General features: G+C 48.5%; 1 protein-coding gene and 1 long non-coding RNA gene across 3 annotated transcripts; both read left to right on the top strand.

Annotated features, from left to right (window-relative positions):
• The first annotated feature begins 27638 nt into the window (after positions 1–27638).
• On the top strand, positions 27639–38927 carry LOC119086189. 2 transcript variants are annotated; one of them, XR_005089412.1, is made up of 4 exons: positions 27639–27678; positions 33218–33339; positions 35254–35448; positions 38528–38927. It is a non-coding gene; the product is annotated as an uncharacterized LOC119086189 (long non-coding RNA). The 2 variants fall into 2 exon arrangements; XR_005089413.1 differs by lacking the exon at positions 35254–35448.
• Positions 38928–49191: 10264 nt separating this feature from the next.
• Positions 49192–114374, top strand: Rassf3 (Ras association domain family member 3). The gene is made up of 5 exons (XM_028869602.2): positions 49192–49439; positions 106264–106371; positions 108571–108814; positions 110266–110375; positions 111693–114374. Exons 1-5 carry the CDS (start codon positions 49329–49331, stop codon positions 111840–111842), a joined length of 723 nt encoding a protein of 240 aa, XP_028725435.1. The 5' UTR covers positions 49192–49328; the 3' UTR covers positions 111843–114374.
• The last annotated feature ends 12505 nt before the right edge of the window (positions 114375–126879 follow it).

A 126879-nucleotide genomic window follows, 5' to 3' on the forward strand; every position in this document is an offset into this window, starting at 1 on the left:
CCAGCCTGGTTTACCTAGTAAGGTCCAAGACAGCCAGGGCTGTGTCGAGAGACTGACTCAACCCCCCCCCCCCACCTCCAAAACAGGCAGAGTGTCATAATTCACTACATGCAGATTAAGTGGAGTGATCAAATCAGGAAAAGTGGTATTTTCAGCTTCTTCAATATTGATCATTTCTCTAGGATATTAAACTTGAAAGTCCTCTCCTTTTGTTCTCTATAAAACTGTAACCAATAGTCGCAGGCTGTAGACATTACATTGATGTTTTTAGCGTAGGGGGTTGGGGAGAGGGCGAAGTTGGTAAAGCACTTGCTCTGTACCCAAGAGAACACGAGCGTGGCTCACCAGCACTCACGGAAAATACCTGGTATGACGATGGATTCTGGGAATCCAAATTTGGGCTGGAGAGATGGCTCAGTGGTTAAGGGCACTGACTGTTCTTCCAGAGGTCTTGAGTTCAATTCCCACAACCACTTGGGGGCTCACAGCCATCCATAATGAGATCTGGTGCCCTCTTCTGGCCTGCAGGTGTACACGCAGGCAGAACATTGTATACATAGTAAATAAATAAATCTTAGGAATCCAAATTCAGGTTCTTGTATACATAGCAAACATTTTTTTTACCAACTAAGCTGTTAAAACACTTTTCAACTATAAATCCTACTTTAAAATGTATTTTGTCTGGGTGTGACAAGATGGCTCAGTGATTTAGAATACTAGTTGCTTTAGCAGGGTTCTTGAGTTCAATTCCCAGCACCCACATGGTGATTCACAGTCTTCCGTATCTCCAGTTCCAGGGAATACAACGTTCTCTTCTGGCCTCTTTGGGTACCAGGCATGGATGCAGTGCTGGTACATACGTGTACGCAAAACACGGATACCTAAAAGATAAAATAAATAAGTCTAAAGACAAATTTTAAAAATAAAATGTATTTAGGGATGGGAATGTAGCTCAAGCTAGTATAAGTCATGAAGCCCTGGGTTCGATCCTGGCACCACATTAAAAATATGGGTCAGTAGTCCATACCTTAATCCCATAAGACAGGAGGCTGAGGCAAGAGGCTTGCCGCAAGTTTGAGGCCAGCCTGAGTTACATGGTGAGATCTCAGGCCAGCCTGAGCTAAAGAGAAAGAATCTGTCCCCCTAAAATAAAAGAAAAACAAAAAATTAAACTGGACATGGTGGCACACACCTGTGACCCCGGCACTGGAGAGTTGGAGGCTGGGAATCGGAAGTTCAAGGTTAATGGAGGGGAAGTTTGAGGTCAGCCTGGGCTTCTGGGGGCTGGGTATATTTAGAAACTGGGAAGGAGCTAGTTCAGACAGTAAAACGCTTGTCTTTGCCTTGCAAGCACAAAGACATGAGTTCGATCCCCGGAACCCATGTCAAAAGAGCAGGGTACTGTGGTACACGCTTCTAATTCCAGTGCTGAGGAGGTGGAGACAGACAGACCGCTGGCCGGCCAGCCTGGCCTACCGGATGAGTTCCAGGTTAGTAAGAGGCCCTGTCTCCAAGATAGATAGATAGATAGATAGATAGATAGATAGATAGATAGATAGATAGATGATAGATAGTTGATGTCTCTTGAGGAACAACACCAAAGATTAATATCCCTCTCTCTCTCTCTCTCTCTCTCTCTCTCTCTCTCTCTCTCTCTCTCTCTCTCTCTCACACACACACACACACACACACACACACACACAGAGGTACCTACATATGCACAGATACACATGATAACAAAAGCCCCAACATATTTCATTATTCCCCAACCTCAGATTTCAATGGAACCTGGTATTCAGTTTCTACATTCAGCACCATGATGGTTATGAAACTCAAATCTGACTGACTTTTGTATTGCTTACATTTTTTTTTGTTGTTGTTACAGAAGTAATACGCAAGTATTACAGAAAATTCAGAAGATGTAGCGAAGTTTGAGAAAACTGTTTAGATTCCCTGTCGTCTCCCATGTGGCTCTGAATTCTTGAGCATCTTTGATTCGTGCCTTTTGTGAATGTCCATTGTTTACAGTTACTTCTTTGTAAAACTGGAATTGTATAGACAGAAAAATGTGGATTCATCTCCACTCCTCATCCCACTGCGGCCACTTTTAATGTCACCCTGTGCCGTGTGGAAACACACCCTCCACATTTTAACACTTTTAACTACTTGATTGAACTACTCTGGGTTTTACCGTTGCTTCTTTATTAGGGTATGTTTTTGGTTTTGATTTTTTTGTTTTTGTTTTTGTTTTTGTTTTTTTTCCCACCAAAACAGAGTTTTGTTTCTCTGTGTAGCCCAGGCTGTCCTGGAACTCACTCTGTACATCAGTCTGCCCTCTAATTCAGAGGTCTTCCTACCCCTTTTAAAAATGTGTGTTATTTTAAATTATGTGTATGTGTGTGGTTGTGTGCATATGAGTGCTGATGCCTTGGAAGCCTGAAACATTGGCTCTCCCTGGAGTTGGCAGTTGCGAGCTGAGCCGGGTGGGTGCCAAGACTGGAACTCCAGTCCTTTGCAACAGCAATATGCAGCACTCTTAACCGCTGGCCTATGTCTCTAGTCACCCTCTCCCAACACACAGCTTTTTATGCACAATATAAATACATGAACAGAATGCATATTGTCATAGACCATTGCCAGCAGTTCATAAACAAGGTTGCCTCACTCTAAATTTAGCTGTGGTCTCCTGCACAGTCATTTTTATTTACTTGGTTTTGTTTTGTTTTTGTTTTTGAGATGGGGGTCTCACTATGTAGCTCTGTCTGTCCTAGAACTCATTATGTAGACCAGGCTGGCCTGGAACTCACAGAAATCTAGCTGCTTCTGCTGCCTCCTGAGTACTGGGGTTAAAGGCATGTGCCCCTCACTATGGCCAATTTATGAGTTTTTAAAAAAAAATTACGGCCAGGCACAGTGGTGTCTACCCACTTAGGAGGATCACTTGAGTTCAAAACAGACCGAACAAAGTAGTAAAATCTAATCTCAAAAAAAAAAGAAAGAAAAAGAAAAACCAAAATAAACTAAATCCATATAAAAATTTAAAATCCATTAAAAAAAAATGTAGCCGCTTCAGATTTGGTGGGCAGGAGGTAAGAAATGAGATTGAGTTGTTTGGTCTGTTCCAATTGTTTTCAGACTGGACAGCCTGTTGTATTCACGGCCGTGCCAGCAGAGGGAGCTCTAACACCGACTCCTTAGGTTGCGATGGTCAGTTTCCCGTGGAAAGACTTAAGGCTTATGTCGCTGCCATGACTACATCTCTGTCATCGCTAATGTGAATAATCAGAAAGCCTCTGGGTGCTGCTCAGATAGCCTTCTGGTCCATGCTTGCAGCAAGTTCATGGTGTTTCTAAATATTTTTCTGTGTGTGTGTGTGTGTGTGTGTGTGTGTGTGTGTGTGTGTATGTGTGTGTGTGTACATAGCTGGGTTGGGGTGGAGGTTAGGAGGAGTTAGCATGTGGAGTTCCCAGGACAGTTTTTGTAGGGTCGGTTTTCTCCATTCGCTTTTATGAGGGCTCCAGGGGTCATCCTCAGGTCGCCAGGTGATGACCTTTCGGTACTGAGTCATAGTGCTCACCCTTAGCAAGATATTTCTGATGTTTACAACTGAGATCAATCAATAATTTTTTTTTTTAAATGAGATCAAGGTTTATCGAGGTTAAGTGACTTTTGTGAAATAAGGAAAAGATAAGCATAATTTTGTATTTAGGCTCAATCCTCCGCTAACGTTCCCTCCCTCTCTCTTTTCACTCTTCCTACGGGTACTCTAAAGGGCTTTAAAAGGGGGAGAGGGGAGTGGGGGGGGGTTGCCTCACGGTCGAACATTTGTCCAGCACATGAGAGGCTCTAAACCGAACCCTGGTACTTCCAAAACCAATTAAGTAACTTAAAAAGAAGGAAGGGCTAGCGGTGTGGCCCGGCTGGCCAAGTGCTGGCTTAACGACGTCCTTTCAGTCTTGGTGGCACGTGCCCATAATCTCAGCATCTTCCAGGGAGAGGCAGGAGGATCAGAAGTTCAAGGCCGGGCATGGTTGCTATGTACACGTAGCCAAGCGTTCTTTGTCGGAGGCCCGTAAACACGGAAAGGTGGGGGCAGACTGCAGGAGCCGAGCCCATGCACTTTCCCTAGTCCGACAGTCCTTGGAATGACCAGGCCTCCCCTCCTCTGCTCTCCAGTCACCTGAGTCACTGCCTAAAGGTCTGTCTGCGGAACAGCTGTAAGCGTGATTCCGGCAGATACTCGACCGTGTGCCAGGGCCCTTCCTCCTTGGAACCCAGCCACCCTGGCAGTCGGTGGGATTTGAAGGGATGCGGCTCCTTATTAGAAGACTATCTCCCTCCCACCTTTCTCTGGTATAGATGTTACACAGCTCTCTAAACACCCATGATTCTTGCTCCCGGGTATACCACACCGTCTTAACTACCTCTCATGTCCCTTGGGTCCAGCCCCCTTGCTGGCCCTCTGCCCACACCAGTCAATAATAGCGGTTGTGGCCTCTTGGCTCCTGAGACACCCGTGGCACGCCCCCTCCCCCTCAGTCTCTATTATTTTGGGGCTTCATCCTATCCGTGGTTATTAAAGAGCCCAATGTATCACTGGGGAGTCTATCATCAGTCCTGACCTGAAGGGAGAGCCACCTCCAAGCTCGTTAGTGGTACTGGAGCCCCCGTTGAGTCCTGAAGGCCTTAAGGAGAGCACGCCCCCCTGGATCCTCACATCCATCTTTCTTGGCTTTTCTGAATTCCTTCTCATTTGCCAGGGCAACAAGCGCTCCCGCTTCGCTCGGCCCTGCCAATTATTTCCCCAGGCTCTGAAAAGTTTGACTTGTCCTCCAGAGTTATTAAATCCCATGTTATTAAATCCCGTGTCCCACTCAGCGGCGTCCTCTCATGAAGGAATTATTTTTAAAAAGGAGATTAGTGTGCTGGGAAAAATGGCTCAGTGAGTAAGAAAAGCACTTGCTGAGCAAGCGTGGGGCCCTCAGTCTGCATTCCTAGCATGCATGTTAAGAAAGCTGGGCACGGCCTTGTGCATGCCAGTGACCCCAGCATTCTGTGGGGCAGAGACTGTGCATGCCAGTGATCCTCTATTCTGCAGGACAGAGACTGTGCATGCCAGTGATCCTCTATTCTGCAGGACAGAGACTGTGCATGCCAGTGATCCTCTATTCTGCAGGACAGAGACTGTGCATGCCAGTGACCCCAGCATTCTGCAAGGCAGAGACAATAAGACTGGTGGGGTTTGTTGGCTACCAGCTTCCCTGTAGGTTTCGTGAGAGACCCTATCTCAAGGTAATAAGGTGGGGAATGATAAAGTAGGATATTCAGTGTCCTCTTCTGGCCTCTGGGAGCACACGCGCGCACGCACGCACGCACACACACACACACACACACACACACATGCAGAGAAAGAAGAAAGCTTAGAAGTATGCCTCAGAGCACGTATTTAGCATGTGACAGCCCCTGGCTTTAATGCCTTATGCTGGAAAAAGAAAGAAGCAAAGAAAAATGGGAGCGAGACAGAGCGCACGTGAGAGAGCAGATGTTGTGTTTAGCAGACAGTCATGGAGGTCCAAGCTGCTGGTACAGCAGAAGGCAGGCAGACAGCGTCACCGCCACACACATCACATGAATGGAAGCCAGAGCAGGAGACAAGAGGCCGTAGCCTCTTTCCTAGCTACTGCTCCAGGGTCCCGTGAGGTCTGTCTCCATTTCCCCCAAGGGCAGCATCTGCCAGTGACCTGCCTAACCAGCTCCTGCTAGGTCCCCATGCTTCAAATGTCCTCCATGTCCCAGCATTGCCAACCCAGACACCAAGCTTTTAACACGTGAACCTTTGGGGCACATTCCACAGTGATGACCGGTGTATGACCTGGGTCTGGTGCCGCAGGCCTGTGATTCCAGCTACTCTGGAGGTCGAGGTGGCCCTGAGCCACACAGAATGAGTCGAGGCCATTGTGAGTAACTTGGCGAAACTCTGTCTCAAAACTTAAAGTAAGAGGTGGGATATTAATCAGTGGTAGAGTGCTTGTTTAACATGATAAGGCCCCGAGGGATCTCTAGCTCCCTCCCTCTCACACACAAATACACACACACACACACACACATACACACACACATGCACATGTACACACACAAACACACACACATATACACCTCATCACATACATGTGTACACACATACACATAAAGAAGCACACACATATACACTAACAATTCACATACACATACACACATATACATACACATAAATATGCAAACACATGTACATACACATAAACGTGCACACACATACACACTATAGTTCACATACACACAGATGCATACATACACACAAACATGCACACACATACACACCACATTGTGTACACACACACACCCTAATGATCTAGTTCTAGAGCTTGTCTCCTTCACTGATTCTGGCTTGTACACCGCACGCTCCGTCACCGGATGCCCGCTGACCTTGCCCTGTCCCTCACGTATGCGAGCTCAGTCTCAAGGTCCTTCACTTCAGTCATCTGTAACATTCTCCCCGGAAACATGATGCATCGTGTCCCGGATGCTCCGTTACATCTCCTGGATGCTCCGTTATGTCTCCTGTGCTGCTGGTCTGACCTAACACTCTCAGTTCTCAAGTGATGAACAGTGTTTGCTCTTCGGGAATGAAGAATGTGTGGTTTCCAAGGCCAACAACAGAAGAGCCCTGACTCTTGATAGCCATTATTCTAACTTTACAGGGAAAAGCACCTATTTCCTTTTTTATTCCCTTAGAGTCGATAAATACTTCTCTCCTACTACATTTTGACATGTTTGACAATGTGAACACGGATTTACTAAGGGAAGATGAGAAAGCACTCCACAGAGTGGAGGGACGCGAAGGGAAGAATCCCTTCCCCAGTACATGCCTATCCACTGTCTCCTCCAATGGAGAAACAAACAGGTCCTTTAAGAAAACAACTTGATTGTGTCTCCATATTTGGGGCGTGTTTTAGTGAACTCAGGTTAAACTCTGCATGAAGAAGCAGACGGTAAATGAAAACATGCGGATCTGAGAGCCAGAAACAAAAGGTTGGTACCTGACTGAAAACACAATGTCTTGCTTCGGAGTTGGGAGTGTAGCTCAATGCTTGGCCCGGCAAACAACCCTCAGCATCCCTCAGAGTGTGTGTTAGAACACACTTGTCTTTTTGCACCAATTCCTGACACCCAAGGGACGGGAGAGTTTTTGTGGATGGAACTTACTAGTAAGATTTTGTTACCATGACAGCATATTTGAGGCTACCGGCTACATGGAGAATGGAAGTCTATTTAACCTACAACTTTGGATCCAGAAGGCACAAATGGTCACAGCCCCCTTGACTTGTCACATCGTGGCAGGAATGCATGTCTGTCTCGGCGTCTGTCTGATAATACACCTTCTCCCTCAGAGGCCATCAGGAATGGGTCAGAAGGACTTAACGTAGTTGAGTCGCTTTTCAAAGGCCCCACCTTTGAACTCAGTAGTTAGGGGGTTAAGTTTCCTTATTTAGACTATCAACCTATGATTTTGGAGATTAAACTCAACCATCAGTTGTGGGGAGGGGTGGGGGTGGGGCATCCTGGAACCCCACGTTCAGAATATAGATGACGAAAGCTTTTGTAAGAATGCTCGCCATCCTAGACATTTCTGCCTTTTCCTCCGAGGAATGTGGACCATTCCTTGCTTCACATTTTTGTATTTTATCATTTAATCTATTGACGTTGGCACTGTGGCAAAGCATCCAAGGAGCACATTCCAGGACAAAGCTTATTGGAAGCGAAACCAGTGGCCTCCAAACTCAGGGTCCAGTAGAGCCAGCCACCCAGCGGCCACTTAGGAAGTCAGGCACAGGGTCCTGGAAGGGTCCCAAAGGAGCTAGAGTCCTCACCAACGGTCCGGTCACCAGGCTTATTGCTGAAATTATCAAAAACACAGGCGGGAAGAGGGCCAAGCTAGCAGTGAAGACATCCTCAATTAGCCACCTTGAGAGTTCTAGAAACTGATATGACTGGAGGGTTCCACCCACGACACTCCCGAAGTTTCTCAGACCAAGGCGAGGAGACCACAGGCTACCGTGTGAAAAGCATACTGTTAAAGTCCTGGGCCAGTCCTCATAGCCCAGGCCAGCCTGGTCTACATAATGAGTTCCAGGACAGCCAGAGCTACATAGTGAGTCCCCACTTAATTAATTAATTAACCAATTAATTACTTGGTTAATTAATTAATCAAATAGCTAAAGTCCAGTTGGGCTGGTGAAATGGCTTAGCCAGTTAGGGCAATTGCTGTCAAGCCTGGCAACGAATTCAGTCCCTGGTACTACGTAGTGGAAGGAGAGAACAGAACCCCACAAGTCTGTACTGCGACCTCCACCCCGATACTGCAGCCTGTGCCCATATATACACACAAACCAAACAAATCCACACGTGAACGGTAATTTTTAGACGTTAAAAGATAAAGCGCAGATAAACATTCACTTGCGCCCACGGCGTCTGTAATGGGAGTCGCCATGCATGCTGGTCCCTATCCTCCAGAGGGGCAGGGTTCCTAGACTCCTGATAGCTGAGACCGTGTTTATCATGTTGCCAGGTGGGGACCGAGGGCAAAAGGCAGTTGTCGGGGTGCTTAGGTCCACACTAAGTGCGGCTTCGTCGGCGGCGTGGCTGGGGCACAGGTTGCAGCGGCCAAGGCCGGGATAATGCATTCCCTCCCCGCCGCCTGCAGGGGTGGGGCAGCAGCTGGGCCATGCAACTGTTGAGCAGATGGATTTCAAAGAGGGAGGCCTGGGTAGAGGAGGAGACCTGCTGGAGAGGCGCAGCTCGGAGACAGGCGCCTGGTGACGGCAGTAAGTCCCCCCGCGGGGCGGAACCTGGGTGACATCTGACTTAAACCTGAGAGAATGACTCCTGGCCCTGCCTTCATCAGCCCCAGCTGGGACTGGATAGGAGCAGATACAGAGATGTGGCCAGAATGACCCGCCAGGGACCACAAGCCACCATTTCCTGGGTGGAGAGTGAGTGACAGGCAGACTCTCCACCCCCCAACTCTGCACTACACCCCCACCCCCACCCCAGCCTCCCTTTTTTTTTTTTTTTTTTTTTTTGGTTTTCCGAGACAGGGTTTCTCTTGTGTAGCTTTGCGCCTTTCCTGGAACTCACTTGGTAGCCCAGGCTGGCCTGGAACTCACAGAGATCCGCCTGGCTCTGCCTCCCGAGTGCTGGGATTAAAGGCGTGCGCCACCACCGCCCGGCCTCCAGCCTCCCTTTCTTTGTGACCAGGTAACAGCCCTCATCTCCTAAGTCTGCCAGGCCCAGCCATTCTCCACACACTGAGTGGAGCTAAGAGTTCTCCATGCTGTAATGTGAACGGAGCCTCGCTTCCCCTGTGACTGCGCCGGCCCATTGGGCCACCTCCTGAAGAGTGGGATTTGAGACATCTCAGTAATGGTTAACCAGTCCTCAGTAATAGCCAGTGTCGGGGCCTGCAGCTATAAAATGCCATTGCTGGAAAGGATCTCAATCCATGTTCTGTGGCTGTGGCAGATTATCTGAGATAAGATAATGTCTAAAGAAAAGAACTTTAACTCTGGATCTGGCTGCTGGCAAAACAACACTGGATGTCCGTATCTGTCGTGGGTCTCAGGCTGCGTCACACACAATAGAAGGCAGACAGACGGGCAAGTGGACAAGTGTAAAGGACCCAGACTCCTCCTACCGAGACCTCCCCAACATTACCACAACATGGACTTGAAGTTCTAACTCATGGACTTAGGACATACCAAGCCGCAGCTCAGACTCACCGAGTCCTTGATGGCGCTGCGAGCTTGGGAGAAGGGTCTCCAAAGGCCAAGGGCCTCAGAGGCTGCCATGGAGGACTGTCCTCCTGCCTTCCGCCCCAGAGAGGCAGCTGCTCATCAGGAGGGCAGAATTCCTGGGCAGAATGAAACAGACTGCTGAGAGAGCGTCACTGTATAATTTCTCTTGCCTTTCGAGAGCACGTACATAGGTGTGTGGTCTACACGTCGGTGTTGGTGTCTGTTCCAAAATCGTGTATGTGGGGGAGGGGTATAAAATAGGTATTACATACAATGTGTCCTGGCTGTCCTGGAGCTGGCTCTGTAGCCCAGGCTGGCCTCAAACTCACTGAGATCCACTGACCTCTGCCTCCCGAGTGCTGGGGTCAAAGGCGTGCGCCACCACCGCTACGCCAGGCGAAATGTGCCACTTTTAACTCCTTGCTTGCTCTCCTTCTCTCCATCACCTCAGAGGGCCCTGAGAGAATCATTCGTGCCTGTCCCCAGAACAGGGACAGCGGACACACTCATCCATCCATTTAGGGGTTCATTCTCCTGAAAACTCTTGAGTCTTGTAGTCTCCCTTCCGTTAGCATGAGCGCCCAGACATTCGGCCCCCGAAGTAGCTGCGTCGTCGTCGTCGTCGTCGTCGTCGTCGTCGTCAACTAGGAAGTCTCAGAATGAGTCAGGGGGAGAGCTGGTGAGGCCTGAGCTTTGCTCCCACAAGAGGGTTTTTGCTAAGACAAGGTCGCGTGCCGTGGAATGCGGGACCCAGTGACCCAGATGCGCAGTTACGTATAAAATGGCAGCTTCTCTCTCTCTCTGCCGCTCCCGTCCTTTGCTGTAGCCAGGGCAGCCTCCAGTGCTCTGTGAGGTCCGGCTCTCAGCAAGGCTCCCCCTCTGGCAGACACAGGCCTGCCCTGGGGGCTCAGCTTGGCTGGATGCTAGCCCCTGCTTGGCCTCCAGCCTGCTGCATTGTGCAATGCACAGCTGTGCCCCTGCGGTGCGGTGCGCGGGGCTGGCCCTTCCCCATCAGGCTGCGGAGGTCTCCACCCAGCATCACGGCCAGTTCTTCCATCCCATCGTTGTCCATTCTCAGGGCAGAGACTCAGGGGTCTCAGAGTGGCTACAGGTAACAAGAAATTTTTATTGCCGGCCGGGCGGCGGCACACGCCTTTCATCCCAGCACTCGGGAGGCAGAGGCAGGCGGATCTCTGTGAGTTCGAGGCCAGCCTGGTCTACAGATCAAGATCCAGGACAGGTACCAAAGCTACACAGAGAAACCCTGTCTCTATTTATTAAAAAAAAAAAGAAAGAAAGAAAGAAAGAAAGAAAGAAAGAAAGAAAGAAAGAAAGAAAGAAAGAAAGAGAAAAAGAAAAGAAAGAAAGAAATTTTTATTTTGTTGTACTTGTGTATTGCACATGTCTATGTGTGCGCATGCATGTCATGACTTTGGAGAGCTGGCTTTCCTTCCATGTGTGTCCCAGGCTTTGACCTTTGGCTGTTACCTTGGCAGCAAGCGCCTTTACTCACTGAGCCGTGTGGCCAGCCCTAAAGGTGCTTCACAGAGTGTGCCAGATGGAAATCTGTGGACTTACCTAGGAATACATTGAAGACCATTGTTCCTCGCATAAAATTGTGTTTCTGGGTCTTTCCAAACAGCTCACATCTTCAAGGGATAATCTTCACATTAAAAACTCAGGGTCTAGGGCAGGCAAGGTGGCTCCGTGGCTGATGCTGCCTGCTGCCAAGTCTTCTTACGTGACTTTGATCCCTGGGACCCACAGGGTGAAAGCAGAGAACCGACTTCCTACAAGTTATCCTCTGACCTTTGCAAGCACACCCACACACTTGTGCACACGCACATGCGCGTGCACACACACAAAAACACACACACATGCACACACCACACACACACATACACGCACACATGCACACACACACACAAACACACACACATGCACACATACACACCATACACACACACATACACGCACACACGTGCATATACATACATACCACACACACCGCACACACATGCATACACATGCACACACACCACACACACATGCACACACCACACACATGCATGCACACACATGCATACACACACATACCACACACACCACACACACATGCACACGCACATGCACACACATACACACATGCACACACACACAGGCACATGCACACGCACACAAATTTAATTCACATTAAAAATTTAAAAACACAGGTTTACATACACCACATTTGACTTTCCTCCACTTACACTGTAGGTCTCCCAATCGCCGGGGCCCGCTCCCACTCTGGTCATGGCTGTTTCTAATTTGTCTCCGGCACTCTCCGCCTTTGGCCCACAAAGTGCATCAGTTGGGGAGGAGAGCTTTCAGGACTTGTCTTTCCTTTGAAACCAAAAACCCCAAGCAGAGACTGCGTCTTTACAGATGGTCGGTGTAATTAAAGCGCGGACAGGGCTGATTACGCACGTATTTCTTCCCTGGGCAGGCTTATTCAGTGCTATCCTAAAACCGATGTTCAGTGGTTCTCGCCGTGGGGAGGACAGATGTTTTGGCTCAGCCCTCCTCTTTGTGTTTCTCATCTGGGCATGATGGTAATATCGAGGGACAAAACAGGCCTGAACTCAACACCATTCTCGACCTCATTTCTGGTTTATGAATTCTTCCTTCCACCGTGCCATCTGAGGAGAAGGCGGTCTCTGAATTGGTGTTTGAATTTTCATCTCTTCTCCTACTGGCCTCTTTCTTTGTCCAGCCACCGTGGGTGTAGCTGGCTTAACTTGCCGACTGGAAGCTAGAAACAAAGGGGAAATTTGTCCTTCTGAGAGCCCCTTAGCTGCCCCCCCCCCCCGCCCCTGCCCCCGCCGCTCCCTCCGGGATATGAACAGCCTTCCCAAAACTCTGCCCGCCCTGCCTTAGAATCCGCGCCAGCTGTGGCATCTCTCCCAGGGCTCTTGTGTGGCGCAGAACGAGCAAAGCTCCTGTCTTCTCAGCCAGGTCCGTCACAAACACGTGAAGCGGGCTCTTCTGGAAATGGCTCTTAACCCTGGGGTCTCAAGACATCTGGCCACCGAGGGGCCAGGTTAGAAAGAATGTACTTCTAAGCCCGGGCATGTAGCTTAGTGGGTAGAGTTCTTGCCCAGTGTGCACGGAACCTTTCGTTCAAACCCCGGCATCGCACGAACTGAGCAGAGTGGTGTGCGCCAGTCATCCCAGCTGTCAGAGGAGGAGGCGGGGTGGTCAGAAGTTCAAGGTCATCTTCAGGCACGTAGTGAATAAGAGGCTGGCTTAGGCTACATAAGACCTTACCAAAATGTAAAGATAAGAAATAAGCATTTAGAAGACCTCGCTGAAGGTTTCGTGCTTTAAGCTCTGACTGTGTCCCGACTCCTTAGAAACCCACCGATGAGATGCTTTCAGGAAACATCACAATGACATCATCTGGAAGCATTCTTCCTGACACAAGTAAACATTTGTCCCTCAAGAGACTTTTGTGCCGGGCGGTGGTGGCGCACGCCTTTAATCCCAGTACTCCGGAGGCAGAGGCAGGTGGATCTCTGTGAGTTCAAGGCCAGCCTGGGCTACCAAGTGAGTTCCAGGAAAGGCGCAAAGCTACACAGAGAAACCCTGTCTCGAAAAACCAAAAAAAAAAAAAGAGAGAGAGACCTTTGGACGACAGAACGGCGTATGTCAGTGTGCACCCGCTGAGGGTTAGCCACAGCACTAGGGGGGAGTCCTTTGCTAATGACCAAATCGATAAGAGGATTCTCAAATTCGGTAGCATCACCGGGAGCCTGCACGGGAATGGGGGAGCAAAGTGGGTGTGGAGCAGACGGCATTTGAACACTGGGCTTCCGGATTGAACCACTGTGGAAGTGGGCCTTGAGAACAACAGTGTGAGGGCCGGAGAGATGGCTCAGCGGGTAAGAGCATGCACTACTCTCCCGAAGGACCTGGGTTCAGTTCCCAGCAACCATGGCAGATGGTTCACAACAGCCTGTAAATAAAATCCCAGAGAATCCGATGCCTTAGCCGGGCCGGCGGTGGCGCACGCCTTTAATCCCAGCACTCCGGGGGCCGAGGCAGGTGGATCTCTGTGAGTTCGAGGCCAGCCTGGTCTACAGAGGGAAATCCAGGACAGCCAGGGCTACCCTGTGTCAAAGAACAACAGCGTGGACCTGGACTGTAATTCAGCTGACCCAGTGTCTGCCTTGGGCTCTATCCCCAGCACTGGATAAAACAGATAGGGTGGCACAAGCCTGTAATCCTAGCACTGGTCAGGCGAATGCAGTAGGATCGGAAGTTCAAGATCATTCTTAGTGACGTGGGGAGTTCGAGGGCAGCCGCGGACACTTGAGACCCTGTCTCAGAAAGAAAAAATAAATAAATAATAAATAAAAGGCTCCTTAAGCTTCTTCACGCTCTCCGCTTCACAATGGCATGCTTCGGGCCCTGGACGAAGGCGAGGGACTGCCAGCCTTCAACGTCAGGGCTTAGGAGGCCACCTGGCCACAGGAAAGGAAAGCGCTCCCCTCTCCCTGCCAGTGAGCCAGCCGCGGAAGCTTCGCGGTCACCTGGCAACCCAGAGGAAGTGCAAGCCAGTCCAGTCCCGCCCGCTCTGAATGGCTGGGCGGGGCTTCCGGGGCAAAGGGTTTCCTGCTCACTCAGCTCTCTCTGCTCTCTGCTGCACTTTCTTCTCAAGACACCTGTGTTTTTTTGGCTGTCAGGAGAGGAAGCCACGCCAAGCTTCTGGGCAGCTCTTCTGGCATCGGTGTCCCATCAGTCAGCCCAGCAACTGTCTCCCAACTCAGTTCTGCGGGGGAGACCCTGGAGGCTTTCTCTGCCATCCCCTCCACCCCCCAGCCCACCCGCCTTGTGTCTATCTGGCCTCACCTCTCCTCCAATTCCCATGTGCTTAGGCATGCACACACACACACACACACACACACACACACACACACACACACACACACACACACACACACACACACAAACCTGGGGGCAGGACAGTGAGGGCAAGTGGTGGTTTGTTTTCTTTATTTATTCACTTACTTATTGTCTGCTATTGAGGCTTGGCCCCCTCCCCTCCAGGGCGAGCAGTGATTTTTTTTTTTTTTTTTTTTGCGGTTTTGCTGATGCTAGCAATGCATGGCTCTATTGTTTTTGAGGGCTAGGGGGCAGAGGTTCTTCCCCCGAGCCCAGAAGTCGCAGGGCCATGTGTACGTTTCCCTTTCCGTGAGTGAGGGTTCTGTGGCGATTTCCCCCTGCACTTTGCCTTCATAGCAGCGAATGTAGTTCACAGTTATAGATCTGAGCGTGGGGTTATTCACTGGATGTTTTCTTCTCATTGGACGGCGCGATGGGCTGGACTGTGTCCTATTTGAGGCCCCAGACCGCTATGATAGTGTTTGAAGTCAGAGGGTTTGGCATGTGATTAAGGTTAGGTGGGGTCACGGGAACAGGGCCCCTCAGGATGATGCCAGGGCTGAGGGGTAACTCAGTGGCAGAGGTTGTGTTTAACACGGGTGGACCCTGAGTTTGATCCCTAGCATCGAATAAAATTAAAGAGATACTGGGTCCCTCTCCCTCCCCACCCCCTCACGAGAAGGTGTCTGATCTCAGAAAGGGAGGGTGTCTGAGACAATGGCTTTTTGTTTGGTTTTGTTTTTTCGAGACAGGGTTTCTCTGTGTAGTTTTGATGTCTGTCCTGGATCTCGCTCTGTAGTCCAGGCTGGCCTCGAACTCACAGAGATCTGCCTGGCTCTGCCTCCCGAGTGCTGGGATTAAAGGCGTGCGCCACCACCGCCCGGCCGATGATGGCTTTCTTTTCTTTCTTTCTTTTTGTTTTTGTTTTGTTTGATTTGGTTTGGTTTGGTTTGGTTTTTCGAGACAGGGTTTCTCTGTATAGCTTTGCACCTTTCCTGGAACTCACTTGGTAGCCCAGGCTGGCCTCGAACTCACAGAGATCCGTCTGGCTCTGCCTCCCAAGTGCTGGGATTAAAGGCATTTGCCACCACCACCGCCCGGCCTCTGACTTTTTTTTAAAGGCAGGATCTTGCTATGTAGCCCAGGTTAACCTGGAACTTCCACGCTTTCCTTGGTCTCCCAGGTGTGAATACTTAATTGGTGGAGTCCAGCGCTTCCTGCGTACCAGGCAGTCCTTCTATCACAGAGCTGTTCTCCTAACCACAGCAGTCTTCCTTTTCATTTTAGTATGTATGGGGGAGGGCACACATATATGTCACGTGTGTGCAGGCCAGAAGACAGCCTTGGGTGTCATCCTCAGGAACACTGTCCGCCTCCTTTAACACAGAATCTTCCCTTGACCTGGAGCTCACCATAGAGCTGGACGGACTAGCAAACCCCGGAGGAGCTTCCTGTCTCCACTTCCCCAGCAATGGGAGTCCGAGCTCACCGCCACCGTGACCATGTTTGTATGTAGTCCTGAGAACGGAACTCAGATCTTCATGGTTGTGTGGGGGAGCCCCAGTTCCCCTGAACAGTCTTATAATGAATATTTCTAGATCAACTGGACATCTATGTATATAAAAAAAAGAAAGAAGGAAAGTTCCTTAACACACACATAGAAACACACACACATAGAAACATACACACAGACACACACACACACACAGAGACAAACATACACACGCACACACAAACAAAAAACAAAAACCCGAACATTTCACTCAGATTTTAAATCTAAATGTAAAAGTTGAAACAGTAGAGATTCTAACAGATACAAATATCCCCCCCCCCCTTAACTTAGGGTAACAAAGGACAGAAGCAGGTCCCGGGAAGCACGGATGTGCCGGGAATAGCTGACACTCAAGCTGTCTGTGCCCTGGTGGACCTAAGCCTTAGGCGGCATCCTGTTCTTAGGGATGGTTCTATTGGGATGCAGCCACGCCCGCTCATTTACATATTCCAGCCTGGCTGAGCTGGCCAGGGTGTCTGAGGCTGCATGGCTATTTATTCCCTTGTCGGCCCTTTTCAGAAGGTGTTTGCCGGCCCTTGAATTAAATAAAGTTAGGCATATCGACTCATCAAATCAAAAAAAAAAAAAAACAAAAAAACAAAAAAAAACCAAATACAGTTAACGAAGGACTTCTGGGGTCTGGAGAGATGGCTCAGTGGTTAGGAGCACTGGCTGCTCTTCCTGAGGTCCCGAGTTCGATTCCCAGCACCCACATGGTGGCTCATAACCATCGGCAATGAGTTTTCTGGCGCCCTCTTCGGGCCTGCAGGCATACATGCAGACAGAACACTGTGTACATAATGACAAATAAATCTTAAAAAACAAAACAAATAAAAAAGTACCTCTGCCCAGTACATCTAACAAACTCCTATAAATTAAGTTGCAAGAAAAACAACTGAACATAAACATGAGACAAAGGAACGAACAAACGTATACATCAGACAAGGGAATAACTCACAGATACATTTAGGTGTTCTCAGTGATATTGGAAAATCAGGCCCAGAGGTTCCAAATTCAAATCACAGAGGGGGAAAAAAAAATAGCCATAGAGAGAGATATCGTTATATGATCACCGGAATGAGTGATACTTGGGAGACTAAAGCTACTAAGCAACATGACCAAAGGTGACCTAGAAAGAGAAAGTTGATTCGACTGATGGTTCCAGAGAGACGAGAGTCTATCATGGCGAGAAGCTTGGCAGCCAGGAGCAGGCATGAGGGCAGGAGCAGGAAGCCAAGAGACCACAGTTCTTACCTCAAGCGGGAAAGAGAGAGCACACAGTGAAAACAGGGTGAGGCGCTACACTCTCAAAGCCCACCTCCACGACACACTTCCTCCATCGAGGCCACCCCGTCTAAACCTCCCCAGACAGCGCCACCAGCTGGAGACCGAGTGTTCAAACACTCGAGCCTATGGAGAATCTCTCACTCAAACAACCACAGAAAGCAAATTAGCCCCCTCTGAAAAGTTATTTGGGCGGCCAAGCTTCGTGGCCTCGGCCTATAATTTTAGCTTTTGGGAGAAGAGGTAGAAAAATCAGGAGTTTGAGGTTAACCTAAGCTATACGAGACCCTGTCTCAAAAGCACAAGATGTGGGGATGTGGTTCCGTTGATATGGTGCTTGCTTACCATGCATGAAACCCTGGTTCAGTCCCCGGGATTGTGCAAAAAGGGCAGGATGTTGACGCCGGTAGTATGGCAACTCTGAAAGCGGAGGCAGAGTTATCAGGAGTTCAAAATCAGTCTCAGATATATAGAGAAGGTGAGGTTCGTGTGAGCTACATGAGAGCCTGTCTCAAAAGAGAAGAAGAAAATCCGCCGGGGCCAGCAGCATGGCTCAGTGGCGATTGCTGCCGAGCCTGACCTGAGTGTGATTCCAAAGACTCACGTGGTGGAAGAAGAGACTTGACTCCTGGAGGTTGTCCTCTGATTTGCACGCGCATGTGTGCATGTGCGCACGCGCACATACACACACAAGAAATAAATGAATGAATGAATGAATGAATGAATGAATGAATAAATAAATAAATAAATAAATAAATAAATAAATAAATAAATAAAATTTTTAAACAGATTTACTAGCCAGGCAGTGGTGACGCATACTATTAACCCCAGCACTCAGGAGTTCGAAGCCAGCCTGGTCTACAAAGAGAGTTCCAGGACAGCCAAGGCTACATGGTGAGAACTTGTCTCAAAAAAGAAAAGAAAAGAAAAGAAAAGAAAGCATTTGGAAGTTTTTTGAAGATGGAACTCAGGGTCTTGCCTTCCTTAGGTAAACACTGAGGGGTACACTCTTGCCGTAATTACATGCTTTATATATTTGAGTGCACCATGTGCATTCAGTGTCCACAGAGGCCAGAAGAGGGCATTGGAGCCCTTGGAACTGGAGTGATGTGGATGCCAGGGGCTGAACTTGCATCCTCTGTAAAATCAGTGAGTGCCCTTAACTGCTGAGCCATCTCTCCAGGCCCGGATATTGGTAGTTTGAGAATAGAATTCTTCTCCACACAGCTGCTCCCCCAGCATGCAGGACTTAGGAAGCACTAAAGGCCAGTGGGTCCCTTAGGTCACATTTCCTATTGCCCCCGAGAGACATCTTGCTTGGTTTGGAAACATTCCCTTCGGACTCATCATGACCAGTATTCAGAGGTGGGGTCAGCGTTGTCAAAGTCCCAGGCTGTCTTTATAAGAAGAGAAGGCTTAGTGGCCCGAAGGAGGAGACCACGAAAGCTTTGTTGAACTTAAGAAAGGTGGAACCACACAAGGAGCCATCACTCACCCCCTTTTGTCTGAGTTGAGTGTATAATACTTTGGGGGGGGGGGGACGACGAACGGACGGACTCTTCCAAGTCACATAGCATGTTCAGTTAGGAAGAAACACGGATTTTATTGACTTGGCTTGTGAGAATTGGTCAGGCAGGTGAGCCGCTGAGTTCCTGCTGATCTGTAAGTTGTATCTTTTTAAAATGTTATTCTTGTTTTTAAAATTTATATATTTGTGTGTGTGTGAGAGAGAGAGAGAGAGACAGAGAGACAGAGGAAGAGGAGGAGAGAGAGAGAGAGACAGAGGAAGAGGGAGAGGGAGAGGAGGAGAGAGAGAGAGACAGAGCATATATGTGCTCTCACATTATATGTGTATGAAGATCAAAGAACAACCTACAGGAATTGGTTTGCTCCTTCCTCCATGTGGGCTCTGGGAATTGAACTCAGGCTTAACAACATGTTCCTGTATCCTCATAGCCATCTTGCTGGCTGGGTTGTCTTAAAGGTTCATATGTCCTTCTCATATGAGGGAGAAGTTGACTTAATCTTTGCTTCTGGGAAAGCACAAAGCCCTGCTTGATGACCAAGGCAAACCACCAACACTGGGAGGTGGGCTGATGGATCCCAGCAGATTCTCACAGTGGTCTGAAGTATAGCCACTGGAAATGATCTCGAGGTTTGCCTCCAATGCATGCGGCCTGGGGTTCAATTCCCAACACCGGAGAGGAAGAAGATAAAGACAGAGAAAAGAAGGACTGGAGAAAGAGCTCAGTGAGTAGGCTGCTTACCTAGCACTCAGAAAGCACTGGGTTCGATCCCAAGGACCACCACACCCGTAATGCCAGCACTCACGAGGAGAAGGCAGGAGGGTCAGAAATGTAAGGTCATCCATCTTCAGCCGCACAGTGAGTTCCAGACCAGCCGGAGTGGGCTACATGAGACCTTTTATCCAAAAGCGAGAAGCAGGGCCAGGAGGTAAAGTGTCTCAGTGGGTAAGGGGCTTGCCATGCAGGCAAGAGGGTTAGGTCCCCCGAACCTGCACCAAAGCTGGAGGAGGTGGCAGTGTGGGTGGGAAGCCAAGGCAGGGGTCCACACACAGGGAACGAGCTGGCACGTCCACATGGTAACTCCAGGTTCAACAAGAAACCTTGCCTCCATGTGTAAGATGGAGAGCTATCACGGAGGGTACTCGGTGTCAACCTCAGGCCTCCCCACACATGTGCACGGTGTGCATGTGCGTCTACACACATGCAAATACACATCTATGTACTCACATCCCATACATGCATACATGCATACATACATACATACATACATACATACATACATACACACAAGCAAGAAAGGGAAAAGGGGGCTGGAAAGATGGTTCAGCAGTAACTGCCTGTAGCTCTAGCTCGACTCTGATGCCCTGGACTCTGAGGATACCTGTATGCACACATGCACACGTATATACATAATTATAGGTAAAAAAAATGTGACAGAAATGCAAACAACTTCAGTGATGGCAATGATGTACAGGGACACTGAAGAGTACTAGGACATTACAGAAAGTAAAGGACAGGGTGACAGGCAGGCATGTGATGATGGTGATGGTGTAAACCAGGGGTGAATCTGATGGGGGACTGAAAGGTACTTCACAAAAACTGAAGACTTGGAGTAGGGACTTTTTTTTTTTTTTTTTTCTCCCGTTTTTCAAACCGATTCCTAAAATTGCTGTGTGGTCTTTCCATTGATGATAGATCAAAACAAGAAGGGATTTTTTTTCCCTCACTTGAGAAATCTTACTTTCCCCCTGGAAACACAGTATCAGTCGCTCTTTGTAGAGAAGAGTTCACTGCTAAGAACTGCACCATCAGGGATTCTGTCTTCTATTCCCAGCCCCAGGGCCCCATGGTGAGGGAGCATGCCTTTCAAGCTTTGCTTGAAACTGGGAGCAGCTCCACCCGCTGCCGCAACTTAGTACTGTCATGTTTGAATAATGGATGTGACACAGGCCGGGGAGGACACTACTGATGACGTGAATTTGTGTTGTGGGCTATTACCTTAACTAAGCAAAGATGTGTTAAACTTGTTAATGTTGCATTTGTTTAACGAGGCAAAGATGTTACATTTGTTTATGCTGCATTTGTTTAACTATGTAAAGATCTGTTTCACCTTGCCTGACTAAGGCACCTGATTGGTCTAATAATAAGCTGAACGGCCAATAGCTAGGCAGAAGAGGGATAGGTGGGGCTGGCGGGCAGAGGGGAGAGGAGATAAGAGAAGGGGAGAGGAGAGAATGAGAAAGAGAGGGAGACGTTGGGGCCAGCCAGCCAGTCAGGCAGCCGCCAGCCCACCAGACACGGAGCCACAGGAAGTAGGATATACAGGAGGAAAGAAAGGTAAAAAGCTCCGAGGCAAAATGTAGATGAAGGGAAACAGGTTAATTTAAGTTATAAGAGCTAGCAAGAAACAAGCCTAAGATATGGCCGAGCAGAGGTGATGCACACCTTTAATCCCAGCACTCGGGAGGCAGAGGCAGGCGGATCTCTGTGAGTTTGAGGCCAGTCTGGGCTACCAAGTGAGTTGCCAGGACAGGCACCAAAGCTACACAGAGAAACCCTGTCTCGAAAAACAACAAAACAACAACAACAACAACAACAAAAATGGCCAAGCATTCATAACTAATGATAAGTCTCCATGTCATGATTTGGAAGCTGGTTGGCAGCCCAAAGAGAACGCCTGTTACAAACTTGGTCCCTTGGTACTCACGCGGAAAGCATGGTGCGGTAGCTCACACCTGTAATCCCAGAGCGGGCAGACCCAGACAGAAAGGATTTTAAGTTCAAGGCCCGGCCCAGTGAGACTGAGCTTGCTAAACCCTGACAACTTGAGTTTGGTTCCCGGAGCCCATGTAAAAAGCCAGATGTGGTGGCACACATCTGTCATCTCAGAACTCCTATGGCAAGATGGGGGATGGGGGCGGAGGCAGGAGAATCACCTGGAACCTCACGGTCTGGCACTCCTGAATTATCAAGTGCAGCAGGAACAGCGAGAGACCTGCTTCAGAAATAAGGTAGAAAGAAGGAGACAACTGACTCCAGAGAACTGTCTTCTGGTCCTCATGGCATGTGTGCCCTGCTGGTGACCAGGCACACACATAAGAAATACAATTAAAAGAGGCCAGACTGGGCTGCATAATGAGCCCTTGTCTCAATAAACAAACAAACAAACAAATAAATAAATATAAATAAAATCACCGGGCAGTGGTGGTGCATGTCTTTAATCCCAGCCCTTGGGAGGCAGAGGTAGGCGGATCTCTGAGTTCAAGGCTAGCCTGGTCTACAGAGGGAGTTCCAAGCCAGCCAGGACTGTTACATAGAGGAACCCTGTCTCAAATAACAAAACAAAACAAAATCTACAACAATCTCCCTCCCACCTCCAAGTTGTCTCAGGACACTTGGCACGCCCTGTGCATTTCTCTAGGCAGGAGGAATCAGGTGCCCCGTGGCACTGGCTGGCTCCTGGCTCGTGAGGGCTTCCCCTTATGTCAATGACCGAAGGTGGGGAGCCACAGTCCTGACTTGTCCCCACAGCCATTTCCTCATGGCCGTGGCCAGTTTGCAGGTGCGCTACTCTCTTCCTTTTCGTATGGGAAGACTGGAAGTGGACAGAGAGATCTGAGGTTTGCAGGGGGGTTGGGGTGTGTGGTTTGGCGTGGTTTGATTCTGGGGACTTGTCGTACAGAGCTCCACCCTTCCTGTGGAAGGTCTTGAGCAATCCTTACAAAACACACTGTTGCCCGAGCTGGAGAGAGAGAGAGCCTCACCTGCTTCTACACAGGGCGATGGGAGGAATCCAAGGCACCAACTACACAGCCTTAAAATACTGACCCTTTGTTCGGGAGGAAGGGCACCCGGTCCACCTGCTGGCGCGGCTGATACAGCCGCTTTGTTCGGACTCTTTCTGGAATTAAAAGAACTTTCTCTCTTGACTCACTGTTCACTCAAGTGTTCGGTGTCAGGTAGAACCGGATCTGGGCTTTGCAGAAAACCAGGGCGGCAGTCATCCTTGTGACTTTTGCTGGCCCCAGACCCACGGCACAACCTCCTCCCCGCTCTGCCCTCCGGCAACTCCACCGGATCCTGGCGGTAGTGTCTCTTGATTTTCTGTCCCCCAAGCCTGTCCACTTCCTGTTTTATTTTTATTTATTTACTTATTTAAAGCCTGCTGGGCAAAATCTTGTTTTACACGGCACATACAGTGCGTTTTTTTCTGTGCTATTTCCAATCAACTCATGTTTTCATGCCTGTCGTCTGCTGTTCCAGGCACGTGTGTGGCTTACATGTAACTGCACAGTTCCGATCTAGAAATAGTGTGTCCAGGTAACCCACAGCCCTGAGCGCCGAGGTAATTCAAACCGTCTGTGCTCAACAAGGAAAGCCTCAGATCTCTCGGGCGGGCGGGCAGGCAGGCGTTTCCTTCCTCTGATTATGACTCTGGGTCTCCGCAGAACTCGGAGAGAAACAGTCAGGCGGAGCAGGCGTGGATGCCCGTCTGCTTCTGCGGGGTAGTTCTACACAGAGAAACCCCACTTCCTGCAACAGCTCTTACCCCAACAGCTAACAAACCTGGAACTTAACAATTTTGATTCCCCACGTTTGCCCGGAGGGCTTGAAGTGAAGGCTTTCGTTTACAGAAACCAGAGTTGGGCAAAGTTTGCCCTGCATACCTTATAGCTACCTTTTTCTCATTTCCTCTTGGCCTTGCCTCCCACATTTTATCCTTTCAGAAGTGTTTTCTCCAGACCCCCTCCCCCACAAAAAAAAGAAAGAGGCCTAGAATGTACACGCTTGGTTTTGGAATACTTCCCTAGCACAAGTGAAGCCCCAGACTGAATCCCTAGGACTACCTAAACCAGGTGTGGTGGCACACACCTGTAATCCTAGCACTTAGGAGGTGGGGGTCAGATGAGAAGTTCAAGGTCGTCCTTGAGGATATGACTAGTGGGAGGCCAGAGTATGCTACACACAACCCTGGCTCGATACAAATCAAGACTGGAAGACAGCAGGTAAAGGAGCATGCTGCGTTACCCTGGTGTCCCGGGTGTGGTCCTTGGAACCCTAGCAGAGGTGGAAAGAGCAAACTGAGCACAAAACGGTCCTCTTGACGGCCACATGTACACCATGGCATGAGGGGACAGCACATCAACCACACATTAATGATAAACAGAATAATTTAGGAAAAAGAGAAAGTCAGTGTTTCGTTTTTTTAAATTGTGTTTATTTTTATTTTATGAGTATGGGTATTTTTGCCTGCATGTATGGATGTGCACCACATGTGTGCATGCACTGTCCAAAGAGGGCAGGAGATGGCGGTGGATCCCCTGGATTCCCTGGGTCCACTGGAGTTACAGGTGAGCTGCCATGTAGGTGCTGGTAGCTGAACCCAGGTCCTCTGGAGGAGCAGCGGGTTCTTCTAAGCGCCGAGCCGTCTCTCCAGCCCTAATGTTCTGTTTGTCACCCTCTTTCTCCCCTCCCAACAATCTCACGTCTTCACAGCTATGACCACCCAGGAATTCCAAAGGAAACGTTAGTGCCAGACGCACCCAAGTATTGGTCTTGGTCCATTTGCTGTTGCTATAAGAAAGTACCTGAGACGGGGTGATTTCTAAACACTGGATGATTACTTGCCTTGTTGGTTTGGAGACTGGGAAGTCTATGAACAAGGCGCCACCACCTGCTTGGCATCTGGTGAGGTCTGTCTTGTGCAAAAAGGGCATCACAGGGCTGGACAGCAAACACACTAACTCAAGTCTCTCTTCCTCTACTCACAAAGTCACAAAAGCCATCATGGTGGACCCAACTTTATGAACTTATCTAATCCTAATTAATTCCCAAAGGGCCCACCCTCACATATCAGGAACATAAATTTGGTGATTGAGTTTTTAACACTAGATCTTTTATTTTACATTGATTTTATCTATTTATCTATTTATTGTTTTGTATCTATGATATGTGTATGTACTATATGTGTGATTTCAGGAGCATGTGCTATAACACGCATGTGGAAGTCACAGGACAACTCCTTAGAGGTCAGTTGTCACCTTGGGGCTTAGAGCAGCAACATAGACAACAGAGTTCTAATATCAAAGCCTTGGCAAATTTCAGGGCAATGGGGCTATGGTTGGCTGGAGCATGGCAGCCACTGAATACCTCTGGGAAAACACAAGTATTTTTTAAACCGGGTTCTCCAGCCGGGTAAGGACCTCAGCCTAAGGACACCGGGACACTTCTTGGATGACTTGAAAGATCTGAGACCATGAAGACCGAGTGGACTGGACACGGGTGTGCACACCTCTAACCCCAGATCTCGGGGTCAGGAGGTCAAGCGAGTTTGAGGCTTGCCTCAAATAAATAAGGCTGACTGGGCGTTAGGCTCCAGAAGCAGCGGGGGCGGGTCCTCAAGCTCAAGATTCCACGGAACAACCCCCAACCCAGATGCAGCAAGCAGAGGGTGGGGAAGAAATCTCTTTTCCCAGGGCTTCATCCCCGCTCTGGCTGTCACAGGCAGAGTGTTCGTGTCCTTCACATCCTCTGTCTTGCTTGTGGGATCGACTTTAGAATTTTGTGAACGAAGGCTTTTCATTCTCGTACAAGAAACAAAAAAAAAAAAAAAAAAAAAAAAAACCCAGGCCTGGTGGCGCACATCTGCGACTTCGACTCTTGGGAAATAGAAACAGAAGGATCAGGAGTTCAAAACTACCCCGAGTGGGAATGCAGGCTGGGTTACAGAAGACCTTCCCTCATAAAATAACAAAAGAATGGATTCAAGAAGAGTAAATACTAAAGTAAATACTAAAGTGTATCCAAAGCTACCCAGCTAGTAAGTGAAATGTCCCAGCTCCAAGTTCATGTGCTCTTCTAAGTCCAATTTCTTTTCTCTTCGTTTAAAATAACATTGGAACAGCAAGCTGGGGGAGATGGCCCCACACATGTGAGTTCGGTGCCCCAGTACCCATATTGAAAGCCCAGCCTGGCGGGGGAGGTAGAAAGAGGAGGATCCTGGGAGCATGCGGCTGGCCACACCCAGCCAACCCCAGATTCAGTGACAGACCGTATCTCAGAAAAAACGAAAAGGAGAGTGGCAGAAGACCACATCTAATGTTGACATCTGGCAAGCACTGGTAAACAACCATGTTAGTGCACACAAACATGTATATGTTACATACATGCATGAGCGCAGGTGCGCATGCACACACACACACACATACACGATACACACACACACATGATACACACACACACACACACGATACACACACACACACCACACACACACACACACACACGATACACACACACACAAACACACGATACACACACACACACACACACACACACACGATACACACACACACACACACACACACACAGAAGCACGTATTGTACTTTAAAGTTTTTGTATGGAACCTCCACACTTTCCCTTCTGTCGTGGTAGCAGCAGCTGCCTGTGTGGACTTAGGGACTAATAATTTGAGCATGACCCAGGGTGACTAAGAGATGTGTAAAATGTCGTGCTGCCTGGCCAGGGAATTCCCGTGAGGAATGTAAAGTTCACTCTTCAGTTTTAAAGACCTGGGATTAGACAGTGGATACCCATCTGCAGGATTCACGTGTCTGAGCCTGGTGGTGTCACGTGACCCTCTGTGTGTCCCTTGAGGATGCTTTATGAGACAGACCGGGATTTCACCCGCGTTCCCCAGGCGGCTGCTGCTCTTCCATTCCGTGGCTTCTAGACCAGGATGCCAGGCCCTGGGCTCGCTCGTAGGATCCCACCCACTCCCACCAAGTAACTGAAGAAACTAGAGACCAGGCCAGCACAGCTTCACACCTCTAACCGGAGCATGCACGAGGCTGAGATGGAAGGGGGTCACCAGCAGGAGTCTGAGGCTAGCCTAGGCTACAGAGCGAGTCACCCTCGGCTAGAGTGAGTATGATCCTGCCTTGAAAAAAACAATACAAAAATAGCAACAGCAACAGAAAAACAAACAAACCAAAACAAACAATAAAATAATAATAATAAAAAAACTATTTGCCAGAGGTGGTGGCTCATGCCTATAAGCTAAGAGCCTGCAAAACGGAGGCAGGAGGATCAGGAGTTAAAGGACATCCTTGGTTACCCAGGGAGTTCAAAGCCAGATGGACTACATGAAATCCCATTTCAAACAAACAACAAAAGAATGAATGAATGAATGGAGGGAGGGAGAGAGGGAGGAAGGAAGGAAGGAAGGGTAGCAGTTTTCTTTTTGTTGTTGCTAAATCGATTTCATGGACACTGGTTTTGCAATTCAGTATTTCTCAAGATCCTATTTGTCTGATTCTTGGTGTGGTGGTTTGAAAGACAATGGCCCCCTGAAGGGAGTGGCACTATTAGGAGGTGTGGCTTGTTGAAGGACGCATGTCACTGTGGGAACGGCCTTTGAGGTTTCCTATGCTCAGGCTGTGCCCAGCATGACAGTTCACTTCCTGTTGCCTGTGGATGAAGATGTGGGACTCTCAGCTCCTTCTCCAGCACCATGTCTGCCTGCATGCCGCTGTGATGATAATAGACTGACCCTCTGAAACTGTAAGCCAGCCCAATTCAGTGTTTTCCTTTGTAAGTGCTGCTGTGGTCATGGTGTCTCTTCACAGCAATAGAAACTCTAGCTAAGATACTTGGTATCAACTAATTAACATCCCTGCTGTGTCTTCAGGTCACTATTCTCATCCAAATGTATTCATACCTTACTGCATCTAGAAAGAGTGCTATTCTAAGTTCTGCTCATGAGTTTGGGAGAACAAAGAGGGGACAATGGCAAATCACAGGAGAATATTTGTGTGTGTGTGTGGGAGGGGAGTTTTGAGACAGGGTTTCTCTGTGTAGCTTTGGAGCCTGTCCTGGAACTTGCTCTGTAGACCAGGCTGGCCTCAAACTCACAGAGATTCACTTGGCTCTGCCTCCTGAGTGCTGGGATTAAAGGCATGCACGACTACCACCCAGCAAGAATATTTTTTAATATTTGGGTTTTTAATGCTCTAAGGATCAGAGTAGGAAAGTGAACCTGTAGATTTTCTTGTTAATTATACTTTTGGGTTTTTTTTGTTTTTGTTTTTTTGGTTTGGTTTTGAGACACATACTCTCTAGCCCAAGCTAGCCTTGAACTTTGTTGTGTGACGAAACCTTTATTGGGGAGATGTAACACACATCTATTCACCCCAGTGAGGGAGTCCATGACAGATCAAAGTACAGATACCACCAAAGTCCAACTTGGCGAGCCAGTGAGTTTTATTGGGGTTATTTACAGGAGTATCGATGGGAGGTTAGTTAACAGGAGCAGAGATGACTCAAGGACAGCTTTATCACCAAAGCCCACCCCAGCATGGGTGAGAGCTCACAAAGCTGGGAACCTGGAGCACGCTGCACAGCCTGCGGGCAGCTCAGCAGGTTGGAGAGCGTCCCTTCCAAGGGACTCCGCTGGTCTGGTGTCAGAGTCTTCTCTGCAGCTTGGCTATGTCTGAGCGGGACTCTCGGCTTTTATTACTTACTCTGGCAAAGGGGGATCTAGTGAGTCTGTTCAGTTTCAGGGACTTCCTGAAGCCACTTTGAGTTGTTTGCCTTCCTGCTTAAGGGAAGCTTAAGGAGCTTTCTCCCTGCAGGATGGACTATTTCAATCTCGGAAGAAACTGTAACCCAACCAACTTGCTATGGAGCAGGGTGTCCTTGAACTTCTGGTCCTTCTGTTCTCACCTTAGAGTGCTGGGAAGACATGCATGAGTCACCTCGCTTGGCTCATTCGGTGCTGGAGGCCGAACCCAGAGCCTGCTGGGCTGCATCTCCAGCCCCTCAACTGTTCACACGTAGCCTATTTTCATGGCACAGCTGTTGGAAGCTGTATAGAATCACTACTAGGAATATTCCCTATCGGACTGTGGGGACGACATGGTGGGTGAAGGTCCTTGCTGACAGGCCTGACGACCTGAGTTGGCTGCCCAGGACTCACATGGTGGCAGGGGAGAACCAGCTCTCAGAAGCTGTCCTCTGATCTCTACTCCTTCACTCTGACGGGTCACCCCCAACTAAAACACATGATAAAAATGTAAAAACAAACACAAACAAACAAACCCCAAGCCCCAACATTATTTATTATATGTATATGTTTTTATTTTAAATTTTATTATGTATCATTTGTGTGCATGTGAGTGTGAGCATGTACATGCCACAGCACGCTCTCCAGAGGCCAAAGAATGATGTTCAGGAGTGGTCTATTCTCTACCTTGTGGAGAAGGCAGGATCTTTGTTATTTCTGCCAGCTGCGCACTCCAGGACAGCTGGCCCTGGATCCAGGCAATTCTCCTGTCTCCACTTCCCTCCTGCACAGGAATGCTGGGATTATAAAGGAACACCACTGTATCCAGTTTTTTGTTTTTAATGTGGGTTTAAGGATGAAACTGAGATCACCAGGTTTACATGAACCAAGCTGAGCCGTCTTGAAGGCCCCTCGGATCCAACCCAGGACCTTGTATATGCTAAGCAAAACTGAGCTGCAGCTCAGACTTGATAAAATACCTACTTGCAGTGGGGTCAAAAAAATGTTTACCTTGTAATTTCTAATGATTACATGACGTATTCACATCTAACTTGGAAAAATCTTGCCCTAATTGTAATGAAACTTTGACGTACAGATAAGAAATCGTCATACTGCCATTCAAAATACGATTTAAAAAGTTTTCCACTAAAACCAGGTGTTTTGTTTGTTTGTTTGGTTGGTTGGTTTTTCGAGACAGAGTTTCTCTGTGTGGCTTTGCGCCTTTCCTGGAGCTCACTTGGTAGCCCAGGCTGGCCTCGAACTCACAGAGATGCACCTGGCTCTGCCTCCCGAGTGCTGGGATTAAAGGCGTGCGCCACCACCGCCCGGCACAAACCAGGTGTTTTACATAAAGAACAGAAGTCAAGTTGAGAATTTCCCTTGGAAGCCAATTCTCTTTTTCACACTATCAGAGTGATGCACACCTATAATAATTCACTGCTTGGGAGGTAGAGACAGGAGATCGTGAATCTAAGGCTAGTCTCAGCTACATATCCAATTCTAGGCCTGCCTGGGCTACATGAGATGCTATTTCAATCAAAATGAGGCAAACAAACATTTGTGGTAATCAAGTATTCAAGGATGTCCCTCTATAACTAAATACTAAAGACAACAGTTCAACAATTAAGACCTCCCACAGCAGGGCAACCATAAAAACATTTGGTTATTCTGGTCGCAATCAATAGCCTTTTTCCTAAAAAGACAAGATACGCTTGGGACATCAGCTTGCTCTGTACTAATCCCCATGCGACTATTATGGGCATTATTAACTGAGCACTTCAAGTCTCTATAGGAAGTGAGACCAAGTCTGCCCACACAGAGCTGGAGTAAGCACTGTGCTCCCCATAATTACTTTGTAGACACAAGCCCATGAACTTGACTCTCAAATAAAGGGGAGGAGACACCCTTCATTTCATTGAAAGGGGAAAAGGATGGGAAACACACGCTAAGAGGTTTTTAACTCGTTCTAGACTGTTCATTACACATAAAATGTAGGGTTTGGAGGGGATCTTTCTAAGTGGTACCACCTATGAAGTAAAACCTGCAGCGGGAACTCTAGACTCAGCGACGCGTTCGTCTCCTCTGGGCTCTGTGTGTGACTTGAGTGTCCGTGGGGCTATGATGGGGAGATAGACTTATCTTTGGGAACACTCGGGGTTCCCACCTCTGAAGAGGAAGTAATTATAGACCCTCTAGGCTAAGATAAGTTCATGAGAAAGTGCCGGGGGGGGCATTTTAAAAAGCGTGGCCCACGACACACGGAGCTATCATTACCATACTCTGCCATGTAATCTCTCCACGTGGGGATGCAGCCATTAGCTGGATAGCCCCCTCAATGACACCGTGAAGCTCTGTCTGGCTTTAAGACGTCGAAAGAACTTTGAAGATGAAAGGGTGCCTCCATGTTTCTTTGCCCGGGGTCTGGTCCCACCCGAAGCAAGTGGCCGTGATTGTTCTCCTTCGGATGTTTATTTAAAAAACTCACAGAGTATGGCTCAGCAGGTGAAGGTGCTCGCTGCCAAACCTGACTAGCTAAGTAGCCCACCTGTGAAGTTCAGTCCTTGGACCCTGAGTGGGACGAAGGAGAACCAGTTTCCACAGATTGTCCTCTGACTTTCGCACACATGCAGTGGCTTCTTTGGAAAGATATTTTATGGACTGGAGATGTAGAGAAACAGGAGAGTGCTCACTGAACATGCTCAAGGACACTCATGTGCACGCTCACACACACACACACACACACACACACACATGCATGCATAATTCCAAATAACTCATATGTGCACGCGCGCGCACACACACACACACACACACACACACACGCATGCATACTTCCAAATAACTCATATATGTGCCAACAAGTTATTAAACTCGGAGAGCAGTCGCACAGCCGACCTTCACATGGAGCTTAGAGCCACAGGGGTTTCTGAGGTCATGGGAGGTGACAGTCTACGAGGGGTTAGGGGCTGGAGGTAGCGGCAAACAGTGACTGTTACACAGATGAGCTGTCCCGGGTGACAGTCACCTGTGGTCATCGGTCTAGATCACGTGGTCCTCTTCCCTGGGGGGGAAAAGCTCCTCCTAGGAAGAAAGAGGGACATGCCTGTATCTCTAACGGCTACTGTTGTATAATACATACACATTTCTCTTATAAAAGGTTGGATTTTTCAGAACCGTTTCTACGACTGCCGTCTGCGGTTTCTCTGAATAACCAGAGGAAATAATTGAGGCGTGTTCTGTGTTAGAGACACTGTTCCATGCAATTTTGGTTTTTGTTTGTTTTGTTTTGAGACAGGGTCTTGTGTAGCTCAGACTGGCCTCAAATTCACTACGTAGCCAAGGATGACCTTGAACTTCTGATCTCCTTCCTGCCCCTGCCCCCCCAAATGCCACCACCTGAGTTTCAAAGAAGTCCTTTTTTTATTATTTTTGAGGTTTATTTTATTATTTTATGCATATGAGTGTTGTGCTGACATGTGTTTGTGTACCCCCTCCATGCCTAGTGTCTGAGGGGGTCAGAAGAGGGTGTCAGAACTCCTGGGATTGGCGTTTCAGCCAGGTGTGAGCCATCATATGGGTGCTGGGAATCGAACCTGGGTCCTCTGCAAGAGAACCAAGTACTATCAACCACTGAGTCATCTCTCCAGCCTCCAAATAAGTCGTTTTAAAAAGGCGCTCTCTAAAGATAATGCCAATATCATGTCAACATATGGAGATTGTGATTTCTTTTTTTTTTTTTTATTTTTTATTTTTTTGGTTTTTCGAGACAGGGTTTCTCTGTGTAGCTTTGCGCCTTTTTCCTGGAACTCACTTGGTAGCCCAGGCTGGCCTCGAACTCACAAAGATCCGCCTGCCTCTGCCTCCCGAGTGCTGGGATTAAAGGCGTGCGCCACCACCGCCCGGCGGAGATTGTGATTTCTTATGGTTTATATAATATTTATTTTAACCAATTGAGTCACTTATGGATATTCTGGTGTTTTCTTTTTCTTATAACTTTTAAATCACATTTTACTTAGAGTGTGCTGCCATGGCACATGCCAATATCTGAGGACCCCTTGTGGGATCATTTCTCTCCTTCCTCTGTTGGGTTCTGGGGAACGGACTTAGGTCCTCAGGCTTGGTGCCCAGGACCTTTATTTGCCCACTGAGCCATCCTGTGGTCCTATTTTTATTCTGGAAGGGCTGGGGATCTCACGCATGCTAAGCTAGCACTCTCTGCTTGTTATAAATAGCGGTGCCAGCTGGGTGTGGTGGTCCACGTTGTCATCGGAGCGTGCCAGCACTAGGGAAGCTGAGGCTGAAAGGGCAAGTTCAAGGCCCGTGTGGACCCCATAACTAGACGTTTATGTACTTAAGGGGGGAAAAAATCCTTGCTGTCCTATACATGCCTACATGCGGGTTTCACACTTTCAGGGGATAGTTCCACACAGTCTGATACACAAACAATTGCTTGATCCACCACGATCGCAATCAAGATTTCAACAGTTCCTGGGCTTGGAGAGCTGACTTGACTGTTGATGGACCTTGCTGTTTTTTCAGAGGACCAGAGTTCGGTTCCCAGTAACCACGCTGGGCAGCTCTCAAGTGGCTGTAATTTCAGCTCCATAGGATCTGACACCATCTCCTCACATATCTACACACACGTGTATGGACACACACAGGTAAATACGTAATAGATTAAAATTATAATAGTTCCTGCCGTTTGCCTTCTGACTTGGTCTATTATATTTTGTCACACCGCTGTGCTTCCTTATGGCTACTACGACCATGATTTAATACAAACATTTCTTTCAACAGATACCTCATAACTGTCTTTCATGCTCTTGTTTGTTTTGCAGGCCTGGGGATTGACCCCAGGGCCCTGTGCCTGCTAGGCAGCTGTATGAGCTACATACCTCTTTTGTATTGGAAACAAATATATTCTAAAGCTTGAATATGTATGGTGGGAGGGGAGAAGATGTATTATTATTGTACATATAATTTTTTTTCTGGAATACAGAGGAGATTGTCTCAAAAAACGAAAACAAACAAAAAGCCATATCCCTTCCCTTCCTGGTACAACAGAAGAGAAAGTTGTTTTTTTTTTTAAGTAGAAACTTTGTGCGCGCGCGTGTGCGTGTGCGTGTGCGTGTGCGTGTGCGTGTGCGTGTGCGTGTGCGTGTGTGTGTGTGTGTGTGTTGCTAGGGATTGAACCGACAGACCTGCACATGCTAACGGCACACTACAGCTCTGAGCTACAGCCCAGTCGTAGGGCAGAGAAATGTGCGCTCTATTTTTAGACATTCTCCTGAGTGTGCTGCTCTTCAATTGCTTTCGACTCAAAATATTCCTCATACCAGAGCGGCATATTCTGGAGCAAACGCTTCCTCCCTCTTAGACGCGCGGTAGAAATAGCAAACCTACCCACCTTCTTCAGAAATGGCCCCATTCCTTGCTGCCCCCATCTGTGGTTTGCCCCACACATCCTCAACCTAAAGAGAGAGAGAGAGAGAGAGAGAGAGAGAGAGAGAGAGAGAGAGAATCTGCTTTTGACATTAGTCAATGATTAACAAAGGTCAAAAATCTGGGCTGTGTTTCCCAGTGGCCAGCCCGAAGCCATGCTCTGCACTGCAGGTTGCCATGATAAACAAGGGAAGTTACCCAAGCTGTGGGCAGAGCTTGTTTGTCTGTCCCTGTCCAGTGCTCTTACGACATTGCCCCCCAGCCACCAGCCTGACACTGTTCTTTAAGTCACGTCCTGACTCTTTCCAAATTCCTGCTCGTAGAGAAAGCCTCACTCACTTCCTCAGGGTGCTTTTCGGAACTTGGCTTTCAGCGGGTATCGGCAACTCTTCTATAGCAATTCTAGTGTTTTCAGTAGGGGGCTGGGACTGGGCTTGAGGACTGGGGTGGGGGGTGGGGGCGTGCTTGCTTTTAATCCCGGCACTGGGGAGGCAGAAGCAGGCGGATCACTGTGAATTTGATGACCATTGGTCTACACGATGAGTTTCAGGTCAGGCATGAACTCCTTATATAGTTCAGACGAGCCTCCAACTCATCATCCTCCTGCCTCAGCCTCTTTACTGCTGGAATTATGGACAGAGGCTACCATGTCTGGTTTTTCAATCATTGTTTTTTTCTTTTTTCCTCCTTTTCTTCTGTTTTTCCCTGCTCTTTCTTCTTGGTGCTGGCATTTGAACCCAGACCCTTCCGAATGTTGAACATACTCTCTGTCTCGGAGCTACCTACACTCACACCCCACTCAGTTTTATTTATGATACTTCCCAGTTTTACATCTTATGTGCACATAGTTTGTGGCTTGACTTTTTGCAAGTGACCTCTTTTCTCCCATCTGGCTCTCTCTCACTTCAGACAAAAAAGGTACCACCTACACGGAAGGCTTCCCAGACCAGCTCTTATCATGTTCTTCTGATCTTTATTTTATATTTTGATAGTCTTAAAAGACTTATTGATTGGCTAATTACAGACCACCAGCCATTATGATATAATTTTCCCAGTTAAATTACAAGGTTTGGGAAGGCAGGTACCAATTTGACACCTCTTTTATGTCTTGCCCGGTTCCCCTTGTTCTACAGATGTAGTGAGGTGTCAGCATCTGAAGCGGTGAAAGACCCGAGGCCCCAGTCACACGGGCGATCCACATCAGCCAACCACAGCTTCCCTGCAGGCCGGCCTCCCTAGCCAGGCTCCCCTTTCTGGATGTGTTCTGCTCAATTTAAGCGGTTCCAGGCAGCCTTTGCAGAATCTACAGCCACTGTTATCTCACTCTGGTAAAAAATAAATAAATAAATAAATAAATAAATAAATAAATAAATAAATAAATAAATAAATAAACTAAGAGAGCATTATCTCTCTGGGATGCTTGTCTACAAGAAAACTGTTCTGAGCTGGCTGGTGGTGGTGGCACATGCCTTTAATCCTAGCACTCGGGAGGCAGAGCCCGGTGGATCTCTGTGAGTTCGAGGCCAGCCCGATCTACAGAGCGAGATCCAGGACAGGCACCAAAATTACACAGAGAAACCCTGTCTCGAAAACCACCACCCCCCCCCAAAAAAAAGAAAGAAAGAAAACTGTTCTGTTCACCTGAAGCTGCTGCCTGAGATGGAATCTGTGGGTGGTGACATCTATCTGAGGACCCCGTGTGTCTCACAGATGTAGCTGCCTGTAAAAGTCCTGCTACAGGAACGGGCCATAACTTGGACAAATATCCCAGGACAAACAAAGAATTCAGAATCACCCTACCCAGGCAGAATAAGAGCTGGGGAGCTAACAGTCCTTAGCAAGTGCGTGTGGGTGAGGAGAAGGACCTGTGTGGCCAGGCAAATTTATGAAGCTGTAATTTATGCAAAAGTTGTGTATGTGTGCATGCTTGTGTGTTTGTGTGTGTAGAAGGAACAGTCAAAATAAGTATTGGAAAGCCAGGCCAACGTAGCACACAACGGTCACCCTAGCATTTAGAGAGCTTAGGCAGGAGAATCACACATTCAGAGCCAGCCTGGACTACACAGGGGGACCCTTATATGAACGAACAACCAATAGACGTTGAGAAGTTCAGTGCCATGATTATCTGAATGAAACTTTCTGTTCTATCGCAAACTTTAAAATAAAAAAAACCAACACAACAACAACCAAAACCAACCCACCATTTATTTATCTGTGCATGCGTGTGTGTGCGTGTGTGTGTGTGTGCATGTGTGTGTATGCATGTGTGTATGTGTGCATGCATGTATGTGTGCACGCATGCCACAGTGCTCGTGTAGAGGTCAGAGGGGAGCGAGCTCAGGTCATCGAGCTTGGTGACAAGCACCTTTCCCGACTGAACCATCTCACTGGCCCTTTCCCACAATCCGAATAGCAAATATTTCTTATCGGCTCACACCGATGCCACATCTCTTACAACATCCCTGAAATCAATACCTAGTAAATCATTGACGGGCAGCAGAAACCTTCTGGAATTTTTCTTTGAGGCTGGCTCACTCTTCCCCTCAAGTGGCTGGGCCCCACAAGCCACGGACACGGTGGTTCAGAGGTGACCTTAGGTGTGAAGACAACTTGGCCCTTTGATCAGGGTCACTGGGGAGTTTATAAGGCTTCAGTGAATTCCTATAGCTTAAGCTTCTGGAATAGTGTCTGCAGTACAGCAAGACCTCGAGTAATGTTCAGGGAAAGTTCTTTCCTTATCCAAGGGGCCTTCTTTAGGGATAATATTTCTGAAATTAAATATATATATATATATATATATATATATATATATATATATATATATTAGCAACTGTTTTACATATTCCCCCTTTCCTGTAGGATATCTTCAACTGAACATGAATAAACTGGTACTGGCTTGGAGACAGTGCCAAGTCGGTCAAGTACTCACCTGGAAACACGATGTGTTCTGCTTTGATCCCCACTACCACCTAGATGGAGCAGAGTGGCACACACCTGCCATCCCAGAACTTGGGAGGTGGGGGCAGCAGGATCAGAAGTTCAGGATCACCAGGTGTAATGGCACACGCCTTTAGTCCCAGCACTCGGGAGGCAGAGGCAGGCGGATCTCTGCGAGTTCGAGGCCTGCCTGGTCTACAGAGTGAGTTCCAGGGCAGCCAGGGTTACACAGAGAAACTGTGCCTGGAAAAACAAAAACAAACAAACAAAACAATAAAAAAAATGCATTACTAATCAAAGTGTCATACATATCACGGTATGTTATCTCCAACTATTTGGTGAACAACCCTCAGGATTTTTAATTTCAAATGACCTTTGAGAACCCCATATATTTGCCCAAATAATCTAAATGTTAGTACTGTTTGTTTTCATCTCCTCTGAGGGAAGCCAGAACCCTGTATTTTATTCTCCAGGTGTACACTCATCTTTTTCCTCTGGCTTTTTTTTTTCAACTGTGACCTAGCATAGGTAATTGCAAATGGAAATTACCAATGAATATCTTAGACCCCAGTGGGTTAGGGTGGTATTGGTTTTTTCAAATTTATGAAGCTGTAATTTATGCAAAAGTTGTGTATGTGTGCATGCTTGTGTGTTTGTATGTGTGTGTGTGCTATACACAAGTGCAATGTACATGTGTGTCCAGGTGTATGTGTGCATGGAGGCCAGAGGTCAGTATCAGGTATATTATTATGATTATTATTTTCATTATTATTATTTTGAGGCAGGGTTTTACTACATAGCTCTGTCCTGTAATTTGCTATGTAGACCAGGATGTCCTCAAACTCACAGAGCTCCGCCTGCCTCTGAGTCCTGAGTGCTGGGATTAAAGGTGTGCACCACCAAGATCAACAAATATACTTTATTTTGGGGGGCTGATCTCTCACTAACCTTGGAGCTTACCGATGTGGCTGGAGTGGCTGGCCAGGGAGCCCCCAGGGTCCTCCTGTCTCAGCCTCCCAACCCTGGGATTACAGATGCTGCCGGCCACACGTGGCTCTCCATGTAGCTGCTCGGGATTTGAACTCGGAGCCTCATGCGCTCATAGCAAGTATTTTGCCCTCTGAGGCATCTCCTCAGCCTCAAATGCCTTTAAAATACCACACTATGTTTTTGCGCGCCCGCTCGTCGGTATGTGCACCACATGGGTACAGCACCTGAGGAGGACAGTGAAAGGTGCCCAGTCCCCTGAAGCTGGAGTTACAGGCAGTTGTGAGCTCCTCACTGTAGGTGCTGGGAACGAAACCCAGATCCTCTGCGAGAGCAGTGAGTGCTCCTAACTGCTGAGCCGCGTCTCCTGTCCCCGTAAATCTACTTCTACTCTGGAACGATTTTGCTTTTTCTGCTTATATTTCCTTGGGAAAATGAACTGTTAGCCGTTGAAGAGCTGATGTTCCTACCTTCTTCCCACAGTGTCCAACCCAGGATTATATCCGAATCGCATCCATCTAGACCTTATTGAAGCCGTTCTCCATAGTTTCAGCCACTTTGACCGATCTTCCTCAAAGAATTGCGGGCATCTTCTTGACTCCTATGGCCTAACTTGAGACCTCTGGTGGTTTGGATACAAATGGCCCCCATAGGCTCATAGATTTGAAGGTTTGGTCTTTATAGAGTGGTGCCACTGGACAGGGATTAATTAGGAGGCGTGGCCTTCTTGGGGTGGGTGTGGCCTCGTTGGAGGAAGCGTGTTACTGGGGCGAGCTTTGGGATTTCCAAGGCTTTTGGCCCAGTGTCACGCTCTCTTCCTGCTGCCTGAGGATCCAGATGCAGGACTCCCAGCTCCTTCTCCAGCACCATGTCTGCCTGCACGCTGCCATGCTTCCCGCCAAGCTGATCATGGACTAAACCTCTGAACAGTAAGCCAGCCCCAATTAAAGGTTTTCCTTCGTAAGAGTTGCCATGGTCATGGTGCCTCTTCACAGTCATAGACATTAACTAAGCAAGACACTTTACTCTTTTTTTTTCAATAAATAAATCTGTTTATTGACAATTATATAATATATGTATAATGCATTTTGAGTACTCTCACCCTCTTTTGCCTCCTAAACCTCAATCCCCGTTTCTCCCTACAAATTTCTTTCCCCAATCATGTCTTGTGTGTGTGTGTGTGTGTGTGTGTGTGTGTGTGTGTGTGTGTGTTCCACTTAGTTTAACCAGAGTTGCCCCTGTGACCTGGGTTTGGAGCTCTCTCTCCATCAGAACCTAGTGTGCTCACTAAGTAGGTGCACCCCTAAAGAAAATGACTGTCCTTCCTCCAGAATCCACCAGCATCCAGTGGTTCACCAGGGAGCAGTAGGGACACAGGAGCCCCTCCTTCATCCCTGACTAACCGTTGAGAAGTCTGGTCTTGTGTGGGGCCCGCCCAGCGCAGGCCACGGCAGCTAGGGTAAAATAATGATGCCAAGGGTTGTGTCGCGCCCAGAAGATGGCTTGCGGCAGCTCTTCTGCCTTTCTTCCAATTTTTACGTTCTTTCCACCCCCTCTTCCTCAGTGTTCCTGACGCCTTAAAGGTGGTGGCGTGAGCATCCTGCTTAGGAACAGAGCAACTCCAAGGCACTTCTTCTCAGCACCCCGAGCAGCCCTAAGTCTATAGTCCTCCTCGTTCACTGCGAAGAGAAGCTTTGTCCATAAGTATAAACACAGATATTCGGGAGACAGTTTGATGCCCTGTGGTTAAGATCCCCCCCGACAGTCAATGATCTCCACAGCCATGAGTTTTTGACTGGGTTTACAGGACCAGGCACGGATTCCCTCTTCTGGAGGGGGCCTTGAATTTACTTAGAATGGTTGGTTGTTATCCCATAATAACAGTCATGCTACTCTTTCTTTCTTTCTTTTTTTTTTCAAGATAGGGTTTCTCTGTGTAGCTTTGGAGCCTGTCCTGGATCTCGCTCTGTAGACCAGGCTGGCCTCGAACTCACAGAGATCTGCCTGGCTCTGCCTCCCGAGTGCTGGGATTAAAGGTATGCGCCACTACCGACCAGCCGCAGGTCATGCCATCTTGCGTCAGTGGGGAGGCCCTTCACTTTTATTCCATAGCTGTGGACAGACTTCCTTCTGTGCTGAAGATGGAATGGTCTCAAAAACTGAAATTATGACGTGCCATTTACTTTTTGGTGTAAATGAAGAAATATTCCATGGATAGAAAAACAATACAGTTGAGTGTGGTGGAAAACACCTTTAACTCTAGCACTTGGGGGATGAGCAGAGGAATCAAAAGTTAAAGGTCATCCTTGGCAGGGGCTGGAGAGATGGCGCAGTGGTTAAGGGACCTGGCTGCTCTTCCAGAGGACCTGGGTTCAGTTGCCAGCACCCACGTGGCAGCTCACAATTGTCTATAATTCCAGTTTCAGGTGATCCTTCACACAATGCACATAAAATAATTTTTTTGTTTGTTTGTTTTTCGAGACAGGGTTTTCTCTGTGTAGTTTTGGTGCCTGTCCTGGATCTCGCTCTGTAGACCAGGCTGGCCTCAAACTCACAGAGATCCACCTGCCTCTGCCTCCCAAGTGCTGGGATTAAAGGCGTGCGCCACCACCGCCCTTAAAATAAAATTTTTTGTTTTTTGTTTTTTTAAAAAGGTCATCCTTGGCAGCATAGCAAGTTCAAGGCCAGCCTAAGATGTGTAAGACCCTGTTTCAAAAAAAAAAAAAAAAAATCAGGAGCTGGTAAGATGGCTCAGTGGTCAAGGTGCCTGTGCCAAACCTGATGTGATCCTCAGATCTCACAGAGTAGGAAAGAGACATGGTTCCCAAAAGAAACGCAGTCATAAGAAATAAAGTAAAAAATTTAAAAGGCCGAAGTAAATATGACAAAAAGTTAATGTGTATTTTATCTGGGTATTGGAAACATTATTTTAGTTTGTCTGGTTTTTATTTTTCATGTTTGTCATTGTTCTTAAGTGTGGTGTGGTTTTTTTTTTTTGTATGTATGTGTGTGCATATGTGTATGCGTATGTTTGTATGTATATGTGTGTATGTATATGTATGTATGTATGTTTATATGTATGTGTATGCATGTTTGTGTGTGTGTGTGTGTGTGTGTGTGTGTGTGTGTGTGTGTGTGTGTGTGTGTATAGTCTGGGATAGCCTGGAACTATGCACCCATCATAGCCCAAGAACTGTGATCCTCCTTTCAGCTCCTGAAAGCTTTGTATTTGTCTTTTCTTCTTTTCCTGGTTAGTGCTGGGCACTGGCCTTGCGCATGCTAAGCATGTACCCTGCCACTGAGCTACATGTGTGACTAAGCTAAGTGCTCAGTCCCTGTTTTGCTTCTTTTTAAAACTTTTTAACTTATTTTGTTTGTGTGTATGGGTGTTTTGCCTGCTTACATGTTCGTATGAGTTTCTGTTACTGTGACAAAACACCCGGGCAACTAATAAAGGAAAGCCTTTGATTGGCCTTCGGGTTTCAGAGGGTGAGAGTCCGAGAAAACCATGGTGGCAGGAACAGCAGAGAGCTCACCTCTTTATCCATAAACAAAGAGACAGGGAGGGAGAGGGAGGGAGAGGGAGGAAGAGAGAGAGAGGAAGAAAAGAAAAGAGAGAAAGAAAGAGATCACTGGGAATGGTGTAAGTCCTTGGAAACCTCAAATCCCACCTTCACTGACACATCTCCTCCAACACGGCCACACCCTTAATCCTTCCCAAACAGTTCCACCTACTGGGGACCAAGCACACAAGCCCCTAAGGGCCATTCTCATTCAAACCACCCCAATATCTGAGTGCCACATGCACACCTCATGCTTGAAGGGGCCAGGAGAAGCAGTCAGATCCCCTGGAACTGGAGTTATCGATGGTTGTGAGCGGCCATGTGGCTGTTTGGGATTGAGGGGTCCTCTGGAAGAGCAGCCAATGCTTTAAACACTGAGCTGTTTCTCCAGCCCCCCGACTTTGTTTCTTATCTTTTAAAGACCAATGACTATCAGGGGATGAGTCACTGTCAGTCCAGGGCTCTGAGGTCTGAGGGAAGGCAACTAGTGAAGCACTCTGGTAAGTGCTGTCTCTGGGTGAAGCCTCACTGTGGTGACAGGACACACAGACACTGAGGTGGGATCTACTGGGATCTGTATCAGACTGTGGACATCATTTTGGAAATGTTTCAGTTTGGTTTAGTAGGTCCAAGGTCTGTTGAATTGACATAGGGAAGTCTTTTTTTCCCTCCCCTTCTCCATTCTGTGCTCTCCACTGAGGGAGCCTCAGGGTCACGGGTAGCACATGATTTTCCAAGCTTCTGAGACTGCAGATACGGAGCTGCTAACCCCACGGGCTTACGTTCACCGAGCTGTCACGAGTCAGGTGCTGCCTTCTTCGTGCCTTGGTTGATTTCATCTCTAGAAGAATGCTATACCATGAGTGCTATTATGTTCTCACTTTCTCCATGTGGGATGAGGTTTTGCTGGAGTTAGATTACCTACTCTGGGTCACACACCACCTCTACACACATTTGAACCCTGCCCTTCTGATTCCCCAGCCTACGAGGTACTTAGCCACCAAACGTCCTGCCTTTCAGTTGTATGGCTTCATCTTTGTCCTTGTTGTGAATGAAATGGAAGTTACCAGAGTGACAGCCACAATCACAGGGACTGAACCCAACAGAGGCGACACTGATGGCCAGAAAAGCAACCCTAAATGATTTTCTTCTGGCCTTGAAGTAATCTTCGTCCATGGGGGAAAAAAAAAAAGATTTATTTTTATATTTAGCTATATGTGCATGTATGTGTGGTGGAGGTGTGTACATGTGAGGGTAGGTGTCTCTGGAGGCCAGAAAAGAGTCCCCTCCCCTGGAGCTGTGATTACTGGTAGTTGTGAGCTACCTGATGTGGGTGCTGGGGACTGTCCTCAGGTCCTCTGCAAAAACAGTACATGCTCTTAACCACACTCTTTCTTTTTAGTTCTGACTGTACTGGAAATTGTTGTGTTGTCTCTTTGTTGAGACAGGAATCGCTACCCAGTCTTGATCGGCCTGGAACTCAGTGTGTAGACAATGCTTGCCTCAGACTTGGTGATCTTCCTGCCCCTGCCTCAGAGTGCTGCTAGAAGAGGGGTGTGCCTCCACACCCAGCTCTCTCCTAGAGTTAAAAAAAAAAAAGATTTAAAATTATTTGTATTTATGTGTCTCTGTGTGTATGTGTATATGTGTGAGTGCCTGTGGAGACCAGAGGCATCAGATCCCCGGAGCTGGAGTTACAGGCAGTTGTGAATGGTTTGACGTAGGTGCTGGGTTTAGAGATTGTGTTCTTTGCAAGAGTAGCAAGGGTTCTTGACTGCCGAAGGATCTCCCTATCCCCTCCCTGAGAATTTTTAAGAGAAATTTTAGCGCGCTATTTTTTTTTCTTTATTTATCTTAAGATGAGGTTCTCATTACATTGGCCCATCTAGGCTATAAACTCCTGGGCTTAAGCAATCCTCCTGCCCCAAGGCCTTTTGAGTGGCTGGGACTATGGGTGTATGCTACCCTGCCAAGCTAAGAAAACATTGTCTCACATAACAAGTCTTAAGTAGGGCAGCTTCAAAGCTGGTTAATTCCAAGACCCAAGAAGTCCCTTTCATCGTTCAGCTTTGCCAGATTCAGGGTGTCCCTTGGGTCCATAATTTGGCTCCAGAATTCCCAGGTGCCACATTTAGTGTGTGAAGTCCAGAGGGATGTCTTTTTTTCAAGGAGATGAAATGGTTCCAAAAAGCCACCCAGCAAGATTTCTCTCCCGAGGTAGTGTCTCAATAGGTGGCTGTGTGAGATCGGCCCACACTGAAAGCTGTCTGTGGTAGGGGAAGGTGTCTTAGTCAGGGCTTCTATTGCTGCAATGAGACACCATGACCAAAAAGCAAGCTGGGGAGGAAAGGATTTATCTGGCTTATACTTCCACATCAGTGTTCATCACTGAAGGAAGTCAGAACAGGAACTCTAGCAGGACAAGAACCTGGAGGCGGGAGCTGATGCAGAGGCCACGGAGGGGTCCTGCTTACTGGCTTGCTTCCCATGCCTTGTTCAGCCTGCTTTCTTATAGAACCCAGGACCACCAGCCCAGGGATGACCCCACCCACCATGGGCTGGGCCCTCCCCCATCCCTCACTAATTGAGGAAATGCCTTACAGCTGGATCTCAGGGAGGCCATTACTCAACTGAGGCTCCTTCCTCTCTGATGACTCCAGCTTGTGTCATGTTGGCACACAAAACCAGCCAGCACAGAGGCAACCACAACAGACTGAACATTGAGCCTCACCCCTGAGCTGCCGCTGACCCTTTTATCCAGGGAGGATTCTCGGGCTAAAACATTTAGTGATCAAAGAGGTGGGTGAAAGATGCTAAAGTCTGCATCAAGGTCCAATTTTTAGGGTAAAAAGACTCATAGTTGCCTCACCCCGTTCTATGTCAAGGGCTTTATGTGTCTTCTCTCACTTAATCCTTATAGTAACCCAAAGAGAATAAAATGGGAATGTTGTTATTCTGTTATTCCCATTTTCCTGAGGACAAATCTGTTTCAGAGTGTCTACTTAAAAGGCATACAAGAACCAGGCACAGACCTGCACCTTTAATCCCAGTGCTCAGGAGGCAGAGGCAGACCGACCTCTGTGAGTTCGAGGCCTGGTCTACATAGTGAGTTCCAGAGCTTGAGACCCTGTCTCAAGGAGGGAAAACGTCATAAAAGAAGAAGCAACAGGGACCAGAGAGATGGCTTAGCAATTAAGAGCACTGGCTAGAGAGAACCGTGTTTGGGTTCAAATCCCAGCCCCCACACGTTGGCTCAATTGTTTGTAACTGTGTTCCAGGGGATCTGACACCTTTCCTCCTTGGGCTTGAGGCACTCACATAACTGCATAGACATACAGAAAAACACCCAAACACATAAAATAAAAAAATAAGATGAGCTGGGCTGTGGTGGCACACACCTTTAATCCCAGCACTGGGGAGGCAGAGGCAGGAGGATCTCTGTGAGTTTGAGGCCAGTCTGGTCTACAGAGCGAGATCCAAGACAGCCAGGGTTACACAGAGAAACCTTGTCTCAAAAAAAAAAAAAAAAGCTGAAGCAAAAGAGTAAGCAAGAGGGTTGTCGTTCCAGCCTAGGTCTGCCTGTCCCACAAGGTCATACCTTTTCCAAGTCACACAGACTCCAGTGCAATGGTCATCTGTCAGTGTGACCTTTAGGATGAATCTGTGATACTTTATCTTACGCCTCAGCACACAGTAAGAACGTCACCTGCCATTACAGGTACAAAAATGTGATTAGATCATGCATGTGTTTCATGACCTGCCTCACAATATGTTGGCTCATTTCAGGAGTGAAAAAAAAAAGGACCTCCTTGTTTATTTGTTTGGAGTTTCCTATGATTTAACTCTGTTCTCTGCTCTCAGTAACCAAACAAGTACTTTTTACCAAGAGGTCAAAGATTTATCCACCCTTTGCTCCAAATCTGGTGAAAAACAAAACCATTCTAGAAGAGTGACTTTTCTGTGTTTGTTACGCTTTTACATTTTCTTTTTTCAAGGCTGGGGATTGAACCCAGGGCCTTGCGCACACGATAGGAAAGTGCTCTACCACTGAGCAAGACCTCTGTTACTGATGACCTGTTACTCTTTAGATAGGAGTTCCCAACACTCGTCCCGTCCCCCCCCGCCCCCCCCACTTCCAGAGTCAGGATACACTGATTTCCTGCTCTTGTTTGAATATGCCAACCACACTCCTACCACAGGACCTTCCCACATGCTCCTCGTGCTGCCTGAACTGTGTGTCCCCCCCACATGGACAGGACTAGCTCTCTAGCCTCCTATTTGTAGAATGTGGTCTGTATTCCTTTTCTTGCTGCTCTGATAAAGCTACTTTGTATACATTTACTAACCTTTCAGCTTGTTCCCCAATTAACATGGAAAGAAAAGGTTAGTAGGCATTTAATGAAGATCTGAACCAATAGGCTCCTATATCAGTGGGAAATGTATGGTGATTGATTCAGTCCACTTACAAATTCAGGTCTGTGTCTGACAATAAGTCCTTTCAAAACTGAGCTTGCCTGAGTCTGTTTTATGCTATTTATTCCCTGAATTTTAAATGCTAAAAATGTCTCACTGCTTAACAAGGCATTTTGAGTTTTCACAAATTCTGATTTTGTGAGTCAAAACTTAAATTCAGCTTTCATTAAAAATGTGGCTATGTTAGCTGGGGCATGGTGGTACGCACACTCCTTTAATCTCAGCACTCAGAGGCAGAGGCAGGTGGATCTCTGAGTTCGAGGCCAGCCTGGGCTACAGAGCGAATTCCAGGACAGCCAGGGGCTACACAGAGAAACTCTGTCTCAAACACACACACACACATACACATACACACACACACACACACAAAACACTATGTGAAAAATACAGAAATATGATAATTAGCCGAGCGGCGGTGGCGCACGCCATTAATCCCAGCACTCGGGAGGCAGAGCCAGGTGGATCTCTGTGAGTTCAAGGCCAGCCTGGGCTACCAAGTGAGTTCCAGGAAAGGTGCAAAGCTACACAGAGGAACCCTGTCTCAAAAAAACCAAAAAAAAAGAAAGAAAGAAAAAAAAAGAAATATGATAATTATGCAGCTTTTGCTTTTTGTTGCTTGAAATCAGTGATTTTATTTTTATCTTTTTAAATCTTCAGGGCTGGGCAACAAAACCATAGGGCCCCATTTATGGAGATGTTCTACCCCTAGACTACACCTTACCTCAGTCATGACTTTTTTTTTTAGAAGTGACTCTTATAGGGCCAGTGAATGGCTGGGCCAGCAAAAGGTGCCTGTGGTACAGTCCCACCGTTTGAGTTAGGAGGCCAGGGCTGCCGTCACAAAGCTGTCTCCGATTTCCACAGGCACGCCATGGCAGGAATGCCTACACACACAAACACTAATCAAGTTTAAAAATCAAAAAAGAGTCACCTTGTCCGAAGGTGGTGGCACATACTTTTAATCCTAGCACTCAGGAGGCCGAGGCAGGTGGATCTCTAAGTTCAAGGCCAGCCTGGTCTACAGAGTGAGTTCCAGGACAGCCAGGGCTACACAGAGAAACCCTCTTTTGAAAAAACAAACAAAACAACAACAAACCAACCCCAAGTGATTCTGATGAGATGCTGACAGCTATAAAACTCTATCTAGTCATTTCTGCTCAAAAACAACATGAAAAATCTTTTCTGTTTTCAGATAGGGTTCCTCTATGTACTCTAGGTGGCATGGAACTTGCTATGTAGACCAGGCTAGCCTCAAACTCAGAGGTTTGCCTGCTTCTGCCTCTACACCAGTGGCCACGTGCTAAGGCTCAAAACATCATTTTATTTTCTGGTGTGGTAGATTATAAAGTACTTTGAGCATATTTTTCCTCGAAACAGTCATCGATGGAGTAATTTGTTCTGGGTAAGGGACTCCACCCTTTCAATTTATAATAACATAAGCTCGCTAAATTATTAAACACACCCATTACTCCAACTGGAGTATTTAATGAAGACACTCTTGTTGCGATATGGTAATATTTGAGTGATGTAAGAGTCAAACAAGAAAAATCTTGCATTAACATTAAGTAATTGTCCTCTTCTCTTACATTTGGCTATGTGAAAAATACCCAAGGAGCCAGCTTCTACCCAATGAAACAAGAAAGTTAGGCTCTGCTCTCCAGCTACCCAGTTGTTCTGTAGCTGGGAAGAAGTCTTTTTTTTTTTTTTGGTTTTTCGAGACAGGGTTTCTCTGTGTAGCTTTAGCCTTTACAACAGGCTGTGACTCTGAGGTCCCTCTGGGGTTGAGTTCCCCGGAGTGAGAATCTTGCAAACTAGGCATGTGAGTAAGCCCGGATTAGCCGGTCTCCTTTTTGCCGGAGGGGTAGAAGGGACGACGCAGGCACCATTTTTTTTCCCCTTCTCTTGAAGTTTCAAAACCCCTTTTCCCTTCGAGGTCTCTGCAAGGAGAGTCACTCCCGACACATCAAGGTGAAAACGACCGACCCTCAGGTGACCGTAAGCAAAGAAAATGCCGCATTTTAAAAGTTTAGCTGATTGCAAGGATTTTTTTTTTTTTTTTTCAAAGGGAAGCTGGTGTGTGGGCGGACAGAAGGGTCTAATCAACTTGCCCCCACAATTTAACTCGCCCCTTGTAGGTGACCATGTAAGTAAGGGCTGCTAGTGGAAGGCGACATTTACAGTGTACATTTAACTAAAAGCATTGGATTGTTCTGTGATCGTGGGATTTGTCCGTCCTCTGAAACCTCAGCCACTTTAGCCACTCACGTTTGGGATGCGCCTTCGCCACGGGAGGCGGGAAAGCCGTACGGCCCGAGGTCCAACAAGAGAGGGTGTTTTATTTCGAATAAGCCCCGGTCGCTCTTTCCCCACCCACCTCTGCTAACTTATAACGGTCTGGGAGGGACGCGCTGCACGCCGGTAGGTCTACGGTCTCCACCAAGGACGAGCCCCATGGAGAGAGTGCAGAAAGTTCTCCGTTGCACTCCCGCCCTCTCCAAAACTTCGGTCCCAGTCGCGGGGGACAGGAGGGTCACTGAGGAATTTGCAATTTCCGGGAGGCTGCGGGAGGAAGCACGCCTGAGCACCGTCCCAGCAGGGGTGGCCCTCGAACCCGACTTCCCCTTCGCCGCGCTCCGGTGCTAGGCCGGAGGGGCGTGGCTAGGGGGGAACGGGGGCGGGGCCCCACCTGCGCGCGCGCGGAGCGGGGCTGGGCTCCGCAACAGCTGCAACAGTCGGTAGGGGCGGGGATATGGGCGGGGCTTTGGCCGGCCAGGGGCGGGGCCTGCACTGGGGCTGGGCTTGATAGGGTCTTGGCTCGCTGGGGGGCGGGGCTTTGGGGGCGGGACCTGGACTGGGCTGGGCTTGGTAGGGTCTTGGCTCGCTGGGGGGACGGGGCTTCGGGGGGCGGGACCTGGACTGGGCTGGGCTTGGTAGGGTCTTGGCTCGCGGGGGCGGGGCCTGGCCTGGACGGGGGGCGGGGCTCGGCAGGGGCGGGGTCGTGGCTCACCCGAAGGAGGGAGGAGCCTGGGGAGGGCGGAGGAGCCCGCGGGAAGTGGGGGGGGACCAGACGGGCGGCTTGAGCGGCGGCCGCAGCTGCAGCAGCAGCAGCAGCAGCAGCAGGACGGGCGGCCGGCGGCTCGGGGGCCGCGCCTCGCCGGGAACCTCGCGGGGTCGGCGGGCGCCGCACCCCGGCCTGGCCGCCTGCGCCCCCCGGGGAGAGGCCCCCTGCGCGCGACGGGACCAGCAGCATGAGCAGCGGCTACAGCAGCCTCGAGGAGGACGCGGAGGACTTCTTCTTCACCGCCAGGACCTCCTTCTTCAGGAGAGCGCCTCCGGGCAAGTCCCGTTCGGGTCAGCCGGTGAGTGGCGTGCGCCAGGGCCGGGGGTGGGGGTGGTGGTGGGGTGGTCCCGGCTCCACGTGTCTCACCCCTTCCGCCGGCCCGATGCCCGCCTGCCGGCGGCCGGGAGGGCGGGCGGGCGGGGTGCAGAGGGTGGCCTCTGCCCTTTCGGATCCCGAAAGGTGCGGGGAAGCCTGTGCAGTGGGCGTGGGGCGCCCGCGGCGAGGGAAGGAGGTGGAAGGGCAGAGAGCCAGATGGCCTGGGCCGCTCTGCTCGTCGGGGACGCGGGCTGCGGGCTGCGGGTGCAGCTCCGGGAGCCTGGAGGTGTCCGGGCCGCACGGGGTGGCTCCGTCGAGGGCCCTTCAGGGGCCAAAGCCGGGTCCCCGCGCTGTCCTGGCTGCTGCAGTCCGACCGATGGGCCATGAGTGGCCTGAGGGCACGCGGTGGCCCGCCCCGGGGTGGCCGAGCAAGCCCCCCCAGACCACGGGCACGCTGCGGGGCAAAGGGAGCGGGCGAGCGTTGGCGCTCACTGATGTCTGGGTTGCCGGAGTCGAGTCCTGGTCCAGTTTGCGGGTGCTGCGGGCGTCCTAGGTAAACTTAGCTCCAGAGAGCTGAGCTTTACACGCCGGTTTCTTCCTTTTTTGGAGGAAGGGTGCCGTGGGAAGCGTGGCTTGGGAAAAGACGGTACGGGAACTTGTGCCAGCTTCGCAGATCGTGACAGTGATTGTTTTTTTTTTTTTAAAGGGAAGTCCTCCAAACGGGGCACTTTGGCCCGACTTGTAAGGTCGGCTCTTGAACCCATGGCTTTCTGACCCTGGAAGCCGCACCAGGGAGGGACCCTGGCTAGCCTGGCCATGCTCTCTCTCATCAGATTTAGAGACTGTAACGGGACAAACTTGTTGCTCCTAAAAACACAACAGGCCCGCACCGGAGGTTTCTATCAGAGCTCTGGAGATGAAAAAGAGAAACCAGTCGTTGAGGGGTGGGGGGTTTTGGTGGAGGGGAACTCTGCCCACGTTGTCCTTGCCAACCCTTTCAAGTTTTAATAGGGTACTTTTTGAAGTAAGATTTATTTATAAGATTTGGAAGTTCTAATCTTTTCGGTCTGTCCAATGTCCAAGCTAAAAGGAGGAGAAGGAGGGTAGTGAAGGGCGAGAGTGGAGTCAGGTGCCCTTATTACAACCGCCAGCTAATCTTACCCCAGTGAAGGGCTGGAGGTGGGTGGGATCGCGGTTTTATCCTCTGACTTCTCGGGTGGCTCTCTTTACTAGGGCTGTCCTTTATTTTCAGTAGAATGTGCTAATGGCATGAATTTGGAAGTCAAAGATCCTCCTTGCCTGGCCTACCCCCTGAGGGTCAGAGAGAGGAGGTTTCCCTCTGGCCTTTTCCACCTTGTTTTTCCTCGCCTTTGTGGGTCTGTATTTCTCTGCGACACTTTGCATTTTCTCCTCCTACCGACGCCATAAAGAGCTTGGACTAGTTTGAAGTGTACTCCAGAGGTGACTAGTCATTTCCAGAAAACTAGAACGTTCTACAGGTGTGAGATTCTCCTCCACAGGGGCCAGCTGGAATGCTGTGGTTGGAGTTTTAAGAATCCTTCCGTGCTCTTAAAAACAGTTGATGCAGTAGGCTGGGGATGTAGATCCGTAAGTAGAGGGCTTGCTTAGAACTGCATAATCTAGGTGGTGGTGGTTCACAGTAGTGTGTGTGTGTGTGTGTGTGTGTGTGTGAGAGAGAGAGAGAGAGAGAGAGAGAGAGAACACGTAGGAAGATCAGCAATTCAAGGTCATCATCCAGAACCCAGACACACACACACACACACACACACACACACACACACACACACACACACATCACGCTTTTCTTTCCAGGATTATATAATATACAGTTAGCCAGTCAAGATTATATGCATTCATGCACGCAATAGTCATCTAATTGTGTGTATGTGCATATCTGTGTATGTCTGGTAATATTGCTTATTGAGCACTGGCATGAGTAGGTAAGGCCTGTGTTGAAAGCGCCACTTCCTGGGTTGAACAGTTCCCTGTGCGGATTTTGCAGCTCTTGCCTGTTTATTCCATCTATCATGGCTCATACACACACGGTGCTAAGCTGTGGCCATTGTTTGTCAGTTAAAGAAAGGTTCTTGGAGAAAAAGGATTCGGAAGCCCGAGTTCATTTATTTACTTCTTTGTTTGTTTATTTGTTCACTTGTTTATTTCTGAGACAGCGTCTCTCTTACATCGCCTTGACTGCCCTGGAACTCATTATGGAGGCCAGGCTGACCTGGAACTCAGAGGTCCGCCTGCCTCTGCTTCCTGAGTAACTGGGATTAAAAGTCAAGTGCCACCAGGCTGTCTGCACCCTGAGTTTCAGTAGGCATTTTGTTGTATTTGAAGGAGTGACTGTATCTGAGGTTCTGGATTACATATGAATGAGGAAGTAAAAAAACAGATAAAGCAAAGACTGTATGGTGCGCATTTCTTCACCTTGGAAGCTTTCGATTATGGGGGCCAGACAAACACTTCTTACGTACACAGCGCCTCTACCTCTCCCCTGAAAGGTGGGGTGAGCCGTTGCCATAACGATCTATTCTGGATAGCAGTGATTTCACCCCTCCCTTATGTCATACCACCTGCTGGAAGCACTAGGAAGTCTGCTTTCTGGAACTCTTGCAAATATTCAAAGAAGGCAAGGAGTCTCTGGTGAGTGCAGGATGAGGAGAAGGGAGTGTGTTGGGGAGGGTCGGAATAGACATTTTTTTTTTCTCTTGCCAGGCGAGGGAACATTATCCAACCTCTTTCCATCCCCAGTGATAACGAAAAGAGACATAAAGAAAACGGTGTGATTTTTCTCATTTTATTTTGCATCCTGTTTGTCTTAAAAAAAAAAAAAAAAAAAAGGCTGGGCCATGGTGGTACATGCCTTTAATCTCTGCACCCTGGAGGCAGAGGCAGTGGGATCTCTGAGTTCAAGGCCAGCCTGGTCTACAAAGTGAGTTCCTGGACAGCAAGGACTAAACAGAGAAACCCTGTCTTGAACCATCACCCCCGCCCTCCCCCCAAAAAAGGACCAAATATCTGTGTGAAAGTGTGTAAAAAAAAAAAAAAACAAACCTTTTGGGGGGGGTATTATTGCTGTCTCCCCCTGGCCTGAACCAGCTCTTCACTCAATAGTTGCTCAGCAAACAGTAGTTGGGTAAATGAATGATTTTCTAGCTGCTTGATACCACTTTCAGACATAGCCCATCTTCTGGTTCCGCAAGAGCCCTCTGAAGCTGTGATCTTAGGAGAGATATTGTTGAGCGGTGTCCAAGGCCCTCACTCAGATGTCAGGAGGGCTGGAGCTTGGACCTTCTAATGCAGATTCCATTTTCATGTTCTTAGCAAAAAGATTACTTAAAATTCCATTTTCCCTTGTAAATATGGATGTGTATATATATATCAAGAATTGCTCAAAAAAGTTTTTTTGCGCATAATGGCATTACAGTGCTCTCAGTTCGGGTTTGTTGATTCATCGGGCTTCAGGGGACCTACCTGGTCATAGTATTAAGCAGAACCAAAAATGTCCACAGTTCTGTAGTTACTAAAATCAAATTGCCTCGAAATATAGGGCACATTCACAGCCTGAAACTATTAATATAATCGGCTAAACTTAGATGTCTTTTTAAAATTTAAAAAAAATTTTTTTTTCACAGTCCCATAAAGCCCAGGCTGGCCTTAAACTCTAGGTAGCTAAGGATGACCTTAAACTTCTTGACTGTCCTGCTTTCACCTGAGTGCTAGGAGTCATGCCCCGTTTCCCGGGGTGCTGGAGATCAAGCACATTAGACAAGCACTCCCCTTTCTTTGAAAGCTTATGGTAGTTAACAGAGTAAGGGACACTGTTTCAGCTTTAGAAGTGGAAGAGCCACGACTTCTCCAGAAACGTGAAAGGACGTTGTGCACCACCCACATTAACTTTAGAAAGTTAACACCGAAGAATTCTTAAAGTAAGGCTGCAGTAGGCCATGTCGGCCTTCAGCTTGCCTTCTAGGTGGACTCCATATTCTTCTAGTAGTCATTTGGTGACTGTCTTGCTGTGCTTTTTTAGATGGCTCCATAGTAATGTGTTGCACTCTCATATTTTATTATTATCATTTTTTTTTTTTTTAATTTTTTTACTAGGGCACCAGATTTCCAGATGATTATGAGCCACCATGTGGTTGCTGGGAATTGAACTCAGGGCCTCTGGAAGAGCAGCCAGTGTTCTTAACCTCTGAGCCATCTCTCCAGCCCTATTATTATAATTTTTAAAATTTTTTAACTTTATGTGTATGGGGTGGTTTTGCCTGCATGGATGTCTGCGCCACATATATAAATGCCCATGGAGGTCAAAGGAAGGCATTGGTTTCCCTGGGACTGGAGTCACAGATGGTTATGAGCTACCATTTGGGAGCTGGGAATAGAACCTCGGTGCTGTGGCAGAGCAGCCAGTGCTCTGAGCCATCTCTCTACCCCTGAACTCCCTTTATTAGTGTTTCCTCTGGAAGTTTTGCAGGTAGGTCACTTGGGCAAAAGAATAGGGGTTTAGCCAGGCGGTGGTGGCGCACGCCTTTAATCCCAGCACTCGGGAGGCAGAGCCAGGCGGATCTCTGTGAGTTCGAGGCCAGCCTGGGCTACAGAGCGAGATCCAGGACAGGCACCAAAACTAAACAAACAAACAGAATAGTGGTTTACAGTGTCAGCAGTATTTTAGCTACACTAATTTTAACCCTTTATAACTGAATACAAGGATTCCTACCAGCACTCTTTTTTAAAAAAGAAAAAATTAATTTTATTTTATGTGTTTGGGAGTTTGGTCTGCAAGTGTCTGTGTCCCTCCTACACATGAGCCTGGTGCCTGCAGAGGCCAGAAGAAGGTGTCAGATCCCTTAGAACTGGAGTTATAGATAGATAGTCGAGGACCATTAGGTGGCTGCTGGGACTTGAACCTGGGTCCTCTGGAAGGGCAACTGGTGTTCTTAACTGCTGAACCAGCCCCCGCCGCCGGCAGTTTTGCTTGGTGTAAGGCCTTTGCACATCTTGCCTGTGTGACTGTTTTTAGAGTCTCAGTCCGTTGGACTTTTGGGATTGTGTCAACAGAACTCACAAAGGCCTGTTCCTCTCACTGAGTTTCAGAAGGAAATCAGCCCCCAGCCTCTGTGACCTCGTCTGGGCAGTAGACTCTGCCATGTTTCTTCTTCTGGCAAACATGCAAGATTTGGAATTATTTGGAAGCAGTGACAAGAAAACACTTAGGAAAAGCGAGACTAAAAATATCCAATAATGTGGTTATTCTTTCTAGACTTCCTTTGGCAGCCGGTGCCTGTCATACAGTGACCGATATTTTTCTAGTGGGGGAAAATGGAGGCTGACCCCCCCCCCCATCCTTCCTATTGGGGTCTGATCCCCAGCCCTTAGCTGTGAACACTTGCTCCTCCCTCTCGGGCATGAGTAGCTGCCACACTTGGAGGCTGGAAGGCCACTAGCCAGCCTGGGATTGTTGGGGAATGTTATTTTAAGGTGAGTTGCTTCTGTTTATGTTGCATTTGTTTAACTCTGTGAAGCTGTGTTACTGTGCCTGTCTAAAACACCTGATGATCTAACAAAGAACTGAACGGCCAATAGTGAGGCAGGAGAAAGGATAGGAGGGCCTGACAGGCAGGGAGAATATATAGGAGGAGATATCTGGAAAGGGAGAAATCAAGGACCCCGAGAAGGAGGAGGACGTCAGGGGCCAGCCACCCAGCTATACAACCAGGAAGTCACGGAGTAAGAGTTAAGATTTACAGAAGTTAGAGAACAGGAAAAGCCCAAAGGCAAAAGGAAGACAGAATAAGTTAGGAAAAGGCGACAAGAAACAAGCAAGCTGAGGCTGGGCGTTCATAAGTAAGAATAAGCCTTCGTGTGTGATTTATTTGGGAGCTGGGTGGCGGGGCCCCCCCAAAGAGTAAATGAGTAAAAAAACTAACAACAACACTGGGCCTCTTTTCAGAAGCCATAGTAGAGAACTAGAGTAGTGTGGATGGCTAGGTACATCCTGTATGATGTTCATGTCGCGGCCAGCCCAGCCAGCCAGGCTTCGAAGAGCTCCGTACACCCTGGCTCCTTAGGAAAACTGTGTAGTCATGTGATCGAATACAGAGACAGAGAAACATCTGAGGGCAGTGAACGGTTTCCAAACCCAAAACAAATCCAAAATCAAATACAGTGAATCTGCTCCTGGCATCACTCGATGTGGGGCTGCGCCACCGACGTCACCATAGCCGTGGTTCCGCGCATACACCCTGAGCAGAGCAGCGTGCCCAGTACATGTGGACCCACCTCACAGCGCCAGCGGCTGCTGGCTGGAACACCTCACACAGGCTTGAGATGGTCAGGTTTAGAGCTTCAACGTTCTGACCGAAGACACAGTTTTTGCCATTTTGTACTGGTGTTACGTGTGCGAACCGGCCATTTGGAGCCTTCCTAGCATCGGTGATGATAAAACCAAATATTGGCCAACTCTGAAAAATGTTGAAGAGGCTGTGTCTGTCAGAATCAGATAGCCAGTCAGGATGCAATTGGTGATATGCAAATAGACAAGCACAACTGTCTTTTAGTGTGCAAATTTGCTTTTTGTCCTGAGTGGTAAAATTATACACACACACACACACACACACACACACACACACACACACACACACACACACACAAAGAATTGTAAAATAAATACCCTTAGTTTTTATCATCCTTATTTTGTGTGTACATTTCTATCTCGGTGCTCCTGTGTGGGTCAAAGGACGACTAGTTGATGTTGGTTTCCTCTTCCCACCATGTGAGCCCCGGAGGTCAAATTGACATCATTGCCTTGGAGGCAGACGCCTTCACCTGCTGAGTGGTTTGACCCGCTCCTTTGAGCCTGGATTTCTTCATAGCTCAGGGTGGCCTCGAACTCATAATACAGCCAGTGTATCTGATGCCGACCTTTAACTTCTGATTTGGGTCCTGTCGATTCAATCCGGGTTTCATACATGCCGGACAAGCCCTCCAGCCCCTAGAATAAATTTCTTCGCGATCTGTCATCAGTAATGTTTGGTTGTGTGTGCTTGTTTTATATGCCTAGAATCCCAAGCCAAGTTATAAGTTCCTCTGAAGAAAAGGGAACTTGGCTGGGAAAAGTTTCAGCAGCTCTGATGATGATGTATGTCCGAGGAATCAGCAGGAAGTTGGTGTTCTCGGGGCTAAGCAGGCATTACCTTTTGAGACCATCCGATGTTTTAGCCTCTGGTTTGTGAGGCAGAAGCTCACTGTGCTGCCCTGGCTGCCTTTGAACTCCTGGACCCCCGCAGTCCTCTGGCCTGAGCTTTCTCCGTGGCTGGGACCGTGGCTGGGACCGGAGACCCACCCCACACACAGCTCCTGGCTTATAACTTCCTGTTTGAAGAAAGCTAATCTCTGCTTTGTGTGTTCATTTGGTGAATAATTTACCCAGTCATTTTTAAGGATAGGAAAAAAAAAACAAAAAAAAACCCCAAAACTATACGCAGGGTGGGTCAGATTTCTGGCTGGTTAACCAACCAAAATATAAACCAAAGTAAACAACTTCCTCTCCTTTTCCCAGCCCTCCCTCTCCCCCTTCCCTTCCTGTTTTTTTTTTTTTTTTTGTTTGTTTGTTTTTTGTTTTTGACGGAGTTTCATTGTATACATGTTGATCACACCAGCTGGCTCTGCGGCTGAGGGACCTTCTCGAACCTCTGGTCCTCTACCAGTGCTGTAAGTACAAATGCACACCACCACACTCCGATGGGGGGGCCGACTAGGGACCTGTGCGAACTTGACAAATACTCTCTCAGCTGAGCTGTATTTCTGGCCTGGTATTTTTCATTTTTCTGAGTCTAGTTAACTCTGGCTTGGCTGTCAGTAGCTGGTGAAACGTTTTTTTTTTGTTTGTTTGTTTGTTTGTTTGTTTTTTAACCTCCCCACCCCAACCCAGAGTTTCTTTGTGTAACAGCCCTGGCTGTCCTAGAACTCGCTCTATAGGCCAGGCTCGCCTTGAACTCACAGAGATCCGCTTGCCTCTGCCTGCTGGGTGCTGGGACTGAAGGTGTGCACCACCACCACCACCGCCGCCCTGCTGGTTTTAATTTCTTGGTGACAATCCCTCACCACCCTCCCTAGGCTCCCCAGTCCTGATTCTTGAAAACAGGGCTCAGAGCTAGGTCAACATTCTACCAGTGAGTTACTTCCAAGTCCCTTTTGTTTGTCCCTGGCTGGCCTGTACTTGCTAGGTAGACCAGGCTAGACTTCCAACTCTCAGCTGCCTGCCTGTCTCTGCCTCTCAAGTGCTGGTGTGCACCGACATGCACCGTTAAAACCTTTTTTTAATGGCGGAAGTCATCTGTGCTCTTGACTAGAATCCAGGGTGTTGGAGCCTGTAGTACATGACTGAAATTTGAAATGCATGTTAAAAAAATGTCAGAACTGGCTCTGAGGAACAGGTGACCCTTCCAGAGCTGTTTGGTCTCTTGTAGTTACCGAGCCCATAAAATGTGCCTGACCTGAATTGAAATGGACGGTAAGTACAGAAATACCCACCGGATTTTAAAGACTTAACTATAAAAGAAAGTATGTAAGACACATACATCACAGTAGTTTTAAAAATATGGTGAAATGTTAAAATATGAATATGAACTATGTTACATGCTCTCCTGGGGGGTAGTTACTCATCTGCAAAAGTCATCCGAGTTGGACTACTCCTGAATGAAATCATACAGTAGTACTGCGCTTGACTTACATGTCCTGTGTGTGGAATGTGAACTGTTTTTTTTTTTTTTTTTGGTTTTTCAAGACAGGGTTTCTCTGTGTAGCTTTGTGCCTTTCCTGGAACTCACTTGGTAGCCCAGGCTGGCCTCGAACTCACAGAGATCCGCCTGTCTCTGCCTCCCGAGTGCTGGGATTAAAGGCGTGCGCCACCACCGCCCGGCTTGAATGTGAACTGTTTTACACATCGAAATGACAATGTTTTAGGTATGTTGACCCAAATTAATTTTACCTATTTTTTTTTTTTGTTTTTGTTTTTTCGAGACAGAGTTTCTCTGTGTAATTTTACCTATTATTAAAAAAAAAAAAAGCTTTTATTTAAAAACACCTTTTCTTTGTTTTAAAAAGTTGTTTATTTGTTTGTTTGTTTATGGAGAGTCCTCTCTCTGTGTAGACCAGGCTGGCTTCGAATTCACAGAGCTCTGTCTGCCTGCATCTTGCTCCAGGGTTCTGAGATTTAAAGGTGTGTGCCACTATGGCTGACCTACATTTATTTGCGTGAGTGTGTTTGTCTGTCTGTGAACACAGATGCCACTGTGCCAGTATGGAGGTCAGAGGCCAGCTTGCCAAGATCCATTCTTTCTACAGTGTGAGTCTGGGGGATCAAACTCAGGTCCTCATGCTTGGCCGCAAGCCCCGTTTTCGACCAAGCCCTATTCATCTATTTTTAAACACTTTAAGGGTATGCATATGGCTTATATTTGGGTTGGATAGGGTTGCATACTAAAGCAGAGTTTAAGTCTTCGCCATCGTCTGGGTGGCTGTGGCTTGGGGGTGTTACCAGCCAGGCATGCTGGGAAGAGTTTTGTCTATGAAGGGGGCTTTCTCACTGCTGTGGGGAATAGTTCCCTTTTGGCCTGCCTTGGGTCATGCATAGCAACATTTTGAGGTTATGAAACTTGTGTGTGGGGAACACCTCCCCCTTCTCTCTCTCTCTCTCTCTCTCTCTCTCTCTCTCTCACACACACACACACACACACACACACACACACACACACACACACGTTGAGCTAATAAGATAAAACTGGCCTGATGACAGTCCACGTGCAACCCTGTGTTCAGTTTACAGAGAGAACGGGACTCATTATTTCAGAGTATTAGAACAGAGAGCTTAATATGTATTTTATGGACTGTAATTGCTAACTGCTGCTGCATGATTCAGTCAGCTAAGAATAATTTACTAATTACACTCAGCACTGCCCAAGTTCTTTCTCCAGTTACTAAACAAAGTGAGATAATCAGAGGAGGGACCGGGATAAATTTGGAAACTGGAGACCAGAAGAATGGATATCTTAGAAGATCTTTAACAGACTTGGAATGTAATCAACGAGGTTTTCACTTGAAATAATGGGGGTGGGGGGTGAGTGGGAAGGCCGGAGGGAGGGAGAGAGACGGGGAGAGATCGGGGAGGGTAGATTTCTAAGTTCATTTTCCAAGTGTTGACTGCATGCAGAGCCTGGGTCTCAGGGATTCGGGTGGACAGAGCCAGCTGAGTTTTGGGGTTACTAGTCTCTGCAGGCCAGGCTGAGTTTGATAGCCCATCTAAGTGCGATCATCTGGTCCTGAATTAGTCTTTTTGTGACTTAGTCAAGTTGGCTTAATGTCTTCAGGGTTCCTCCACGTTGTAGCGTGTGTCAAGATTTCCTTCCCCTTTCAGGGTGAGTAGTAATGTCTGCATGGACGTGCCATTTTTCTCTTAAAACTGTTCACGTGGGTTACTGTGTCCTTTGAGTGGACATGCTCTACAGATATCAGTGAAAGGCCCTGCTTGGAATTCATTGGCATGCCCACCCAGAAATGCTATTACTGGGTATTATTTGGTAATTCAACTTTTGACTCCTTTTTGGAGACATAAACTGATGTTTCTTGTTATTTAAATAGGAAATTCTGGAACATTTCTGATGATTTTTTTTTTTTTTTGGTTTTTCGAGACAGGGTTTCTCTGTGTAGCTTTGCGCCTTTCCTGGAACTCACTTGGTAGCCCAGGCTGGCCTCGAACTCACAGAGATCTGCCTGGCTCTGCCTCCCGAGTTCTGGGATTAAAGGCGTGCGCCACCACCGCCTGGCGATTTTAGCTTTCATTTGATATCTATATTGTTTATTAAATAGATGCTATTCTCCATTTATTAGAAAGTATGTCTATGACCAAATATCTCTGATAATAATTTGTACAAAAGAAGTACAAATATAATTTCTTATTACCTCTGTGCTGGGATTGGACGCAAGCCGTCAGGCCTCTGTTAGGCAGATTCTGTGCCCTTGAGTGGTTTCCCCCAAACCCAACAGTTAGTGATGCTAATTCCCATATGCCAGCCACGAACATTTTGGGTGTGAAGGTTTTCCATTGTGGATTCATCTTTGTGGATGTCCAGACATGACATGGGACGGGGCTAGTGACCGGGCCACTCCCGTGGCTGCAGCTCTGTACAGCCTGGGCCTCCTCTAGTCAGATTCTTTGTACCTGATCCGCAGCTCTCTCAGGTCCTAGTCATCAAAGCAGGAAGAAGACCCAGCTGTGGTGGCCTGGAACCCCAGCACGGAGGGGCGAGAAAGGGGGCCGGACTTCAAGGGTGGCCTGTGTGTGCTGCGGGGAGCCAGCCTGTCGCCAACGACTGTTGCGAATGAGAAGCTCATAGCGTTTTATTCTTATTTGGTTTCCATTTCTGTAATTAACAGGGACTTTACTGTCTTTCTGTTTCGGATCTTCTTTCTCTGAGCTTGGCTTCACCCACGACCTTTGGCCCGTGAGGCTGGTGAAATCTCGCCCTCGGTGTTGAGCTGAGCGTGTTGATCTGGTAGTTCCCCTTTCCTGTGGTCGGCTGAACTTCAGGTTATGAGCGTAGCCTTGTTTTTTTGTTTTTTTAAACTTACCCCGTAGCAGAGGGACATCCCATATGTCCGTGCTTTGAAGCGCTGGAGACCGAGTTCCGGGCCGACACTGTTGATACCCAGAGCCTCCGGGATGCCTGGAGAGGCGTGGCCAAGAGGGCGGAGCCAAGAAGAAGGGTGGGGAGCCGCTCGAAGGTGTGTCCCTCCCTCCCTGGCCACATGAAAGGGGGGCGGTAGTTCCTGTTTGTCTCAGAATTTCAACAGATACAGGGTCAGTTTGCCACCCACCCTGTAGGAGTGGACTCAGGGGAGTCAGAGTCATCTCATGAAATAGTCGAGGGTGTTAGAAAAAGGATGATTCAATGACTAAAACCCACCCAGCAAGGAGAATTACAGTTTTTGCTTCTAGGTTTCTGGTCTTACTGGAGAGTCACAGTTGAAGGAATCCAGCACCGCCGTCCACTAACGTCGGTGTCTCTGTGGAAAACCATTGTATACCTCCCTTTCACGCTGATGTAAGCTTTTCTTCTTTTTTAATTAACCAAATGAACATTTCAAAAAAGAGTTACTGCCAAGTGGTGGTGGTATACGCCTGTCTTTACTCCCAGCACTCAGGGGGCAGAGGCAGGCCGGTCTTTGTGAGTTCAAGGCCAGCCTGGGCTACAGAGAGAAACCTTGTCTTGAAAAACCAAATAAATAGTCACTCTTTGGTTTTGTGGTCGAGGGCAAATCAGTTCTTAGTCTCAGGTTTAGGATTTGTGAGCCTGGTTGCAGGAGTTTTACGTGCACAGGATTCAGTTTCCACGCAGCAAAACCAAACAAGCGAAACATTGTGGAGTTGCAGAGCATCCTGGGAAAATACAACTCGATTTGATTTGATTGTTTGTGGGATTTCTGTGGCCCTCAGATGAGAAGTAAATCACCAGAGGGTTTTACTGCTTCAGGATGTCAGCAGATGCAGGTTTCATGGCAATCAAGGAGTGAATTCAGGGAAACGGACCACAGTGAGTAATTTCCCAGCTATGAGAAAATGTAAATATTATGTACATAGTTAAAGAAACAATAACATTACATCTCTCCTTCTCAGGTCTCTCCCTGTTTGTTTAAACAGGCTTGCTGATTGCTTTTTTTCGGGCCAGTCTTCCTTTAGGGGAAGGTACTGCCCTTTCAGATTTTTCTGAAGTTTGAAAGTTGTTTTCATGTGTTTCCTCTGGCCACCGCTGATCACGTGGCACAGGCATTTAGCACGGGACCACCATGCTCAGTTTGATCCTTGGTCTCTGCTAGGGGGCATCTGTTCCAGAATTATTCTTTCTTTTTTTTTTTTTAAATGAATTTGATTGTATTATTTTGTGTGTATGGGCATTTTGCCTGTGTGTTTGAGCACTACCTTTGTGTACCTCAGAGATCATGAGAGGGTATTGTATCCTCTGGAACTGGAGTTACAGATGGCTGTGAGATGCCACGTGGGTGCCGGGAATCGAACCCAGGTCCTCCGGAAGAGCAGCCAGTGCTCTTAACCACTGGGCCATCTCTCCAGCCCAGTGGTTCTCAATCTTCCTGATACTTCGACCTTTTAATACAGCTCCTCGGGTTGTGGTGACACCCCCACCCCCACCCCCACCCCAACCATATTTTGATCGCTACCCCATAACTGTAATTTTGCTACTGTTTGAATAGTAATGTAAATAGCTGATATGTAGGATATCTGGTATGTGACTCCCTGAAGGGGTCGAGACTCACAGGTTGAGAACCAGTGCTCAAGCCCCTTTCTTAATCCTTTTTGCCAGTTGATGGGGAAAATTTGGAGAGAGGCTATTTAGGGTAAGAAATGGGACAGCAACTTCAGATTCATTCTTGCTGGAGGGAGCTCTGTTTCCGTTTTCTTTATTCTTCGTGTACACACACACACACACACACATACACACACACCATTGTGTTTGTGTGGCAATCTGAGGACAAGTTAACGGGGGTTGGTTCTCCTTCTGTGTAGGATCTATCTTAGATTTGTTTTTTAAAAGCTGAGTAAGCAGCCCGGTGGTGGTGGTGGTTTTGGCATAGGCCTTTAATCCCAGCACTTGGGTAGGCAGAGGCAGGCGGATCTCTTGAGTTTGAGTCCCGCCTGGTCTACAGAGTGAGTTCCAGGACAGCCAGGCTTTTGTTAAAGAAAAAAAATAGGTGAAGTGATTGAGGAAGGCTCCTGATGTCAAACTCTTAACATGTACATGCACACACATGAGCGCACACACATATGCATACAAGGAAATGGACATTTGGGGTGTGTGTGTGTGTGTGTGTGTGTGTGTGTGTGTGAGATGCCAGGGGTGGAGCCCAAGGCCTGTGCATGTAGGCTTGATCCCCAGTTGGAGATCATAGATGAAGAATCGATTGACTGAAGCAGTTACATACAACAGTTGGAGTTTAAAGCAGGCTGGCTGTGTGCCGCGGGCAAGTCATCACACGTCCGTAAGCCTGTAAGCTAATAGCCTGCAGAGCCTTAGTAAATGTTAGCAGTTGCCATCTCGGAGAGATCCCACCACCTGTGATATTTACTCCTTTCACTGAGCAGGCCAAATAAAGAACGCACTGCAGTTGAGCGATTTAAAATGGACCAATACGGTCAGTCGAAGGGTGACAGATGACAGAAGACTCATGTCCCCTTGGTTGTATTTACTGAAACAGGCAGGACATCTCAGTGTAGTTGGTAAGGGACAGCAGTCATTCCTGGAGGGTATTGATATTTTTTAGCAGCTTATCATATCACTGTGGTGTCTTTGCTTACTGGGAAAGGAGCTGTGGCCGCCTGCCTCCCGTCCAAGCCTGAGGCCACCTAACATCAAGACATCACCAGCTTTTTTCCTTTCAAGTAGGCCACCCTGGCTTGAGGGAAGATATTTGATCGCATGAAAGTATAGTTTTCGTCACAGAGCTATGCCCTGTTTTCGAGTGTAAACTTCCTTTCTTCTTGTGACTTGCCTGGCTGCAGGGTCCCAGCTGCGGAGTCCTGGTCTCCTGATGCAGTGACAGCGTACTTCCTCCTGGGGGCTTTCCTTTTCCTGCAGCCGGCCTTGTGCTCATTGTCTGGGGACTTAGTCACTGTCTTCTCTCTGGCGTTCATGACATCAGATGAGATGAGATAATGCACACCCCGCCGGCCTCCGTCCTAGGCTGTGGCTGGCTGCTCAGCCGTCCGCTCCCCACAGCGTCTCTCTCTCTCTCAGCTAGGAGGGTTTGCAGGCATGCAGATTGCCGCTCTGCTGGCCGCTTGCACACTTTGAATGGACTCGCTTCTGCTTGAATGCGGGGTCCAGGAAGTGCACAGTCATGGGATCTCAGGCCAACCCTGCAGAGTTCCTTTCTGCACTGGGGACGGGAGTGGGGTGAGCCTTCTGGGTTCTGATGTTCACCCTCTGCTCTTGTCTACCTCTCCTTGGGTTTGTGTTTCTTACCAAGAAAATCGGCTGTCTGAAGCTGTCCTCACGTGAGTTCTGAATGCCTTTACTACATGGTTAATATATAATCTCAGTTTTAGTTGTAGTGTTTTTGATAAATTCTAAAGGACTCACAGATAAATGGTCTTGTTTGTTTTAAGACAGGGTTTTTCTATGTAGCCCTGGCTGTTCTGTAACTCACTCTGTAGACCAGGCTGGCCTTGAACTCAGATCTGCCCGCCTGTGCCTCCCGGGTGCTGGGATCAAAGGTGTGCACCACCATGCCCAACAAGACACTAGTTTTGGATTTGTTGTTGCCATTTCTGGGATCTTTGGGAGGCTCCTTTATTAAGTCCCTGAATATTGGCTTCCTAATCTTTAAAACAGGTATTCCAAGTGGGACTGATTGAGATTGTATCCGGGGGAAGTCTCTAGGCTGTCAATCATGGAGTTGCCAGTTGGGCGTGGCAGGCTGTGTAGAGACCTACAGACAGTTTATGTCTGCACCTTCTAGTGTAATTGATTGTAAACTTTGCCTATGTAATAGAGGAATAATAAAGACTTTTTGAAGGTGAATTCCATTTCTTTATTTTCTTCTGCAAAATGATGATTTGAAAATCAGAACACTTGATATCTAAGTGGTTTTGTTTTGTTTTGTTCTTTCAAGACAGAGTCTCTCTATGGAGCCCTGGCTGTCCTGGAACTCACTCTGTGAGCCAGGCTGGCTTCAAATTCACAGAGATCTGCCTGCCTCTGCCTCTGAGTGATGGGATTATAGGTGTGTGCCACCACCACCTGGCTTGATATCTAAGTTTAAATTTCTTTTGGAGTTGATTTTGTTGTGTATGCAGAAATCTTTGGAGAAAGATGACGTTCCAGTGCATTGTTAGATGTATCAGGGGACTTGCAGCCTTAGTTTTCCAACTTCTAGACTATCCAGATTGTGAACTTGACAAAGACAGACCACAACTCTGGTTTATAATGCCGGAGTTACGAGTTGATTGATGAGCATCCATTCTGGGAAATGCATCACTGGGCATTTTCATCATTAAGAGCTTCGGGGTGTACACGGACAGACCTAGATGGTATCTCTCGGTCAGCCAGTCCATATGGCCCCTTGATGCAATATGAGAGGGAATCAAAGAACACAGCTGTAAGATCCATGGGACTGTTGCTATGGTGATGCAGCATCCTGTTTCACGGAACACCTTGGATTTTCTTTTGGTAAGTAGAAGGCGGTGCACACTAAAGTCACGATGAAGATTTATTTAATTCATACACAGGCCAGCCACACAGTCACAATTATCCAGTGTTCTGTCACTAGTGTGCGCGCTCTGCTCTAACCACCGCAGCGGTTCACACCCGCAGCATTACTAGTGGAGGTGAAGTGTCGTCCTACAGTGTTATCAGGAAGGTTGTTACTTTCTCAGACTGTGGGATTTTCAGTGTGTATGTGTGTGTATGGGGGGGGGGATGCCTGGCACGTGGACAGAGGAAGCCCTGTTGATTTTTATATTTTAATTTTTTGGTGGTGGCGTTCCTGGGATGGAACCTTCTTTGTGCCGAGTGAAGGCGTTAGCGAGTTCTGTCCCCGGTCCCAATACGTTTGGTCGTTTACCATCCGGTTTTAATTTGGCCAGGCTTGTGTCAGAACTGTAATGAAGAAGTTTGGGTTAGGACAGTGGAACAAGTGGCTTTTGGTTTTGTTTCGGTTTTCAATGGAGAAAGAATAAAGACAGTGCTAATCAATCGTGCATTCATGTGGAAGTGAGGCATCGCGGGGGAACGGAGGGGGCACTGGCTAGGCACCGGGAGACCCGCGGCCCAGACCCGAGGCTCCATGAACTAGCCTGGTGATGGGGCAACATTCGGGTTTCCATTTCTACTTCAAAGGCCCTGACTAATTAATTCTTTAACGAATGGTTAACTTTTTCTGGAGCTCAATTACTGGTTCGAGTGAAAGAAACAGTGATTATGCTTGGGAGGGATTTTTTTTTTTCTCCTCCGTGAATGCATTGAAATTGGATGAAGGGAATGGATGTGAATTCATTGGTTGTTTGTGTTTGAGAAATGAGCAGAAAACGCAGAATCAGTTCTTTTCTGAAAGAAGAAATATTTTGAGAGAGATCGAGGGACTCATGTTGTAATTAATTCATCCATTTTCAGTGCCAGTTGAGAGTGAGTCTCATGCAGACAAAAGAACACTTCAACTGGAGCTGAAATTCTGCGTTGCAGGAGCTCCAGAGACAGGACCAAGAAAGAGCCCACCAGAGGCGCCATGTTGTGTTTAAGAATCTAGCAGGCTTGAAAGGAAGATCAGTTGGTACAGTGCTTGCCACATAAGCCTCAGGACCTGAGTTCATTCCCCAGAGTGCATGCACCAAAGCGGGCTGTGGTAGCTTGTGTTGGTGACCCCCGCTCTTGGGAAGGGGAGACTGGCAGACCCCTGGGACTCACTATCCAGACAGTCTCACCTAGTGATGAGTTCCAGGCGAGGGAGAGACCCTGGCTCAAGAAACAGTGTGGACCCGGTCGGTCCTCCTGAGGAGCAGCACTTGAGATTGCCCTCTGGTCTCCTCATGCGTGTGCATACATATTCTCACACCCATGATGCACCCATGTGAACACACATGCACTTGCACATGCAAAGGAATCCAATGCTTACTAAGGACGAAGGACAGAAGGGGTGTAGGTTGGCCGCCATGCTCCTGGAAGAGCGGGACTGGAGTTGGTGTGGCATGTCGGGGTGAGGGCGTGTGTCGAAGAAGGGTTCATTTTTTTCATTGCTTCTGACCTCTCCGTTATCCCAACTGGTATGAGCTTACTTACCCTGCCAGGAAATGAACATGAACTCATAGTATCTGTGGTTGCCTGCACAGGACCTACGAGATTAAGGCAGGGTCACTTAGCATGGAGGAGATCAGGAGAGAATCCCGCCATCCCTCCTATTCCCCCTACCCCCAGTTGATGGCCTCTTGGGGAAGAGCGTCAGGATGGCCTTACAGGTGTGGCGCTGGTAGCTTGACTACACTCCAGTGGATCGCCTGGTACCCATGATGCATTTGGGCAGCACAAATTGGAGTTGATAGGTTATTTAAAACAAACAAGCCGGGCGGTGGTGGCGCACGCCTTTAATCCCAGCACTCGGGAGGCAGAGCCAGGCGGATCTCTGTGAGTTCTAGGCCAGCCTGGGCTACCAAGTGAGTTCCAGGAAAGGCGCAAAGCTACACAGAGAAACCCTGTCTCGAAAAACAAAAACAAGCAAACAAAAACAAACAAACAAACAAACAAAAAGAGGGTATAGGCTGGGAGGAGTAGAGGATGGATATGATCAAACTACATGGTGTGAAATGCTTGAAGAATTATGAAAAATATAGCCGGGCGTTGGTGGCACACGCCTTTAATCCCAGCACTCGGGAGGCAGAGCCAGGCGGATCTCTGTGAGTTCGAGGCCAGCCTGGGCTACCAAGTGAGTTCCAGGAAAGGCGCAAAGCTACACAGAGAAACCCTGTCTCGAAAAACCAAAAAAAAAAAAAAGAAAAATATTATTATATTAAAAATACTTGGGCTGGAGAGGTGGCTCAGTGGTTAAGAATACTGACTGCTCTTCCAAAAAGACCTGTGTTCAGTCCCCAGGACCCATGTGGCAGCTCACAGCTGTCTGTAATTCCAGTTCCAGGGGTCCCAACACCTGTGGCAAAACACCAATGCACATAAAATTTAAAAAAAAATTAAAAAAAAAAACTTTTATGATTTAAAACATGACAACTGTCACACCCAACTTTTTATTTAATTAATTTATTATTTTTTTAATGGGTTCTGGGGATTGAACTCAGGTCCAGGTGACGAAGCTATCTGTCCAAGCAAGACCTTATCTCTCTGTTTTATCCTTCTTGGATACAGAGTCTTACGTATCCCAGTCTGGACTCAACTTCTTGCTTTGTAGCTTGAGTGACCCTAACCTCCTGACTCCACTGCCTACATTCTCCAAATTCTGGGATTACTAGCTTGGGCTCCTCGAGGTGGCTCCTCCTCTCTGTTTGGAGGAAAATGGACTGATTACATACTTAACTTCCTTATTGGACCTCCCTGCTGGATAGGCTATACACATCTGCGTTCTTCTGCTTCCCCTTTTTTAAATGTTGTTGCAGGTGTGGAGTGAGAATGTTTACTCAACAGTCAATTCTGTAAGCCCTCTGGCATTTCCAGCAATGTTGGACCTCTGTGGGATGCAGAGGATAGGTGATTTCTGGGCTCCCCTGCTGCTCTCTCTTGCCAGTCTGTCCCTTCCTCTCTGACTTAGTGTTTCTTCTTTCTGAATGTATGTTTCTTCCCCGGGGCTGTGTCCCTGCAGGATTCCCGTAGGAGGAACCCTGAGGGTTAAGAGCGTGGTTAGTGTCTTTGCCTCCTGAGCGCATGGCCTAGCGGGAGGTCTTTGGTGGCGCTGGCGGAGGATGGTGAAGGCACCCAGGCTGACCACGGACACAAACAGGGCTCTTGACCTGTGCTGATACATTTTGTGTGTATCAGGCCTTTGACAAGGGCATTGCAGCTTCCTCTGCACGGAAGATGTTCTGGGAGGCGGTGGGTTAGAAGCTAGGCCGGCTGGGCGGAGTGGGGGAAGCCACAGTCCAGCCAGGGTGACTGTCCCATTACCAGAGGTCAGAGAATGAGGACATAATGCTGCCTCTGCACATGGAGCTTGGGTGAGGTGAGGGGCCAGGTAGGTATGGGCCACAGTGAGGTAGAGCTGGGCGGACTAGTGTGAAGTTTAATGCCGTTTTTTTTTCTATGGCAAAGGTTACTAGGGCATTCCCGAAGCTGTGTTCATAGATTCACATTTGTAGACATTTGGAGGACACCCCTGAGTCTTGAACTTCCAGCGTTCCTATTTCCCATTACCGATTGCATTCATTGTCATCTGAAAAATACTTGTGTACACCAGGAATAGAAATGATAATGACTGTGATGAATGTCGCCTCAACCACAGAGAAGTTGGGAATTTCCAAGAGCTTTGTTGTAGTTAAGAGCTGTCCCTAGTTTAGAGTAGGTCTTTGAAATTTGTTTCAAGGAATAGCGAATGAAGTTCTGAAGGCTAGTTAGGTATTGCTGATTGTTGTTTCTTCCCTTTTTTGTTGTTTGGTTTTTTTGAGACAGGGTTTCTCCGTGAAGCCCTGGCTGCCCTGGAACTCACTCTGTAGACCAGGCTGGTCTCGAACTCATAGAGACCCGCCTGCCTCTGCCTCCCGAGTGCTGGGAACTGAAGGTGTGTGCCGCCACCATCCAGCGTTGATGGTTTCTTTTCCTTTCAGAAAATGTAAAAACCTGGGTGCATTCCGAAAGTTAAAGTAAGTCACACATCCCCTGATTGACACTCTGGGATCTTGTAAGCATTTACAATATTTCTGAGAATGGACAGTGCACAGAGCTCTCTCTGTACTGTATACAGTTGGGTTGGTAAACGAGCCTCTCTCTCCGGAAGGACCTCCCTCGCCTGTGTGTGGGGGGAGACCAGCACACTGCATGGATGAGCACAGAGCTGCTCAGCCTCTGGAGACTGGTATCAGGCCACTGTGTCTGAGTCATTGATGCACCGTTGTTGAACAGTGTGGGCAGGGCAGCTTGGGTGTTCGCTTTTGGCTCTAGAAGGAAAGCTTCGTGACCAAGTGGCTGTCTTTTGTGTTCTGTAGAGAAAGCACTTGTATGTTTTGAAATGTTGTGAAGTGCCTCGAAAGCATGTGAGTTTTATGAGAGAATTAGAGTCCTCACTCACAAAGTGTCTTGGACATCGACATCCCAAGGGATGGAGTAGTATGTGCTGATGATACTCTTCAGAAATACCGTGTCATGCGCCTGGGGGATGGAGACCCGTAAATCACTGTGTTCCTCTTCCCTGTCTTTCCATGGTTTCAAATGAGATACTTCTAGAGAATCCAATATTGCAATAGAAAGGAAATGGCCTGGGCACTCTTAGGGCCTCAAGGCAAATATTAATTTCTAGAAGGTCAAAACACTAGAAGAGCCTTTTGTTTTAGTGTTAGGAAGCAATTTGTGCATATGATAACGACATAAATGATACCTTTTGGCTGCTCTCCACCTAAGAAGCTAAAACATTGTAGCTGTACTTGAATTCCCCGGGTCTTCTGTCTTGGCTCATTTTCTTTTTCCCTAGTTTTTCCTTCTTCTTTTTTTCTCTTTCTTTTTTCTTTTTTTTTCTTTCCGAGACATGGTTTCTCTGTGTAGCTTTGTGCCTTTCCTGGATCTCACTCTGTAGACCAGGCTGGCCTCGAACTCACAGAGATCCACCTGCCTCTGCCTCCCGAGTGCTGGGATTAAAGGCGTGCGCCACCACCGCCTGGTTTTTTTTTTTTTTTGATCATTGCCATGCCATCATATTGCTTGCGTCTTTTCATCAGTGGTTGCTTCTGTTGTCTGCCTTGTTCCTGAGTTTGGTTTGAATTGTCGGAGGTCATTTGAGCTGCTAAGCATCCCACCATGAGGCCGTTTCCTGTTGGTGGCCTCTGGTTATTACCTCCCATTTGCTTGGCTACAAACAGTACTGGAATAAGCATCTTAATGTTTCCCCTCCTGTGAGGTTTTAGAAGAGATCTCCAACAAGGATCCGAACACGTGGATTGCCCGTTCATGGAGAGGAATCTTCAGGTTGGCGGTTTAGTAGGTTCTTTTGGTTTCAGCTTCGAAACAGGAAGTTTGGAGATAAAGAAATGACTCATATATCCTAGGTCGGTGGAGTACACCTGTAATCAGCACTTAGAGACTGAGGCAGGAGGATCCTAACTAAATTCACACACCCTGAGTGAAACCTTGTCTCAAGAGAAACAAGAAAGTGGAAATGAGCTAGTGTGTTAGTTTTTTTTTTTTTAACAGTCTTAACGGATTTGTGACTATTTGTAGTTTAGAGGGGAAAGTCCAGTACAAAACGGATATTTATTGTGTGTTAATGGTCTACAGCTTGATTATGTAAAGTTCCTTTTAATTTAAGAATTGCATCTTTTTATAGGATCTCAGTGGGGACTGGAAAGGAAATAACTAAATTCTGTCTGTGGGATCTTGGTACCTTCAGCCTGGACTTACAGTGAGTGTAGCTTAGAGCAGACACAGGGAACTTGAACAAATAACTTTTTATGTGTGATGTCTTTTGTTTGGGTGGGAGCTCCACCTCAACCCTTGGCACCCTGGCATCCATATACCCCAAGAGTCTGGAATGTTCTGGTGGAAGATCCACCTCAACTCCCCTCCCCCATCCCTTTCCTCAAAGCCCACCAAACACAGCTCCTCCCCCAGAGAGGCTCAAGACCACTCCCACAGGGTATGTAAGCTGCATCCCAGAAACCAGACCCGTGGCTTTCCAGTCTCGTAGGCGGAGAACCACTTGGAACGCTTTACCCATTAAACCAGGGCTTTTTCTACTTCAGTCTGATTCGGTTTGATTTGGATTGCTGCTTCAGTGGAGAGGTTTATCGGGGTAAAAAAAATCCATCCATCCATCCATCCATCCATCCATCCATCCATCCATCCATCCATCCATCCATCCAATCATCCATCTGAGCCAGAGTCTTATGTATCCCAGCTGGCTAAGAATTTGCTAGGTACCTCAGGGTGTTTTTTTTTTAATTTTAGTTTTTTTTGTGAGATAGGGTCCTGTCGTCCCTGGTTATCCTGGAACTTGTTCTACAGTTGAGAATGATCTGAACTTCTCCATCTACCTCCTGAGTGCTGGGATTACACGCATTCGTGGACACACTCATTTTATGCAATGCTGGTACTGGGTGTCCAGCTCAGGGCTTTGTGAATGCTAGGCAGGCACTGTAATAACTGAGCTCCGTCCCTGGCCTCCTAGTTTATTTTAAAATCTCTTTTTTAAACCTCTTAAGTGCTCAAGTAGCAGGCGAAAGGTGCTGAAGTTTCACGATCGGCGTATAAAGCATGAAGGGGTCTCTTTGAAGGAACCTGGCGCTGTCCCTTCTTCAGCTCTAGAGAGGCTGTGTTCCCTTATCACCTTCTTCCTGCTCCAGCCGCCCAGGTGTGCTTTGTGGTTTCCAAAGTACCCCCCCCCACCACTGGCTTGAGGCCGACGGGACCGGTTTCTTCATTGTTCTGCTTTGCTTTTTTAGAACATTTATGAAACTCTTTTCTCAACAAGTCCCTCCAGACAGATTTGCTGTACAATGTAGTCACTGTTCCAAAGTTTCTCACCTACTGGCAGAAGCCAATGATAGCCCCCTACGGTGGATCTGACCTCAGGTCCTGTGATGGATACTTACTGGCCGAGGTATCTCTGATCTCCTTGCTATCCTGCAGTGAAATAATGAGATAAACCCCGAATCATAAAGGAATTGTGGTGGTTTGAAAGAAAATGGCCCCCCTAGGCCCATAGGAAGTGGCACTATTAGGAGGTGTGACCCTGGGGTAGGTGTGGTCTTGTTGGAAGAAGTGTGTCACTGGCGGCTGGCTTTGAGGTTTCAGATGCTCAAGCCAGGCCCAGTGTGGCTCTCTCTCTTTATGCTGCCGGCCTATCCAGATGTAGAGCTCGCAGCTCCTTCTCCAGCACCACGTCTGCCTGTGTCCTACCATGCTTCCCATCATGATGACAGTGGACTGTTAACCACCCCAATTAAATGTTTTCCTTTGTAAGAGTTGCCATGGTCATGGTGTCTCTTCACAACAATAGAACATTGACCAAGACAGGAATTTAAAGCAATTATCCTTTGATAATGTCATACATGTATATAATGTATCTCCACATAGCCACCCTAACCCTCCCCACTCACCTGCCAACATATCCCCCCACCTTCATGCCATCCCCCCTTTTATAACCTACTGAGTCTAACTAGTCCAAGTAGGAAGTTGACTGATCGGCCTTACTCTCTTGATAGCGTGCGGTAGCCGTAGTTTGAGTGAGTTAATGGATGCAATGGCTGTATCCACCAAGCCAGGATTTCACAGCATCTCTCCCCATCCTCTGGCCTTTCTGATCCTCTCTGTCTTTCATGAGATGTTTCCTCAGCCTGGGGGGGGGAAGTGGGCTGATATAGATGTCCCCTTTAGGGACTGGGCACTTCCACTCACTTGTCCTCAGCACTTTGGCCAGCTGTGAGTGTCCACATGAACTGCTCTCTACGGTGGAGAACAGCACTAATCTCCAGGTGCAAATACGTTTGCAGGGCAGTTTAACAGCATGTCCGTTTAAGTGAAACCGTAGTGGGGAGGTTTAACAGCATGTCCGTTTAAGTGAAGCCATAGTAGGAGGTTTAACAGCATGTCCGTTTAAGTGAAACCATAGTAGGATGTTGGCCTCCAGGGCTTGTGACCTCCAGAGCCATGGGCTTTTGATCAAGTTCATAGTGTCAGACATGAATTCCCTTCTGCAGAGCAGGCCTCAGATCCAAGCAGAGAGCAGTTGGTTACCCTGTAACAGCCATACCACTACTATTGCCTGTTAAGCAGGCCTCGGTCCCTTCCGAAAGCAGTTGGTCATAACCACTCCATGGCAGTCATGATAGCTCTTTACCAGTGTACGCCTTGCTTGGGAGGTCAGTACTGGAGCTTTCAGGGCCTGCTGTTAGAGCTGGTGACTTCTGCAGGCTTCCGGCGCTGTGGAAGAAGCTATTTGGCAGGGAGGAGCTCTTCCTGTCCGTTTCCGCCTGACTTCTTCGTGTCCTGAGACCGGAGCGTATTGTGCCTTCAGCAATAGGATCTCACCGTCTGGTTATGGCGGGCAAAGCCATGGCCATAGCCTGAGTTATTTCCTGGACCTTCCTCACAGTATCTTACAGGGAGGTGTCCATCACCTGGCCCCGAGATGTTCATTTAATGACTCATGTCTTTGAGGAAAGTATTGTCCACCAACGCAGGGTACCTGTGTTCAAACTACTTTTGAAAAATTATGTTTTTAAATTAGCATACAAAATAGTGGGTTTCCGTAGGGTTTTTAAAAATACGTTCTTAGTGTTGGTTAATCCCCTCCGTCTACTTCTCTGATTTGTCCCTTCACTCCTATCTCTGCTTTAACTCCATACAGCTAGAGGGTCGAGTTAGAGCACTGTCAGGTTCATCTCAGCTTCTAAAAGTCTCATTTTCATGTACCGTTTGCTAAGTGTGACTTTTTTTTTTGAGACAGGGTTTCTCTGTGTAGCCCTGGCTATAAAGACGTGTGCCACCACTGCCTGGCATATTTTTTTCTTAATGGACCATATTACTTTCATTTGGGCACATAAATATATAGAAATGTGTATATTTAGATATATAACATATATTATTACACACACACATATGCAATAACAGATTTATTGAGATAAAATGGTTATACAGAAAACCCTGGGAGTATTTAATGTGAATGATTTGATGCGTTTGGACACATGCACGTATTTGTAATACTGACACCATTATCAAGATGATAAACTTCATCCTCTCTGAGAGTTCTCATCACTCTAGCGTGTGGTGAGGACATTTAGCAGGACATCTGTCCTCTTATCAAACTGTAAGCGTCCAGTGTCCATTGTTCACTGTAGGCACAGTGTGCTGTCTCCAGGCTTGTTCATCTCGTATAACTGGAACTCACACTCACCGAACACTGATTCTCGCTGCCCCCTCCTCCCAGCCCTTGGTAACCACCTTCCTGTTGGCTGCTGCTTGAAGTTTGACTATTTTATTTTTTAATCTAAGAAATCACTTGATGGTAATGATCTGACAATAAAGATGTCACATGGCTCAGTCCCCAACTCTACCTTCTGTACCCTTAGAATGGAGGCACGGAGCTTCAGTTACGGTTCACACTTCCAATATCGATTGTCTTTTTTGTTGTTGTTGTTGTTGTTGTTGTTGTTGTTTTGAGACAGGGTTTTTCTGTGTAGTTTTGGTGCCTATCCTGGATCTCGCTTTGTAGACCAGGCTGGCCTCGAACTCACAGAGATCCGCCTGGTTCTGCCTCCTCGGTGCTGGGATTACAGGGGTGCGCCACCACCGCCCGGCTCCAATATCAGTTGCCTTTTATGAATATTTATGCACTGTGACAGCTGAAATTAGAGAAGCAATTAGCGTCATCTCCTCTTTGACAAGCCATGTCCTTTTGCCTGCATTCCAGCCTCTGTCTCCTCATACCACCCTTTCTTGGTCTCCTGTGGAAATGTTATGGCATACCCACACTTAGAGTTTATATACTGCACAGGTACATGTCCGACTGCTTTAGTACTATCCATACTTCCGTGAGTGGGGTCATGTGTGTCTTCTGTGACTGACGGACTTCCCTGCAGTAATATCCTCAGGGTTCGTCCATGCTTTGTAAGTGGAAGGCTTCCCTTCTTTGTAAAGACTGAACAGCAGCTACTCTATGTCTACACCCATTTCTTTATCATTCTTGCCTCTGTCCTTAGATGAGATATTCTTATTGAAGAATTGACCATTCCATATGACTTGGAGTTTTGAAGCAGCTGATGTCAGGATTGAAAACCAATGGGGGGGGGGGACCGCAGTGGTTGTGGGGACAAGTGAACCTGAGGATATCTGACCCCAAGGGACACTGCAGTTGGACTGAATGACCTAGCAAATGACCTTGGCATCAAGACACTTGGTACCACAACTAGCACGCACACCCAGAATTGATGCTCAACTCAGTGGCTCCACAGCTAGTTTTGATGAGATCTGACAGATTATAAGTCAACGCTCCCTACTGGATGAAGGCCCCGTCCACCATCAGCCACGTCCTAACCATAAGACAGCAGCAGCATTTCATGGCGCTCCTCCTCGTAGTCTGGTTCACACATTCTTTCTGCCCCTTCTTCTCCAGGTTCTCTGAGCCACGGAGGACGTGATGCTGGTGCTTGTGGAAGGCAGGGACCTCGAGCATTCTTGTTTATACATCTCGGTGGGCACGCATTCCCATTTCTTTTGGATAATTACTTACGAGCAGAATTGCTTCCCCTTGGAGGAAGTGGATGTTTGGCTTTGGTGCGTATCATTGTTTACCATTGTGTACGTTCACAAGCATGTATGAGATTCCATTTACTCCATGTACGTTTTAGACATCGTGTGTCGTCGCCCCCCCCCCGCCCCCCATGCTGGAGAGCAAACCAGGACTTTTCCCGTGCTAGGTAAATGCTCCACCGCTGAGAGCTATCTATATGCTAAGCCTTGTGGGATTTTTTTTTTTAAGGGACTTATTTTTAATTACGTTTCTGTGTGTGGGTATGTACTTGAGCGTGTGTAGGTGCCTAAGGAGGCCAGAGGCATTAGGTCCGATGGAGTTAGAGGCAGCTTTGGGCCCCCCAGTTTAAACAAACTCTGGTCTTCTGCAGGAGCATTGCATGCTCTTAACTGTGGGGCCATCTCTCCACGTCTCCTTCTGTGATTTCTAATTCCGTCTTCACATAGGAGCTTGAGAGAAGGCTGCTGATCAGTATGACCTGGGCGGAATGAAAATAAATCGCCAACATAGAAGTAGAAGGTTCTACTCAACTGCTTACTCGTGGGGTCAGCTCTCCCAGGGACAACCCCAAAACAAACAAATAAACAAACAAGGCCAGGCGGTGGTGGCGCATGCCTTTAATCCCAGCACTCGGGAGGCAGAGCCAGGAGGATCTCTGTGAGTTCGAGGCCAGCCTGGGCTACCAAGTGAGTTCCAGGAAAGGTGCAAAGCTACACAGAGGAACCCTGTCTCGAAAAGCCAAAATAAACAAACAAACAAACAAACAAACAAGCCAGCAGGAGGCTCCGTAGGCACTAGGAGAGCAACGCGTCAGGGCTCTGCCCACTTTTTCTAATAAACTCTTGTCTCATTTTTCTTGTATTCTTTCATGATAAGAATCGTGCCGAGATTTCAGCAAGAGGTCGCGGCACCCCGAGTTCCTGTAGGAAGTCTGATTAGAAGCGTTCCCAGGTTTTGCTGCTTTCTATGTCTTTGTTCGAGGACCGTGATGGAAAACTCCTAGAGCTTGGGGATCACAGCAGCAGTGTTTATCACGTGCCTGGGGTTGGGGGTGGGGTAGGGCAGGCACTGTACTAAGTTCTCTGTCTGTCCTGACCCAGTAAAAGGGACCAGCATTATCCCCGCTTCAGATGTGGAAGCCCCCCCCAAAAAACAACAACAACAACAACAACAGCCAGGCAGTGGTGGCGCACGCCTTTAATCCCAGCACTCAGGAGGCAGAGGCAGGTGGATCTCTGTGAGTTCGAGGTCAGCCAGGTCTACAGAGTGAGATCCAGGAAAGGTGCAAAGCTACACAGAGAAACCCTGTCTTGAAAAAAAACAAAACAAAACAAACAAACAAACAAACAAAAAGACAGATGAGGAAGCCAAAGCTTGGAGGAGTTAAGTGATTTGCCAAATTTATCCAGCCAACGCTGGAGTTTTAATCTAGATCTGTGACCACAAAGGCTCCCTCCTCAGGACTGTTAGTTGGTCAACAATTTTTCAAGGGGCCGGGGTTATAGTTCAGTTGGCAAAGAGCTCGTCTAGTGTACATCAAAGCCCGGTTTCGATTCCCGGCACTACATAAAACTGGGCATGCTGATTCAGGATGGTGAGATGTTCAAGGCCATCCTTGTGCTGAAGGACAGCCTGGGCTACACGAGGCCCTATTGCAATAATCAAAGTAATTTCTGTACATTTATAATTTACTAACCAAGTACACTGGAGTAAGAATTCCTTTCTTCCTTCAGGAGACACGGGGGTTAGGAGTCTTACAAATGCCCCTCCTGCAGCAGAGTGTCCGCGAAGTGACCAGCAGCAGTTTAGCACTTTTAGATTGACTCTTGCACAGATTTGCTTAAAATACACCTGACCACTCCTCGGAAAGCCCCGGGGCTCCTCCTGCTTTTGGTCGCACTGCCTGTAACTTCCTACTTGTCCGTGTGACCTTGCCTGTTTGGCCAGATCTTTGCCAGTTGCCAGGACTGCCAATAACACAGACTTCTCTTTTGTTTGTTTTTGACGCTGGGCATGAAGCCCAAACCTTTTGTACACGCATGCACGCTACCTCTCAGCCAGCCTTAGCCTAGAGAGTAGATTTTATTTTGTTTTCAAAATAGATCTGTACCCTAATTTTTTTTAGATTGATTAATTTTACTTGCATGATGCTTAACGTGTGTGTGTGTGTGTGTGTGTGTGTGTGTGTGTGTGTGTGTGTGTACATGTGTGTACTGTTCGTGTGACTAGTGTCCACAAAGGCCAGAAGAGGGTGTCAGTTCCCTTGGAACTGGAGTTATGGGGTGGCTGTGAGCCATGCGGGTGCTGGGAACAGAACCCAGGTCCTCTACAAGAACATCAAGTGCTCTAAACCACTGAGCCAGCCCCCTGGCACCTTCTTTCTTTCTCTCTTTCTTTCTTTCTCTCTCTCTCTCTCTCTCTCTCTCTCTCTCTCTCTCTCTCTCTCTCTCTCTCTCTCTCTCCCCCTTCCTTCCTTCCTTCCTTCCTTCCTTCCTTCCTCCTTTCCTTTCCTTTCCTTTCCTTTCCTTTCCTTTCCTTTCCTTTCCTTTCCTTTCCTTTCCTTTCCTTTCCTTTCCTTTCCTTTCCTTTCCTTTCCTTTCCTTTCTTTTTATTTCTCAACCTCCTCCTCCTCCTCTTCTTTTATTTTTTTAGGTAGGGTCTCATTATGCCTATACATCCCTGGTTGGCCTGAATACCCTAATACTCTATGTATACCAGGTTGGCCTTGAATTCACAGATGTCCACCTCCTGCTTTCCAAGTGCTGGGATGAAACCTGTGGGCCTTGCCTGTTCTGATTTGTGAGGGTTTTTTTTTTTTTTTTTTGTTTTGTTTGGTTTTGGTTTTGGTTTTTGAGACAGGGTTTCTCTGTGTAACAGCTCTGACTGTCCTGGAACTCACTCTGTAGACCAGGCTGGCCTGGAACTTGCAGGAATCCACCTGCCTCTGCCTCCTGGGTGCTGGGATTAAAGACGTGCAGCACCATTGCCTGGCGATTTGTAACTCTCTTAAAGACACTGTTAACCGCCCCCCCCCCATACCACATGTTTTCTTCTGCCAAGTTCTCGGGGTGGGGACTTTACATTTGAAAAGACACCCTAGGACTGCAGTTCTGTAGACACAGTGTCATTTGTTTGTCTTTAACAGGGGGCAGAGACAGATGGTTAATTTGTTAGACTGGTGTCAGGCTCTGGGAGTGTCTGGTACAGAGGAGAGATTGAGGTCTTGCTCTTCTTCTTCTTCTGTGTGTTTACGGCACTTTACCTTAGAGAGTCCCCTCAATATGGAATAATATAATGGCACAGTGACTACAGAAATCACTCTGAGAATTACTTAAATATGTAGAACTCAGAAAACTCCATTCCGTTTCTGTGTGTAATTTGTGCTACAGTTGTATGTATAATTAAAGTCTTGACATTTTTGTTGGTCTGCCAAAAAGAAAAAAGAAAAAAGAAAGGAACCAACCACAAATGGGAAGGCTTAAACAATGGAAGTGTGTCACCTTCGGGTCTGGAGGTTGGCAGCCAGAGAGGGAGCTGCTTCCTTCTGAGGGCTGAGGCAGGATCTGTGGCAGGCCTCGCCCTTGGCGTGAAGAGCATCCTCTGTGTGTGTGCTATCCCAGAATTCTCTAGGAGGGTCCCAGTCATAGGGAGCAGGACCCACCCTAATGGTCATGCTGATGTCGTGGCTTCCATAAGGACCCACAATACCGAGGTGCTGGGGCTTGGGACTTGGCATATGAGTGAGGAGACACACCATAGTAGGCTTGTTAACAACCAGCCCACGGCATTTCTACTAAGCACTGTGTGCAGGATGCAGACTGTGGGTCCCAGTTCGGGTGGATCCTCATGCATCCCCAGGTTGGTGGAAGCCACGGAGCAAGTCTATGTCAGAGGAGGAGAATGCTGCCCCTTAACGCTGGCCAGCCCTCTGCTCACTCGGTTCCCACTGGATCCCCAGTGAGTCTTGCCTAATTTTCAATCAAAACTTTCTGCTTAAAACTGATTGGGCGACAAGACTGCTTTCTCTCGTCTCCGGGGACGCGGCTGTAGTAGTTTTCTCCTGTGTTCTTTGCAATGACTCCTAGGAGTACCATCCACACGCTTACTACGTGCTCTGATGTACTGGCCGTCCGTACACAACCGCACCACATTCTGACACAGCGGAGCACCGGTTCTCAGCCTGTGGTCTCCGTCCCCTTGACATTACGATTTGTAGCAGTAGCAAAATTACAGTATGGTTGGGGGTCAGCACAGCATGAGGCACTGTACTAAAGGGTCGCAGCGTTAGGAGCCTTGAGAACCACTGCCGTGGCCGGGATATCTTTAGTTCAAAGTTGACTTATGGCTGAAGCACAGCCTTCCGCCTGACAGGCCACATGGTAGAGATCTGTAGGTACGTACAAATATATGAGATGCTTCTAAGCTTTTCAAAATGATTATTCAGCTCTTTGTGAGCAATTTTACCTTTTAAAAATCTTGTGATGTCTTATGGTACTCTTCGAAATAAGAGACAATAAATAGCATCGTCATTTAACCGGGTTCACACTGTTGAGCCAGTCAGAGCTCCGCAGGCAAAGGTGTTTGTTGTCAGGTCTGACAAGCTGAATTTAATTCCCAGGGTCCACGCCGTGGGGGAGGAAAGTGGACTCTTGCAGATTGTCCTCAACTCTCGTGTACGCCATAATAGTAAATAAATAGATGCATTATTATTATTTTTATTATTATTATTTTTACATTGCTAAATGGATGGGTAATAGCCCACTGTCATTTGCAGTGGAAGAAAAACAGGCCCTCTGAGGGAGAGCTGTGTGTGGACACAGCTCCAGCCCACAGACGACAGCGCGTGTCCCGAGAGGAGTCCTCTCCCCAAGTGTGCAGCCTGGTCACTGTTGCTTCTGGGGAACTTCGTTTGTAGAAAACCCAAACCAGGCTGGGTGTGGTAGGGGCCAGCCTGGTCTATCTAAATGGTGAATTCCAGGCCAGGCAATGCTGCCTTGCAAGAAACAAAACAAAAACAAAAACAAACTGCTTTTGTCTAGTTTAAAAGAGAAAAAAGTTGTAATTTTTTTTTTTTTCTGACTGGGACTTGAAGTTAGTGGGATGTGCGTGTTTCTAGAGAAGGTTGTTTTTGAGGTTGGTGGTGGCATGCGTAGACTTAAAAGCACTTGTTAAGAAGCACAGAAGGGTGGCGGGCGGCGGTGGCGCACGCCTTTGATCCCAGCACTCGGGAGGCAGAGGCAGGCGGATCTCTGTGAGTTCGAAGTGAGTCCCAGGGCTACCAAGTGAGTCCCAGGACAGGTGCCAAGCTACACAGAGAAACCCTGTCTCGAAAAGCCAAAAACCAAACCAAAACAAAACGAAGCCCAGCAGGGATGTGAGAGTATAAACCACTAGATTACAGAGTGGAAGGCCATACTAATGGGACAGAGTGGGCTGTGACCATTATGGGTTTAGAGTTCCTTTCTTGGGTGAAAAAAATGTAAACAGTGAGTCATGGTAAATACTCTCTTTTTTGAGTTTTTTTGTTTGTTTTGTCTTTTGTTTGTTTTTCAAGACAGGGTTTCTCTGTGTAACAGCCCTGGCTGTCCTGGAACTTTGAAGACCCAGCTGGCCTCGAACTCACAGAGGTCCGCCCCACCTGCCTCCGCCTCCCGGGTGCTGGGATTAAAGGAGTGTGCCATCACCGAGACATGGCGAATATTCTTAAGCCGTTGAATTGTATTCATAAGTGGGTAGTCTTCGGTTGTCACGGTGACCCTATTAAAGTGTGTTTACCAGTGTTTAATGGAATAGGGAAGGCCCGCCCGCTCCCACTGTGTGTGCTGGGACCCCAGACTGAAGGAGGAGGCGTGAGCAGGTTGATCTCTGCTTCCAGCTGCAGTGACCCAGCTGCTGTCCCCTGCCGTGATGGATGGCACTCTCTGACTGAGCCTCGTGGACTGGAAGGAAGCAGCGGCTGGTTTCTCCTTCTGGCCCCTGCGCCTCCTGAAGCGGTGAAAGGCTCTAAACATTTCCTGGTGTGGAGAAATGCCGAGTGGTCCCAGATTGGTGTGGCGGAAGTTGTCGATACAGACTGAGTCTGTAAGCCCAGAGATGTCGAAAGTCAGGCCAGGAAGGCCCACTCAGGCAAAAACTGATTGGAGAAAAATGGGCCACCCCGCTCACTTGATGGAAAATCCAGGATTTCCTGATGTGGGTCCCTTGATTGTTTAAAGACTGTCAACAAAAATAGTTGTCCGAAGTGCAGAAGTTGACGAAGACAGCAGCTGTGTGTGAGACACGAGCTTGGAAAGGATAAGCTTATGACCCAGTAACCAGAGAGGTCAGATGCACAGGGTCAGAAGAGCACCCGTGGAGAACAGGAGTTAGAGGCAATGGGGACAGTTTTGGTTGGGGGGTGACAGTTGTGGGGAATAGGTGGTGGTGACGATTAGACAACCCGAGCAACTTAGTTTAGTACTACTCTAGGTACTCAAGTTAGTACTTAGCACTAACCGAACTCTTAAGGATGGCTCAAATTGGGCTGGGCCTTTAATCTATTTTTTTTTTTTTTTTTTTTAATTTTTCAAGACAGGGTCTCTCTGTGTAGCTTTGCGCCTTTCCTGGAACTCACTTGGTAGACCAGGCTGGCCTCGAACTCACAGAGATCTGCCTGGCTCTGCCTCCCGAGTGCTGGGATTAAAGGCGCGCGCTACCACCGCCCGGCTTAATCTCATAATTTAGGAGGCAGAGGCAGGCTATCTCTTGAGTTCTAGGCCAGCCAGGGAAACATAGCTAAACTCTGCCTCAAGCCAACCAACCAAAGGCTGAAGTGGTGAAGTTTATATGTATTTAGTCCCAATAGAATAATCTGGGCCTGTAGAGTTGGGTCAACACTTAAGAGCACTTAAGACTCTTGCAGAGGACTAGGGTTCTGCTCCCAGCACCCACATGGTCACCCACAACCATCAAAAGAGCTCCAGCCTCAGGAGAGCTGATGCATCAGGCCCACACCTGTGCAAATACATCCACACACAGGCAAAACATCCATACACCTAAAATTTAAAAATCTTAGAAACTCAGGAGAGTAATTTTTTTTTTTTTTTCTGGCCTGAGCTTTTTGTTCCCTAATCTACCAGTCACACGGTCCTACCACGTGGTCCTCTGCAGGGGGCGGGGCGGGCACCACGTTGTTTCCCTACCACAGAGGGACCTGGGACCTGCTTCTGCTGCCGCGGTGTGGGCTCTGGCAGTGAGACAGAATCAGCCCTCCTCTCTTCTGCTGCTCCTCTCAGTCAGCTATTTGATGACAGGGACCAGTACAGGAGCAGAGATAAATATCTGTCCCCCGAGTCTAAAAATGGACTTGGATTTTATATCTGTATCATTGAAAGTGCGACCGTTCAGACATCAGTAATCCATTTCAGATCAGTCAGAGGCTGTGGGAGACATTCAGAGACAAACCTCACTGAGCATTGTTTGTTTGTTTGTTTGTTTGTTTTTAGAATCAGGGTTTCTCTGTGTAGCTTTGGAGCCTGTCCTGGATCTCACTCTGTAGCCCAGGCTGGCCTCGAACTCACAGAGATCTGCCTGGCTCTGCCTCCCAAATGCTCACTGAGCATTCTTTTTTTTTTTTTTCTTTTGGTTTTTTTGAGACAGGGTTTCTCTGTGTAGCTTTGCACCTTTCCTGGAACTCGCTTTGTAGACCAGGCTGGCCTCAAACTCACAGAGATACAGAGATCCGCCTGGCTCTGCCTCCCGAGTGCCTCACTGAGCATTCTTGAGAACACAGAGAATAAACTCCAGAAACTGTATTTTGCAGCTTAGCATGTGGCTGGCTAAAAAGGAACCAAGCAGGGCTGTGTAGACGACTCAGCCGATTAAAAGATTTAGCTGCACAAGACCATGATCTCCACCCTTGCAGCCCGTGGTTTCCAAAAAGCCAGATGTGGTATGCATCTGGAGTGATTATGGTGAGGTGGAGGTGGAGGTGGAGACGGGAGAGTCATCTGGCAGCCTGAGGACGGGCCTGCTCACCTGCAGCACTTAACGCTTGGTGAGGTCTCATGCCTGCCGCCTCGTTCTTGACCTTCAGTCAGTCATTCAGAACATCTCTCTTGTCCCACAAATAAACGTCGTGGCATTGGGGCAGGATAAAAGTGTGTGCAAAGGTGTTTGTACTCAGGAGGCCGTTTATGAGAGCTGCATCTACTTTAAAAATCGTGGGGGTTGGGGATTTAGCTCAGTGGTAGAGCGTTTGCCTAGCAAGCGCAAGGCCCTGGGTTCGGTCCTCAGCTCAAAAAGAAAAGAGAAAAATCGTGGTGTTACTTTGAGATAATCTGAAAGTCAGTATGTGGATGAAACTTGATGCCAACAAGACGTGTATTCTTGAAGTCTGGTCTCCATCCTAAAAGTTCTTTCGGAGCAGAGATCCTCATGGGGACCAGAGTAACTTCCTACCTGGGGAGGGGATGGCCCCAGGGCTACGTGAGTTATCTAATGACCCCTGACACAGCCAGGTCCTTAGGACACTGCTGTGCTGTTCAAGGAGGAGACCAAGATACAACCAGGGCCTTATGTAAACAAAGGAGAGTTCATTTAGTGTGTGCGCGTGCGCACTTGAGTGAGGTGCCTGTGGAGGCTAGCGTCATCGGGGTCCCCTGGAGCTGGACCCACAGGTGGCTGTGACCTGGGTGCTGGGACCTGAACTTTGGTCCTGTGCAAGAGCAGCGTATTCTCCTAACTGCCCAGCCGTCTCTCCAGCCCAGTTTCTCAAGAACAAAAAGTGAAAGAAAAGTGCGAAAGCCCCTGGGACCGTGACCCTTGTTTCAAGGACACTCCTCGGCCCCATTAATGTGTCTGGAGTCCTGGCTCTTCTTCATCTGCTAAATACATTCTTTGAGGGAGGAGAAGGAGGTGAGGTGAGGTGAGGTGAGGATGTGGTATTTTTGGAATAGTTTGAGATACAAAGACATTTCCTGATAAGATTAGATTCTTCCCGAGTGAAACTCAGCCCGTAGTCGCTCTCTTAAGTACAGTGGACTGGGGGGGGGGGGAGCGTGCATCTCAGCTCCTGTGCTCACCTTTGGGGTTGTGGCCTGAGGTGCTCTGAGGACAGTGTGGGGTCAGTTCTCTCTGGGCTGCTTTGTTTGGGGTTTATGAATCTGACAAGGCAGTCATCTGGGGCTGGGGATATGTAGAGAGCTTGCCAAACACTGCCGAAAAGCCCTGGATTCGGTCTCAGCACTCCATTTACTGGCCATGGTGGCACATCCCTATGGCTCCAGCACCAGGGAGCTGGAGCCAGGAGGATCCAACACGGATGGGCCGTGCATGAGACTGTCTCAAGCAGAAGCAGATTTCCCTCAAGAGGTCCTTATGCCTTACCTGCTGTGGCTCTGTGAGGCCCACACCCATGCTAGCCGGCCGGTCTTGCTTTCTTCTGACCTGTGCATTCTCTTAACCCACGCGCTCATGTCCGTATTAAAATGTAAATAAAAACAGTCTCCTCACGTCTTTCCGTCATTTTTTTTCCCACTTTAGTGTGGGTGGGGCAAGGGTCACCCCACTTTAGAACACAGTAAAATTTGAAAAGGAATTTAGAAAGATCAGAAGCTACAAATTATGAACCTGATGTTGTTGGAATGGAAGCAAGTGTTAATTTTTTTTTTTTTTTTTTTTTTTTTTAAGAGAAAGGAAAGTTTCAGAATCATCAGACCTAAAATGGTCCAGCAGGGAGGAGGCACTGGGTTCGGGCCCCTCTCCTCTCCACGCACACAAAAGAAGAAAGGTGAGAGCCAGGGTCGTGGTTCCCGTGGTAGAACTCTTTCCCAGCGTGTGCACAGTCCTGGGTTCAACTAATACTAAAGTGCTTGAGGCCTGAGTTCGAATCCCCGGTACCCATGTAAAAAGCGGGGTGTGGTGGCCTGCACAGACCTGTAACCCAGCACTGAAGAGTGGGGGACGGGAGGGTCAGTAGGCCTGGCCTGCCCACCAGCCATTCTAGTTCAAATGGTGAATTCCAGATTCGTCGAGAAGCCTGGCCTCAAAAAATAAAGTAAGAGAAGCAATTGAGGCAGACCACAGACATGGACCTCCTGGCTGCCTGAGCACCCGTCCACCTGCACACCTGCACACACATGTGCATCCACACAGACAAGTGAGCCCCCCCCCAACACACACATCAGGGGAAAAAAGAAAGAAATGCCTGGAATACAGGGTGTGTTATTATCAGAGAGAAAGTCAGGCTTCCATACAGTAGCCTCATGATGTGTGCCCATGTGTGTTTGAGGGGAAGAATGTTAAATGACTGCAGCCACAGGCTGTTTTCGTGTGTCTTTCAGTCCCAGATGGGAACCAGACCTTGCCCTTGGATTGAAATAAAGGTCCCCGTCTGTCCCCAGCCTGGTGGGTCCCGCATCTTGCCTGATCGGATTGAAGACCCCAATAACACAGCCTAGGGCAGGAGGGAGAAATGAGTGGTGTGTGGTCTTCCGAATGCTAGGAACCGCGGTGTCGAGCATTCAGTAAATCGGAGCCGTTCTAGGTGTCAGCTCGGTTACATCCTGTTAGAAACTCCAGAGCTGTAGCCGGAAGCCAGGGGCCACCGTCTTGGGAAGAGAGAAGTACCACACTCTCAAGTGCACACAGCTGTTGATCCCCGCCATCCTTAGTGGGGTGCCTTTTAGTTTTAGGAACAGGGATTTGGTAGTGTGTGAAAATCACACTTTTGAGAACTTCTGACAGCGCTTGCTAAGTCTTTCTACTAACAGGTCCCCATTAAAAATATTACTTACTTATCCCACACCCCTTAAGAAAACCAAGATTCGCCGGGCAGTGGTGGCTGGTGGCGCACGCCTTTAATCCCAGTACTTGGGAGTCAGAGCCAGGCGGATCTCTGTGAGTTCGAGGCCAGCCTGGGCTACAGAGTGAGATCCAGGAGTTCTCGGTGGGGTATGGAGTCCTCGGTGGGGTATGGTGCCTTGTCACCGAGTCATCCGAAATCAGACACTGATGCTCCAAGGAGCTAGCTGCTCACGCCTGGGTGGAATCCAGGAACCAGTTAGTGTCCCCATCGTGGTTTCTCGTATTGGAAGTCCTTCTCCCTTTCCATTCGTGAGATAATTGTGATGATTCACATGGGCTCCTGTAAGTGCACGCAGCCTCGGATGGCTAAGACTGAACCCGAGTAGTTGAGCATTTGGTAGAAATGGCTCACTGTCATTTTTGTTTTGTTTTGTTTTCGTCTGGAGACAAAGCTTTGTAGTGCAGCTCCGGCTGGCCTTGAACTCACTTTAAGTATTTGCCCATCATGCCTGCAGTATCTTAATAATTTGAGGGCCTCTGGTCAGAGATTACCCAATTTATAAACATTTTTTTCTGTTAGATTTTGAATTCATCATTGTTATGAAATGCTAACGTTAATAATCCTGGCAAGCAACAGTAGTGAAGGCCATGTGGGTTATCTGTTCCTTTTAACAAGCCCCTCTGAGGGCCTGTGATTTTATCCTGGTCATTTCACTGACAAGAAATCGGGGTTTTAGAACCAGGCAAACTGCAGCAGACCTCGATCCCCGAACTCCAGGCAGAGCCCAGACAGGCAGGTGGATCTCTGTGAATTAGAGTCCAGCCTGGTCTACACAGCGAGACCCAGGATAGCCAGGACTATGTAGAGAGGGGGTGAGGGAGGGAGCTCACACCTTTAACCCCAGCAGAGGCAGGCAGATCTCTGAGTTCGAGGACAGCCAGGGCTACGTAGAGAAACCCTGTCTCGAAAAACAAAGAAAAGAAACCAGGTTTAGAGAGATCAAGAGCTGTGGAAAGCGGTGTTGAGCGATTGCTTTTCCTTAGTCCCGATAGCCTGGGTGGGAAGGTCTTGTGCCGCAGTCTGTATGTAGATTACCAACTGCCTCGGGGACTTCTCTTTCTGAGAGGATTCACTTTCGGGTAGAAGGTCAAGCCTCTGCCGCCTGCCTCCTGCTGCTGCACCTCCTAAGAGCTCAGAATACCAACTGACTGGAACATTTGCATTCTTAGCCTCCTGAAGATGTCCAGAAGGTGTGGCTAACTTCATTTCCTCTCAGTGGCTCAGTTTACCTAGGAAATGACCGAATTACTGTTGACTGTCCTTAGTCCCCACAGGAACGGGGATCCACTTTATAATCCCTGATCTACTGGGAGGAAGACACCCAATGTGGTCACCAGACATCCCCCTGCACACCCGAGCAGGCCTGGGGTGGAGATGATTTACGTCAGTGCCTCTTGGGGATTCCTGAGGCAAATGTCATTGTGTCCCCAGGATCTGGCACCCCTGGGGAACCACCGTTTCCAAGAGTTACTTGGAAATGGGTAAAGTGAGTTATATAATGCAAGGTTACCTCTTCACGTTGTGTCTATACTTAATTCATTCTTGGAATGGTAAGGAAAGTTCAGTTCATCTCACAGTGTTTTAAAATAAGATTAAAGGCAAGCTGGGCACCAGGGCCCATTCCGCCACACAAGATGGGAGGAGGGTCAGGAGTTCAAGGACATTTTAGGCTATATAATACATTAAGGCCAACCTGGGCTACATGAGAGCCTGTCACAAACAACAACAACAAAAATAAGAAAGAGAAGCAAACAAAAATCAGAGACACATAAATGAAGCCACTGTGAGAACCTGGACTCTGTCAGAAATAGCTATGGACATTGTTGGGATATCCTGGGAACTCAGATTCGTACTCAGTGATATTAAGGAATCATCGTGGATTTTCTTGGGTCTTCCAGTGTTGGTGGGTTTTTGTTTCTATGGTCCTGGCCATGCTAGACAGGTGCTTTACCCTGAGCTACATGCACCCCAGCTCCAGACCCCAAGCCGAAGGAGGCAGGGCCTTCAGAGACAGAACCCCGACCTTGCATAGGGGTGGGGTCGAACCCTGCGTCTGTCTTCATACAGTAACACGTAGCATTTGTTGGAAAGAGGGTGGGGGGCTCTCAGTCTCCCCCAAAGCACCCTCCATGGCTTGGGGTCCTCATTTATCTCTGTGGCCTAAATGGGGGGAAATGTGACTGGTGTATGCAGTGTACCAACACTGGCCATTCGAAAATGGGCAGTGACCTTCCCTCAGACTCACCGGGCAGCTGGAGCCAAGGCTGAGGGCCAGCAGGCTCTCTGGGACGTGAGTTGGTGATGACGCGGTCTCACAGGGCTGGTAGCCTGGCTCTCCAAGGCCGTTGTCCTTCTCAGGGCTGTATGCTACCTCCAGTTTCAAACCCTGGGTCTGCCTTGGCCTCCTCGGCCCTGGTCGGTAGGCGGAGGAAGGCTTAGTGGCTGGGGGAGGCCCCGGCCTGCCCTGTAGGGAACGTTGAAGCCCGTTCTTAGGTGGCGCGGTTCTGCTCCATTGAGGGCTTTGCATCACTCAGGGTTAGATACACAGGGAGGAAAGGGCATCTGCGGAGCCTCCACCCCCCAGAGCAAATACTTCTGGGGTTTGGCATGGGATGGGCATGGGATGGGACGAGTTAGGCCGGGATCAAAGAAACAAGCCGCAGGGAAGGAGAACCAGATTTTGCTTTCTGTAGATCTCTCCCCCCGCCCCACTTCGTCTGTCCTTCCTTCCTTCCTTCCTTCCTTCCTTCCTTCCTTCCTTCCTTCCTTCCTTCCTTCCTTCCTTCCTTCCTTCCTTCCTTCCTTCCTTCCTTCCTTCCTCCCTCCCTCCCTCCCTCCCTCCCTCCCTCCCTCCCTCTCTCCCTTCCTCCCTGTGGTTCTGGACTCTAACATTGGCTTGTCCCCCAAGCCCCACAGCTAGGAACTAGCTCTCTTTGCCCTGCCTCTTACTTTGGTGATGGCTAACTGAAAGACTCTAAAAATACCCTCCAGCAGCAAAGCTAAGTATTTTGTCTTTGTCTAAAATTAGCCCGTTTGAGCTGGTTTGTTCTGGTTTTCCAGAGCCCTCCATTAGCTGCCCTGGCTACTCTCCGTGGGTTTCTGTGTGCCGTGGGACACGTTTGACAAAGAAGCCCGTCCACGAGCGATTGCACAGGGTAGTTTTGGGGTGCCCCACCCCCTCAGGGAGCCTCCCTCGACGCCTTCAACGCTTGCACTGTACTCAGAAGCTGCCCTCACCCCTTCCTGCCGCTTCCGGGTCCCACTTGAGCCCTTCAGGGCCGAACCCATGCTCCCTCTACATGTCTGTACCTAATGCAACTGTTTGCTAAAGTATTTAAGCGCCCGAGCAAATACTCGTCAGAGGCCAAAGACGTCCATCAGCTAAGTGGCAAAGGGAAAATATTACTGGTTGGTGGTGTCTGCACGGAGATTTGTTTTTTCACCCGCAGATCAAGGAGTTGAAGGTAGAGAAGCAAGATGGAGGGAGGACAAGGAGCTAAGCGCTCAGTGGCCCCATGGGGCTACCTGTATTGGGGACGCGTTATTGGTGAGGAGAGTCTGGTGCAGCTGTTCAGGGCGGCTTTCCATCTGCCTCACCTGTGCACTGACTTCCTCTTCCAAGACAGGGTCTCTCTGGGTAGTCCTGGCTGTCCTGGAACTCACTTGGAGACCAGGCTGGCCTCGAACTCATAGAGCTCCTCCGGCCTTTTCCTCCAAGTGTTGGCATTAAAGGCGTGCGCCACCACCGCCTGGCTGCACTGGCTACTTATAACTGGCTTATTTCCGTTTCTAAAATGAGACCTGTGCAAGAGTTTCCTCCATTCTGTGCGATCTCAAGCGCACGTTAATTTTGCGTGGGCATCCCTGGCTAACGGTTCTCATTGGTCCATTTCTAGGTCCATGTTTCAGGTTTTCCAAGCCCGTGTATTTCCTTCCTGTTAGGATTTTTGGGGTGGGGTCCTAACTTGTATTTTAATAGAATTTCTGTCTCATAAATTCCATGTTCCAAGGGTTGGGTGTTTAAAGAGCACCCCATCTTATACACTTCCCTGCCCGTGGTCGTAATCAGTGGAGAAAATGGGGGGAATAAGGTACCCGGAGCCCCAGTTATCTCATTTCTGACGACAGGCGAAGCGGATGTGGAGAGCACGGTTTGTCTCTGGACACTCAGATTCATCCACGATGGGCTGGGAAGGTAGCCCAGTGGTAGAGCGCCTGCCTGGCATGCACAAGGTCCTGGGTTCAGTCCTGCTCAGCCAGGGGGGATGAAAACGACACCCCGTGAGGCACGGTGTCTTCCCCACGGCACAGTCATCTGGCAGTGGTGTTTTGTCTTGTTGCCCTCGGTTTTAGAGGTAAGTTGCTCCTGGAGGCGGCCGGGCCTCGTGGTCGTAGTCTTCATCTGTGAGGACAGCTTTTGCTTGTGCACCTGGAGAATGGAGATAAATGTCCTACCCCAGGGGTTTGTGGGTACCGGGTTCCGGTGCACCCTGAGCGGCCCGGGCCTCTGCTTCGCCCCCCACTTCCGAAAGCATCCCCAGCACTGATATCACCCGTTGCGTTCCCCTCTGCACCGATAGATCCGCTGCTTTCCTGACTGACTGGAGGGCTGGCCTCGGTAGAGTGGCCCTTGGCCGTCCACTGCCTTGATAATTGGAAGGGAAAGGAAAATATCCCCAGGCAAGTCAAGTTTTAAGTAGAAAGAATTTTATATATTATGTATTCCCTAGACCAGCTCAGTCACACCTGGAGTTGATTTTGTAGTCAGGGATTGGACAACAGGGCCTGCCTGGGTGACCCTGAGGGACAGATAGATGTCTTTCATTCTAATCCTCCGACTTCTAGGATATTCTCAAGTGCCTGTTTGGGAAGTTTAGTGCTGTTTGCCCGTTAGAGGACCCCACTGACTAGTTCCCAGGGGAGGAAATTGACAGCTGAAAAGGCAGAAAAGACAGAACCTTGACATCCTTGCGGAAGGAGTCCGGCCTTGAACAAGTGAAATTTCACGCAGTCCCTGGCCAGGCGTTTCCTTAGCTTCCACGGTGAAACATCCTGTGTCCTCAGGGACACTTGCTCAGGCGATGCCACACATGGATATCCTGTCTTGGCATCTTGGCCGATCCTCTGGTGTCTGCGGTAGCGGGGAGAGCAGGGCAGCTTTGAAGGTGCCCACAGTCCTTCGGTTCCGTCCATCTCTGCCCCCGTCCCCTCCACTCCGGATGAGCCGCCTGCCATCCAGGCCAGGGCTGAGGCCTCCCTCCCCTGTCTCTGCAGGCTGACCCTCCGGGCAGTGGGGGAGGGCCAGCTGCTGACCCCCCACCCCCACCCCGAGCTGAGGAAAGGTGGAGCTGGCTTCCTCCGGGCCTTCAGCTTCCTGTCACACCACTGCAGGAGGAAAAGGAGCTGGAGAGTGGACGAACCCCCAGCATAGAAGAGCCCGGCTCTGCAAAGAGACGGTGTCAGTTACGGACAAATACCAATAAAAACAAACACGGGCTGGCCCTTTGCGGGGCAGCCTTTATTTATAAATTGTTCAGCTGTGTGACGTTAGGAATCAACTATTATTTTTGGCAATACTGTGTGTGTGTGTGTGTGTGTGTGTGTGTGTGTGTGTGTGTGTGTGTGTGTTTGTGTATTTGTGTGTGTGTGCGCGTGCGTCTGCAGAGGCCAACGAAGCTGTGTTAATTCACTGACCGTGGTGGCCTCTCTCTACCCGAGAGCTCTGGTTTGCTGTCCCCGGCCACTTTCCCCCGCCTGTCTCTGTGCAGCTGGCCGTCGGCCTTGCCTGGCTGGTGCCTCTGTTTATTTTGGGGGGCAGTCGGCACATGAAAGTGGAACTCAGTTTTGCTGGTAAAGTGCTCAGTTGCTTTATAATTATTTTTGTTTCCAAGACTATTTATTTTTTATACATGAAAGGGCCCCTCACCATCTCCACATTGCCCTTTCTTTCTTCCTGGATTAAGCCATCCAGACTCTGAAGAAGGTTTTTGAAATGTTTGTATTTTTTTTAATGTAGTTTATCACAGAAAAAGAGGAGAGAGAGAGAGAGAGAGAGAGAGAGAGAGAGAGACTCCGTTCCAGATCTCCCCAGCTGAAGGACAAACACTTAACGTTTTGGCATACTTCCATATTTAGACACTTCTTTTATAGGTCTCCCAGGCTGGTCTGAAACTTGCCAAGTAGCCAAGGATAACATTGAACTCCTGATCCTCCTGGCTCTGCCCTGAGTGCTGGGATTGAAGGCGTGCGCCACCATGCCTGCTTTATAGGTTTCTGGGGATTGAACCCAGGGCCACCTGCGTGCTGGATAGACAAGCCCTCTATCCATGGTGCTGTCTCTCTTTGCAGGGCTTGGGCTTGGGAGAGCATCTTCCCTGGCTTTCCTCTCATTTAGAAACTCTTCCATGGGCTGTAACGTGCTTCTTAGAGTGTGATGGTATCTAGCCTTTCTCTCTGTCTCTCTCGTTTTTTCAAAACAGGGTCTCCGTGGAGCTCTGGCTGTCCTGGAGCTCACTATGTAGACCAGGCTGGCCTCGAACTCAGAGATCCACCCGTCACTTCTCGCAGCTTTCTAGCCATTTTCTTCATGCTGGAAATAGTTTTCCAATTTTTGAATGAACTCTTTGGTCATGGCCAGGTATGAATTCTCTGGTTGCCAAGTACAGCATTTCCACACACTTAATTGAGCAAAGTAACCCAGCCTCCAGAAACCATGAGTGGGGTCTCTGTGCTCAGCGTGCTCACCGTCGGACTGTGAAGTGCCTGGAAAGGAATTGTGACAAGATTGATCAGAGGGAACTCCCAATCCACTGTCCTGGATTTGGGTGGCTAACCTCAGCTCTTGAGACTCTGTGTGTTAGTTAGGGTTTCTATTGCCGAGACAAAACACCATGACCAAAAAGCAAGTTGAAGAGGAAAGGGTTTATTTGGCTTACCCTTCCATATCACAGTTCATCATCAAAGGAAGTCAGGACAGGAACTCAAACAGGGCAGGAACTTGGAGGCAGGAGCTGATGTAGAGGCCTTGGAGGGTGCTGCTTACTGGCTTGCTCAGCCTGCTTTCTTATGGAACCCAGGGCCACCAGCCCGGGGATGGCACCGCCCACCATGGGCTGGATTTTATGGAGGCATTTTCTCAATTGATGTTCCCTCCTTTCAGATGGCTCTAGATTGTGTCAGGTTAACATAGGCCAGCCAGCAGCCCGTGGAAGGACCTTTGGAAAGGAAAGGGGTAGTATAACAGGGGGAGGAATGGAGATAGCCCTTACTCCTTTTTCGTGTAGAGTGGAGATGACCTTTATTCCTTCTGGGTGTTGGGAGTCCTCCCTTGTTTTAGGCCAGAGCCCTCAAAGGCAGTAAATAGGTACGGGCGAGGCCACTAGGCTGGGGTCACCGAGCAGGGAGACACTGGCACTCACTCCATGGTCCTTCTGTGAGTATTGCCCGTGTGACCCCAGCCTCCGGGTCTGTCCAGCCTGGGTTCTGACACCTCTGGGTCCCTCCCATTTCTCCTCCCAGCTGCCACAGAGCAGGAGGCAGGAGGCAGGAGGATTCCTGTGAAGGACGACTAGGAACTAACACTCCGCCAGGCTCCTACAGGTGCTGCCCTCCAGGTCTTCTTTGCTCTCGGCATGTAGTCCTTCTTCCAAGGTACTTGGGCCCTGTCGGCCAAGGGGAAGGAGATGATTTCTTGGGGTTGTAAAGCCAGCTCCGGAGCCCCTCTTCAGAGACCCAGTGGCTTGCAGGTATCCTCCATGGCCCACGTCCTGTGGGCGGCAACATCTTCTGAGATATGGCGCACCAAAGGGGAGGAGTCATGTGCTACTTGAGCGAGCCTCACCTTTTTATGGGTTAGGAACTGACTTACCAAAAGAGCCATCTTGGGAGGGGCGTAGGATGCTGTGGAGGAATGTCCTGACAAGGGATGGGTGGGCTGAATTAATGGGGACAGGAGTGACCCAAACAGTTTAACCTAAACCTCCCTACGGCCTCCTCAGACTTTCGTATCTGTGTAAAAGAAAGCGGTAGACTACAAGCTTGCAGGTAGAGTATTTCTTAGGATCTGCTAGGCCCCGGGTTCACCCCCATCATTACCCATTGGTCCTATGGAACTGGGGTGTATATGATCAAGCAAGTCCTAAGAATGCTTAGATTATCATATTAATGATACTGCTTCGCCATATATAAATCCAAGCCTTAATGGAGTTCAGTGTGACCCCCGGGACTGTCTACCTGTTATTTTGACCATTGGCATTTATAGTTTTGTTACCTAAAAACTCAGAATGTGAGTTGGAATAAATCTTCTTTTATATGGTGGTAACTTGTAACAGGAGAAGAAGACTACATACACAGTTCTTTTCTATAAACCTTTCTCCATGAGTTTTTTAACCTGTGCATGCAGTGCCCTCAGAGGCCAGGAGAGGGCGTCAGATCCCCCTGGAACTGGAGTTACAGATGGTTATGAGCCCTCCTGTTGGTGGGTGGGAACCAAAGCCAGGTCTCCTGTAAGGGCAGCCATTTAACCACGGAACCGCCTCTAGCCCCAGTCCCTGATTTTATTAGGACTCCTTTTGTTTATCTCTTTAAGTCAGGCGTCACCTGGCAGAGTTGCCACACATTCTGTCTGCCCACCTCTGCCCTTGACTGACTTTTAGATTCCTGCTGTTGGTGGAGCAGCTGCCAGGGCCCGCAGGGTTCCCCAGCTGCCCCCCCCCCACCTGCCTCCCAGGTCACAGCATTCCTTTCTGGCTGCTCTCCAAGTGAGCCTGTTCCATTTCCTCTCTCCGGAACCTCCCCTTCCCACGGAGTTTCAAAGGTTCCACAGAGAGACAGAGACAGAGAGAGAGAGGACCTCCAGACTCCAGTGGGCTGACCCACGGTGGGGGAGGGGAGGGGAGGAGGAAGGAGACACACTGAGGGGCCCCTGAGCCCCGGTAGTAATTGCTGTCAGCTGATGACTCCGGGGTCTTCCTCCAGATTGCACCAGTGAGATGCTTAATCTGGAATCTGGGGCAACAGGTATGTTCCCGTGGCTTTGTGTGGCTCACTTCCTTCCTGGATTCCAGGCACTCTCTCTTATCTTCATTCTCTCGTTAGTTAATTTTCCTAATCTCCAGCACATTGACTTTGTGGTATTTGATCAAGGGAGCATTGCGGGCAGGTGAAATCGAGTGTTAGATAATGTAGGGGGTGACAGAGAGAGACCACAGTTCAGGGCTGTCAGTAACCGAGGAAACAGAGGCCTAGCGTCGGCACGTTATAGAAACCCCTGGCTCTAGGGAAGCCTGGGCTGGCCTCTGCCCGAGCGCTGACTCACCTGTCCCCTTATTCCTTTGCTAGTCGCCCAGGTAGCATAGCTTGTGTGTGTACGGCCTCTCGCCTCATTCACCCAAAAATAGTGAACAGAGTTAAATCAGCCGTGAATTGTATCGCCATCCCAAAATGGAAGCATCCTACTGACTCCCTTCGGAAACATTTCCACCTGGGGTTTCTAAGGCCGAGTGAGATCTGGTCTGCTTTCTGGTTGTTGGGACCTCAGACCGGGCCACTCCTGGAGAGACGACGGGTCCACCTCCCCGTTTGTTTTCTGGCTCCAAACAAAAGAGTGGCAGTTTGACGATTGGCACACGACCCGGTTCTAAAGCACAGCCATATAGGGTATTGGCGGAGTGGCGACCAGGGCTTTTAAAGAGTGAGGTCATGGAAGGCCCAGATGCAGCTCTTTTAATGTGTATCACAAGCGCAATTAATCTTATTAACATGTTGGGCCTGGGCCTGCTTTCACAGCCCGGGTGTGCCAGGGTATTTAAGGGCCGTGCTTTGAAGGGGCGCTTGCTCTTTGATGATGCAGATGGGTAGCAGGAGCGTATAAAACGTCGCATCTGATACTGGAGAGGCCTTGTGTGCCCTTGCAGATTTATAGCATTTTGAGAATCGAGCAAGAATGTCACAGGGCTTGATAAGACGCTGGAGAGGATAGATTGCAGATGCAGACTTGCAGCCAGATTCATGACCGGGTCTGTTGCAGATGACAAGGCTTGCCTCTGGTCAGGACCCAGCGAGTTGGAACACGGGGCTTCTAGGAGGAAAAGATTTAAAACCACAGCAGGGTTGCTAGAAGCTTTAGAATGTACCGTGGAGGCTTAACCTGTATGTGTAATGCAGTAATGCAGGCCGCACCCATGGGCTGCTGTGGTGAGGATGGCTTCCTGGGGGGGGGGGTGAGGAGCAGGGGACTGCCAGGGTGGCACCGGGAGAGGTTGGTGACAGACAGGGGCTGCGGTGATGTTCAGAGCACACCTGTTCTCATTTCTCTCTGCAGACCCATTCTTAGCAAGTTGCTGTTTTGTTTTCATGGTCTGTTTAATTTTCTTTCTTTTTTTCTTTTTTTTTTTTAATCAATAGTCTAAAATACCCACCAATGTTCTCCCCTGGGGTCGCTGTGACTGTTAACTAGTAGCCTTAGGGACAAAGGATGCTTCACATTACCAGGGATGACAGATGTGTTTCAGGTGTATTGGCAACCCCGAGCCCCCCTCTCCCCTCCCAGAGAATACAGACTGCATAGTTAATAAGACCCAGAACTATTACACACACCGTCATCAGCACTCAGGCCGAGGCCGATGGATGGCAGGTTTGGAGCCAGCTAGGGCTACATGATGAAGGGACAAGAAATATGTCCCTGCTTCATGTGCTCACTGGGTCACAGTTAATGAGCAGCAGTTAGAAGAAGCATGCGGTTCATTCCCTCATTTCAGTCACCGAAGCTCCACGTGGCTCCCGACTGGCTGTTGGCTGGGGCACGACATGGCTGCGGCTGGGTAGTTAGGGTATGGATCGAAAAGTTGGTCCTTGAAAAGACTGTGCAGGGCGCTGCCTCGGTCCCGCTCTGAGTGCGGCGTGTTCACCAGGCAGAGATGTAAATACAGAACTGCGCCCTTTGGCCTTTCCTACATACATATGCACAGGGGCCTCCACTTGGTACACCTGAAGGACTTCCCACCACAGTTCCCATCCGCTTTTCACACTCCGACCCAGTTCAGGAGCACACATAACTCATAGCATGTTTTCAGTCAACTTGGAGCTGTGAGGCATGCCTGTTACCCCCCACAATAGACGTGGAGGCAGGAGTCTCAGCCCCATACATAGCGAGTCTGCAGCTAGCCTGGGGTCCATGGGCTCCTGTCTGGGAAAAACAAAACAACCCCCTACCCCCAAAAAACACCTTTTTTTTTTTTTTTTCCATCACAGGCAATTTATTTTGTTCTATTCATTCACAGTTAATACAGAAAATACTTGGAAACATTTCCATATAATGTTTGACACAGAAATCATCAAATAGAAGTATACAATATTGACAGGAGGCAGTACATTTATAATTTATAACCCCCAAATGTATTTATAAATTAGAAATGGAAAGATCTACAAATGAAGTTATGAAGGTTCACCGAAGTCATTTAATCTGTCAGTTTCTCATTCATTTTTATGTCTTAATAATATTCTATTGTATGAATAAGCCACATTTTATATCTCTCCAGTATTTGATAGCTATTTGAGTTGTTTTAACTTTTTTACTATTGGCAACACACTGCTGTAAACCTTCATGTACATGTTTCATAGGTGCACATTTTCAGTAGTTTGAGGATATATTCCTAAGGGTAGAATTGTTGAGTAACAGAGTAACTATGTTTTGCATTTTGACCAACCACCAAACTGTTTTTCCAAAGTGGCACACCATTTTACAATCTCACCAAATCCTTGTTTTTAAGGCTCTGATTTTTGTACAAAAGCATTCAATCATTCTGTCAGACCAAACCAGGAAAAGTAAGCTATAGTTCAGAGCTGTTCTATTCCATTTACTATGCAAAGCCATTCTTGGCGTTTGCAACTCTCAGCCCCTTTGAGTATTCTTGCAGTGTTCACCTTTTCCTCCACCACTTTTTTTTTTCTTCTTTTTTTTTTCTGGTTTATTTCTATCTATTACAAATGTATAAAAAATCCTCCATCAACGCTGCTGATAGCAGCAGAACCTTGAAAAATATACCTTTGGTTTGCCTCAGAAAAGGAACACATATTGCACTGTAAAGTTTATAAAATTGGCGCAAAACATTGTGGTAATGTTACAATACCAGTTTTAAGAGTTCAGTGACTAATGGGGAGCCAATGGGATACATGCAGAACTGTGAAAGCGATCTCACTTAGCCAGCTGTACACGTAGACTGTAAATCTACACCTTTTAAACATGTCAGCCCTGCCCCTGCTTTTTTTTTTTTTTTTTGGAGTGGTGGTGGTTGAAACAGGGTCTCTCTTTGTAGCCCAGGCTGGACCTAGCTCTGTAGCCCCGGCTGGCCTGGAACTCAGAGCGCCACCACACCCACAGTGAGGACTTGTCTCGCCTGCACCCGCTGCAGCCCGCTCCAGGACGGCAGCAGGAAGTGCCTCTCCAGACAGTGGCCTCCTCTAAGTTAGCCCGTGTGTTAGTTACTTGTCTTGTGGCTACAGCCGGACACAGGAGGAAAGCAACTTAGAGGAGGAAGTTCAAGTGTCAGCTAGAGGGGTGACAGACAGCTAGAGTCACTTGGTCTGCGGTGCCCACCGGGAAGCAGAGAAAGGGGGGGTGGGGCAGTGCTTGGCTGGCTTACCCCCCCCCTCCCCATTTTATTCAGTCCAGGACCTCAGCTCAGTGGGATTGTGCTGGCCACATTCGGGGTGGCCCTCCCCTGCTCCGTTAACCCCCTGCAAGCACCGGCATCCACACAGTGCACCTCGGTAATGCCCTCCACGTTCCTTCCTCCAGCCGGGCGGACGGTTGAAACCTACCGCCCCGCCCCAGCGTCCATTGTCTTACTTCCTCGCTGGAGCCGGGCCTGGCCGGAATGTGTCGATAGGAGTCAGTTCACCTTAACTGGCCCGGAGTCCCAGCCGCGGCCAGGGCCCACTCCTCCAGGCAATGTGCTGTTTGAGGGTGGGCGCTCGGGATGTTCATATTTCTATTTTAGTCTGTCTAACCCCAAGTCTTGGACTCGTTCTGTTTCTATGCCACGGGGCAATCCAAGCTCTTGAGCTCTCAGTGGGCAGTGGCCTGTTTTCAAAACGGGAGGTGGGATGAGAAGTATTCATGATTTCGGCCGGCCTGGTCAGGCTGCCCTCTGATGATGCAGGCTGGACCACGAGGAGAGGGCGGAGCTGCACATACTGATGGTCTGCCTTCCTTACTCCTTAGAAAATCTGTTGTTGTTGTTTTTTTCTTCTTCCTTCGGGCACCCTTGGGGAGGTCTGTAGCTTGTTTATCCCTCTTTCCTCTTTTAAATTTTGTGTAATTAATATCTGTGTGGGTGTGGGGGCACCCCCAAAATGGCACAGGGCAGAGGCCTCCCTTGCGTGGGTTTTGAGACAAGGTCCCTGTCCACTGCTGCTGCGTGCTCCAAGACAGGCTGTCCTGCAGTGTCCGGGGACCCCCTGTCTCTGTCTCCATCTCACCCCGGGAGCTGGGGCATTGCAGATGTGTGCCGCTGTGCCCAACAACTCTCTGAGGGCTTGAGGTCCACACCCAGGTCTTCAGGCTTGCACGACGGGCAGCTTACCCGCTGAGCTGTTTGCAGAGAGTCCTTCACGGGATAGCACCCGGTACCCCGGGTGTCTCACACACGTGCTCTACCCATGACCTATACCCCTGGTGCCTCCTTGTGTCTCAGAGGCTTGTAGTGCCAAGTGCCATGACAGTCCAGCATGCACTCGGGGGTGGGGCACAGGGTTTACCAGGCTGTCCGCCAGGAAGAGGTGGAGGAGATCGAGACTGCCTCCCACAGCTTGAAATGAACTTGGCTCCGAGCTTGGCACCAGTGGGCACTAATAAATAAGTGTCTGATGATGGCTTGTATTGCTCCCTCTCGGCTGTATGAGGTAGATCGTGTTTTTGCACATTTCACAGATGAGAAAGCCAGGGGTCAGAGAGGTCGCCTAACTTGCCTTTGGTCACACGGCTAGCATATGGCAGGGCCACGATTTCAGACCCACGTTTATCTAAACCCTAATTCACATTCCTTCGCTAAGCCGAAACGGAGCTAAGATCCTAAGACAGATCCTTAGACAGATTTTGCAGATCTGTCTTTTTCCGCCCTCTTTTGAAGCCACTTGTATTTTCTCATAATGGTTTGAGCTTCTGTTGTTCCGCGGTTTTGTATTGTGAATTTTGATGTCGCCTCAGAGTTAACCAGAAACAAGTAAGTGATTTCGCAGATCCTCCGTCGGACTTGCAGGGGTCTGTGCTTGGAAAGCCTGACTCATGAGCCTTTGGGAACGCACCTTGGGTGCAGGTCATCTGTGCCTGTGAGGTGGGTGTGTCTCTCCTGAGAAAGTCTCCCCGTGAGAAAACAAACAGCCTGGCACTGTCGGCCCCACCCAGGAAGCGAGGTTGACCCAAATGGTGCTGCTCTTTGGGCGCCCTGGCTGAAATGCCAGGGACGAGCATCGAGTTAGACTTTTGCCTGACAGGACTCTCCCTGTGGCCTCAGACAAAGATACGCCTTGTAACCTGCCCAGCAGACGCTCTGGGGTGTGGCACCAGCCCCTCCCCAGCTGGCTGCCAAGAGCAATAGCCATGCATTATTCACAGGTGGCCGCCCCTGCCCCTGCCCTGCCCTGCCCTGCAGTGAGAGTCCCTCTTATAGTCTACCCTGCCACTCCCGCCACGCCACTGCTTAACCCTGTCTTTGCCTTTTGCCCCCCCCTTCCCACCTCTTTGCCCCACCTGGGCTGCATCTTCTCCCCTCCCCCGCCAGGGTGCTGGACGGGCGCCTATTTGGAAGGATTCTTCCCCAGGTCGGCGGCAGACAAGAGTCTCTCAAAGGCTTAAACCATCTGGGTTTTTTTTTTTTTTTTCCAAGGTAAGGGTCCTCCGGTTTGGACCCTCCCCGAAATCGGCGCCATTTCCCACCCCACCCCATCTGTGCAGGGGAAGCAGCTGAGTTTGTCGGACACATTCAGCCTGGACTCCCCAGAGATAAGCGTGCTCCTTGAGGTGGAGACTGCTGCTGCTCACTGAGTCCCCATGTCTCCCACCGCACCCCGCAAGCACAAGCATGTATGATTGGTACATGAGTAGACACCCCCTCCCCCCATTTTTTTTTTTAAACCCAGCTCTGACATGCTCTGGGCTGCCGCTACTTTCCCACGACGGACTGTCCGTCCATCCGTCCGGTTGATCTTTGAAGAACGAAGTGCTATGCCCAGAAGGGGTCTTGTAGGTCCTGGGCTCCAACTCTTCTCTGAGTGCTTTCTAGTCTTTCCTTGGTTTAACCTCTGAGAAGCAAAGATAACCGCTCCTCTGTGGTCATGTGTGGGTTATCCTGGGGCATGGCTCCTTTGATCTGCCTCAGTGCCCGTGGGCTTCTGATTCCAGGGGGCCTAGGGCCCGGCTCTCGGCCCTGTCTTCACGCTGCCTTTGGGAACTGACTGACTTGACTCAACCCTTCGGTCTGCCCCTTCACCTCTTTTCCTTAGGAGTCTCACCCAGGTGAAGCCCCTGGGATACACATGCTGTGCTTTAGTTAGCGATCTGGGGGCCTGTTAGCTTCCTTGATCCTGTCTGTGGAGCCATGTCCCTCCCTCGGTCTTACGAGAGAGAACAGCATCAGATCATATCTTGGCTGTTAGGTCACCAGCTCTCCAGATAGGACCTACTGCAGACTCCTCGTCTAGCAGGAAATGAGCGAAGAGACCCAGAAGGGCGGGCGAGCAAGCCCCGAGGCCCTGTGGTGGCCGGGGGAGCAGAGCCCGGATCTTGCCGGCACGCTGGTCTTCTGGGTCACTCCACACAGTTGACCTGGTGCTGGTTTGCAGCGCCGGATCAAAGCCTTGTGCTTGCTACCACTCGGCTCTTTCCCTAGTTCTTGTCTGTCTTTTAAAGACAGGGTCTTGCTACGTAGCCTAGGCTAGCCGCTTCCTGAGTGCTGGGATGACCGGCATGTGCTGCCGCCGCCGCCACACCATACCTTTTTGGAATGGTATCCCCTCTGAACCTGTATGGTCTCCGCCTGTGGATTCAACCAACCGGTTGTAACCTCTACTGAATGCACACAGGCTTTTTACCCCCACCTCACTAGCATTGCTTTGGCAATTCAGTGACAGCTGTTTCTGGAACACTGACATTGTATCAGGCGTGGCCAGTAACGGGGATGATTTGAACTGTGTGGGAAGAGGTGCCGAACTTATTTGCAAATCCTGGGCCGTTTCTTTTCATAAGGGACGGAAGCAGTTCGGTATCTATGGAGGAGGCAATGCCCTTTACCCTGTCTCCCGATGAACGATTGTATGTGCTTTGAAGAGCCCCTGGGCAGTTAAAATTTACAAATTGAATGTGTAGACAAGGCTACCTCGTTTCCCTGGTCATCTGTGACCATTGGGTGATTAGTTGTCAGCTGGAAAGAACAGAAAGAGGAGAAGTGGGCTGGGTTTTTTTTTTTTTTTTTTTGTGGTTGTTTTGTTTTGGTTTTTTTTGTTTGTTTGTTTTGTTTTTGAGACAGGGTTTCACTGGGTAGACCAGGCTGGCCTCGAACTCTCAGATATCTGCCTGCCTCTGCCTCCCAGGTGCTAGGTTTAAAGGTATGTGCCAACATGCCTGGCTTGGTCTACACATTTTACACTTACTTAGAATTTTCTTATGAAAAGTCTTAACCCACAGTAACAACAAATATAAGACTGGTGGGGGTGGGGGTGGGATGGGGGGGCTCCATCAATACTGGCAGTGTTCCCAAGGGGCTTCAGGCTTGCCCATGGAGCCAAGGAGATGAGCGTGTTATCTGCGCTGGTATTTCTTCTTCGGTATTGTTTGTGTTCGAGTCCCGGAGACTGTGCCCCAGGCCAGTGTAGAAACTGGAAATGCTGACAGTGGATGTCCATCACACTCATTAGGGCCTAAGAGCCTTTTTATATTCCGGGTGGCATTCCGCCCGGGGGTTCTGGAGTGGCCATTCCTGGTGGATTGATGCCGTTACCACACAGCAATCGTTCAGGGGAACAGCTGTCTGCCTGGAGACTATCCAGTGTGAGCATGGTGAGCCCTGGCCAGCTGGAAGAGGCCTGTCTTCATACTTTCTGTTCGGAGCGTGAACCATCCGAATTTAATTTCTCCTGAAGACGTCTCATCTCTACATCTCTTCCAATCTGCTCCTTGAGTTTGAGCCTGACTGTACGCGTGTTCTTTACATTTTCAAGCGTTTGTCTACACCAGAGCCTTGGAGACCTATCCAGTGTAGTGGAAATGACAGCTAGGACCTGAATTGAGATAGCGCTGGCTCCGGTACCTAGTGGGCACGTCATTGGAAGGGCCGATTGACTATGCAAACCTCTCCTGTTTCTTCCGATCTGAGCTAGTTCATTTGGGGGGAGGATTAAACGGAAGCGCCCACGCGGAGGCCCACGCGGAGACACAGTCTGCCGGACGGTTGGGCTGGTGAGAGTTGCTGGGCTCTGGGGCCAGGCCTCCACCCAGCAGGTTAGTTCGCTTCCTAGAACTCAGTCTTACATGGACACTGGAGTCACTGTGCCAGCTTGGCTGGGAGGCTAGGAGAGTTACATGTTGTCCAGCTGCCAGGTGCCTGGTGCACTTGGCTCGCCAGATGTTACAGTTAGGCCCTGGGATTACACACAGCTGCACCTCTGTTGTCTTAGTTAGGGTTTCCATTGCTAGGGTAAGACTCTGGGGCCAAAAGCAGCTCGGGGAGGAGAGGGTTAACTTCTTGGAGTTTGTAGTTCGCCCTCCTGGGACGTCAGGGTGCAGGGACTCAAAGGCAGGAGCTTGAAGGTAGGAACTTGACCATGGCACCCAAGACCACCAGTCCATGGGCAGCACCGCCCACGGTGAGCCGGGCCCGTCCACATCCATCATCCAATCAAGAAAACGCACCCCGGGCTTGCCCGATGTAGTGGGGGCGTTTTCTCAACTGAAGCTCCCTCTTCCCAAATGACTCTACCTCGTGTCACGTTGACATAAAACTAGGTAGGACACGAGGTTTTCAGGCGATCAGTTCTTAGTGAATTCCAGAGGATCAGGAGTGATTGAACTGGTCAGTATGTCCCCTTTCGGGTTACAGGAGAGAGAAGGCGTGGGGAGAAGACGTAGGCAGGGTGGCGAGAGGGAGGGGTCTGGTCACTTGCATCTTGGCACAGGGACTGTTTGGAAGGTAAGTTACCCTCTGGTGGCTGTGCATGGTGTGGCAGGTCGGTGGCCAGCGCTGCTGGGGAATTGGCACTTAACTACCTGCTGTACTTGCTGCTGATAGGAACTGTAAAGCTGTAGAGACCGTAACATGGATGAAATCTGCTTGGGAGAAGCTCTGCATGGGAATCTTTAACTATTCTTTGAAGCTGGGCACAGTGGCTCACAGCTTTAGTCCCAGCACCCAGGAGGCGGAGGCAGGTCTGGGTTGCTTCCAGGCCAGCCAGGGTTATATAATGAGGCCCTGTCTCAAAGATAAACATGCGCCTGGCGGTGGTGGCACTCTGGAGGCAGAGGCAGGTGGATCTCTGTAAGTTCGAGTGCAGCCTGGTCTACAAAGCAAGTTCCAGGACAACCAAGGATACACAGAGAAACCCTGTCTCAACAAACAAACAAACAAACAAACAAACAAAACAAACAGTTGTTTGAAGTGGAAATGTCTAGTATCTGGTACTGTGCGGAATGATATTTCTGCAGAAGGAAATTTTAGCAAAGACATATTTGCAGAATGATATTCAATGAAATACCGTTTTTTAGTTGCTGATGGATTGATTTCATTTCATTACCCTAGGAACACCAGTGTGGGAAATGAGAGGTGGGTGAGCCTGGTGTCTTTGAAAGTAAAACAGAGCAGTGCACATGTCTCAGGGAGACATGTGCCTGGCTGCTCTTTTGTGGAATGTGGGAGAATCCTGGTTGATCTGCATTTTCCCCCCTGTGGCTGTTCATGCATGACACGATCTGTTTTTCTTCTAGGATGTGGAGAAAGAGAAGGACACTCACAATTACCTCAGCAAAGAGGAAATCAAAGAGAAGGTCCATAAGTACAATTTAGCTGTCACAGACCAGCTGAAGATGACCTTGGTAAGTACTTCCTGGTTCAGCTGGCTCTTGCCGGAAGACAAGTGGGGTCAGGGAGATGGCTCGGGAGGTACAGGCTGGCAGGTTTGATCCCCAAGACCCAAGGGAAGGCCAGATGTTGTGGTGCACATCTGTAACACCAACACGCTGCAGAGAAGTGGAGCGTGGCCCGGTAGCCTGGGATACCCCAGAGCGGCAGCACCAACCACAGACCGAGAGACCCCGCCATGACCCAGTGGGGGAGTCCTCTGATCTCCCCGAACAAGCCGTGGCCCACCTGGGCCCGTGTACAGCCACACACCGGAAAATAACAAGGAATCTATGATTTTTATCGGTTTTAATCTCGTAACAGTCATGGGCAAGATAGGTAGAACAGGAAAATAGGGTATTTTTGCAATTTTCAAAATTTAATATCTTTGTAGCCGAGGTTGAAAAATCGATGATTATGTTAACACACCACCACCACCACCACCGCAAAAAAATAAAATAAAAGTAAAAATAAAGTGAAATTTAGGTGGTGAGGTGGCTCAGAGGAAAAGCCACTTGCTGCCCAAGCCTGATGATGATCCTTGGACCGCGTATGAGGGTGAAAAAAGAACTCCCCAGAGTTGCCTGTTTCAATAGATTTGTGGTTCCGCCCTGCCAGGGGATCTTGGGCGTTCCTAATCTTCCTGAAGTGGCTCCGACTCTAATGAGACTTCCTTTGCTTTCCACCCGGTCGGTCGGTGTAGACAGACATGGAAGCATCTGGAGGATTGTGTGCCCGTGGATCGGAATGTAGTCTAGCCCAGCGCTTTCTCCCCTGGCTGTCCACAGCACACGGGGCACGCAGCGTTCAGCTTCCTTCGGGGTGGTGTCACGGGGCTCTACAACACTGTCCCACACCGTGGGGAGGTCGGAGGGCCAGGGTTCAGTGACAGTGAACGGCAAAGCTCCTGTCTCCGTGACGGCTTCCTGTGGTCTCCAGACTGGATCAAGCTTCACCCACCCATGTAGACACACACGTGCGCACACACACACACCACGACATCTGCCGTCCACTGGTGTCATTTTCACACACACACACACACACACACACACACACCACGACATCTGCCGTCCACTGGCGCCATTTTTCCAGGGCTGTGGACCCCAGTCTGTTCATCTACTGCCTGTGAACTGGCAGAGTCAATCTTTGAAAGGACAGAGTGACCTGCTTACAACTCACCCAAGTGGACTCTGTAACCTGTGGGCTGGAGCTTTCACATGTAAAGTGATGAAAGACATCTCTCCAGTGGCCTTAAAGCCACCAGGAGAGGCGGGGGTAGATAACCCCAAGTCAGCCTGCCCTGCCCGCTCTCTTCCCTCCTTCTTTCCTTCTCTCCCTCCCTCTCCCTCCCTCCCTCCCTCCCTTCGATTTATCTTACTTATGTGTATACATGTGTCTTTGTGAGGAGCATGGGTGCCCTTGGAGGCCAGAAACATACACACAAGGATAAACAAGGAAATTTGTAAATTGATCTTGAAGAAAATAAGAAAGATAACGGAAGTTCTTAAAAGTTCTACCATATAGTATTTATTCAATCAACACCGATGATTTGTTGTAATAACACCTGATAGTGAAGTGTTCTTATAAAAGCCAAGGCTAGACCATCAGCGACTGTGACAGCTAAGACGTGCCGCCCCAATGTGTGTGGTAAGCCATGCCTGTGCTTCGCACGGCTCGGATCCGCTTCAAAGGAGCCCGACATGCATGGCGTGCTGTGTGCTAAGGGGTACTTACCGGTTTGGTGGAGGGGTCACCTGGTATGTGTCCTCATTACCACTGGGGATAAAGCCAGCCTGTTTTCCTGGTGCCAGCTCATTGCTGACGTGGGGTCTCAGAGCCCTCTCTGTGACCTTCCTTGAGCGCTGAGTGGAGTCGGGCAGACGGGTGCCGCACAGGGGCCGTGTCCTCCCAGATGGGTGCTGCCCCGGCTCACGGGACTTCGGAGGCTCGAGCCTCAGGGCTGGCGAGCTGCAGGGCTAGCCCGTTTCCCAGGCAGCGTTTTCTCCGCGGCATCAGCCGGAAGTTGATCTGGTGTTGATCCCTCACTGAGGTCGTCCCTGTCTGAGCGCGGACTGGGGAAGAGCTGTTGGCCCTCCCATTGGTCTAGGATACTCTCTTTTCCCCATCCTGCCTAACCACCCGCTCAGTGTGACCTCCCTCTCTCCCCTCTCCAGAAGTCGAACGGGGTTTACACTGGCTTCATTAACGTGCAGATGGAGCTCTGCAAACCCACCCCGACCCCTGCCAGCCCCGGGAGACTCCCGCCCAGTGGCGGCGGCGGCGGCTGCATGAACACACTTCACATCAGCAGCACGAACACCGTGGGAGAAGTGATCGAGGCCTTGCTCAAGAAGTTCCTGGTGACCGAGAGCCCCTCCAAGTTTGCACTTTACAAGCGCTGCCACCGGGAAGACCAAGGTGCGTGGCCACACTCAGAACGGAGCGGAAGCGGTCTGTCTGCTCTGTTTATGTCGTTCGTGTGTGTTCGTTAGCAGAGGGACAGCTGAGAGATGCCGTCAACCCGCCAGAGCCCGGGCGGGCGGGGGACAGACTGCGGAAGCCACACTCCTGTGGCAGACCTTTGTGTTGACGGGCTGTCTGTTTTGAGTGGAAGAGTTGATCGAGGGGCTGTGGGGGGCATGTGTGCAGGATTTGCTGGTGTGCACAGAGGGACAGGCTTGGTGACAGGGATGTTAATGTCCTTTAGGACACAAAAGAACACTTGTGTGGTTGAACACTTCAGGAATGCTTTCCCATGTGAAGTCCACGAGCACACGCAGTGGCTTGATGGGCCGGGAGGCACGCGTGGGACTCATTGAACCGACACGTGGAAAAGAATGACCCGGGGTCCGTCCGAACTTTTATGTCCGTGCCCAGTGCCTAGAAGGAATATTAGGTCCCCTCATGAAATGGGGTGGGATGTCCTGGGTGAGGTGTTTGAGCGGAGGTTGGTGTTTATGACTCACACGCTCTGTGCTGACCAGGAAGTGCACCACGTATCAGCGAGCTGTTTAAGCTTTCTCCAGTTTTCCTCCGGGAAAAGCCTAGAGCAGCCACAGAGGAACATGTACTGAGTTGGACATGATGGTGATGGCCTTCAGCGGCACAGGGTGACGGGCACTCGGCTTCTCTCTGGGGGTGTGCATTTGTTAAACACAGGCCCCCCCCCAGAGCAGAAAGACGGGCAAGTCAGAGTTACGGCCCCCCCTCCCGAAGCCATGGGCTCAGCATGCGTCTGAAGTCCCAAGGGGTGACATTTTCAGCTTGCCGGCCACTTGGCCAGCTCGGCTGGACATCAGCTGCATGATGTAAAGTGTCCTGCTGAACCGTCACCCTGCGGCTGGCGTGTCTTTGGACACTAGGGTGCGTCTGTGCGGACACACTGTGTGTGTGTGTGTGTGTGTGTGTGTGTGTGTGTGTGTGTGTGTGTGTGTGTGTGTGTGACAAGGGCCTGGCTTGCCCGTCCGCCAGTTCTGGATCTGCAAAGAGGTCTGCTCCTCGAGCCTTGGGTTCATGTTATTTGGTTGAGATATTTTCATTGTTTTTAAAGGGGTTAAGATCTTCCCCCCAAAAAAAACTTTTCCATTTTCCTGATTTGGGGGGGGGGCAGAGTTATCATAAGCATATTTGGGGCAAGTTCCTGCTTTAGTTTATTATTGGATCTCATTTCCTCCTCGTCAGGGCACGGCGTGTGTATGCTGGGTGGGTTGTTCGCTGTGGGCCCGTGGTGTGAGAGAATGGTGATACAGAGTCTCGGATGTGCACTGTGGTGTGGGATGTGTCCGGACGAGGGGTGGGTGTGTGTGTGGGGGTCCCTGTCTCAGAATCGCCGTGGTCCCCCGTAACGTGCTCTCTGTCTCCTTTGCCAGTGTATGCCTGCAAGCTCTCCGACCGGGAACACCCCCTCTACCTGCGCTTGGTGGCCGGACCCAGGACCGACACGCTCAGTTTCGTTCTTCGAGAACATGAAATTGGAGAGGTGAGCAAGGAACTGTTGACAAGGGCGTCAGCCTGCACACCACAGCCGGCCTGCTTCATTGCTGTGCAAGGACGGTGTGTGTGTGTGTGTGTGTGTGTGTGTGTGTGTGTGTGTGTGTGTGTGTGTGTGAATTTTGAATCTCCCAAAATGAACCCCAAGTTCGCTTACAGTGTAATTCTCTTCGATCATTCTGTTGCCCAGTGCTCTTCAGGAGTCAGAGGAAGTAACAGTTCTTACTTGTCCCCATGCAGAGAGCCATGTTTACTTCTTCCCAGCTCCACAGGACTAATCCAGCCTCCCCTCCCCTACACGTCTGCTACTAAGACAAGACTCCAGGCCAGTTTCCTTCTGAAGGGAAACCCCACATGCGCGGCCACAGAATCCTCTGCCCTCTCCACCCAGTCAGATGACCTAGGAGTTCTGGGTGCGCGAGCGCCCTTTTCTCTCCAGGGAGGAGGTAGTGGGGTGCCCCTTGGGAGACATTTCAGACTGCCCCGTAGATCATCTGTGAGCTTTCAGTGATCCTCGACAAAGTGTCCAGCCCAGGTCCTCAACTCCTGAAGTGAGGCGTGTCCCGTGGCCTCGTCAGTCTGGGAGGCCGGGAGAACAGCCTTGCTGGCTTAGATGGCGGGAGATCAGCACTGTGGTTAGATGGAGGACACGACCTGAGGCGAACCTTCTGATTATTCTAGCCTCCCATGCAAAGTGATCCATAAAGTGCTACTAAATACTTCTTTTAAAATGATTATTATTAGCTGGGCGGTGGTGGCGCACGCCTTTAATCGAGGCAGAGGCAGAGGCAGGTGGATCTCTGTGAGTTCAAGGCTAGCCTGGTCTACAAAGTGAATGCCAGGACTGTTAGAGAAACTCTGTCTGGAAAACCCAATATGTATGTATGTATGTATGTATGCATGCATATTATTATTATTATTATTATTATTATTATTATTATTATTATTAGTGTGTGTGATATGTGTTCATGGACATGTGTACCATAGCACACACATAGAGATCACATATATATGTATATATAAAAGATTGTAGGAGAGGAAGAAGGCGAGACTGTGACCCCAGATGCAGATATGGGGAGTCCATCTCCGGGACCCCCCCCCCCCCACTTTCTTATAGTCCGAGTTCTGCTGGGCTTGGTGTCACATGCTGTCAGACCAGCGCTGAGGCAGAGGATCGTGAGTTCAAGACTAGACAGTGCTACAGAGCCAAACCTTTGTCCCTGGGGAGACAAGACAAGAAGGAGCTGAGGTCATGGCGTCCGGACTCTGAGTTCAACCTGGCATTTTCCTCTCTGCCCCCCCACAGTGGGAAGCCTTCAGTCTCCCGGAGCTGCAGAACTTCCTGCGCATCTTGGACAAGGAGGAGGACGAGCAGCTGCAGAGCCTGAGGCGCCGCTATTCAGCCTACAGGCAGAAGCTGGAGGAAGCCCTGGGCGAGGGCTGGAAGCCCGGCTAAGGCCGGGGGCCGCCTGCCAGGAAGGCACAGCCCGGACCGCGAAAGAGCAGGGCCGCCCCTCTTCCTCAGAGAGCTGCTTTGGTGCCCGCCCCGCCGTGCTGGGTGGGGGCTCCCTCTCTTCTCTCCAGACACAGTTGCCACAGCTTGGTCACACGGCATCATCCTGCGCCTCACGAACTGGCCCACGGGACTCTGCGAGCTTGTTCTGTTCCGGCATGGCGATGTTACCTCCTGCAGGCTGTGAGCCTGTGGTCCTCAGGCGCATCCCGGACTGCTTGGAAGCATGAACTCTGGCTTGATTTCCCTTGATTTCTTCTAGTTACTTGGATTATGTGATTTTATTTTATTTTATTTTATTTTTTGTTAAGCTTCGGGGTGTGCAGATTAACATGCAATCTTCGAATACTCGTCCTGTGGCGAAACTACCTGCTTGGAGCAGCCTGTCCACGTGATCTGAAAGACACGGGAATGTGGGTACTCTGGGGGGACCGGGGAAAGCTTTTGTAAGAGGTTCGACAAAGAAAGCAAAGAGCATGTTGAGAAGGTAGAGGGGAGGCGAGAGCCCACGGCGGCTTGGCAAGGTCGCGCGGCTTCTACGTTAGCCATAGAGGAGGAAGGGACATTTGTCTGTAAAGGAGTTAGAAGCATCCAGGGTGGACGTTAGGCCCATTTTGAGATTGGCGGATTTGCTAATGGTAAAGTGTGGAGTCAGAACCGACCAGCTAGGCGCTAAACCCGAAGGGAGGGATCCGTGAACGGCAGCTGACCTGCCGTGGATGTACCCTTGACCGAGGTGATCCAGAGTTAGGCCTCCTGCAGCTGGATCTGGCCTCTGCGCACCAAGTCCCTGACCCCAATGGTGTGGAGTGGATGATGGTCTCCGGGTGTAGCTTCTCTGTGTAGGTAGGGCTTGACCATGGCTGATTCCTGTTAAATGTAGTCCCCCCGCACCCCCCAGAGGTTGTTCTCGGTTAAAAAGGTGAGGTAAGGGCGGCTGTTTCCCCTCCGCTGTTAGCTAGAAGATGTATCAAGTCCAGGGCTCACAGCAGACTTTGTGACAATCACTCCCCCCCCCCCATTCCACCCTTCCTTTCCCCTGCCCCCCCCCATGACTCCCTACCCTCCACCCCTCACCAAAATTCTTACAGAGTAGAGGACAGGGTGCTGATTAAAAACCCAATCCACCACATCCTTGCCTCTCAGAGACTCGACTAAGGGCCCCGAGGAAGGAGTGTCCACACCCAGCTGACCGCACAGCAGGCCTTCATTATGGAGCTATTTTAACCAACGTCGTGTGCGTGTTCCTTCCAACCAAAGAAAGGGATGTGCAATAGAAACCTGCCTGAAGGTGGGCGCGGTCGCCTCCTCCGAGAGCAGAGGGAAGGGTGTGCTGGGCTCCCGGAGGGGCCTTACAGTCAGTCTGTTTTTAGTCTAGATAGATGATGATGATGTTTATAAATTCCCAAGGAATTGTTAACGCGGTGACACTTAATGGATTCTTTTGGAAATTCCAAGGTGCTCCAGTTCTTTGCCTTTCTCTGAACCGTGCCTTTGACTGAGTATCTGTCCCATCGCGGTGGCTCCTCCTGACCTGTCGGGGACCATCATCCTGTGGGAGGCAGAGCCACGTGTGGGTTTATGCTCCACAAGCTCCCGAGACAATCGGATCTTCTAAGCTATTAGGAAGAGTTGGAAAAAAACAAAAACCAGTAGAACTAGCTATAAAATATGAATGGCACATCTTGTTTAATTTTGCATGTCATTTCTTTCTAGTGCATCCGTGAGACTTTAATGACATTGTCACCCAACACTCTGCCTTTGTTGTTCAGGGAATGCCTTCGTGGTGTCTGGGCTGGTTTGGCTGTGAGGCTGTGGGTTTGCGTCTGCGGTCGCCAGCCAACCACCTGGTCTTCTGATCAATTCCTCCTCCGAGTAAGCTTGGAGTTGGTGAGCGTTAGTTCTTTAGTTTAAGACCCTGTTAGAACCTAAAAGTAGTAGCTGATGGTTATCTGTGAATTTTTTTTTTCCTTACTTGAAGTAGAGTGTGTGTGATGCAGGAATCCTCATCCGTATCCATCCCAACCTCGCTCGCTCGCTGTCACGTGCACTACACCTTGTGAAACTTTACTGTATGAAGACCTGCCAGTTCCTGGTTCCGGACGACTGCTGTTCCCTCCCGAACACTGGTTACTAGGTTACTAGAGCAGCGTTTTTTAACGCGTCCAAGAAGGAAAAGAGCCCCGGAGGCCAAAGATCCTGATTTTTTTTTTTCCCCACCACTGTTCAAACCCTCACGTGAAAGGAAGCTGAGCTTTGCTGTGATACCGTTTTCTGTTCAGAATGTGATGGTACCGGACCGGCGTTAAAATGAAGGGCAGAGTGGCAGGGGAGCATTTGGAATCTAGACGTTCAAAGCTATATTTATAATGATGAGTTTAAGTTTTATTTTTATAGGGAAGATTTTTCTCCCCTGAAATTGTGTCTGGAATGGCAAAATTGTTTCTATTATTAAAAATTGAAGTTGTTAGTTGATATTTGTATGTCTTTATTTATGATAATATTTATATACTCACCGTTTTTGGACAAGCTTTTTTTTTGGGGTGGGGAGAAAAAAACTACTAGAAGTCAATAATGTTTACAAGGGTTTTTGTTTGTTTGTTTTGTTGTTTTCTGGGGAGAGGATACAACATTCTTCCAGATATCATTTTTTTTAAATTTTTTTTTGGTTTTTTGTTTTTTCGAGACAGGGTTTCTCTACGTAGTTTTGCGCCTTTCCTGGAGCTCACTCTGTAGCCCGGGCTGGCCTTGAACTCACAGCGATTCGCCTGGCTCTGCCTCCCGAGTGCTGGGATTAGAGGTGTGCGCTGCCGCCGCCGCCAGGCTTCATTTTTGTTTCTTGTTCTAGCCCCAGTCTGCCTGTCCCGGGCATTAATTAAGCTTGTTTTCCTTGTGAACTACGGATGCATTGGAAACTGTAGAAAGCCGTGCGCACACTAGAGAGTGATTGGGAAGCGTCCTGTGCCTACCGACAACAGCCGGGTAGTCCTTAGAACCCCCAGCCCACCCCTGCCGTTTTCCACCTGAACGGCCGCAGCAGCAGCAGGAAGTGTCTGGCTGCGTTCCTGCAGCCGCTTTTACAAATGGGAAGGAGAAGTCTTCTTGGAGTTGGCGTGGCTGACCTCCCAGTGTTCCCTCTCCAAGGCTGCTGACCGTGTTCTCGGCTCTACTGCCCCCTAGAGGTCTTCCTGGAATGAGGGCCAGGCCGTGGGAAGGAACTGGCTCTGGATAGGTCACTTTTGGGGGGGGGGGGGTGGAGAGCAAACTTTCCTTCTACAGGTTATGAACAGGCATTTCAACTCAGCACAGGGGAGGCTTTGGGAATTTTCCCCTTAGAGGGAGTACCTTCCTGCCCTAGGCTTCTTTACAAAATACATTGTCAGTTGGTAAAGTGTTTTTTTTTTTGCCCCGACTAATTAAATAGTCTGGGGGCTGGAGAGATGACTCATTGGTTAAGTGCCCTGACTGATCTATCATCAGGGAGGACCAGGGTTCAATTCCCTGCACATAGTTTCAAGTTGATCTGGTGCCCTCTTCTGGACTCTGTGGGCACTCCATGCACATGGCGCATAAACATACATGCAGGCAAAATACCCATTCACATAAAAATAATCCCTTTAAAAAAAAAAAACATTTTCTTGGTGGGGCATGTTGGCAAATACCTTTAATTTTAACACTCCGGAGGCAGAGGCAAGTGGATCTCTCAATTCAAGGCCAGCCTGGTCTACATAGTTCTAGGCCAGCCAAGGCTACAGAGGGAGACATAACCTGTCTCAAAAGCTGAAATAAAATAATTAAAAACTGTATTTTCTTTTTTTTTTTAAGATTTATTTATTTATTTATTATGTATACAGTGTTCTGTCTGCACATATCCCTGCAGGCCAGAATAGGGTGCCAGATCTCATTACAGATGGCTGTGAGCCACCATGTGGTTGCTGGGAATTGAACTCAGGACCTTTGGAAGAGCAAGCAGTGTTCTTAACCTCTGAACCATCTCTCCAGCCCCCAAAACTGTATTTTTCTTAGAAGTATTCAAAATGGCAAGAAAATAACTTGTCTTTTGTTTGGTTGGTTTTTTGTGGGTTTTGTGTGTGTGTGTGTGTGTGTGTGTGTGTTGGTTTGGTTTTTTGAAAATAGTGTCAGTCAACAAAACAGTTATTTTCATATGTTACATCAGAGGAAACTGCACAAATAAGAACCTCCTTTAAATTTCATTCAATGTATGAGGCCCATACTGTACCAGTCAATGTGCTGTTGAAAAACCACCAGTACAGGGCTGTCCAAAGACATTTGGTAGGGGACGTTCTAAGGAGGTTGGCTCAGAAGTTGGCTCCTGTGGAGGACCCGCATTTGGTTCCCAGCTCCAGAGGATTCGATGCCCTCCCCTGGCCTCTGGGGGTACTGCATGTACCTGCACAAACCCACACACCTAGTTTTGTTTGTTTCAAGACGGTTACTCTGTATAGCCCTGGCTGGCCTTGAACTCACTGAGATCCGCCTGCCTCTGCCTCCCGAGTGCTGGGGTTAAAGGCGTGCGCCACCACCGCTCAGCTTGTTTTTTTGTTTGTTTTTAATCTTATACACATTGGTGTTTTGCCTGCATGTATGTCTGTGCGCCGTGCGTGCCTGATGATGGAGAAGGCCAGAAGAAGGTGTTGGAGTTACAGGCACTTGTGAGCCGCCATGTGGGTGCTGGGAATTGAACACATGTCCTCTGGAAGAGCTCTTAACCTCTGAGCCATCTTTGCAGCCCCATAGGGTTTTTTGTTTGTTTGTTTGTATTTATTTATTTATTTATTTTACAATACCATTCAGTTCTACATATCAGCCACAGGTTCCCCTATTCTCCCCCCTCCCACCCCTCCCTTTACCCCCAGCCCACCCCCCCATTCCCACCTCCTCCAGGGCAAGTCCTCCCCGATGACTGTGATCAACCTGGTAGACTCAGTCCAGGCAGGTCCAGTCCCTTCCTCCCAGACTGAGCCAAGTGTCCCTGCATAAGTCTCCAGGTTTCAAACAGCCAACTCATGCAATGAGCACAGGACTTGGTCCCACTGCCTAGTTGCCTCCTAAACTGATCAAGCCAATCAACTGTCTCACCTATTCAGAGGGCCTGATCCAGCTGGGGGCCCCTCAGCCTTTGGTTCATAGTTCATGTGTTTCCATTCATTTGGCTATTTTTTTCAATAATTGAGTAAAACCGAAATTTATTATAAGCCACAGTCGTCCTAGGGACCTCCATGCTATATATATAGCCTCCATGGTTCTATGGGTTGTGGTCTGATTGTTCTTTATTTTATATCTAGAATCCACTTAGGAGTGAGTACATACCATGACTGTCTTTCTGGGTTTGGGTTACTGTTTGTTTGTTTGTTTTTTTTAAAAGACATTCAGTAGTGTGTTAACAAAATAACAAAAGACGCCATACGGTTTAAAATCAGGTCTTAGTTTCCCATTTCATTTTTTTTTTTAAAAAAAGGGTGAGATGTATATAGGGAGGGTTAAATGGTTTATAGCAAAGGAAAAAAAAAAAAGCCCTGCTGGAGTCAACTTACATATCTTCATCTCTGTTCCTATCCTCTTCGACCTCCTCCTCCTCTCCATCCTTTCAGCCGTGATGACTGCCATTTTGCTGCATCAGGTTTCTCTTTGTGTCCCTAGGTAGCAGGGTCTTTTTGTTTTCTGTCAGTTTTTCCCTTCAGGCCGATGGCCATCTGGACCAGTGTAGCCACGCCACATCCCTCCCGAGGTTTCTCAGCATCACCAGGGCGTGGGCTGGGAGGGTCTCTTGACTTTCAGGTGTCACTGGAAACAGGACAAGAAAGAGACCTCTTGGGCGCATGGAGTCATCTCTCTTCTCGTTTTCGTTTTCCCACTGAGAGACGGGCGCTCTTTCCCTTCAGGACAAGCCTTGTCTGGGTCTGCCCAGCCTTCACAGTTCCTCCTTTCTCTGGCGGACTTGATCTTCCGCCCTGTGAGCGCTTGGAAAACTCAGTGGACTGAAGCCCTGTAGCTGATCCTGTGCTCCGCCTCCGGGTTCGCACCAAGAATGCATGTGGTGCCTAGCGCGGGGATGCACACTTCAATCCGGCACTTGGGAGGCAGAGGCAGGGGGATTACTGTGAATTCTAAGACTGGGGCTACACAGTGACCCTGTCTTTAAAAAAAAAGAATGCATATGATATTTTCTTCCTTAGTAAGACTGTTACCTAGTACCCATATATGTGTGCAAATATATGTGCATGTATATTTATACAGACATATTGTACCCACACATATATGTTTTTAATATGTATGCTTCCATGATTCTTGACTCCTCACTCCCTCCCCCAGACAAAGGAGACAAATAGAAATGAGAATTTCTCCTCCCCTAGGCAGGTCATGGAAGCAAATGTGTCTATCTTATGTTACGCTGCAGAGCTGGCTCAAAACACTTCAAAAGAGTGTTTACTGCTCTTTCAGAGGAACCGAGTTCAGTTCCCAGCGCCCACATCAGGGTGCTCACAGCCACCTGTATATAACTCCAGCTTCTGGTTGCTCTCTTGCCTCTGTGGGCACCCACACTCACATGCCATCTCCCCTCCGCCCCCCCCCCCCACTAAGTTAAAAATAAAAACCATTTAGAAAAACAGAAAAGACCTTGGGTTGAGTGCCAGCTCTATGTCAAACAAGTACTGCTAATAAAATTAAAAGTAAATTACTTGTCTGAAGTGTAGCTTAAAACTCGGGTTCTCGAGGGTTCCTGCTTCTTTGCTGTTAGGAAGTTAGGCTGCACAAAGAGCCGGAGCAATCTGGAGAGCATTGCTGGGCTCTCCCTGTTCGGTCTGTCCCATTTCAACATGGCTGCCCATGCTCCATGCTCCACTGCATGCTTAGGTCCTCACAACCACTCCATCCCATCTGGAGAATGGTGAATGGAGAATGGTCTTGCCCAGTGAATTTCTTCATCTGTATCTTTTGTCATAAGCCAGCACACACAGGTGCGTGTTAACCTGGCTTCCGTGAGCTGCTCTAGTAGAGTGAGCCTGAGGAAGGGCCAGGGGAACCCAGATTTATAGCCACATAACCCGGGACTTTAAGCTAGCATCTAGCGTGCAGTGAATTTGGGGGACTGAGCCCTTGAGCTGTGGGTTGGGATTACAAGAGGCCACCTTGTTGCTTCTCGATGCAGGATTCCTGGCTGGTGGGGAGTTCTCTTGTCTTCCAGGCTCATGCCACAGATCAGCGTGAGCGTGTGGTATGTAAGAGGGGAGACTGGGGAGATGGCTCAGAGGTTAAGAGCATCGGCTGCTCTTCCAGAGGTCCTGAGTTCAGTTCCCAGCAACCACATGGTGGCTCACAACCATCCGTAATGAGATCTGGCGCCCTCTTCTGGCCTGCAGGGGTACGTGCAGACAGAACCCTGTATACAAAATAAATAAACCTTAAAACATATGTAAGAGGAACAGAATTCTGAGTTGTTGGCATTGTGTGTATGTGTGTGTGTGTGTGTGTGTGTGTGTGTGTGTGTGTGTGTGTGTGTGTGTGTGTTTAGTATGTTTCAGTTAAACACTGCATTTGGATGGTGTCAGATGATCTTAATTTGGTGTTTCTCATCTTACTGAAAGAAGTTTCTGGTACAACCCATGTCAACAAGGCGCTAACCATGTGCCAAGCCTTATTCAAAAAGCCAACAGTAGAATAAGCATCTTCTCCACACTGAATACTGTAAACATTCCACCTCACTGGTGAGGAAACGCATTGCTTCCATGAGGGTGATTGGCAGGCCTGTGACGGCCCGCCTTCTCAGTTCTCTTGTTCTCAAGCTCCAAAAGTGTTCAGTAAACTGCATTTTCAAAGAACAAACACCACGTCCCCTCTGATGGGCAGCTGGGGAGGGCAGGCTTATGTCGGAGCAGATGGACTTTCTACCCACTTATTGATTGATTGATTGGTGGCTGTTCTTCATTTATGGTTTCATTTAGGGCAAAAGTTCTCAACCTGTGGGTCATGACCCCCCTGAGGAGGGTCAAATGACCCTCTCATAGGGGTTGTATATCAGATATCCTGCAAAGCATATCCAATAATTTACCTTACGATTCATAACCATAGCAAAATTACAGTTATGAAGTAGCAATGACATAATTTTATGGTTGTGGGGGTCACCACAATATGAGGAACTGTATTAAGGGGTCACAGTGTTAGGAAGGTTGAGAACACCCTGATTTGGGGGATAATACTAAGTTACAGGAAAGGAACTGTCTTGGGTTTTCCTTGAGGGTCCCTTGCCAGGGAGGATTGGTCAGATCAGGGAACCAACCCGTGTGGCTCTTGTGATCGGTCCAATCATTTCTGGAGCTACCAGGGGGGAATAAAAGGGTTCAGGAGCAAGTCACAAAAGCCACGCAATCTTGTGAGGGGGAGGCTGACCTACTCCGCCACCCTCAAGACAAAGGTTGTCCTCCGCAATGGAACTAAGTATTTAGAGTCTGCTGTGTGCCACTTTCTGATGGGAGCCACGGCTGGCTAAATTCGGTGTTCTAGAAAGAATCTTGGCTTAACAGTTAACGGGTTGGGAGGCAGGCTGGGTGAAAACCGGAAGGGGCTTAGCAGGGAGTGGCCAGCTAGAGAACTGCTTCCAGGTTGGGCTCATCAGTCTTGTCAGGCAGGGGTGGGTTTAGGATTTGGTTTGTTTTCTGGTCCGGTTTCATCATTTTTTTGTCAAGTCATTCCTGGTTGATCCCAGAGTGCCAGAGTCAAGGAGAAGAGTATGATTTAAAACACTGATTTCCAAGAGATACGCCTTTGAAGACTTCAAATTGGGTTGCTGTTTCTGTTGTGGTTTTTGGTTTTCGAGACAAGGTTTCTCTCTGTAACCCTGGCTGTCCTGGAACCCACTCTGGCCTCAAACTCACAGAGATCCACCTGCCTCTGAGTGCTGGGATTAAAGGCGTGAGCCACCACCCGCCAACCAGGTTCTGTTTGTGAGAAGGTAGACATTTTTTGCATTAGCACCAGGATCCTGCCATCTTTTTTTGTTTGTTTGTTTGTTTTTGTTTTTGTTTTTTTGTTTTTTGAGACAGGGTTTCTCTGCATAGCTTTGCACCTTTCCTGGAGCTCACTTGGTAGCCCAGGCTGGCCTCGAACTCACAGAGATCCGCCTGGCTCTGCCTCCCGAGTGCTGGGATTAAAGGTGTGCGCCAACACCGCTGCCGCCGCCGCCGCCACCACCGCCTGGCCAATCCTGTCATCCTAACAAGTTCTCAGCTGCACACCATGGCGCTGAGCCCCAGAAGCTCTGGTCTCCCTGTGTCCCAGGAAGGTGAGTTAAGCTCTTTGAACTGTTGATACACACAGCAACACAGCAGGACTCTAGACTTCAAGGAGGTTCACTTGGTTCTGGGGAGGGAATTACTTCAGCAGCTAAGTGTTAGTTTTTTTCAAGACAGGGTTTCTTCTCCGTGTAGCCCTGGCTGTCCTGGAACTCGCTCTGTAGACCAGGCTGGCCTCGAACTCACAGAGATCCACCTGCCTCTGCCTCCTGAGTGCTGGGATTAAAGGCATGAGCCACCACTGCCACAACCACCACCCCAGTGGCCAGTCCAGTGTTTGGTTTTACATTTATTTATTTGTTGAGTGGTGACAGGTGCTGGAGTTACAGACAGCTGCGAGCTGCCATGCGGGTGCTGGGAATTGAACCTGGGTCCTTTATAAGAGCAGTCAGTGTTCTTAACCACTGAGCCATATCTCCAGCCCCCCCCCCCAAAAAAAAACCCCAAATCATTAAAAAAGAACTAACACAAGGGAGTGCTTGTGGGGTGTACAGTGCACACTGGTGATTTATATTTCATTGCCACCCACCCATTTTGTCTCTCTTCCAGCATTCCTCTTGAAAGCTGGCGTTTCCTTTTCTGTTTCTGTTTTCTTCAGTTTTGACTGAGAGAATTTTTGATCCTGGCCCTATGGGAGTTGGCCAGACACGGCTGTGGAGGAGGCAGAGCAAAGTGTGTGAGCTAGAGGGAATCTGATCTGGAGAGTGGCCACTGCCAAGTGTCTTGTTTGTATTTTAAAATTTATACTTACAGGAGGAAATTGATTGAAACATAGACCGCTCTCAACGCTCACAACTGTAGGGTGATTGGATGGCAGAGGCTGATTGACAGCCTTCCCCTGTCTTCCCCACAGAGGCAGTTACAGAATGAGTTCTTTCCCAACGACCTAGAATCAAGAGTACCTAGAGCAGTGGGGACCACTATGTTGGCAGAAGTTTCTGTTCCACCAGCAGCTCCCAAATAAACACACTGAGGCTTATATTAATTACAAATGCTCAACCAATAGCTCAGGCTTATTACTAACTAGCTCTTACAACTTAATTTAACCCATTTTTATTAATCTATGTGTTGCCACGTGGTTCATGGCTAGTTACCTCATTTTGTACATGTCCTGCTCCTCTACATCTGGCTGACGACTCTTCTGACTCTGCCCTTCTTCTTCCCAGAATTCTCCTGGTCAGACTCTCCCGTCCAATCTCTCCTGCCCAGCTGTAGGCCAGTCAGCTCTTTATTAACCAATGGAAGTAATATATATTAACAATGTACAAAGATTGTTCCACAGCATTTCCCCCTTTTTGTCTAATTGGAAAGGAAGGTTTTACTTTAACATAGTGTAATTGTATACAACAAAACAGTTGTAAAGTAAGAATTATAGTTACAATATCCAGTCCATTTGTATTTGGCAAAATTAGAGAAAATACTTTATTATTTTATCTTTGTGAGTCTAAAGTTTTATACCTAATTTACCTTCTATCCTAACTTGTATCATCAACCTAAAAGTATCATTTTTTATGTCTCTCAATCTTATATGCTTTACACCACTTTAGTGAGTTTCTTTTCCGAATTTGGTAACAAAGAAAATTATAACTATAACTATGTAGTCTTCAGCTCCATCAGAAACCTGAGAAGGATATAATATTACCTGAATAAACAGGAAGTGCAGAGCAAAAAACTTCCAAAATTAAGAAATGACAGAAACAGCTGGCTGCCTGGACAGTCACCCAAGGTTCCTCTATAATGTTGGGGCATCCATCTTTGGCCTATAGGCCTAGAGTATCTGACAGACTTTTTTTTTAATGAGGAAGCAGGAATTTAGAAGGACTATCCTACCTTATCTTAGTAAAATCTTCCAGTCTCTTTCTTTTGCATCCTGCTCATTCAGTTTGGACAGTATACAGTCAGTAATTGAGACAAGGGTAGTGTTCTTTGCCTGCATGGCTAGCTTTTGACATAAAGAAAGCAACCCCTATATGGAGTTTCTTCGATGCCGCTGAAGTAAATTGGTGCTGTCAGGAGCAGACATGTCTCACTGTCATGAAAAACCTTAGGTTATTAACCATAATAAATGCCATATTCTGTAGGTCTTTGAAGTGTTTGAAGACCTTCTATCTATCTAAATATATGTTTATGACCTTGAAAACATACCTAACATCACTATAAGTTTGACTATTAGAGATGAGTATTAATCTTTATTTTTTAATTATACATTACATTTTAAATGAGTTGCATAAGCATAAAATGCCAAACAAGAGTAGAAACATACATAGTATAGCAAAAGTAATTTTAAATTTGTATCAATAAACCAACATCCATACCAATGTAAAATATTTAAGACAAGTAGTTTTTTTTTACTTTAAAAGTAGAATCAATGATCTACCCCTTTATCCTATCATTTCTGTATCATATCCCTCTTTTCTTCTTTAGAAGGAGATCGTTGAATTTAACTCTTTTGTTTAGCCTTTTTCTTTTTTTTTACTATTACCAATAATAACTTGTAGCCAAACCCCCTTCAATGATAATAAATATCCATAATCTATCTTTTGGCAATGTGGGTGTCATCCTTTAGAGTACTTCCTGTTGTTTGAGGCACTGGTAATCTTGGGGTGAAACTTGAGAAAATTAGGATAATTGTTAAGTCTTGGCTGGAGTATATTCTGAGGCTGGATCATCTCAGTCAGTAGCCTTGAACTGTTGTGGATGCTGAACCACTCGGACTATATGTTTTTATTGGTGTCTGATACCCTTGCTCTGAAAAATACATAAACTTTTAAAGGTAACATACATATCTGTATTAATACAAGTATAGATTGTACATTGTACATAAATCAGCCAAAGATGATTTTTAGTTTATGTTTGAGCAGGTAAAATGTACTCATGTGTCTTGCAGTTCCTCTAGGTTCATTTTCTTATGTCTGGAGCCAGGACTTTCAGGGGGTCATCCCTGATCTATCAGTTTTCATAATCCAGTGTCTCTTAGCAGCCAGAAAATTTAAAGACAACATATAGGATCCAGACTGTCTGTGTATTTTGTGGCTTATTTCTTTTATATTACTCCCCTTTTAAGGACTTTATTATTTTAAAACTCACTCTCACTCTCTCTCTCTCTCTCTCTATATATATATATATATAACAAAAAATCATCTTTGGCTGACTTGTGTATAATGCACAGTCTATACTTGTATACACACACACACACACACACACACATATATATATATAGAGAGAAAGATATGTAGACAGTCTATACATATATAGACTGTCTGTACCTTCCCTTTTCTCTCCCAAGCCTATGTATATTTTTAAACACACTCTGTTTTTACTGAGCATCTGTAACCTTTTTGGTTGGCATGAGCGAAACCCCGAACCTGCCATGCAGCATTGTTGGCAAAGCTCGAGCTGGCTGCTTAAGCCCGCAGGCAGTGGGAGATGCCTCTCTGTACTGCGGCCCGTGTGAGAGACTCCGGGAACCCGGCAGGCAGCTTAGTTCATGGCGTGCCAGCAGCTGCCAGGAGATGCCTCTCTGTACCACGGCTGGCATGAGAGACATGAGACTAGGAAGCCATGTTTGGCTCATTTTTGTGTGTGTTTAGAACCTTTTTTTGACGCTTTCTCTGTTTTTATGTAGATCTTTGTTGTTCCACATTAGGCGCTGTTTGTTAGCAGAAGTTTCTGTTCCACCAGCAGCTCCCAAATAAACACACTGAGGCTTACATTAATTACAAATGCTCAGCCAATAGCTCAGGCTTATTACTAACTAGCTCTTACAACTTAATTTAACCATTTCTATCAATCTATGTGTTGCTATGTGTCTCATGGCTTGTTACCTCATTTTGTACATGCCCTGCTCCTCTACGTCTGGCTGGCAACTCTGCTTACTTTGCCCTTCTTCTTCCCAGAATTCTCCTGGTCTGGCTCTCCCACCTGATCTCTCCTCTCCAGCTATAGGTCAGTGAGCTCTTCATTAACCAATGAGAGTAACGCATATTCACAGTGTACAAAGATTGTTCCACAGCACCAGTGGGCTGTCACATCAGGATGATGAAGAGTGATCCAGACCACAGGCCACAGCTGGAGGCTTTGACCTTTGTTTCTTGCCAGTGTTTCCATGCCCGTAAACTCCCATGGAGGGCATGGAGGCTTACATCTGTCATCCTAGCACTCCTGAAGCGGAGGCAGAAGCTGTGTGGCTTCAAGGCTAGCCTGGGCCACACAGCGAGGTCCTGTCTCGATAGCTCTCAGGAATAATCACCCACCACAAAAAACAGATTCCCTCAGTCGGTGACATTATCTTCAGCTCCCTTTGCACCTCTCCTAGCTGGGGACACCAAGTGTGGTGGGGAGGACTTCCTAGACACGTGTGGCCACAGCCACGTGGGCACCTTGGAGACATAAGGGTCCCGGCTCTCCAGGCACACCCAGCTTGCTGTCTGTCCTGCTGCAGCGTGTGTCTGGGGCTGAGCTCTGGGCAGGGCTTTCCGGGCACTGCTGGGAGGACAACGGGACCAGCATCGTGGGCCTGGAGCGTCTCCCTTCTCATTTTGTGCAGAGGACTCACCGTGGCACCGTGGGCTTCTTTCTTTGTGGAAGCATCTTGGGACAGTCCAGAAGGCGGCGATTGGCCGGCTGCCTTGAGAGGTGACTCTCATTGGCCATTGTCACTCATTCCAGATCCCTAGTGTCACACTGACTGAAGACATGGCGTGGGAGATGCTGCTGCTGGGGAGGTGGGAGGCAAGGACACAAAGCCGCTGACGTCTTCGGAGCATAAGCAGGATAGAATCAACATGTGTCTGAGCTGCTTTCCCAGTGCTCAGAGGAGGCCGGGGTGGGGGTGGGGGTAGGGGTGGGGGTGGGGGAGTGCTAACAGGTGCCTGACAGTCGAAGCTGTACAGAAACACACTGGAGATTTGGGTTGACTGATGAGCTGCCAGCCAGGGAAGCCCATTAAAATACTTTCCAACATGTGCTGAGTACATTTAGCATCCGTCCCAGAGAGACACATGGACTCTTTTTACTAACAATAGGTGGGGGCTGGTGTTGGTTTATATTCTTGGGTATGTCATAGACATAAACTTGGTGGAGGTGGTGCTGGGATTTAACCTAGGGTTTGGTGCCCAGTGGGCGGCGTTACCACCGGGCAACATGGGCAGTCCTTGGTTTCCCGAGACAAGGTCTTGTAATGTATCTCAGGCTGCTGCAGAATGTTCTAGCTGTTCGGGTTTTGAACCTGCAATCCTCCTGCCTCCTGGGAGATAAGAACGGAGGAGGAAGGACCTCACCCTGGTTAAGTCCTAAGGCTGGGATTACAGGTGTGGCTCACTGCACCTGGACGACGTACTTCTGTCCCCTCTGGAGACGCGTTGAATCTTTCCCACTGGCCAGCTCTGCTCTGTCCCAGACACCTGTAATTAAATAAGCTTTGGCGCAAAGGTGGGTCCACACCCTACAGACCACAGAAAGAGTGGAGTTCAACAGAACAATGGATTTGGGGCAGGGGCTGGAGCTCAGTGGTAGAGCAGGCTTAGGATGTTTTAGGGTTCAGTTCTAGCAACACCCCTGTCTTTGTTAGGGTCTCTGTTGCTGTGATGAACACCAGGCCCAAAAGCAGCTTGGGGAGGAAAGGGTTATTTCACCTTACAGCTTGTAGTCCATCCTCCTGGGAGGTCGGG

Source organism: Peromyscus leucopus, chromosome 18 (genome assembly GCF_004664715.2).
Source record: "Peromyscus leucopus breed LL Stock chromosome 18, UCI_PerLeu_2.1, whole genome shotgun sequence".
NCBI classification, from domain to species: domain Eukaryota; kingdom Metazoa; phylum Chordata; class Mammalia; order Rodentia; family Cricetidae; genus Peromyscus; species Peromyscus leucopus.

Excerpts from the sequence above, each read along its gene's own strand:
- Rassf3 (XM_028869602.2), top strand. The coding sequence starts at position 49,329 with ATGAGCAGCGGCTACAGCAGCCTCGAGGAGGACGCGGAGGACTTCTTC. Across the intron at positions 106,372-108,570 it reads ACCAGCTGAAGATGACCTTG|AAGTCGAACGGGGTTTACAC; the intron begins GTAAGTACTTCC and ends TCCCCTCTCCAG. Across the intron at positions 108,815-110,265 it reads CTGCCACCGGGAAGACCAAG|TGTATGCCTGCAAGCTCTCC; the intron begins GTGCGTGGCCAC and ends CTCCTTTGCCAG.